The sequence below is a fragment of the Solanum dulcamara genome, chromosome 11 (assembly GCF_947179165.1).
Source record: "Solanum dulcamara chromosome 11, daSolDulc1.2, whole genome shotgun sequence".
NCBI lineage: Eukaryota > Viridiplantae > Streptophyta > Magnoliopsida > Solanales > Solanaceae > Solanum > Solanum dulcamara.
In genome coordinates, this window is record NC_077247.1 from 34,078,732 (window position 1) to 34,222,910 (window position 144,179).

At 36.4% G+C, this 144,179-nt stretch overlaps 1 protein-coding gene across 1 annotated transcript; it reads right to left on the reverse strand.

Annotated features, from left to right (window-relative positions):
• Positions 1-68,851: 68,851 nt before the first annotated feature.
• Positions 68,852-72,898, reverse strand: LOC129873432 (pathogen-related protein-like). Its single transcript, XM_055948529.1, has 4 exons — positions 72,669-72,898; positions 71,999-72,131; positions 71,121-71,419; positions 68,852-69,185 (listed from the first exon to the last, which is right to left on the reverse strand). The coding sequence occupies exons 1-4, from the start codon at positions 72,825-72,827 to the stop codon at positions 69,024-69,026; spliced, it is 753 nt and encodes a 250-aa protein (XP_055804504.1). The 5' UTR covers positions 72,828-72,898; the 3' UTR covers positions 68,852-69,023.
• Positions 72,899-144,179: the final 71,281 nt, after the last annotated feature.

A 144,179-nucleotide genomic window follows, 5' to 3' on the forward strand; every position in this document is an offset into this window, starting at 1 on the left:
TCACACCAAAGTAGTAGGAAAACACATTTACAAAGTAGCACTACTAACCTAGGACTCCTGCCAGTCCAAGTTCAAGGCCTCGGGCACAACGTGCATAAAGTACAACGATAAAATCAAATACAACCAGACCAAGGTAACCAAACAACTCAAACATTCTAAACACGCAAGAATTAGGTTTCATATCACCTAAAAGAGTTCTAAGGAGCTAAATTATCAAGCAACCAAAAAATTCAAACTAAAGTAAGTCTAAATGGCTAAATACTAGCTAAAATTCCTGGACATGGCCATTTGAATACTAAGAATCATGGAATCCTAAAATCATAACCTATAATCCTTCCTATTGATCCAACTTCTCTTATGAATATACATAAACTAGCTGAGCCAAGTCTAAAAGAGAAACCGTAAACTACGTCAAGGCCAAAATTGCATCTGAACCTCTATTCCAAATCTTTTCATTTCCATAGATCATCCAAACGGTGGCACGCTATCAAATTAGCAGAGAAAATACCAAAACAAGACAATTGATACCCATATTATAATTACAAATTCAGAATAGAAATGGGCTAAAATTGGACCTTGGGACCTATGCAAAAAATCCCAAAAATGACTCTTTCACAAGGTCTTAATGAGCTCAAGGAATTCATGCTCCTAAAATGAGCACAATCCGAGCAAAATTCAACCCAAAATAGCCCTACTACTATAAGAACTAAAAGTGATCAAACACTGAAATTATGGAGAAATTCGTGGGATTTTCCAAGAGAAATGGATGATTCAAATACCTCAAAATATGCCCACATGAATTGCCAACACCCTCCAACAAGATCACCTAATATGTCCAAGAATTGCTCTCAAAATCGAAGTTTTACTAAGTTGGAAATGGGAATTTCCATGCAGAAATTGAGCTTAAAAGCTCAGTGGTGCAACACCATTTGGCATTCGAGAGTATGGATACTAGCTCTGTGAATACGAAGGTCTGTTAACTGACCCTTTGCGAATGCAGAGACTAGTCCGCGAGTGTGGAGCACTAGACTAGTGGCCTCCGCGAATGCGAGCTCCGCCCGTGATTGCAGAGCTCAGGTCAATTGTCCTCTATGAACCCAAAGCACATCATGGCTAGGACTCCAAGAATGCAGCCAAGGGCCCATGATCGCTGAGAGAAAATGTCAGCTGCACCATCAACTGAACATCAGCAACTCCCAAGAATGAAAATATTCCCCGTTGGGGGCTCGAAGCTCATTCAAAACCTCATTGACCCAAACAAACCATGCTACTCTATTGAAAACAACATTTTGAAGTCCAAAAAATTGGCTAAGTAACTAACGGAGGTCGTCTTGTAAAAATATTAATGAAAGTGAACACTTACAAAGAATTCACAAACAACGCAACCAAATATACAAACTCACCCTGATAACCTCGAGAACCAAACCAAAGGTCGTTCAAGACCAAACATGGCATTCCATAGCTAACCACACTGTTGAAATTTCAATTCGACCACATTTACCAAGAATGTTGACCCAAACTTTAGCCGAATTTCAAAAACTAAAACTCTTAATCGCACAAATTCAAAATGATAGCCCTGAATCCCGAATCAATCATTACACTAGACTAAAATGATCCTTCCAGATCTAAATAAATTGATAGAATATTCATCCAACATCAGAATCTCCAATTGTAAAGTCAACTCTTTCAAGCCTTAGGCCTAAAAATGGCCAAACTCACCGAACTCCTCGAAAGAATGCCACCTATCCCCGAACCTCATAAATTCTACAAAGCAACTAAAGAGAGGGGGAAATAGTAAAATCAAGCAAAAATACAAAAATGATCACGATGTTTATTACAAAAGGTTGGCTACAGATTTTGCAAGGGAAAGTCCCAAGCTATGTTTTAGCTAGGGATTGTTCATAGCTAATTTCTAGTTATTATTTGATAAAATTTTCAACCAAAACTCTTGATAGGAAGCAGGATATTCGTTTGCTAGGAACCAAGAAATTTCTAGCTAAATCCCATGAAAATTATGTAAATTTGCTAGGGACCTAAGTTATCTACATAAAATTCATAGCTAATAGCCTGTTCTCTTGTAGTGGTAGGTTGACCCATAGATAACCCCCATAAATTTTAATATGGGTTGTGTCCTTATTTTCCCATCATTTCCAACTACAATCTTCAATATTTTGGGATGTAATTAAGTACCTTAACAATGTCATTCAACTCTTTACCCCTTATTATCATTCCCAAGACTTAGAGCGAGGTTTTAAGAGGAGAAACATTAAGGTTTTAAGAGTTTCATCAAGTTTTTCAAGTTTTTTCAATTTTCCAGGTATGTAAGGCTAATTCTACTGTTGAACTAAGTTCTTCCTCATGCCCTACATCGAAATTAAGTTAGTAAAGAGATAAGTTTAGAGTTCTACCCAAAATTCCATGAATTTCGAGTTTAGGTTGTGTGTCGTATGCTAAATTTTGAATTCTCTTATTTATCAAAATTATGATACTATATGCTATTTGATTTCTCTGAGTTGTTGTTCATGCTTTTGATTACATTAACCTGAGTTATTGATAATTTAATTAAAAGCCTTTTGGGTTGATTTTGGAAATTAAAGTGACTCCAATGATACTTTTAAAGTTTCATTGAAAAAGAGTTTAAAGAGCATAAACGGTTTCCAGAAGGCATTTCAGTAAAGTAAAGTAAGTATCAGTTTTCCCTATAGAGGACTTTCAATATTATCAAACCACAGATGTTACATTAGCATTATCGATATTGCATATTTTTGGAAGTAGTATTGAGTACCGATTTGGGTAAGAGATTATATAACTCCAAGTCCCATAAATTACATGTCACGACCTAACCTCTCGAGTCATGATGACACCTATTATAACCCATTAGTAGGTCAGCCAACCCGTATCTCAGAACTGTAAATAATGTGTTTAAGGGTAAAAACTAAATAGTAATAACTGGAATAAAATAAATAAGTGGAAGCACATCAAATAAATATATACATCAAATATAAGATCCCTCCCAGAACCTAGAAGTCACAAGTACAGAGCTACTACCAAAACCTGATACAAATCCCAAAAGTAGACCACATCAACATGATTTGTCTCAAAAAGTAGAAGACTAGTAAGATATGTTCAGATGGAGATAGGAATATCCAAAAAAGGCCAAGTGCTCACCCACGCCTCCGAAGTAGACCGCAATAAGCCAAATCGATGTTGGTAACTAGTGCTTGGACCTGCATCATGAAAATAAATGCAGAGGGTAGTATGAGTACAAAAATAACAGGTACTCAGTAGGCATCATTGGCTGACTGATCTTGAAAAGTAAAGGAAATAAGTAAAGATAGAATTTATGGAAAAACTAGAATCAACAGAAAGTATAGGAAATGCACACGAGCATAAGAACTAAAATAACTATGCTAGGTTGTATATCCGAGAGTTTGTTCAACTTCATGGTGTTCTATTTTCTATCATCTCGGATCGAGGTACTCAGTTTACATGTCAGTTTTGGAGATCCTTCAAAAAGGGTCTTGGTACTCAAGTGAAGCTCAGTACATCTTTTCACCCATAAATGGAAGGTCAGGCCAAGTGTACCATTCAGACATTAGAGAATATATTGAGAGCATGCGTTCTAGATTTTAAAGGAAATTGGTATGATCATTTTCCATCGATAGAGTTTGCTTATAATCCTCGTTATGTTGGCCCATATTAGATTTTTGAGTCGGATTGGTAAGGTGGCTTATGAGTTGGATTTGTCTTCTAATTTGGCATTGGTGCATTCGTTGTTCCATATGTCTTTATTAAGGAAGTTTATTGGTGATCCAAACTCCATTGTGCCATTGGAAAATATTAAAGTTAAAGAGAGTCTTTCATATGAAGAGGTTATGGTTGAGATATTGGAATGACAATTTAGAAAGTTGAGAAACAAAGAAATAGGTTCAGTTAAAGTATTATGAAGGAACCAAGAGGTTGAGAGTGCTACATAGGAAGCGGAAGTTGATATGATGTCCTGATATCCTCATCTCTTTCCTTCTGTACCTAATTGAGGTATTTAGTTCCTTTATGATCCAATCAAACCAAATCATATGTTTTAGTTGTTCTCATTGTCTCATATGCATTCATGTTCATGAAATGAGTTTTAAAATCATGTTTTAGCTTTAGATTAAAGATTCCATGTTTTATGCATTATCGAGATATTTTGCATTCATGATGGGTTATTATGTTCCTTTCCTATTCCATTTATACTAGCTTGAGTCCCATTCGAGGAAGAATTTTTCCAAGGGAAATATATTGTAAGACTCAAAAAGTTGGAAAGATGAAAAATGAGGAACAACATATGAAATTCCAGAAAATGCAATTTTTAGCACTAGGTGATGACCACAAAAGCCATCAAAGGCCATATTGAGCACCACGGTCCGCGGTATGCCACTGTGGTAGAGTTTCAAAAACTTAAAACCTGCAGGGAGAGGTCACAACAGGGACCATGAGCCATGGTAAGCACCACAATCCTTGGTTCCCTCTGTGGTGACCCTGCATAATTTATTCCAAGGCCTAGAGCACGATCGAACGAATATAGGATGTATTACCCTTCACGGACCATGGTGGGTTCAGTGGTGAGCACTCCTGCAGACCCTCATGTCAGGTTCCTCACCATGATCCTCATGATGGGTCGTGGTGACCTTCATAGACCATCATGGTCTCCATGAAGGTGGTCTTGAGGATTTCACTTTTTCCCAAAGATCAAGGCACTGACTACGGACACCACCACGGGCTGTGGTGAAGTTCACGAACTGTTCACAGCTCGTGGTGGGTCCTCTATGAAACCTAGTTTCCAGTTTTAATAAAGGGTATTTCGATCATTCCCTATACCTTTATTAATGAATATGGATAGTTTTTGAGTGTAAAATACTACCTATTAACTACCCTAAAGACTTCTAACCCTCTCATTCTCTCCATAATCCTTAAATCACAAAACCTGCTCTCCCGATTCTTCTTTCTCAAGGTCTTCTTCTCTCTCAAGAAATTCAAAAGGGTTCTTCAAGGTTAAGTTTTGATTCTTATCAATTTATGGGCCCATAAAAGTCAAGGTATGTGGGACTTCATCCATGGGTACCTTTCACCAATGAAATCCCAAAGATTTCTTCTCAATTCTCTTATGATTTCTTTAATTAAAAGCCCTAATTGCATGATTTTTGTTGGGTTTACTTAATTATGATATTATTCAATGTTATTAGTCTAATTATGCATAATTCATTTCATATTTCATGATTCTAAGTTGTATTTCAATGACTCATTCTATATACTAGTTTCAAGTATAATTTATGAGATATGATCATGATTTTCAAGTTATATTCTATGAAAGCTTTATGCTATTAATTAAATATGCTTTATGCAAAGAATTTCATGAATTATGACTCTATGATGTTTCAAGAAAAGTTAAAGATAGGGAAATCTAAGTCCTTAAAGATGTTTATGATCAAAGATATGTAATGATTGAAGGCCTACACCTATATTGCATGAGTTATATGATAGATGAGCTAATCATATGCTTTTACTATGCTGATTTAGATGAGCTATTCTTATGATGTTTTATAAAGATGGATTGATATTAGTTATTATCTTTCCCTATGATGTCTATGATCATATTTTATGAGTTCCATTGGGATATTGTTTAAGCACTAAGAGGACTTTTAGGTGGGGTTTGGTTCGGTAACACAGTTAGTTACCCAAGGAAATCCTAGTAGCAACCTTTACTGTCAAACTACATTGCCCGCATAGGTTTACAAATGCCAATATGGCAAAGCTAGTGGATCCACATAGCCTAGTTAAAAGAGTTATTTATGCAAAACGCCAATATGGCAAAGCTAGTGGATCCACATAGCCTAGTTAAAAGAGTTATTTATGGAGAATGCCCTGGCAAGGTAGCTTCCCCTGTCTCAATGCAGGAGTCATCAGATTCCATGTATTAGCTGTATGGTCGTACATGTCGGTTAAAGGTCCTATCCCACATATTTTTAGTTGAGTATGATCTATTATGATGATTATGAGATTCTTTTGATGCATTGACCAATGAGATAAATGTTTTAATATTTTCATGATTTCATTCATGTTTTAAAGATATTGGTCTTGCATCCCATGATTCATATTAATTATGTCCTATGTTTATTATTCATGCATATTCTCACATACTTAGTGCATTCTATGTACTAACACATACTTTTACCTACATTATATTATAATGTAGGGATTGACAATCACGTCATCCTCCTCCCACTCGTGGCTAGAGTTTTGCTATTATCTCCTTTCTGTTTGTGAGTTCTCACAGTTGCAGGACATGACATTTATTTCTTAAATTGACAGTTGTTACTTAATTCTCTTATGTTTCCTATTTGGTAATATACAAGCTTGTCTTATGGCCCAATCGAGTTGTTAGATGCATGTTAGATAGTAAAAGAGTCTATGTTGTTATTTCTTGTTTCGAGACTTATGTTCTATTTTAGAATACGCTTCTGTATCATTGGTTCTTGTTTATTTATTTCACATACCTTATGTATGCTCATAAATTTTATACTAAGAGGCTTAGTTAGAGTCCTTTGGGATTCTAATCATTGTGTTATGACTAGGCTCTAGGTCGGGTCGTGACAAACTTGGTATTAGAGCATAAGGTTCAGGTGTCCTAGAGAGTCTATCATTCCGCATTGAGTAGAGAATTGTTCATCAGTGTGAAGCGCTCCACATCTATGAGTAGAAGGCTATAAGGCATCTTAAGAAATACATCACTTCTTTCATGATCTCATCATTCTATATAGTTGAACTCTAAAATTTCCTCCTCTAACACTTTCTCTTTGCGATTACATAATAATTACTCACGAAGAGCTCCCATTTGAAGAAATGTTGAAGAGAAGACAAGTCCAAATGCCCCTTTAAATGATCGAGTGACTAATGCAGAATTTTTGAGCTGCTTTTCAAATTCTAGCCCAAGTTGTGACTACTCAAGTGAATCGAGGGGTGGATTCTCCTGAAGTTATGACTACTCTAGCTTCGAGGGTTAGATATTTCACAAGAATGAACCTTCCTGAGTTTTATGGATCCAAGGTTTATGTGGATCCCAATTACTTTGTTGATGAATTGTACAAGATTGTGGAGATTCTGGGAGTGTCTTCGGAAGAGAAGACGGAATTGGTAGCCTACCAACTCAAAGGTGTCACTCAAGTTTGGTACAACCAATGGAAAAATAAAAGGGTTGATGATGGTCCCATAGGTTGGGAAATGTTCAAAGTTGCATTTCTTGATCACTTCTTCCCACTTGAATTAATGGAGGCGAAGGTGTTAGAATTTATCAACCTCAATCAAGGGAACATGAGTGTGAGGGAGTATGCCCTTAAGTTCACAAAGTTGTCCAAATATGCTCTATCTTTGGTAGTTGACTCTCATGCCCAAATGAGCAAGTTCATTTCGGGATTATAAGACTTTGTTATAAAAGAATGTCGAACCACTATGCTTATCAATGAAATGGACATCTCTAGGTCATGACTTATATCGAACAAATTGAAGGAGAAAAGCTTAAGGAGATGAGTAAAAGGGAGTCCAAAAGGGCTCGGTATGAAGGTGGGTTTTCTCACAACAAATTCAGTGGTGGAAATGGTCATTCCCAACAAGGCCAAAGGTTTCAAGGACAAGGTTTTTCAAACACTCTGGCTCCAAAATTTGAGAAGGACAAGGTGCCAAATCCTAAGGCACAAGTGGAACTACAGGTGGCCAAGTTGTCCCTTCATGTAAAAAGTGTGGGAAAAACCATAGAAGAGAGTGCTTAGTGGGGTTAGATATTTATTTCAAGTATAGAAATCCCTATAATCATGCAAGGAATAGTAGGGGTGGGGCTAGGCCCAAAGTTTAGCCTCAAGCTATCGGTTGTCCGGATCAGCGTGCTTCTACTTCGGGTGGTGGTCAGCACCAAAACAGATTTTAAGTCCTTCAGACTCGTCAAGAGTTAGAGGAGTCCCCTGATGTTATGACTGGTATGTTGAAAGTTTTTGACTTTGATGTTTATGCATTATTAGATCCGGGTGCTACTCTATCATTTTTTACTTCTTATCTTGCTATGAGATCCATTTTTAGTCCCGAGATCTTGTTAGAGTCGTTTTTGGTCTATACTTTGGTTGGTGATTCAATTATGGCTAAAAGATTCTATAGAAATTATCGAGTCTCAGGTTTTTATAAAGTCACCTCCTTTGATCTAGTAGAACTTGATATGATCGATTTAGATATTATTCTTGGTATGGATTAGCTTCATGCATGTTATACCTCTATATGTTGCAGAACCCATCTGGTTAAGTTTTGGTTTCCTAATGATCCAGTACTAGAATGGAAAGGTAGTCATTCTGTGTTTAAGGGTTAATTCATCCTATGTCTTAAATCTCGGAAATTGATTTCCAAAGGTTACATCTACATCAAGTTCGGGTTAGACATACTAATTCTGAGACTCCTAATCTTGAGTTAGTTTATGTTGTTAATGAGTTTTTGAAATATTTCCCCGATGATCTCCCAAGTATTCCTCCCGAAAGGGATATACTTTTGTATCAATCTTCTCCCCAATACTCAGCCTATCTCTATTCCTCCTTATCAAATGGCCCCAAAAAAATTGAAAGAATTAAAGAACTGGTTGAAGGATTTGCTAGATAAGGGTTCTATTAGACCGAGTATCTCTCCATGGGGTACTCTAGTTCTATTTGTCAGAAAGAAGGATGGTTCACTCTGTATGTGTATTGATTATCGACAGTTTAAAAAGGTCACAATTAAGAATAAGCTTAACCTGCTCCACTATTTATTGTACTAAGTTTGGTTTAATCAATATGATTTACCAACCTTGAACCATCCAATAGGGGATCTTCATTTTGGCTCATACAAATCCTCATAAGGTGCCATACTGATGCTTGAATGATAACTATTATTATATGCAAACTCAATAAGAGGTAAGTGGTCATCCCAACTTCCCTTAAAGTCAAGAACACATGCCCATAAAATATCCTTTAGTGTCTGAATTGTGCACTCAGCCTGGCCGTCTGTCTAAGGATAAAAGGATGTACTAATATTAATTTGTTTCCCCAGTCCTTTCTGGAAAGACTTCTAGAAGTTAGCGGTAAATTATGCTTCTCTACCAGAGATAATTGATACTGGGACACCGTGTAGCCTAACAATCTCTCTAATATAAAGCCCTGTATAGTTTTTGGTTGTAAAAGTAGTTTTGCTTGGTAAAATGTGAGCCGATTTTGTTAGGCTATCAACAATTACCCAAATAGAATCAAACTTACGACGTGACTGAGGTAACCCTATAATAAAATCTATATTAATTGCTTCCCACTTCCACACAGGAATGACTATTTCCTGGATTAGCCCAGTGGTCCTTTGATGCTCAACCTTCACCTGTTGGTAAATAAAACACTGTTCCACAAACTCAACAATGTCCTTCTTCATCCCGTGACACCAATAGATCCCTTTAATATCATGGTACATCTTCGTCGAACCTGGGTGTATAGAATAATTGGAATGATATGTATCTACCATAATTTGATGTCGAAGTCCTGCAACATTCGGAACACATAATCGACCTCTATATCTAATGACTCCATATCCTTTTATATAAAAGTCTAAAGACTCTTTCTACTAAGCCTTAGTTATGAGCTGTTCCAAGCTAGGATCCTTATATTGTCGTGCCTTTATCTCAAAAACTAGAGATGTTATGGTTATGACCTGAATTATGACCCTACTACCATCTACCTCAAGTAATCTGACTCCAAATCTAGCTAACTGATGAAGCTCTCGAGCTAAATCATGCCTCACAACACCTAAATAGGATAAACTACCCATAGATCTGCGACTAAGGGAATCGTCTACAACATTCTCCTTTCTTGGATGATATAAAACATCTACGTCATAGTCTTTCACTAACTCAAGCCATTGAGGTTGTCACAGATTTAAGTCCTTCTATCTAAAGATATACTGAAGGCTCTTATGATCTCTGAAAATATCAACATGAACGCCATACAGATAGTGTCTCTATATTTTTCACATATGCACAACTACCGCCAACTCTAAATTGAGGGTCGGATAGTTCTTCTCATGTTTCTGCAATCTTCTTGAAGCATATAAGATCACCTTACCATGTTGCATTAGAGAACATCCAAATCCATACCAGAAGCATCACACTACACTGCATAGTCCTCTGCACCCTTGGGCAAGGATAGAACTGGTGTTGATGTCAACCTGTCATTTAGTTCTTGGAAATTATTCTCAAGCCTCCGTCCACTAAAAATTGGCTGATTTTTGAGTCAGCTTTGTTAGTGGTGCTGAAAGTGAAGAAAACCCCTCCATAAACCTTCTGTAATACCCAGCTAATTAGGAAACTACAAACCTCTGTTGGAGTCGTGGGCCTAGGCCAAGCCTTCACTGCCTCAATCTTTTGTGTATCAACCATAATCCCTTTATCTGATACAATATGGTCTAAGAAAGCCATATATTTCAACCAAAACTCGCACTAAGATAACTTTGCTTAAAGTTTTTGATCTTGAAGAACCTGAAGGACTGCTCACAAATGATCTGCATTTTCATCTTTTGAACTTGAATATACCAAAATATCATCAATAAATATGATCATGAAAAGGTCTAGATACATCCTGAATATGCTATTCAATAGGTCCATGAACACTTCTGGGGCATTAGTCAATCCAAAAGACATCACCAAGAACTCAAAGTGTCCATATCTGGTTCTAAAAGCTATTTTTGAAATGTCTTTCTCCCAAACTCATACCTGATGGTACCTTGATCTCAAATTAATCATTAAGAAACACTTAGCACCTTGCAACTAATCAAACAAATCATCGATCCTCTGAAGGGGATATTTATTTTTTTAGTCGCTTTATTCAACTGTTGGTAATCAATACATATTCTTAGTGAGCTATCTTTCTTTCTCACCAATAACACTGGCGCACCCCATAGTGAAGCACTAGGCCTGATAAATCCTTTATCCAACAAGTCATTCAGTTGATCCTTCAACTCATTTAGCTCAGCAAGAGACATTTTATAAGAAGGGATAGATATGAGTTGTGTACCGGTAGCATATCAATAGCAAAATCAATTTCCCGTTCTGGGTAATACCAGGAAGCTCATCTGGAAATACGTCTGGAAACTCATTAACCACAGGAATAGACTGGAGGGTTGGTGGTCCTGCATCTACATCCTGAACGCGCACAAGATGATAAATACAACCCTTTATAATCATCCTCCATGCATTAAGATATGAACTAAACCTATCTTTTGGCATTTTCGTACTTCCTTTCCATTCCCAAACCGACTCTTCTGGAAAGTGGAATCTAACAGTCTTTGTCCTACACTCAACATTAACATAACAAGACACTAACTAGTCTATACCAATGATGATGTTGAAATCAATCATCTCTAACTCTACCAGGTCTACAAACGTCTGACAGTCAATAATTTCTATAGTGCAACCTCGATAAACTCTCTTGCTAATAATAAACTCACCAACTGGTGTAAGCATAATAAATGGTCGATTTAATGACTCTGCTACTAGACCTAACTTTCTCATGATAAATGGAGTAATGTAGGATAGAGTAGATTTGAGATGTATCAAAGAATAAACATAATGGGAGAAGACAATCAATGTACCTGTCACAACATTTGGTAAAGACTCTGAGTTTTGTCGATCATCAAGTGCATATGTACGATTCTGGCCAATACAAAAACTACATGTTCCTTCTTTGCCTCTTTCTCTACCTGTCAAAGTCTGGGGTCCCTACCTCGTAGATTGTGCTGATGAGTTGGAACCTACTGCTAGCCGTTTTGGTTGACCCATTCCACTTTGACCTATGGTCGAGCATTTCCTCTACCTATGCCCCTCCTATACATAAGAGTAACATCCTGTGGAACCCTGCCTGTACCTCCCGAAATGCATCTTACTACAAGTAGCACAAAGAGGTGGGCCTGTCCTAGCCTAGCCTGAACTCCTCTACTGCTGAGAGCCTGATGTTGGTGAACCATCACCTGGGCCTAACTATCACCGATGATCAATTCTACTACTATGGAACTGCTATGGTGGAGTTCTAGGTGGCTTACTAGAATATCGGGGTATGGGACCAACCTGAAACTCTCTATGTGAACCAGTGGTCGTAGCCCTCTTATGTTTATCTCTCTTCACCCTCTCACTAATATAATGTTGATGTCAGTGGTCCTTTATTCCCTGTGCAAAAGCCTAAATTCATGAGATATCCATACTATTATTTAGTGCGGTGGTAGAACAAACATCGATATAGTATAAATCAAGCCCTCTAACAAATCTATGTACCCTGTCATGCATCATATAAACAAATGCTGGTGCATAGCTAGCCAATGAATCAAATCTAAGCCCGTACTTTGGATCATTCATGATTCCTTGTCGAAGGTTCAGAAATTGATCTACCCAGGCATCCCTAATCTCTCAAGGCAAATAGTGATCTATGAAAGATTCTATAAATATATCTCAAATAGGTAGTGCTTTGTTTTCCCCTGGATCTCTCCTAATCATACCACAATACTACAACATCACGTAATCAAAATGTTGCTAACTTAACAGACTAAGTCGTTGAGGCATGCATGACCCTGAAGATCCTATGAAGTAGATCAAAAAAATGTTAAGGGTCCTCTCTATGATCTGTCCCTATAAACTTTAGAGGATTCAAGGCAAGAAATTTATGAACTCTCGAACTTTCGAGCCCTTTAGAAGGTTTGGCAATATCGGCATAACTGGCTGGTACTGTTCAACTACTAACTATGCTAACATACACACTGCACTCTTGAAATACTAATCATAGGGAATAACAGGAGCTAGAAGTGGTACCGCTGGTGGGGTTGGGGTTTCTGTAGCCCTCAAAGGCTCCTGAAGTGGTGGAGAAGCTATAGCGGGCTGAGAAGATATCTCCCCTTGTGTCTTCGGATGGGTTACCTCTGCCTGTAGTACCTTGTTGTCACCCTCATGTATAACTGTATCTAGCCCCTGGCTAGCTGTGGTTTATCTGGTGTCAGCCATATCTCTTTATAAACAATTATCAATTATAAGCCTGAAAAACTCAACCATTTAGAAACTGCTCTACTACACGAGGTGAGTAAAACAAGAGTGATCATTCTAACATGCCTTGTAGCTTCTTGCTTATGGAATGTGGTGCACAACATATTTATAAATAAGATTCTACTAGACACGGCTTGCAGACTCCCTAGGATACGACTTTTCTCTGATATTAATTTTGTTACGCACCAAACTAAAGGACTACAACTGGCATCTAATCCCAAAACTCAAGCCCAAGATGACCTTGCAGAACTACTTGCTACTAGCACATGGAAACTACATGCAATTAAGAAAATAAACAAGTATATCTTGTTTTAAAATTAAGTCCTTGGCTGGCAAGGTCCTAATCAATAGATCTATAAAAGAAACAATTACTCCCAACTGTTCAAAGAAAGTAATAGCAACCTAACACACAAATTCTAATTGGACCGTCAAGGCCTCCATGATGTCTATACTAAAACTAAAAGCAAGTATATATAAGGACAATACATTAAACAACTAACAAGCTTCAGCAACCCAAAAAACTAGACCAACATGGCCATAACATAGCTATACAACCCACAAACTAGCTTGCAAGCCTCTAAGAGTAGTAAAGCTTGGTAGGATAGGGCCTCGGCCTACCCAAAAAGAATATATACAACAAAAGATAACAAACCTTCAAACTCTGGCGGTTCCAAAAAAGAGCTAGTCAACTACTACAGGTCAATCCTACTGCTGAGGAGGTCTACCCGGTCCTATAGGCATTAATGCATTTCCCTCAAGCAACAGGGTATTAGTACGAAATAATGTACAGAGTATAAAAATTTATAAACTATGAGCATGTATCATAATATACTGAGATTAATCAGATAAATGAATCAATATTAAGATAAGCGTACTAACCTACTTCAGAATGTAAACATAACAAAAACAATCAAACAACAACCTGACCAAGCCCCATAAGCTCTGCAGTACAAAAAACCAACCAAGACCACCTACCTAGGGCTCTATAAGCCCAGAAGGTGCCAATTCAGTCTTTATACCCCTATCGGTAGTCCCCTAGCTCCGTAGGCAGTTACATAGCTCTTATGGGCAATAATATAAACCTGTACACAACACATAGCCTTTTAGGCATCAATATAACCTCATAGTCAATTCATAGCCCTCTTGGCAAAAGCATAGCTCTGTAGGCAACACATAGCCTTTTCAGGCATTAATATAGCCCCGTAGGCAAGTCATAGCCCTCTTAGGCAACAAGATAGCTCTGTATGCAGCACATAGTCCTTTTAAACAATGATCACATTCCTTCAGCTAACCATAATAGCCCCAAAGACAACACTAATAATTCAATAGGCTAAAGAAGAGCAATTAAGCTATAAGCAACTTATACAAATAATCTCTAATTCGTGGCCAACATAAGGCTGCTACTAACAAAATAAGAATCTCGACAAGAGAGGATTAAAAATACGCAGGCAGCCAACAACCGACATTCTTTCTTACAAGCACAACAATGATAATGTCACGACCCAACCCCGTAGGTCGTGACTGGTGCCCAAACTAGACACCCGTACACATATCTATTATCTATAACCAATTCGTAACTAAACATGATATGAGACTTAAGAAAATGTAATATCATCTAAAACAGTCCTATATATATATATATATATATATATATATATATATATATATACCGAAATCACCTGTCTCCTGGGAGTCATAATAGTCAAAACATAACATAGTATGTGAGCCGACAAGGCTGTCATTACATATAGAACATCCCACTATATATATATATATATGCAAGTTGACAAGGCTGCCACTACAAAAGGGAACGTCCCTGACCACATAAATTGTTAATGTAGCTGGACAATGTCTATATACAACCCACATATATGTCCACAGACCTCTAAGAATAGCAACAGTAATATATGATGGGATAGAACCCCGCCGTACCCCTGGATAAACAAATATATACATCAAAAGATCTACACCAAAAGTCTAGGCTCCGGGACGATGGAGCACTTCCAAAACTGCTGAGTGGAAATCCTAAGCTGGCAGATCCCCAAAATGAATATATATACCTGCAGGCACGAAACACAGCCCCCCAAAGAGAGGGTGTCAGTACAAAATATGTACCAAGTATATAAAACATAACATACCATAAATGAGATCACATCTAAAGTAGAGATTTAGGAGAAAAACATGTAAATAAAGAAATCACTATACCTATACTTTATAACGAAGTTATACCTATCATTGTAATATGCTGTACCCGGCCCATCATGGGACTTGGTGAATAAAGTCGTGCCATCATATTATCATATTATCACATCATCATATCGTCATATGCATATATCGTACCCGGCCCTCTAGTAAGGGCCTCGGTGAATAAAGTTGTATACACATATACCATACCCGGCCCATCATGGAACTTAGTGTCATAATCATATCATTGCATCATCATATACTATACCCGGCCCTAGTGAGGGACTCGGTGAATAATGTAGTAAAATATTCATACCCGGCCCTAGCGAGGGACTCGGTGAATAATGTAGTAGAATCGTACATGATAACGTACCCGACCCTCTAATAGGGGACTCAGTGGATCATACCATAATAATATACATGAACAGGGTATCATTAGCAATCATGTGTAATTTGATCATCATCGAAGACTTAATGGAATAATTAAAATGAGCCATCATTTGAAAACCAAGACAATAGTCATTTCAGGTACTCTTCTATTGTCATTATGAATTATACAAAATATGGATTATATCAAAATATGAATTATACCAAAATATAAGTTATACCAACTAAGACGGCTGGAAGCATACACGTGAGTCAAGACATAACGATATACGTTATGGAAATCCAGAACATTAGCCATCCTAGTATATCTAAGAATAAGAGCTTCTTTGGAATTTATATATTCGTTGTCCGTTCATTGACAATAAGCCTAGAATGTTGCCACCCGAATTATGTTACCAAAATAGTAAGTTTGGAAAGTCGAGTACCTCAAGTTGTATCTAAATTGTAAAATTAAAAATGGCAAAATCGGACTTGATGAACTTCATGAAACTTTTATATCTCTATCTTAAGTTTTCAACCCAAAATAAATCAATTCAAAACTCATTTTGTACAAAAAGATATCATCAAAACACTAACAGCTATACATGAGGGAAATTTCAATCAAGAATCTGGACAAAACTTATCTTATGATTCATCCTCTTTTTTCGACATAATAACAGGAGATATAAGCTCCAACTAAACATAAGAGTTGTAGATACGTGTATTATCTTTCCAAAACATATTTATTTTCTAAAAGAAAAGGTCTACACAATGATATATTCAAGAATTACTACAAGCTACACAATTCCAAAAATGGATTTGAACAGTTACAATCTCCATACACCTTATTCCTCCAAATTTAAGAATAACAACTCATCAACAACATAAAAACAATATCAACCATTATTATCCATCATCACTAAGTTAATTCCATCCATTTAACCCACATAAAACTGCCTCTTAACCCATAAATCTCAACAAATTACCAAATGAGTTTATAACGCTATTTTATCCGTTCTAATCCGTTAGAAGTCTAAAAAAACTTGTTAATAATGAAAAAGGGAATTTAATATTACCTCAAGTATGTAGTATCCTTATTGGCTGATTTTTAGCTCAAATTGAAGGCAACTTGACGTATAACACTTTTCGTTTCATCAGCTTCAAATTTCGGGACCCAGATTTTGGTCGGATTTGGTGTTTCTCTCTAAGATCTTCCCCACTCTCTTTCGCTAGAAATTTCTGGATATTTATTTGTTTGATAATGAATAAGGAGGCCAAAAATATCCCTTAAAGGATGTGGGTATTGGGCCTGACCTGAGTTGGAATCGGGTTGGGTTGAATACACTATTCAGCTTGACCATTCTACCTTAAAATATCCATATATCCTTATCCCGATGTCGCCTCCAGACTCACAACCTATGGTTGGAAAGATATTTCAATTTTCTACAATTTTAATATTGAGAGTTTTTCCAAATTACCAAATGCTAAAGGGGTTATGGCCTCCCAAAATTAGCTTACTCAAAAATGTGACTTTAAGAAAATATATTTGATGTCTTCTACTTTGACTTGACTCAAGGGTCTTTCTTGAGATGTCTTTTACTTCACATATATTATCCATATAACTTGTCATTTACAAAAAAATATGTCATTTTAAAATTCAAAATTAAAAGTTCTTGAATTTATATCCGTTAGCTCACGAATAGTCCAAGATGCAAAAATATAGAATATAACATTCTTCCCCCCTTTAGAACATTTGTCCTCGAATGTTAAACCCACCTCATAAAATCTTATAAGAAACTTGGGGGAATATTTTTTTTAATGCAATAGCATATAGTTTCATCTATCAATCAATATAATTAATCTAGAGGTTTAGATTACCTGTAGGCATAGAGAACAAGTAAGGATACTTATCCTTCATCTCCTTCCCGGCTTCCCAGGTCATCTCTTCTCTATTTTTATTTCTCCACAATACTTTGATGGAAGCCACATCCTTAGTATGTAACCTTATGACTTTGCGATCAAGTATATCTATAGGGTTTTCCTCATAAAACAGCTGCTCCATCACCTAGATATTATCCACGGGGAATACTTTAGAAGGATCACCAATACATTTGCGAAGCATCGACATGTGAAAGACAGGGTGCACTGCTTCTAAATCAGATGGTAGGTCCAACTCATAGGCAACCTTGCTTATTCTACGAATAACCTAATAAGGGCCAATGTATCATGGGCTAAGCTCCCCTTTCTTACCGAATCTCATTACCCCCTTCATGGGTGACACCTTTAAAATACCCAATCACTAACTTGAAACTATAAGGGTCAATTTCAATTATCTGCATATGATTTTTATCGACTCTAGGCTGCTAATAACCTTTACCAAATAAGATTCACCTTATCAAAAGCTTATTTAATCATATCAGGTCCGATTAACTTAGCCTCAGCAACATCAAACAAGCCAATAGGTGACCTACACTTCCTGCCATATAAAGCCTCATATGGTGCCATCTGGATGCTAAAATGGTAGCTATTATTATAGGCAAACTTAATAAGTGGAAAATGATCATCCCAACTATTTCTAAAGTCAATAATATAGGCTCATAATATATCTTCTAGCGTCTAAATAGTACATTCAGCCTGCCCATCAGTCTGAGGGTGAAATGTTATACTAAGATTTATTTGTGTTCCCAATCCCTTCTGAAATGATCTCCAGAAGCTAGCTATAAATTGAGCCCCTATGTCTGAGATAATAGATGTGGGAATCCCATGAAGTCTTACTATCTCTTTGATATATACCCTCGTATAGTCCTCCGCTGAATATGTAGTTCTAATTAGAAAAAAGTGGGCTGATTTTGTCAGCTTATCTACAATTAGCCATATGGAATCATACTTTTGTGGACTGCGAGGTAAGCCTATAGTAAAATCTATATTAGTTGCTTCCCACTTCCAAGTCGATATTTCCACCTCTTGTAATAGTCGCCAAGCTTCTGATGCTCAATTTTAACCTGTTGGCAATTTAGGCACTAGGCTACAAATTCTGCTATATCCTTTTTCATGCCATTCCACTAGTATAAACATCTAAGGTCATGATATATCTTTGTTGACCCTAGATGAACAGAATATCGGGCATAGTGTGCCTCTCCCAAAACCTATTGTTGTAGCCCTACAATCTCAGGTACATATAATCTGCCCCTATATCTTAGCACTCCGTCAGGTGTGATCTCAAATGGGATCTTTTCCTTTTGAAGGGTTGCATCCAATACTGTGCCAGAAAAGGGTCTTCATACTTGCGTTGCTTCACCTTTTCCATGATAGTGGATTCAGGAACTCCTCGAATAGAAACTCCACCATTACTAGAATCAGCCTAGAAAATACCTTAGCGTCGCCATACTAGTCTTTATGCAAACCCTATGTTTTCTCTTACCTCCTTCAGTTGATATCAGGGCTCAACTATGGCTTTTGCCCTCAATACTAGTTATATCTCAATAGTTTTACCTCAACTATCTTATAATTTTTTTAATATATTCAAAATATTACAATCACATTGCTATTACTGACTTCTTATTATTTTTATTAAGTAATCACTTGATCTCACCCTTAACATACCAATATTCGTAGGTTGCATAACTATTCTTGTACAATTTGTACAAAGTGCATTCAATTTTAATCATAGTCTTTCATTCTCTTGGCTTTCTCTACATATTTCATTGTACAAACACGCACTTGCATTCTTTTTTGTCATACTTGTTCTGCTTCCTTCACTTACCGTTCAATTTTCTTATATTCTACCATAGGAGAGATTTCTTATCCTTTCTCTTTTGCTACTTATATGTCACAATATTAGTAGCCAATAACTCTGTTGCCAACATCTTAACCTTAATCCAGTATAGCCTTGTTATCCTTTACAATATCTTTAAGTTACTCAGTACTATTCTCTTATCGTATTCATCCCTTTTTATATGCACCCATCCTTTGATGTCATACTGTTCAAGGACTTTACCAATACTTCTCAGCACTATCTCAGATATCATCTTGGCTTTTATCTGTTTATTGTTGGCTTTTAGATCTTAGTAACTCGTTCCAGCATGGAATCTCACTTGAAGTTTAAGTGTCACATTAATGTGTTGTAGTGTCGGTTGATTTCATCTTATGCTTGTATTTCTCTTATCCACTTCTCCTCTTTAAGGTGTACCCATGTCATTATCTGTTTATATTCTACTCTATGCCCCCATTTTAAATTTTCAAATTCATATGATTCGTTTCCAATACATATGGTATACTACACCATATCCATATCTTCTTTTATACCATCTATAACTTAAATTACCCATGTAAGAAACCTTAACACAATCATGAGGTGCTGAGAACTCCCAATATATAGTACAAAATCTTGTCTAATGATTGGTACTCCAATAATATAATTAATGTCGCAATTTATCCAAAGCTACATTCCATTCATTCCAATCAATAATTAGCTAATGCTTATAATCATTTCAAATTCTCCATTCGGTAGCATTTATATTCTAGTGATAAGTGTTTCAAGCTTTCTTATAACACTATATTTATCCCAACGGATATCACTTGTTACTCTAATAGGTTCACAATGCATCAGTTGTTTTGAAAATCTACAATCTTTGTCCTTTAAGGATCTCACTATTGTTCTGAGGTGAAGTCATATATACACAATACTCCTTTATGCTTCATACAATTTCACCCTTTTCTTGTATCCAACGCTAACTTCTAATCTTACTCAAAATCATATCAAATTTGTTCTAATAGTGGTTTTGTCTTATCACCTTTCTGTCGTACTACACCTTTAGTTCGTAGCTATCTATTTCCCTTTTTGTCCCATACTCATACTTAATTAATTTCTATCTTGGGTGCTTCCTTTAGTACTCCTTTAATTTATATAACAATCCTTATGGTATTCACATTACATCATATTCGTATTCCATCCTATGATGTAGCACTTCTTAACCTTATTCCCCTTTCTAGTCAATCTTATCCTTAATATCTCACAAACTGTCTTATCAATTCATTCATATCTGTCACAATTCTTTTTCCTGTATACTCTTATCCTAATCACACTATTACTTCTTTTAACTATAACTCATCACAATTTATCCCATCTTATCAATTCAGTCGGTGCCTTAATATATCACTCTATCAAGATCTACCAATTTTTTCTAAATCATCTCTTAATATCACAAGCCCTTCTGAATCATCTTAGCATTTCATCAACAACATATGAAATACATAATCTTAAATAGCCCACAAGTTTATGTTTTCCTTTCGTAATTTCCATCTCCAACTAGTTGGTTAAGAACTAATGAAATGTTATCTAGAAACATTTCTCAACCACCACCAGAAGAAAACTAGAATCCGATAAGCACCACAGGACTTCTTAGTGCTTGATGCACCTCATTTGCTTCCAGGCTTATTCTTGGATTGTGAATGAATTATTTAATTCATAAAGTACTTGCTGCATGCTTTGTACTTTTCAACAAAAGTGAAATTTAATTACCGAACATGTTTGCCCTTCAACATAAGTTTCTTTTAAGGCAAAATTGTGGCTGGAAAGTATCTTGGTCTGTTCAAATAAATTTTAAACTTTGCTTCTCATATAGGCTTTTTTCAAAATAAGATTTCCCAAGTAAGAATGGTATCCCCTATGGATGACATGGAGGGTATCTCTTAACTATTTACTCCAACATAATAAATTTACCTTGCCGGTATCAACCTTCAAAACATATTATGAACTTATGTCCCATTTTCTCTTTATTTCCAGAAAAAATTTGGCAGAGTTTCCTCTGTATTTCTTACTCTCTCAAAACCTTCACGTAGGAAATATCAATGCCTCACAGGGTCAACATATATATATATTCTTATCACAACCACATAAGACGCCCAATATCAACAACAATATGAAAATGATGGACTTATCTAGTATGTCCAACTCGAACTACACCTGTTACACTTTCCTGTCTACTTTTCCTTTTAATTTTCAACTTTAGATTTCAATCATATTTCAATATTCTTATCTTATCCAGCATGCCTCTTTCGCCCCATTACTTACCTGTATATTGTGTAGCTTATAATATCATCAGTCGCTTTCTTCTATCGATGTCGTTCTTGAGCTGAAATCAAAGGTTAGAAAAAGGAATTTCATGTCCTATGGTTGGGCTCTATCGCACGATCTTAGATATGAAAGAAAAGATAATATCCTAAATATCTTGTAGCCTTCTGTTTATAGATATGGTTTACAATACCGATAAACAAAACTCTACTAGACACGGTCTGCAGATACTCCAAGGATGAACCGCTCTAATACCACTTTATCATGACCCAACCCCGTAGGTCATGACTGGTGCCCGAACTGGACACCGTACATATATCTATTATCTATAACCAATTCGCAACTAAACATGACATGGCACTTAAGGAAATATAATATTATCTCAAACTGTCCCATATATATATATATAACGAAACCACCTATCTCCTGGGAGTCATAATCGTCAAAAGATAACATAGTATATGAGCCGACAAGGCTGTCATTATATATAGAAACGTCCCACTATATACATGTACGCAAGCTGACAAGGCTGCTTCTACAAAAGGAAACGTCCCTGACTACATAAATCATTAACATAGCTGGAAAATGTCTATATACAACCCACATATATGTCCACAGACCTCTAAGAATAGCAACAGTAACATATGATGGGACAGGACCTCGCCATACCCCTGGATAAACAAATATATTCATCAAAAGATCTATACTAAAAGTCTAAGCTCTGGAATGATGGAGCACTTCTAAAACTGATGAGTGGAAATCCTAAGCTGACGGATCCCAAAATGAATATATGTACATGCAGGCATGAAATGCAGCCCCCCGAAGAGAGGGGGTCAGTACGAAACCTGCATCGAGTATATAAATCATAACATACCATAAATGAGATCATATCTAAAGTAGAGATTTAGAAGACAAGCATGTAAATCAAGAAATCACTATACCTGTATTTTATAACGAAGTTATACCTATCATTGTCACATGCTGTACCTATCCCATCATGGGACTTGGTGAATAAAGTCGTGTCATCATATTATCAATTCATCACATCATCATATCGTCATATACATATACCGTACCCAGCCCTCTAGTAAGGGACTCGGTGAATAAAGTTCTATACACATATACCATACCCGGCTCATCATGGGAATCGGTGTCATAATCATATAATTGCATCATCATATACCGTACCCGACCCTAGTGAGGGACTCGGCAAATAATATAGTAAAATATTCGCACCCGGCCCTAGCGAGGGACTCGATGGATAATGTAGTGGAACCGTATATGATAATGTACCCGGCCCTCTAATAAAGGACTTGGTGGATCATACCATAACAATATGCATGAATAGGGTATCATTAGAAATCATGTGTAATTTGATCATCATCGAAGACTTAATGGAATAATCAAAACGAACCATCATTTGAAAACCAAGACAATAGTCATTTCAGGTACTCTTCTATTGTTATTATGAATTATACCAAATATAGATTATATCGAAATATGAATTATACCAAAATATGAGTTATACCAACTAGGACGGCTGGAAGCATACACACGAGTCAAGACATAATGATATAAGTTATGGAAATCAAGAACATTAGCCATCCTAGTACATCTAAGAATAAGAGCTTCTTTAGAATTTATACATTTGTTGTCCGTTCATTTCATATGGATCATACCAAAAGAAGGAAAGGTTAGCTTTACATATATTTAGCATTTATACGTATATTCTTCCCACTATTGTCTCAACCTATATTAAAACGTTAAGCACTACGGTTAAGCTATGAACATGAATAAAATGTACTCTATTGTTAGGTTATTTCTAAAATATTGGACAACACCTTCCCTATACCGCTCACTTTTTCCACTTTCAAAAACAAGATTTATTATTGAAAATAAGCCTAGAATGTTGCCACCCGAATTATGTTACCAAAAAAGTAAGTTCGGAAAGCTGAGTACCTCAAGTTGTATCTAAATTCTAAAATTAAAAATGGCAAAACTGAACTTGATGACCTTCATGAAACTTTTATATCTCTGTCTTAAGTTTTCAACCCAAAAGAAATCAATTCAAAACTCATTTTGTACAAAAATATATCATCAAAACACTAACAACTATACATGAGGGATATTTCAATCAAGAATCTGGATAAAACTTATCTTATGATTCATCCTCTTTTTTCGACATAATAACAGCAGATATAAGCTCTAACATAAACATAAGAGTTGTAGATACGTGTATTATCTTTCCAAAACATATTTATTTTCTAAAAGAAAAGGTCTACACAATGATATATTCAAGAATTACTACAAGCTACACAATCCCAAAACGGATTTGAACACTTACAATCTCCATACACCTTATTCCTCCAAATTCAAGAACAATAACTCATCAACAACATCAAAACAATATCAACCATTATTATCCATCATCAGTAAGTTAATTCCATCCATTTAATCTACATAAAACTGCCCCTTAACCCATAAATCTCAATAAATTACCTAATGAGTTTATAACGCTATTTTATCCGTTCTAATTCGTTAGAACTCTAAACAAACTTGTTAATAATTAAAAAGGGACTTTAATATTACCTCAAGTATGCAATATCCTTCTTGGCTGATTTTTAGCTCAAATTGAAGGCAACTTGACGTACAACACTTTTCTCTTCATGAGCTTCGAATTTTGGGACTCGGATTTTGGTCGGATTTGGTGTTTCTTTCTAAGATCTTCCCCTCTCTCTCTATGGAAATTTCTGGATATTTCTTTGTTTGATAATAAAGAAGGAAGCTGAAAATATCCCTTAAATGATGTGGGTATTGGGCCTGACCTGAGTTGGAATCGGGTTGGGCTGAATACACTATTTAGCTTGACACTTCTACCTTAAAACATCCATATCTCCTTATTCCGATGTCACCTCTAGACCCACAACCTATGGTTGGAAAGTTATTTCAATTTTCTACAATTTTCAATTTGAGAATGTTCCCAAATTATCAAATACTAATGGAGTTATGGCCTCCCGAAGGAAGCTTACCCGAAAACGTGACTTTAAGAAAATATATTTGATGGCTTCTACTTTGATTTGGCTCAAGGGTCCTTCTTGAGATGTCTTTTACTTCACATATATTATCCATATAACTTGTAATTTACAACAAATCATGCCATTTCAAAATTCAAAATTTAAAGTCTTTGAATTTATATCCGTTAACTCACGAATAGTCCAAGATGCAAAAATACGGAATATAACAGATAACAACACCTTCTTATATTGCCTCTAAGATTTGTAGAAACATGCCAAAGGAAAACAATTACCTTGACATATCTTTTTTGATGGCTTCACGTGGCCTATTGACTTCTTTCCAAATCCCACTCAAATACTATAACATGACATATGTCACGACCTAACTCCATGGGCCGCGACTGGGGTCCGAACTGGACCCCCGTATATGTATCTAGAAGATGTAACAATCAATATAAGCACTATACATACGAATCCCAGTGGGTCATAGCATTTTCATACCTATAGCCTCTTTTATTTGTATCTTATCATGAAAGGGCATGCAAACCGACAAGGCTGCCATAGTATCTTAATATTTACAATACTTCATGTAGACATAATGGAACAGAGCTTACACGTATAACCCACACAAATGTCTATAGACCTCTAAGAACATTAATAGTAATATATGGCGGGAAAGGCCCCTACCATACCCCTGAATAAACAAATATATACAAAGGAGGGTTGGTACTACAACTCAGCTCCGAATTAAAGGAGCTTCTTCCAAACTGGCTAAGTGGAATCTTAAGCTAGCGGACTCCTTACACCTGCGTCTGTACCTGCAGGCATAAAACACAGCCCCTCGAAGAAAGGAGGGTCAGTACGACATATGTATTGAGTAAATAAGCATAACATAACTGAGATAACAACTAAAAAAGGGATGCACGAAATCAAGTATAGCATTTAGTAGGGTATTATACCTGCACCTCACAAAATAAAGTCCTGTATACCATTATCACGTACTGTATCTAGCTCGCTCGGGGACTCGGTGTTATAAATACATCATCTATCATGATAGGCATATGCATATTGTTAGTGCTGTGGAACGTACAGCCCAATCCATATATATCATGTTAGTGCCGAGGGGAGTTTGGCCCAATCCATATATATAATAGGTTAGTGTTGAGGAACGTATGGCCCAATCCTTAAATATATAATATGTTAGTGCCAAGGAACGTATGGCCCGATCCCTATATATAACAAGTTAGTGCCGAGGAATGTACGGCCTGATCCCTATACATATAACATGTTAGTGTCGAGGAACATTTGGCTCGATCCATATATATAACATAATAATGCATATACGTGCACGTAAACCTTGGTAGCATATCAAACATCTCCCGAATATCATCATAAAATGTGTAAAAGAGTCTCTAGGTATAGGAGCTTACGCCTCTAATCATTATTCAGCGTATGGAAGGATCGAGGTACAGGAGTTTAACCACTTTAAGAAGCCTAACCTCAAGAAGTGAGTACAAGTCCTGAGTTATACCCTAAACCTATAATGGAATCACCTCTAGCTCATATCATATATCGCTTCACTTACCTTAACTGTTTCAAGAGAAGGAAGGAATAGGCTTCACGTGTACTACTTTTCATTATGTAGAAGACTTACAAGTCTATAACTCAACTATCGCAGGAGTTCTAATATCGAGAAGGGAATAAGATTGACGAAACATACTCGGGGTTCTATGAATGGAATTACCCCCACATTTCATATCCACATCATACTTAAGACTAAGACATGCCAAGAGAAGGAATACTAAGACATGCCAAGAGAAGGAATAAGCTTTACACACACTACTTTTCAGCATATAGAAGACTTGAGAAATGGGAGCTTAACTACTTTAAGAGTCTTAACATTCAGAAATGAACACGAATTATGAATCACGAATCATGTTCAAATATCGTGAATAGAATTACCCCAGGCTTTATACACATATCATTTGTCACTTAATCTAAGACATGCCTAAAAGAAAAGAGAAACAGGCTTTACATACCTCTTACAAGTTACTCTTTGTCTCATTCACCTCACCATCCTTTGAACCTATTCAACACAGAAGAAATACAGATATTAACTATCCCTGACTTTTCACTTAAATCTAAGACATGCCCAAAAGAAAAGAGAGACAGGCTTTACATACCTCTTATGAGTTACTCTTTGTCACGTTCGCCTCGCCGTCCTTTGAAACTATTCAACACGGAAGAAATACAGATATCAACTATCCCTAACTTTTCATCATCTTATGTTGCATACGAGTATTCATAGAACTCATTTCCTCGCTCGTCTTCTCGACTAGTTCTCTAGCTAGTTAAGGAGTTAACGAAAATCGGGCAGCACCTCGTCTATAACATGCCCTATCCAAATTTCCAATTACATTCCTAATTACTAAAGCCAACCAAAAACAATAACCTGCAGATCATATACACATAAATCATGGCAACATTACACAATATAAGCTCTAAACAACTTGCAAAAAATTACGACACCAAAATAGGGTTTCTAGTCTTTATTTCGCAAAACCATTAATTATACAAAATGAGGGGTCATGTGGCTGCAAACAGAAGCTCCCACACCTATTTTAGAATACTTTTAGGCCCTATAACACACTACCACACACTTTCAGAAGCACACCACAAGCACAACACCTTGCTTCGACTACAATTTAACTATAGTGACTCCAATTTAGATTGTCTTCAACGTCAAGCATTTCTATACAAATTTTATACTTCCAGCCACCTATAGGACGTTTAATACACTTCATAACAACACATAAAGTCCAAATTGAAAGAAGAAACCTTACCTTACCCAAAATTTGCCAAAACTATCAAATTGCGACTCAGAACTTCTCTAAACGTGCTGAAATTATGCGGACTGTTTGTATCACTTCCTTGCTGCCCCGAAATTGAATTTTATGTCATAATACACCATTATATAACCATGGTACACTTTAAATAATTAATTCACAGAATGAAATTCGGAGGCTTACCTTGGCAGCCCCAAACCCATAGCCCTCCTTTCTTGCACCTAGCGTTTTTCTCTTCAACTTTCTCCTATCTTTTCCAAGTGTAGGGATGAAGATATGGTTCAGTAGGCATCATAAAATACATAGTTAAACATCCATCTCAAATATGTTTCCATATAAATTGCCTTCACCTTACCTTTGCAATTTTCTCCTCAACTTCCCCCTTTTAGTTCGTACTCATATTCAGTTCATGACATCTCTCTGGGGTGCTTCTGTGAGAATTTCTCTCTCCAATTAGTTGGTGGAGAACTAATAAACTGTTATCCTAGAGCACTTTCCAACCACTGTTAGAAAAACTAGAATCCCTTGAACCATCACAATACTTCCTAACACTTGACCCACATGGTCTCCCTCTGAGTTTATCCTGAGTCATGAACAACTTGTCTAATTTACAACTAAGAGTTGGGGCTTGGAACTTTTTAAGAAAAGCAAAACTCAATTGCTGGACGTCTTACCCTTCAACCTGAGCCCCTTTTTTTTATTTCCTACGGCACAAATACAGCTGGAGATACCGTGGTCTGAACTTTACTACACAGATAGGCTTTTGTTTCTCGAAAATAAAATTCCCCAAGTAAAAAGGATGCCCTTTATTGTACCCCGTATCAACTTCCAAGACATACTAGGAATCTATGTTTCATTTCTTTTCCTTGTTGTGGGAAAATTTCGACAGAGTTTCCTCTATACCCTTTACTATCTCACAACCTACATGCAGAAAATACCAACAATGTCTCACAAGGCCAACATATATGTATATTCATATCATCTCACAGCCACATAGGGCTTTCAGTATCCTCTCATATCACAGCCACACAGGGCTTTCTATATCAACTATAATAATGTATAAATAATGGACTTACCTCGTATGTCTAACTTCGAACCACATCTGTTGCACTTCCTTGTCGAATTTTCCCTTCAATTTTTAACTTTACATTTCAATGACATATCAACACCTTACCCAAAAGATCTCTTACATGCCTTTACTTACCTACGTACTTCATAACTTACCATGTCATCACTTACCTTCTCTTGTTGATGTAGTCCTCCTGCTAAAGTCCAAGGTTAGTATAAGGGATTTTTTCCTATGACTCGGATCTATAGTACGATTTCAGATGTGAAAGAAAAGTAACATCCTAAATGTCCCGTAGCTTCCTGTTTATAGATGTGGCGCGCAACACATCGATAATCAAGACTCTACTAGACACGGTCTGTAGATAATCCAAGGACAAATTGCTCTGATACTACTTCTGTCATGACCCAATCCCGTGGGCCGCGACAGGGGTCCAACCTGGACCCCCGTATACGTATCTAGCATATGTAACGATCAATATAAGCACTATACATAAGAACCCCAGTGGGTCATAGCATTTTTATACCTGGAGCCTCTTTCATTTGTATCTTATCATGAAAGGGTGTGTAAGCCAACAAAGCTTCCATAGTATCTTAATATTTATAATACAGCATGTAGACATAACAGAACAGAACTTACACGTATAACCCACACAAATGTCTAAAGAACTCTAAGAACATTAATAGTAATATATGGCGAGACAGGGCCCCTGCCGTACCCCTAAATAAACAAATATATACATAGGAGGGTTAGTACTACAACTCGGCTCCGAATCAATAGAGCTTATTCCAAACTGGCTGAGTGGAATCTTAAGCTGGCGACTCCCAACACCTGCCTCTGTACCTGCGAGCATGAAGCGCAGCCCCCCAAAGAAAGGGGGGTCAGTACGACATATGTACTGAGTATATAAGCATTACATAACTGAGATAACAACTGAAACAGGGATGCAGGAAATAAAGTATAGAATTTAGTAGGGAACTGTACCTGCACCCACAAAATAAAGTCATGTATACCATTATCACATACCGTATTCGGCCCGCTCGGGGACTCGGTGTTACAAATACATCATCTATCATGATAGACATATGTTTATTGTTAGCAATGTGGAACGAACAGCCCGATCCACATATATAATAGGTTAGTGCCGAGGAACGTACGACCCGATTACTATATATATAATATGTTAGTGCCGAGGAACGTATGGCCTGATCCATATATATAATATGTTAGTACCGAGGAACATACGACCTGATCTATATACAGTATAATAATGCATATACATACACGTAAACCTTAGTAGCATAACAAACATCTCGCGAATATCATCATAAGATGTGTCAAAGAGTCTCTAGGTATAGGAGCTTACACCTCCAATCATTATTCAGCATATGGAAGGATCGAGGAACAGGAGTTTTACCACTTTAAGAAGCCTAACCTCAAGAAGTTAGTACAAGTCCTGAGTTATACCCAAAACCTATAATGGAATCACCTCTAGCTCATATCATATATTGCTTCACTTACCTTAACTGTTTCAAGAGAAGGAAGGAATAGGCTTCACGTGTACTACTTTTCATTATGTAGAAGACTTACAAGTCTATAACTCAACTATCGCAGGAGTTCTAATATCGAGAAGGGAATAAGATTGACGAAACATACTCGGGGTTCTATGAATGGAATTACCCCCACATTTCATATCCACATCATACTTAAGACTAAGACATGCCAAGAGAAGGAATACTAAGACATGCCAAGAGAAGGAATAAGCTTTACACACACTACTTTTCAGCATATAGAAGACTTGAGAAATGGGAGCTTAACTACTTTAAGAGTCTTAACATTCAGAAATGAACACGAATTATGAATCACAAATCATGTTCAAATATCGTGAATAGAATTACCCCAGGCTTTATACACATATCATTTGTCACTTAATCTAAGACATGCCTAAAAGAAAAGAGAAACAGGCTTTACATACCTCTTACAAGTTACTCTTTGTCTCATTTGCCTCGCCATCCTTTGAACCTATTCAACACGGAAGAAATACAGATATTAACTATCCCTGACTTTTCACTTAAATCTAAGACATGCCCAAAAGAAAAGAGAGACAGGCTTTACATACCTCTTATGAGTTACTCTTTGTCACGTTCGCCTCGCCGTCCTTTGAAACTATTCAACATGGAAGAAATACAGATATCAACTATCCCTAACTTTTCATCATCTTATGTTGCATACGAGTATTCATAGAACTCATTTCCTCGCTCGTCTTCTCGACTAGTTCTCTAGCTAGTTAAGGAGTTAACGAAAATCGGGCAGCACCTCCTCTATAACATGCCCTATCCAAATTTCCAATTACATTCCTAATTACTAAAGCCAACCAAAAACAATAACCTGCAGATCATATACACATAAATCATGGCAACATTACACAATATAAGCTCTAAACAACTTGCAAAAAATTACGACACCAAAATAGGGTTTCTAGTCTTTATTTCGCAAAACCATTAATTATACGAAATGAGGGGTCATGTGGCTGCAACCAGGAGCTTCCACACATATTTTAGAATACTTTTAGGCCTTGCAACACACCACGACACACTTGAAGAAGCACACCACAATCACAACACCTTGCTTCGACTACAATTTAACTATAGCGACTCCAATTTAGATTGTCTTCAACGTCAAGCATTTCTACGCAAATTTTATACTTCCAGCCACCTATAGGAAATTTAATACACTTCATAACAACACTATAAAATAAAAATTGAAAGAAGAAACCTTACCTTATCCGAAATTGGCCAAAACTGTCAAATTTCGACTCAAAACTTCTCTAAACGTGCTGAAATTGCGCGGACTGTTTGTATCACTTCCTTGTTGCCCCGAAATGTAATTTTATGTCATAAGACATCATTATATAACCTTGAAACACTTTAAATAATTAATTCACATAATAAAATTTGGAGGCTTACCTTGGCAGCCCCAAACCTGTAGTCCTCATTTCTTGCCCCTAGCATTTTTCTCTTCAACTTTCTCCTATCTTTTCCAAGTGTAGGGCTAAAGAAATGGTTCCGTAGGCATCATAAAATACATATATACATATCCAAATTGTTGAGGAACACTGTAGATAATTAATTCATGGAGGAAAATTAGAACTTACCTTGAATTCTCCAAACCGTGGCTGCCTTCTTTTTTCCTCTCTACGTTTCTTTCTTTTCTTGCTCTTTGGCTGAAGTTTTGGATGAGAACTTAAGTTAATAGTCACATAACTTACATATATATATTGGATTAGGAGGTTACATGTGTCATCCCTATAGAGTGCCACGTGTCTAACCCCTATTGGGCCACGTATCCATGTCATGATTCCTAGGCTGCCACGTGTCCTTGGTAGGGACCACCCCTAAGTAGGTGGGTTACCTACTTGACCCCAAGCAGGTGGGTCACCTGCTTCCATGTGGCACTTTCCTAGGCTGCCACATGACGCCTCGTCTTACTGCCACGTGTTATCTTATCCTCTTCCCCGTGGGTTCGTAATCTCATCTTATTTTAAGAACCCGTGTAATCCTTATTACGTAAGCTTGGTATGTACTCAAGTGGCTTAAGTATGCCAAACTTCTAATTTAGTAGCTTATGTAGGTAAATCGAGTCCTACGACTCGTTAGTTGGCCTCCAACTCCTTCCGGACTCTCCTAGCCTTATTTCCAACCTTCCCTCTCATGGGGTATTGCATTCTTATTTACTTAGAGTTGTTTGATGGTGTAGTAGATTCTCTGACTCACATGATAACTTCCATGAAACTTAAGAAACATTCTGAGTTCAAAAGTGTGGGGTGTAACAATATGTTTACAATAAGTCCACGAATACAAGTGTCATGACAATCCGACAAAAGATATGAATTTTTATCGCAAATTACTATTTGTGGCTTATCGAGGCTAAAATTAGTGAAAGGAGGGTCTTACCTTCGTATTAACCGTGAAATAGAACTCAAACCCCCAAAACACTACAAAAAACTTGCTGCCACAACCTCTGCGGAGCTACACCTCACAAGTCACAAAGAAAACTATGCCAAAATGATAAGCTCACGATGTAGAGCAACTTTACTGAAGCTTGCAAGATGAGAGAATAAAGATATAATGAGTATTTTATGGATTAAGGTGGAATTTCTCTATATTTTTGTTGCTGGAAATGTCGAAATGAAAAAGAAAATGGAGGTGGCTGCTTTATATAAAGTTAAACCATCCTAGGGGCCCCGCTTCACATGCTTGCTTGTGCAGTCTTATGAAAACGCAAATATCTCCCTAGTTTGAAGTAGTATTGACAAATAGTTTTTACAAACGAGACTTGTAGACCTTTTATTTGATAGATTGTGGGCCCCACAAATCATTATAGATTGGGAGAAAATCTCCAAGACATTTGAATCAAATTTCAGAGAAATCTTTATAAAGGAACTTACAATAATTTTTGCAAACTTTTATTTTGCATCTCACTAAACTTCAAAACTTAAGATACGCACCTTGAACACTTAAAATATGACATACCACATAATTATTAGTTTGTTAATAACTCTCTTGTCTTGTCATAAAGGTATGAGTCAATTTAGACATTTCAAAAAATTAAGGTATTATAGAATGATGGTTGATCCAAAGAAGTCTGAGGCGGTTAAGAATTGGCCTTGACCATTGACTCCATCTAATATTCAGAGTTTCTTAGGCTTATCCAGTTATTATAAACAGTTTATGGAAGGTTTATCTTCTATTTCATCACCCTTAACTAATTTGAATCAAAAGAAGGTGAAATTCTAATGGTCCGAAGCATGTGAGAAAAAATTTCAAGAATTGAAGGATAGGCTTACCTCCACTTTGGTGTTGACCCTACTGGAAGGTTCTTTCGATGGGTTCATTATGTATTGTGATGCTTCACGAGTTAGTATTGGTTGTGCTCTAATGCAAAATGGTAAATTGATAGCTTATGCTTCAAGGCAACTCAATGGACATAAGAAGAATTACCTGACTCATCATTTGGAGTTGGCGGCAGTGGTATTTACTTTGAAGTTATGGAGACACTAGCTCTATGGTGTCCATGTGGATGTTTTTACTAATCACAAGAGTTTGCAATATGTTTTCACTGAGAAGGACTTAAACCTTCAACAAAGGAGATGGCTTCAGCTGTTGAAGTATTATGACATGGTGTGATATACCATTTGGGTAAGGCAAATGTGGTTGCCAACGCTCTTAGTAGATTGTCCATGGAAAGTGTTTCTCATATTGAGGATGAGAAGAAAGTGCTAGTTTAGGATATGCATAGATTAGCCTATTTGGGTGTTCGATTGGTTTACTCCTAGGATGGTGGTGTTATTATGCAAAAGGATTCTAAATCATCTCTTATGGCAGATGTAAAACCAAAACAAGATACTGATCCCGCTTTGGTTGAATTAAAGAAAGCGGTTGCCAAAAAAACAGTTGAGGCCTTCTCCTAAGGGGGGGATGGTGTTTTGAAATATCAAGGCCAATTGTGTGTTCTGAATATTGATGGATTGAAAGAAATGATATTATTCGAAGCTCAAAATTCATAGTATTCTATTCATCCTAGTTCCACAAAGATGCATCAAGATGTGAGGGAAGTGTATTGGTAGAAGGCATGAAAAAGGATATTGCAGAATTTGTGGCTAAATGTCCTAATTTTCAATAAGTGAAAGTTGAGCACCAAAAATTGAGACGTTTGGCTTAGGAAATCTAGATTTCTATTTAGAAGTGGTAAGCTTTAAATATGGACTTTGTTACACGTTTGTCTCATACTCATAGGCAACATGATTTTAAGACTTTATATTCAGCTGAGGACTATGCTAGGTTGTATATTCGAGAGTTGGTTAAGCTTCATGGTGTTCTATTGTCTATCATCTCGGATTGAGGTACTCAGTTTACATTTTTGTTTTAAAGATCCTTCCAAAAGGGTCTTTGTACTCAAGTAAAGCTTGGTATAACTTTTCACCCACAAATGGATGGTCAGGCCGAACGTACCATCTAGAAATTAGAGGATATGTTGAGAGAATGTGTTATAGATTTTTAAGAAAATTGGGATGATCATTGGCCATTGATAAAGTTTTCTTATAATAACAATTATCATTCTAGTATTCAGATGGCTCCATTTGAGGTTTTATATGGTAGGCGGTGTAGATCCCCTTTCGGTTGGTTCAAGGTTGGTGAAGTTGCTCTGATAGGACTCGAGTAGGTATTTGAGTATATGGAGAAGGTTAGACTCATTAAAGAAAGATTGAATCTAGCCCAAAGCCGATAAAAGTCCTATTTGGATGTGAGAAGAATAGAACTTGAATTTGAGGTTAATGATTAGGTTTACTTGAAGATTTCACTCATGAAGGGTGTGATACATTTTGGTAAGAAGAGGAAACTAAGTCCCTGCTATGTTGGCTCATATTAGATTTTGAGGCGGATTGGTAAGGTGGCTTATGAGTTGGATTTGCCTTCCAATGTGGCATCGGTGCATCCGGTGTTCCATGTGTCTTTATTGAGAAAGTTTATTGGTGATCCTAGCTCCATTGTGCCTTTGGAAAGTATTGAAGTTAAAGAGAGTCTTTCATATGAAGAGGTTCTAGTTGAGATCTTAGACTGGCAAGTTAGCAAGTTGAGAAACAAAGAAATAGCTTTAGTTAAAATGTTATGGAGAAACAAAGGGGTTGAGGGTGCTACATGGGAAGCCGAAACTAATATGATGTCCCAATATCCTCATCTTTTTCCTTCCGTGGCTAGTTGATGTATTTATTTCCTTGATGATCCAACCAGCCTAAATTATATGTTTTAGTTGTTCTCATGGTCTCATATTCATTCATTTTCATGAAATGAGTTTTAAAATCATGTTTTATCTTGAGATTAAAGATTTTATATTTTACGCATTATCAAGATATTTTACATTCACGGTGGGTTGTTGTATTCTTTTCCTATTCCATTCATGATAGCTTGAGTCCCATTTGAGGATAAATATTCCCAAGGGGGAGATATTGTAAGACTCCAAAGGTTAGAAAGATGGAAAACAAGGGGAAAAAGATAAAATTCTAGAAAATATAATTTTTTGGCATCAGGTGATGCCCACGAAAGTGTGGTCTTATTGACATTCGAAATGGAGTCTGTCCTACCATCACAGGCCATATTGCGCACCACGGTCTGCGGTGTGCCACCGTGGTAGAGACTTAGAAGCCTAAAACCTGCAGGGAATGGTCCACGATTGGGACCACGAGCCATGGTGATCCCTCCCCTGTGACCTTCAAAATTTATTCCAAGGCCTAGACCACGATCAAACTACCACGGGATGTATTACCCTTTATGGACCATGGTGAATTACGTGGTGAGAACTCCTACAGACCCTCATGTTAGGTTCCTCACCACAGGTCATGGTGACCTTCAAGAATCGTCATTGTCTCCATAAAGGTGGTCGTGAGGATTTACTTTTTCCCAAAGATCAAGGCACCAACCATGGACACCACCACATGTCGTGGTGAAGTTTAAGACCATAGTGGATCCTTCATGAACCCCAGTTTCCAGTTTTAATAAGCGGTGTTTCTGTCATTCCCTATACCTTCATTAATGAATGTGGACGGTTTTTGGGACTAAATTTCTACCTATTAACTATCCTAAAGCCTTCTAACTCTCTTATTCTCTCTGTAATTTCTAAATCACAAAACCTTCTCTCCCAAGTCTTCTCTCTCAAGGTCTTATTCTCCCTCAAGCAATTCAAAAAGGTTCTTCAAGGTTAACATTTCATTCTTATCAATTTAGGGCTCATCAAGGTCAAGGTATGTGAGATTACATCCATGGGTACCTTTGACCCATGGAATCCCAAAGATTTCCTCTCAATTCTCTTATGATTTCTTTAATAAAAGTCCTAATTGCATGATTTTTGTCGAATCTTTTCATTTATGATATTCTTTAATGTTATTAGTCTAATTATATATAATTCACATCATATTGCATGATTTTAAGTTGAATTTTAATAACTCATGCTATATATTAGTTTCAAGTATGATTTATGAGATATGATCATGATTTTCAAGTTCTATTTTATGAAAGCTTTATGATATGAATTAAAGATGCTTTTTGCAAAGAAGTTCATGAATGATGATTCTATGATGTTTCAAGAAAAGTTAAAAATAGGGCAAGCAAAGTCCCTAAAGATGTTTATGATCAAACATATGTAATGATGGAAGGAATACATCTATATTGCATGAGTGATATGATATATGAGCTAATCTTATGCTTTTACTATGATGATTTTAGATGTACTATTCTTATGATATTTTATAGATATGGATTGATGTTAGTTATTATATTTTTTATGTTGTCTATGATCATGTTTTATAAGTTCTGTTGAGATATTAACTAAGCACCGAGAGGACTTTTAGGTGGGGTTTGGTCCAGTAACGCAGTTTGTTACCCAAAAAAATCCTAGTAGCAACCTTTAGTCCCAAACTACGTTGCCCACGTAGATTTATGTATGCCAATATGGCAAATCTAGTGGATCCACATAGCCTCTTTATTAAAAGAGTTACTTATGGAGAATGCCCTGGCAAGGTAGCCTTTCCTGTCTCAATGCAGGAGTCATCGAATTCCATGTATTAGCTTGCATGGTCTTATATATCGGTTAAAGGTCTTATACCACACTGTTTCAGTTAAGTATGAGTTCTTATAATGATTATGATATTGTTTTGATGCATTGACCAATGAGATAAATATTTTAATGTTTTCATGATTTCATTTATGTTTTAAAGATATAGTCTTGCATCCCATGATTAATATTGACATGTCCTATGTTTATTGTTCATACATATTCTCATATACATAGTGCATTCCATGTACTAATGCATACTTTTGCCTATATTATATCATAATGTAGGGACCGCCGATTACGTTCATCCTCCTCTCGCTCGTGGCTAGAGTTTTGCTATTAGCTCCTTTCTATTGGTGAGTCCTCACAGCTCAGGAATATGACACTTATTTCTTATCTTGACAGTTATTACTTCATTCTCTTATGTTGCCTATATGGTTGAGCTAGGATCTTGTATTATGCCCCCATCAAGTTGTTAGAGGCATGTTAGATAGTAAAAGAGTCTATGTTATCATTTCTAGTTTCGATACTTGTGTTCTATATCATTGGTTCTTCTTTATTTATTTGATGTACCTTATGTTTGCTCATAAATGTTATGCTAAGAGAATTGGCTGGACTCTTTCAGGATTCTAATAGTCGTGGTGTGACTAGGTCCTAGGTTGGCTCGTGACAAAATCCCCCCCAAAACCCACTTGAAATCAAGGTTCTTAAAATATTTTCAAAGATAAAATTGATAGGAATTGATTTAGGAATGATGGAAGAACTTAACCAGATGTATTTCCCCTAAATATCTCCTCAAAGATCATCTTCCCAAAGCTCCAAGTGATTGAAAATGGTGGAAATGAGAAAAATGAGTGATTTCCCAAACTTACTATTTCAGGGAATTACTCTGTTCTCCGTGAATGCGGACATTTAACTCTGCGAACTCCAAGCATGATGAAATTGCTCTTTGCAAATACGATCTTCATGCCGTAAATACAAGCAACACTGGAACCTCCTTTGCGAATGCAGGCATTATCTTGTGATTGTTGAAAAGACAAAAAAGACCCTCCACGAATGCGAGCCTGATCACCGCGATCGTGGATAAGAAAAAAAGATTATATTACATAGTAGTCCAATTTTTAGAAAAAGTCTCCTTGATAAAGAATATTCACTGGTTGGCTAGATTAGGGGTAAATTTTAGTGGTTCCGAGGATGGTGGCGCGTTGGTGAAAAATGGGTCTGAATCATCCTTGATAGTAGATGTTAAGTTAAAATAAAACCTTGATCCTATATTAGAAGTTAAAGAAACTGGTGAAGGAAAAGAAAGTAGAAGTCTTTTCACAAAGGGGAGATGGGGTACTTCACTACCATGGTCGGTTATGTGTTTTGGATGTGGATGACCAAAGGGGTTTAATCTTGAAGGAGGCTCATAATTCTTCATATTCTATTCACCCTAGTTTGACTAAAATGTATTGAGACTTAACAGAGATTTATTGGTGGAGTGGCATGAAAAAGGAATAGCTAGGTTCGTGGTCAAATGCCTAAATTATCAACAAGTTAAGTCTGAACACCAAGGGTCGGGCGGCCTAGAACAAGACATTGAAATCCCCACGTAGAAGTGGAAAGATGTGAACATGGACTTTGTAGTGGGTTTTCCTTGTACTCGGAAACATTATGACTCGATTTGGGTGATTATTGATAGAATGATGAAGTCGGGTCACTTTCTACCAGTCAAGCCATCTTATAACACTGATGATTATGCTATATTATATATTCGGGAATTGGTAAGGTTTCATGGTATGCCATTGTTAATTATTTCTGATCGCGGTATCTAAGTTACTTCTCACTTTTAGAAATCACTTCAAAGGGGTTTTGGTACCAAAGTGAAGTTAAGAATTGTATTCCATCCCCAAATCAATGGGAAAGCCGAGCGGACAATTAAAACACTAGAGGATATGTTAAGGTCTTGCGTGTTGGAGTCTAAAGGGAGTTAGGATGATCACCTACAACTTATTGAGTTCGCCTACAACAATAGCTACCACTCAATTATCGAGATGGCAGCCTTTGAGGCTTTGTATGGAGGCGATGTAGGTCTCTGGTTGGTTGGTTAGAAGTGAGTGACATTACCTTTTGTGCCCCAATTTGGTGCTTGATGCTTCTAAAAAAGTGAGAGTCATTAGATAAAGGTTGAAGATAGCTCAAAATCATCAAAGTCCTACTTTGATACTAGGAGGAGGGATCTCTAGTTAAGTATGGATGATTGGACATACTTGAAGGTTTCATCCATGAAGGGTGTGGTTCGGTTTGGTAAGAAGGGGAACTTGAGCACTAGGTATGTAGGGCCATATAAAATCTTGAGGCATGTAGGCAAGGTTGCTTATGAGTTGGAATTTCCTTTGGAAATGGCTATGGTTCATCCAGCATTCCATGTGTCTATGTTGAGAAAATGTTTAGGTGATCCAAGTTCCATAGTACCTCTTGAAGTAGTGAATGTTGAAGAAAACTTTGGACCGGCAAGTCAAGAGATTGAGGAACAAGAAAGTTGCATCTGTCAAGGTCCTTTGTAGGAATCAACAAGTCAAAAGTGATACATGGGAAGCGAAAACAGCTATGCTTAAGTGATACCCTCATCTCTTTCACTCTATTCGAGCCTAAGGTACTAAGTTATTCATGCTAAATTTTTCAAAACTCCTACGTTTCATTTTTCTTAAGTCTTTCGTATGCATGCATGTTCATGAAGTTAATTCTAAAGTCATGATTTATGTAAAGTTTTAAAGTCTCATGGTTTATGCATTTTATATGTCATTGCATTCATGTTGGGTTGCTAGTCCTCATTCCATGTCCTTTCTATGCTAGTTGAATCTCATTCGAGAAAAAATATTCCCAAGGGGGAGATATTGTAAGACTCTGTAAGTCAAAAAGTCAAAATGATGGAACAAACTTTGGAAAATGGACTGCATGAGCTTCTACGACTCAACCTATGAGTCGTAGGTGCTTCTATGAGTAGTAAGACTGACTCGTAGAAGTGATGTTGAGGTTGGGAATTTGGATAAGGGAGGAAGTGAGTCCACAAGTCAAGGTTACAACTCATAGAAGATAGGACGAGTCATTATCAAGAAAATTCAGAGGCCCTAGTTTGCAGATTGTTCATACCCTGCAGAACGACTCGATTCTATGACTCGTAATCAAGTCGACAACTCATAAGAAAGAGTCATAGAGAAACTTTAGAGACTCAGTCCTTAGTGTTTTCTTAGACCCTACAGTATGAGTCCTTCTTATGATTCATAGAAGGTCCTACGATTCGTAAGGACGGTTTGTAAATCTTCTGGCCAAATTTTAAAGAGGGATATTTTAGTCTTTTTCTATGTTTTATCAGCCAAGTGAGGTTGTTTTGGGATTGAATCTACCCCATCTAATAACCTTAAATTTTCCCAAACCCCTCATTCTCACACTAAGTCTCAAACTCACAAAACCCTCCTCTCCCAAAGCTCCTCTCAAGTTCTTCTTTATCTCAACCAAAATTCTAGGGTTTCCTCAAGAAAGATCAAGTCTCCTCTTTCAAATTTCAAGGTCAAAATTTATCAAGGTATGTGGGTCTTTATTCATGGGTTATTCCACCCATGAAGCCCAAGTATTGTCTAAGTCGGTTTCTTAATTTCAATTGTGAATTTTATGGGTTTATTTATCTATCTTAGGTTATATTGGCTCTTAAATTGCATAGAATTGTTGATTTATCAAAGGTCCTTATATGAAGGCATGAAAGGGTTTTAAAGTAAATTGGTGGGTTGTTTCAAGTATGGTTTAATTGATGCATTACATTACTCTCATGCATGTTAGTATTAATTTTAATGATTTGAAAGTTGAATTGAATAGAACCAACCAAGTTTTACTATGTTTTCAATGAAGTTTTTCTTGAAAGCTTTTGACTCCAAATGAATATTTATGAAAGTAATTTCTATGATCAAAAGGGAGTCTGATGAAATAAAAGAATGATGAAATGATGTGAACGATAGATTCTTATTCAATAAGGACAATTCTTGCATATTTGAATCACCAAAGATTTTAAGGAGCTATTCTATCGCATGATGATTTAAAGTCTCAAACTATATGTATGCTTATGTTACTATGATATACTATTCCATGGGATTTGACTTAGCATAAAATAGGGCATTAAGGTGAGATTCAGTAAGGAAATCCTAGAAGCAACCCCTTATCTCATTAACTATGTGCCAACATAGGAGCCCTTGTAGGCTTTTAGGCTAGTGGATCTACGTATGACCATCTAAATTTAAAGTTAAGGAAATGAATGGATTTTATGGAGTTTTACCTAGCAAGTAGTCTTCCCGTTCTAACATAGGAGGTTATGTTGGATTTCATGTAATAGATCGCATGGTCTTAGATGTCGGTTATGGTCCCTTCCCACATATGTATACTTTAAATGTTATTTAGTGATTGCTCAAGCATGCATTGCATTATGTTCCATACTATATAATATTTTAATATTTCTTTAATGTTAATGCATGCCTACATACTTAGTACATTCAAAATACTAACGCATACTCTTTTGTCTATATGATATCACTATGTAGGGGCCGATGTTCCTCATCACTCTCCTCCACGTGGCTAGTCGGGATCGTTGAAGGCTAATTTTGGTGAGTTCCCATGTTTCAGGAACAATATTCATCTATATCTCTAGCTTATGATATGTTGAGACATTATACGCTTATTATGTCATTTCATTATATTTTGATTGGGGGTTAGCTAGTGACTTGTCTTATCCCCCACTAAATCTAAGAGTTAAAGGTATTGTTGGACATATGTAAGTTGAAGTTTGACCATTTGGTTTTGCTATGATGTTTCCCTTAGTCCTTCTTTCCCTTTATTTTCCGTTTGTAGATTTATTGTCATTACCTATGAAAAGGCTAAATGAATGCTAAAAGGCTTGGGTGAGGCACCTCTGGGTTCCTCGTTCATCGTATCACATCTAGGCCCTAGTCTTGGATCGTGATACCAATACGGATTATGGTCCCTATCGTGAAGTGGGACTTAGATTTTTAGAAAAAAGGGTGCCCACTACGAGACACCACGTACCGTGAAAGGCAATACCACTATGGTGGCCGTCCATGACACGAGACTTGAACTCTTTAGGAGTTACAGGAAAAGTTTTAGGACTTCCTCCATGGAGGCCTTCACGTCTCATAGAGGTCATTAATGTCCATTGACCTTTTTTGAAGAGGATCCTGATGAGGGCCTGCAGGAGGTGATCACCACGGTCCGTGAAGGCAACTACTGCCCGTGGTGATGAATCATGGTCCCTGCCTTGGGAAAGTTTCTGAGGGTCTCATGGGAGAGGTCACCACGTCTCGTGGTGCTAACCACGGCCCGTGGTCCCTGTCGTGGACCCTTCTGTACAGGTTTCATGTTCCTGAATCCCTACCGCAGTGGAACACCATGAACCGTGGTGAAGACTATGGTGTGTAATGTCCTTTGTGGTCATCACTTGATGCTGAAAAGCTACATTTTCTGGAATTTCATCTTTTTTTCCTCGTTTTTCATCTTTTCAACTTGCGATGTCTTACAATTAGCCTGTTCTCTTATATATATAACCTTTCTGTACTTAGTAGCTCCTGTATATGTAACACCAGGTCCAGAGATTTGGTCTTGTGTCAGTTTGTCTCTTGGTCACTTTCGGGGTCTCTTTTGTACATTTTGTATTGAGCTAAAGATTTATGATATGGTCCATTTCTTATATGATATTCTTCTCTTCCGCTTATTGTTGTTGTTACTATTATATTTTAATTATTGTCATCTACAAGTTTATCTTTTGGGTCTTAGGCTTGCCTACTTGGGGGGCATATTAGGTGTCATCATGGCCGGATTTTCGATCGTGTTATCAAAGCGAAGAGAAAAATAATACATGCATAAAAACCATTCAAGAATTACTTTTTATATTAACTTACTTTGATAATTTATCATGGTTCTCACAATCGTAGTTATGCCACTTAGCTACACATTTTCTTAAAAATATACAATCAAAATTTATATAAATAAATGTGCTTGTGTTAATCATGAAAAATTAAGAACAATAGCTAAATATCTTTCAATAATCAAAAATACAAATAAATAATAAAGGAGAAGAAAGAATAATCAAAGTTCTCCCGCCTCTACGATCGCTTTTCCAAAATTTTCTAGCTATATGTTCTAACTTGTATGTTCTATATCGAATGCTGGTTGTTGTAAGTTGTGTGTTGAAAGAATAATTTTTATGGACTATTTATAGAGGTAAAAAAACTCTAACTAAATTAACTGAATCCAAAATAAATTAGGAAGGCCAAAACCAAAAGGAATTGTTTTCTGCGTTTTGCGCCGCCGGAAAGAAACCGTTGGTGTCTTCAAAACTGGCCACGTGGCAGTGATTGATACAGTTTCAAATTCTCGTTCAATTCTTCTCTTTGCCCCATATATATAAAATATTATTATATTAAATTTAATCCATTAAGCTTCCTGGTTGATTTTCTTATATGATTTTTTTATTTTAACTAGTTCAGCGTACGTACTTTGCATGTGTGTGCCACGTTAATTAAAAAATTATATATAGAAAGAGCAAATAAATAGTACTTATCATTAATATTGCATTAATTACAATGATAATTAGTTGCTAAAGCATAAAACTAAAATGATAATTTGAAGTTTAAACGTAATCAAAAATTTTACTTAAAATACATATAAATAATTAATTGATCAAAAATTAATTAATAATATAAAAAGAACTCCTAAATTTAAAGGAGCTCAAAGTGCTAGAAAATTGTATGATGTGATGTAATTACTTTTGTTTACATATATGGTATATTACAAACTTTTAATAAGAAAAAAAATTAATTATCAAGTTTTAGTTGACTTCTATATAAGGAAAATTTTAAGAAGCAAATTTTAGTCAATTTTAAAGTACTAAATATTAAAAGTTCTTATGTGGGTTGACCTTTTGTCTTTCATTAAAAGACTCCACAATAAATAAAAATTGTCATTTATTATTTCTTCAAACTATTTATTTCTTCAAATTATTGTTTGATTAAATTTATAATATTTAAGTTTTCAGATGAAACTCCAAGTTATCCATATATAAAAAAGAGAATAAGATGATAATATTAACACAAATATTTATTTAATGAGTCTAATAATATTATTAACATAAAACAGCTTGTAAAGCAAAGTACTTTTGCAAGATTGAGTGCATATTCAAAACAAAACAACACTCTATAATAACTAAAAATAATATTCGTAACTCAAAAAAATATTAGAATTAGAACAACAATGACATCATGTGAAAACCAACAATTGTAAATCTTGATAAATCAAATAAAAAAGAAAATTATAATAAAAGAAGCATAACATTCAATATAGTTTGGTCAAGTGACCTACATATTGAAAAAGCTGATATTTCAAAATTTATTATTGAGAGAATAATCTCATCCTAAACAAAACTATTTAATTACTACGTTGTTGATGTTATTCTATTATTTGTGGGAAGAAGTATTCTCAATTTATAGAAGTTCAAAACTTTTACTCCGAGAAAGACACAACTAAATATGAAAGAAATATTTTCCAATAAGAAAACTTTTTTCACAAAGAAAAGTAATTCTACTCATGGTAGAAAATTAGGACAAACACTTAAAAAAATACCCCTAAATCCGGAAAAAGAATAAAAGCTGATTAAAATATGTTGAAGTGTCCTGCTCAATTTTTATTAGACATAATACATAAATATGCTCTTTAAATTGGCCTCATTTCACATTTATACCCTCCAATTTTGGGTGTGCACAAGTAGACACTTAAACTTATATAAAATCGAACAAGTAGATACACGTATCGTACGTGATACAATACACGTACGATGCCACGTAGGACACAAAATTGCAATGCAGGATGTCATGCAAGACAAATGTGTCTATTTGTTCAAGTTTTGATTAGTTAAATAATTTCACTATAGACAAAAGCGTCTTTTCACCAAAAAAATATTTTAAAAAGGCAAAAAGGTCCAAAAAAATGTCCAACAAAAATTATTTTCATGACATAAATTAGATTTAGGAGTCCTCATTAGTTATTTGGTACAAAGTTATTGATTGAACTTTTGTCCTTTATTAGAAGACTCTGCGATACAAATTTTTTATTATTATTTTTCTCAAATAATTGTTATTTAATTCATATCTTAATCTTTAGGAATTAAAAATTAATTAAAACTATAAATATTAATGTTTTATTATTTGTAAGAGGTTAGAATTGTTTTTTCATCATTTTTAAATATTTTCTTATTCAAATTATGCGATATATCATATTTACATATAATTTTAAAAAATACGCTTGAGGGGCAGCTCTTCCATTAAATGTTTATAATGGAAAATTGACATATTTATAAATTTACCTTACATAGGATTTTAAATGCATAAAATTAGCTCAAAAAACTCTACCATATGTAGGACTTTAAACGTATAATAATAACGGTGGTGATTTGAGCTAATTTTCTGTTAAAACTTGTTGTAAGTCTGTGCTTCCTTCTGTAGATGATCTAATTAATTGATTTTTAATAGTCTTTTTTATTTTTGTTTTAGTAGCATCTGGATCTCATATACAAGTATGGCTTTTCGGTATGTTTTTGTTAGGGTGTTTTCTAATTTGATTATTTTTTTATTCTATCTCAATTTATGTATTCTATCTCAATTTATGTAGCACAGTTGAAATTTTGAGAGTCAATCAACTTTGACACATAAATTGAGATAGATAAAATGTTGTTGTTGTTATTGTTCTTATTCTTATTAGTGTTATTATTGTTGTAATTATTATTATTGTTCTTGTTCTTGTTATTATTGTTGTTGTTATTATTGTTATTATTATTATTGTTATTATTATTATTGTTATTATTATTATTGTTATTGTTATTATTATTGTTATTGTTATTATTGTTGTTTTTATTATTATTGTTATTATTATTGTTGTTCTTATTATTGTTGTTCTTATTATTGTGTTGTTATTATTGTTGTTGTTGTTGTTGTTGTTATTATTGTTGTTATTGTTGTTCTTCTTATTGTTGTTGTAATTATTATTGTTGTTGTAATTATTAATGTTGTTATTATTATTATTGTTGTTATTATTATTATTGTTGTTATTATTATTGTTGTTGTTATTATTATTATTTTTATTATTATTTTTTTAATTATTATTGTTATTATTGTTGTTATTATTATTGTTATTATTGTTATTGTTATTATTGTTATTATTATTATTATTATTATTATTATTGTTGTTGTTATTATTTATTATTATTATTATTATTATTATTATTATTATTATTATTATTATTATTATTATTATTATTATTATTATTATTATTGTTATTATTGTTATTGATATTGTTATCATTGTTATTGTTATTATTGTTATTATTGTTATTGTTATTATTGTTATTGTTATTATTATTGTTATTGTTATTGTATTGTTGTTGTTATTATTATTATTATTTGTGGAAACCTAAACCTTCTATGTTCGAATTCATGATCAAAGTTTAGAAGTTTGAATTTAAAATTTTCAACTATATCACATAAAAATGAGACAGAGAATATTATCATCATCATCTAGTATGGCTCACTTTCTAGGTTTATGCCTCATTTCATGGGCCACTAAAAAACAAAAGTCAGTAGCTCTATCCACTGCTATACGATACTATATTTATAAACTTGATGATATGAGTTAGTAACATTTACTCGTAACGCCTAGTCCGTCGTTACTAAAAATATCTGCGGTGAAAATATATGAATCAAATTCGTCATAAGACTAGGATCAATTTCTTAGTATGAGAGTGCATTAACTATGAATTAAGGTCGTACTATGCTTCTATCTCAAAGTTAAGTTGAAAGTATCTTTCCGATTTAGTTTCAGACTTGAGTTTAAACTAGAGTCAACTTCAAAGACCATAACTCTAAGCCTATAAATAATTAGGTGTCTCATGACCTATCAAATTAAATTTCTATGATTCTTCTTTCCAACGCCATCAAATTTGTCTCATTTGGAGTTTGGAGTAAAATATTATGCCCATTTTATGGAGCACTGTCCGTGCTGGGCCGTCAGAGCGGGATTTGGGATGCAAGAGCGGGATCCGATGGGTCAGAATGTAAATAAGGCATCTTTTTATTATCTCATTATTCTCCTAAGTGTCAAAATAGGTGAGGGTTACCCTAGAACCCCCCCAAGAAGCTATTCTAGGCTTGGAGAAAAGGGAAGAAGAGATTTCTAACACAATGAAGGCTACAACCCACATATTTCAGGCTGTCTCCATTGATTCTCCTTTGGAAAGACAAGGATTGTGCTTTAATCCTTCTACAATTGCTTGAAGCCCAAGTAGGCTAGGTTTTCTCAATTAAATAGTATAAATTCATTCCCATTTCTTAATATAATGTAGATTGATGGGAGATTTCATGCCTCGGCTTTTGGACATGGAATCTGGATGGTTAAATGATTTTCAATTGTTGTTTAGAGTGGGAATGTATGTTGTGGGTTATGATTATTATGTGATTAGTGATAAAGACTCAATCTTTGAATGTTAATCTTGGTGAAACTATTAGAAGGCCAATGATTCTTATGAGATTAAGTATAGACAATAGATGGGTCATAATGGGATCCCGAGACTTGGGGATTATGGGTTATTTATGCATATAAGGATAGGCTTATACAAAAATTCTGTGTGTTTATGCTGATTATTCCCTGTGAGTTACTTGAGTAATGTGAGTCATGAAATAAAGGGTAAATGTAAATGACTAAGTGTTGATAGATCTCATGCCATGAACCTATTTAATGGTCTGTGGCTGTAAGTTATGGTTTAGACTATATTATAGAGAGACTCTTAATAATGATTGAGTAATACTATGATGTTTACCATGCATTTAATTGTTATGGTTGGGTGAATGATATTGTCACGCCCCGGGAGGGTACCCTAGATGTAACCGGCACTCAGAAACTATTTCTGGCTCCCAAGCGAACCACATAGCCTGATCACACATCCGTTCATTCATACAATTAGCGGAAGACAAAAAAATAAAGAGAATATTCGGCGGGCAACTCAAAACATCAATCTAACACAAAGAATAAAGGCCATGGGCCAACAAATCAACTCTAATATTTGTCATAAAAAATAGTTTGAAAAGAATAATTTAAGAAAAGAAATACTCAATCGACCCTTCACTATCTAGTCTATGAAGCCTCTATCACTACTATCTAATTGGTGCCAATGACATGTTCATGGCTACCTCAAATCAAATGAAAAGGGCTAACTCGACGCAAGAATAACATAAGCAGTGTCCTCCGAATGTAGGGGAGGACTCACCAATATGCTGAATGCGAATAGATCCCCAATGATGCTCCTATTGACAATCTCTTAAACCTATCTCTGCATCATGAAATGATGCATGTCCAAATGGACGTCAGTACATGAAATGTACGAGTATGTAATATGGCAGAATGTAACATACCTCAAGGAAGAATATCATCGGTCCAAATATCTCAAATCAGAAAAATAAGAGAGACTCAAATAAGGCGTCATAAGTCTAAAGTAAGAATACATTTTTAGACAAAGACCAATCAAACATCATACAATTCAATCGAATCATACACAATACAGTTCAATCAAATCGAATATCATCCGATTCAATCCAATCGTATACAATCGGTTCAATACGGTCATATACGATCCGATCCAATCCAATCATATACCTTTCCATCGTACACTATCCAATCACATATCATATAATCCAATCTATCACACATCACTTGATCTGATCATATAAAATCAACTCAATAATCAACTCAAAGGACTCAACTCAATAACTATGCAAATTAAATTATGCAATGTTTTACAATTCAACTCAATCATCTACAATCACATTCAAACCAATCATATCAAGCACAATCCATTCAATTGGGAGTTTCTCTAATCGACAACCATCACTATATGAGCGAGTAATAGTACAACAAGCCGACGTTGTTGCCGCATCCATTCATACCTTGCCAGGGTATGAACGAATCAACCAATCATGGATCCAATCTAACCAAGTCCTATAATGGTAGGACAAGAAAATGGGAAACATCCGACTTTAACAGTTTGATCCTATGGGAAACATCCGACTTTAACGGTTCCATCCCCTCCTATGTTTGGTGATGTAGTTTATTGGTTCGAGTATGGACTATACTCTTACCCAATTCGGTGCTCGATACTCCTCCCAATATTCAATATGCTCATATTTATCAAGTGAGTAAGATACTCAAATTACTCATTTAGTCTCATTGGACTCTTTTCAAAACTCAACTCAAATCTAGCCTCATTGGACCTTCTTTCAAATCGACTCATCTCAAATCATCAAACTCTTCTTAAATCATTGATGAAAGTAATTACTCTTTAAACTCAAAATAATGTATAAATAGTTTATGCAAAAATGTTTCAAAAATCATTTATTTTCAAAATATTCCTAAGACTCCAACCACATCAAATTTGGTAAATCACATATCACATAACCACATTAGACTCCAATCCATTTCGTCATACAACCTCCTCGTCAAGCTAATCTCTTCATCAATCATTCTACATATATTAAATAATCACCATTAACATCATCATTCACACCATCATCAAAACATCATCATTCGCATCATTATCAACATCATCATCCACATTATTATCAATTATTATCATCACCTCGTTATCAAATATCATCATCACATCAATCGTCAAACATCTACTCCAAAATCCTTATTTTAGTCTTATGTTCAATTTATGGAAGAAAAAGGACATTCTTAACTATCCAATTCATTCTTTTCATTCCAATCAACACATATATATACAAAACCATCCACCTCAACCTCAAGACAATTATGACAAAGAAATCTCATCTCGGGTTCATGTGAATGAAGCATGAATCCATACTCTCAACAAACTCAACTCAAGAATATCGTCAATACCTATAAATCTATATACCAAGATCCATTTGTAGTCAATAATTATGAAAGATAACTATTTAGTAACTCAAGTCATTAAAAACATCAATCAACCAATAGTATCTAAAAACATTCTATAGTTTAGGAAAACTTTCAGGAAAACCTTCTTAGAAGGTTCAACTCTTTCACAACTCCTATACAACACATCTATGGGCATATGGAAGAACTCAATTCATATTTTAGGTTAGCCTTACATACCTTGTTTGAAGATTTTGAAGAAACCTTGATGTTAGTTCTTCAATGGAAGGCTTGAATTCTTGAAGCATCTTGAAGGCAATCTTTGTTGGAGAAGGATTTGAAGAAGAAGAGAGGGAAATTTCTAAGGCTTTTTAGAGAAAGAGGGAGGACTGCAAAATGGTCCAAAAACGTCCCAAGGATGTGTATATATAATTTGGGAAAATTCCCAAATTGCCCCTTCTCCAAAATTATGGAAAATAGGCTAAAACTGCTCTTGGCGCGATAGTGGCGCATCGCGCCATTGCAGCGCCAAGTCGAATAGGCATAAAAACCCTACAACCCAATAGTGGCGCATCGCGCCAGGGACTAAATTTCTGAGGCTGTTTTGTGGCGCGATAGTGGCGCATCGCGCCCTTACAGTGCCAAGCCTATATTTTCTGGGTTCTGGAAAATAGGCTTGAAAACCCTGCACATCTCGTAGTGGCGCACTGCGCTAGGGACTAAGCTACTGAGGCTTGTTCCTGGCGCAATAGTGACACATCGCACCACTGCGGCGCCAAGCCCAGGCTTCTTGCAGTCACAACCTAGACCTGAAATTCTGGCAGTACCAGTCCGTCTTAGGATGGTCATAACCTTTGATTTCGAACTCCAAAATTTACAATCTTGGCGGCGTTGGAAAGAAGACTCAAAGACCTTTAATTTGATAGGTAATGGGCCATCCAATTTATTCTATTTTAGGATACATGCTCATTTGAAGTTGACCCTAATACTAACTCACCTGAAAACTTAATCGATTGGAGTTCTTTGGACTCGACTTGGTGTTAGAGATCCCTTATGACCCCTAAACACATCTAACACACTTCAATTACTTAGGAATTGATCCTAACTCATGCACACGCTTCACAATAATTGGGTTTGACCCTGCATGAATACAAGAAAGGTCTGAATCTTAGGGAAAATTTTTGGGGGGTGTTACAATATATCCCTCTTGGGATCATTCGTCCTCGAATGACGAGTAAAGTTGGACTCGAGGAATGAATAACAATCTAGACTCAATTAAATCAACTAATCAAGCAATCTGGACAATAAACTATTCCAACTCAAGAAGGGCCAAATCAATTCAAGTTAAGAGTAGGGACCTTCATCATTCTCATTATTAAGCACGAATAGAATATCAAAACCCTACCAATCGAATCATTCAAACATCTAGGTCATCAACCGTCGAACTTTAATTCATGAATGACATCCTCAATCCTCTTCACAATTTCATGAGGTCAATATATCGGTGCCCAAACTTCCCCTCCTTTCCAAGCCTCATAGCACTCTTCACGTACCTCCAATCTTTCCTCCAAATGCTATTATTAGCCTACTACCATCACTCTCACAGTGACAACCATACACTCAAGCTTATCACTCTAACTACCTCACATCTAAGAGTTGTTATGCTTACTCTAACACTTATACCCTCATCATTGTATGAGCTCTTTCCTGGAGACACACTAACATACTTTTACCTATCTATTGCTCATCACAAGTTCTCATCTCGCTCCTCCCCACACATTTATCCTCGACTAGACAAGTACAACACAACTATCATAATCGGGAAGTACTCACTCTCCCTCATCTACTCTTGCTCAACTCCGTCTACTATCATCTTGGTCAACTCATCACTATCGAAAGTTCGAGACTTACTTTGGCTCATTACCCTATCATCTCCCCCTTGGCTTAAAGGCATCAACTAAAGGATACTAACTAGTCACTCAAAGCAACTCATAATTTAGAACCTCATATAACTCTATAGTATTTCATATACATATCTTAAGCCTCTTCTCACCAAATGACTTAGCCTCAACTCACTACTTATATTTAAGGGTCACATACCCCTCTTTCCATGACACGTACTCCTCATGAGTTAATATCCTAATCTCTTGCATATGTCATGTCAAGCCTACTGAATCAAACCTTAAACTAGCACTATCATAATCGTTCACTACACCTCGTTACTCACCTTATAAATACTCCACCCTAGCTACAGGTCTCAATCAACCACCATTCTCACTATTTGAGTTCTACTCCTCTAACTCCCTTTTTCTAACTCTACAACCATCATCTCAACCATAGCTCTCCCTGCCTCAGATCACATTCCATCGGATGGTGATACTTATCACTCAGACACGCAACTTCCCCCTCGAAGGTAACATTCGAATCGAGATGTGGATATGAGATTTCTTGGATACATCTCGCTCAGATTCAATGCACAATCTATATGAATAAGAGTACATCTTTCCAGATCAATAGAGTTAAGCACAGTAATCGGCTCCTCTCAAGCCTTGTGCAGTCTCTTTGCTTCCTCAAGACTTTATCTTAACTCATCAATAAGAATCTCATATCTACCGTTTCAACTACTTTGAGTATGATGGATAGTCGAACGGATATGAGCAATGCACGAATCAGAAGGGAACAATCATAGAGTTAAACTCTATTGCATGAATCTAGAATATGAAAGAAGGGAAACAATTCTTAATGTCCAATAGCCTCCTGATTATAAGTGTGGTGCACAACACACCCATAAGCAAGACTCTACTAGACACAACTTCATAGACTCCCTAGAACTCTTAAACTTTGTGCTCTGATACCATGTTTGTCACTCTCCTGAAGGGTACCCTAGACATAACCGGCACTCAAAAACCATTTCTGGCTCCCAAGCAAACCACATAGCCTGATCACACATCCGTTCATTCATTCAATCAGCGAAAGACAAAAAAATAAAGAGAATATTCGGCGGGCAACTCAAAACATCAATCTAACTCAAAGAATAAAGGCCATGGGCCAACAAATCAACTCTAATATTTGTCATAAAAAATAGTTTAAAAAGAATAATTTAAGGAAAGAAATACTTAATCAACCTTTCACTATTTAGTCTATAAAGCCTCTATCACTACTATCTAATTGGTACCAATGACATGTTCATGGATACCTCAAATCAAATGAAAAAGGCTAACTCGACGCAAGAATAACATAAGCGGTGTCCTCCGAATGTAGGGGAGGACTCACCAATACGCTGAATGCGAATAGATCCCCAATGATGCTCCTATTGACGATCTATTAAACCTGTCTTTGCATAATGAAATGATGCAGGTCCAAATGGACGTCAGTACATGAAATGTACAAGTATGTAATATGGCAGAATGAAACATACCTCAAGGAAGAATATCATCGGTCCAAATATCTCAAATAAGAAAGATAAGAGAGACTCAAATAAGGCATCATAAGTCTAAAGTAAGAATACATTTTTAGACAAAGACCAATCACACATCATACAATCCAATCCAATCATACACAATACAGTTCAATCAAATCATATATCATCCAATTCAATCTAATTGTATACAATCGGTTCAATCCGGTCATATACAATCCAATCCAATCCAATCCAATCATATACCCTTCCATCGTACACTATCCAATCACATATCATATAATCCAATCCATCACACATCACCTGATCTGATCATATAAAATCAACTCGATAATCAACTCAAAGGACTCAACTCAATAACTATGCAAATTAAATTATGCAATGTTTTACAATTCAACTCAATCATCTACAATCACATTCAAACCAATCATATCAAGCATAATCCATTCAATTGGGAGTTTCTCTAATCGACAACCATCACTATATGAGCGAGTGATAGTACAACAAGCCGATGTTGTTGCCGCATATATTTATACCTTGCCAGGGTATGAACGAATCAACCAATCATGGATCCAATCCAACCAAGTCCTATAATGTCAGGACAAGAAAATGGGAAACATCCGACTTTAACAGTTTGATCCCATGGGAAGCATCCGACTTTAACGGTTCCATCCCCTCCTATGTTTGGCGATGTAGTTTATTGGTTCGAGTATGGACTATACTCTTACCCAATTCGGTTCTCGATACTCCTCCAAAGACTCAATATACTCATATTTATCAAGTGAGTAAGATACTCAAATTACTCATTTAGTCTTATTGGACTCTTTTCAAAACTCAACTCAAATCTAGCCTCATTGGACCTTCTTTCAAATCGACTCATCTCAAATCATCAAACTCTTCTTAAATCATTGATAAAAGTAATTACTTTTTAAACTCAAAATAATGTATAAATTGTTTATGCAAAAATGTTTCAAAAATCATTTATTTTCAAAATATTCCTAAGACTCCAACCACATCAAATTTGGTAAATCACATATCACATAACCACATTAGACTCCAATCCATTTCGTCATACAACCTCCTCGTCAACCTAATCTCTTCATCAATTATTCTACATATATTAAATAATCACCATTCACATCATCATTCACACCATCATCAAAACATCATCATTCGCATCATTATCAACATCATCATCCACATTATTATCAATTATTATCATCACCTCATTATCAAATATCATCATCACATCTATCGTCAAACATCTACTCCAAAATCCTTATTTTAGTCCTATGTTCAATTTATGGAAGCAAAAGGACATTCTTAACTATCTAATTTATTCTTTTCATTCCAATCAACACATATATATACAAAACTATCCACCTCAACCTCAAGACAATTATGACAAAGAAATCTCATCTCGAGTTCATGTGAATGAAACATGAATCCATACTCTCAACAAACTCAACTCAAGAATATCGTCAATACCTATAGATCTATATACCAAGATCCATTTGTAGTCAATAATTATGAAAGATAACTATTTAGTAACTCAAGTCATTAAAAACATCAATCAACCAATAGTATTAAAAAACATTCTATAGTTTAGGAAAACTTTCAGGAAAACCTTCTTAGAAGGTTCAACTCTTTCACAACTCCTATCCAACACATCTATGGGCATATTGAAGAACTCAATCCATATTTTAGGTTAGCCTTACATACCTTGTTTGAATACTTTGAAGAAACCTTGATGTTAGTTCTTCAATGGAAGGCTTGAATTCTTGAAGCATCTTGAAGGCAATCTTTGTTGGAGAAGGATTTGAAGAAGAAGAGAAGGAAATTTCTAAGGATTTTTAGAGAGAGAGGGAGGACTGAAAAATGGTCCAAAAACATCCCAAGGCTGTGTATATATAATTTGGGAAAATTCCCAAATTGCCCCTTCTCCAAAATTCTGGAAAATAGGCTAATACTGCTCTTGGCGTGATAGTGGCGCATCGCTCCCTTACAGCGCCAAGCCTATATTTTCTGGGTTCTGGAAAATAGGCTTGAAAACCCTGCACATCTCGTAGTGGCGCACCGCGCTAGGGACTAAGCTACTGAGGCTTGTTCATGGGGCAATAGTGGCATGTTGCACCACTGCGGCGCCAAGCCCAGGCTTCTTGCAGTCACAACCTAGGCCTAAAATTCTGGCAATACCAGTCCGTCTTAGGATGGTCATAACCTTTGACTCCGAACTCCAAAATTTACAATCTTGGCGGCGTTGGAAAGAAGACTCAAAGACCTTTAATTTGATAGGTAATGAGCCATCCAATTTATTCTATTTTAGGAGACATGCTCATTTGAAGTTGACCCTAATACTAACTCACCTAAAAACTTAATCGATTGGAGTTCTTTGGACTCGACTTGGTGTTAGAGATCCCTTATGACCCCTAAACACATCTAACACACTTCAATTACTTAGGAATTGATCCTAACTCATGCACATGCTTCACAATAATTGGGTTTGACCCTGCACAAATACAAGAAAGGTCCGAATCTTAGGGAAAATATTTGGGGGGTGTTACAGATTTGTTGTTGTGATTGGTCTATAATCCAAAGACCGTGAAATCCATAATCTTGAACTTGTTCTACCCAAAGTGATGCCTTGAATAAAGAAGGCTTGCTGAGATATTTTTAATGAAATGAAGATAGAATAAAACTAATGAAATGACTAATTATGAACGATTGCATGCAATAAACCTATTACTTGTTTGTGCAAGTATGTGAAATATTCATTGTGGAAATGTGATTGTGGTTGTAATTGTGATATTGGGTCAGGTGTCGCATATCAAAAAATATATTGGATCGGTTGTCTTTTACGACCCGAATCCGGGCCATGATGGGTCCTACTATAATCCCCGAGTAGGCAAGCCAAACCTAAGATAAGTGGAAAACAAATCTTGATCTAATCAAATAATTAATAGCATAAGAAGGCGGAAGCAAAAGAATATAACCAAATAAAAGTCGGGCCAAGATATAGATATGTAAATATGATACAAATATACAAAAGGCCCAATAGTGACCAAAAGAAATGACGAACTGACACTAGAACAAACCCCTGATCAGGTGTCACTTATACAGAAGCTACTAAGTACAGAAACTGACAATAAGTATAAATATATAATACAGATCTGACTATCCAAAATAAAAAATACAAGTCAGAGAAAAAGAGGGAATGTAGTAAGTCTCTGAACGTTGGGAGCTCACCACAATCTGCATCTGGCACTGCTACGGATGATCAGGTACACGCTGGGGGTGGCTCAAACTAGGAACTGCATCAAAAAGATGCAGAATTGCAGTATGAGTACCAAAACAAGGGGTACCCAGTAGTCATCATAGGCTGACCTAGCTCAAAAAGAATAAATACATAATAAGCAGCATGATGGTACTAATAACAATAAGAGATGAGCACAAACTACAAATATGAAGAAAGAGGACATGGGAGTAATCATACGGTAATCAAGTAAGCCCGACCAATCATGTAAGTACATCAATAATCCCAACTAATAATACATTGAAAGAATACATAAATATAAACTGGTAGCTAAGGCTCAATATCCTCCAAATGTATTATGAAGTGCCCGGAATTCACGCCTCAAGCTTTCAATAGTAGCAATAATTATAGTAACCCGAATATGTATCATGGGCTGTCCAAAATTCACACCTCGAGCTTCTCAATTATAATGATAATAATAATAACCCAAAATATGTATTAAGAGGTCGCCTGAAATTCATGCCTCGAGCTTCTCAATACAAAATGCCATAATTAAAAATATCACCGATATTTCCTTTAAAGCATTACACTTATTCATTTATCAAAAAATCTTGAAATTTTCATTTTATTCTTTCTTAAAAAAGGTTTTTAGCACTGGCGAGGCAAATCAATACAAGTAATCTGTCAGAATGATATATTACTCACCTGAGACTCTGGTGTACCAAAAGCACGGCCTCAGGCCCAACATTTCAATATCATAAGCAACCAAGGCATGAATGTAAGCCAAAAATCACAAAGAGTGACCAACCGACACCAAACAAGTCAAACAAGCGGCATCCTAAGTTCAAATCACCTAGGAGCAATTTTTAAGGATCCTAAACGATGTAAATAAGTCAAAAAATCACCTTGACTAAGTATCCAGGGATTAAAATCCCAAACTAGTCACTAACGATGACCATCGTTTCCAAAATTCTCAATAGAATATCAACACCTAAATCATCAACCTAATCATGCATTACTACTCAAAATATACCAATTCTAACCAAGCCAAGTCTAACAAGAGTAAGCCATAACCTACCTCAAATATTGAGTCTTTTCTTTCTGGGCCGCCTTCAGACGATGCTACTCTATCAAATTATCAAAGAACACATCAAAACAAGGCCAATGATACCTATATTGTTATAATTATGAACCAAACTAAAATCGGGTCAAAATTCAATATTAGAAACCAAACACGAAATTAAAAAATCAACTCCGTCATAAGGTTCGAAACAACTCCGTCACAAGGTCCAAAAATGGTAACATTCTGAGTACTGGAAGAGATCAAACAAATCCATCGAATTCAAGCCCTAAAATAGTTCAAAAATGCAAGAAACAATGAAATTTACACAAAAATTACAAGGTTTTTAGGACAGATAAAGGCCTCGGAATGTTCCCATAAGAATTCCCAACGCATTGGAATGAAAAAGATAGAAAATGGCCAAGAATTGCTCTCAAACTCCCAAAATTTCTAAGTCCCAAAATGGAACTTAGCTGCTGGAAATGGGCTCTTTAATTCACTAAAATCAGTGAATTTATTCATCGCGATTGCGAGGTCCAGCTCGTGATCGCGAGGTCTGCTCCAGCTAACCCATCGCGATTGTGATAGTCAATCACGTGATCGCTATTGTCAATCACACGATCGTGATGGTCAAACACGTGATAGCGATGCCCAGGTGCACAGACCTTTGCGATCGCGGACCCCTGGGTAATGAACGCGAAGAGCAAAAGCTCTTGCACAAGCAGTTCAGCTGGTGCTGAACTTTTGAGAATGGAGTCTTTCTCCGATGGGGGTCCGTAATTCATTTAAAAATTTGAGAACACAAATGGACTATGCTACCCAACCAAAAATAGCATTCCAAACTCAATGGAGTTAATGGATTTTCCAACAGAGGTCATTTTGTTGAAATATATACCAAAGTCAACACTATCCAAAGAAAGCTTCCAAAACGCACAAATGGCCAAAAACTCATTCCGAGCACCTTGGAAACCAAAGCAAAGGTTGTTTTAGAAGACACTCGGCATTTCAGAGCTAATCGCGCTGACAAAATTTTCATCTAAGCGCGTTTACTCAAAATATTGACCAAAGTCAAACCTTGGCCAAAACTTAAAGTTAAAACGACAAAACCACCTAAACTCAAAATGAAGACTCCAAAACCTAAATCAAGCTTTCTTCTAGACCAAAATGGACCTTCTTGAGCTGATGGAACTATCGGAATTCTCATACGACGCCCGAATCTTTGGATATTGACTAAACTCAACTCTTTCAAATCTTAAGCCTAAATAATGGCCAAACCACCTCAAAACTCAACCGAACACCTTGGAGAGTGTGCCACCCATTCCTAAACCATATAAGAGATATAAAGAAGATACGGGAAGGGATAAAATGGTAAAAACATACAAAAACACGAAAATAAACTTGGAGGTCATTACAACATCCACTACTAAAAGGACATTCATCCTCAAAAATCAAGGGAGAAAGGTAACTGGTGGTCAAAAAGATGAGGAAATTAGATCCGCATGTCCTACTCGGTCTCCCAGGTAGCCTCCTCGATCAAATAATGCATCCACTGGACTTTCACCGATGGAATCTCGTTAGACCTTAACTTCCTAAACTGCCTGTCCATAATAGACACAAGCTCCTCCTCAAAGGCCAAGGACTCATCAAACTGAACTGAATCCCACTGAAGCACGTGAGACTTATCTGGAATGTTCCATCGTAGCATAGAAATATAGAATATAGGGTGAACACCTGATAGTGCTGGGGGCAAGGTCAACTCATAAGCTACCTCCCCTACCCATGTCAAGATCTCAAAAGGGCCGATGAACCTTAGGCTAAGGTTACCTCTCCTCTCAAATCTAATCACGCCCTTCATCGGCGATATTCGCAGGAATACCCAGTCTCCAACCATGAACTCCAAAGGACACCCTCCGATCAGCATAACTCTTCTACCTACTCTGGACAGTGCGGAGCCTCTCTTGAATGATATAGAGTCTGTCCATTGACTTACGCAGCAAATCAATGCTTCAAGGCCTAAACTCAAAGGCATTAAACCAGCCTAGTGGGTAGCGTCATCTCTTACCATACAATGCCTCAAAATATGTCATATTGATGCTCAAATAGTAGTTATTATTATATGTAAACTCTGTCAAAGCGAAGGAATGATCCCAGTGACTTTCAAAATCAATAACAAAGGCCTGTAATATGTCTTCCAAGACCTGAATAGCCCTCGCTAATTGGCCATTGGTTTGGGGTGGAAAGCTATGTTGAGCTCGACTCGGGTGCCCAACTCTTTCTATATAGACCCCTAGAAATGTGAAGTGAAATAAGTACCACTGTCTGAAATGACAGATATTGGCACCCCATGCAATTGGACCACCTCTCGAATGTAAATATGAGATGCAATCGGACCACCTCTCAAATGTAATTCTGAGCCAACATATGTGAAGTGTAGGTAGTCTGAACTTGTAGGAAGTGAGCAGACTTGGTCAACTGATCTACGATGACCTAAATAGAATCTAAACCTCGGGAGGTACATGATAAACCCACTATAAAGTCCATAGCTATCTGCTTCCACTTCAACTCCGGAATAGGTAGTCATTGGGCCAAACCACCTGGTCTCTGATGCTCGAACTTGACCTGCTCACAGTTCAAGCACCTGGAAACAAAAGCTACAATGTCCTGCTTAATTCCACACCACCAGTAATGCTGTCGTAGGTCGCAAAACATCTTTTTCGTACCAGGATGAATGGAATATATGGAACAATTGGCCTCCTCAAGGATGAGCCTGACTAGATCTCCAACTCTAGGAATGCAGATACGACTCTCAATCCTTAAAATGACCTCTAGATCTAAGGTCACTTTCCTAGCTCAATCCTCAAAATGCCCTCCGGATATAAGGTCACCTTTCTAGACTCTCTACTGAGTACCTTATCATGAATCACCCTCAGTTGTGGGTCATCAAACTACTGTGCACGAATTTGCTTCATCAAGGAAGACCTACCCTCTACATAGGTAATTACCCTACCTAGCTTAGAAATATCAAGTCAAACCATTTGGTTAGCTAAGAATTGAATGTGCGAAGCTATAGGCTGCTCCTCAACTGATAAGAATTCCAAACTCCCATACTCACCGCCTTCCATCTCAAAGCATCTGCTACCATATTTGTCTTGCCCGGGTGATATAGAATAATGATGTCATGATCCTTCAACAACTCCAACCACCTGTGCTGTCTCAAATTAAGGTCTTTCTAGCTGAATATGTACTGAAAAATACGGTGGTTAGTGTAGATCTCACAATGGGCTCCATATAGTAATGCCTCCAAATCTTCAATGCAAAGACTACCGCCGCTAACTCTAAATCATATGTGGGGTAGTTTCGCTCATGCACCTTCAGTTGCCTGAAAGCATATGCAATAACTCTACTCTATTACACTAGAATGCATCATAAGCCAACACCTAAAGCATCACAATACACTGTAAATATCTGACCCTCGACATGAAGAGTAAGAATTGGAGCTGAAGTCAATAAGACTTTGAGCTTTAGGAAGCTCGCCTTACACTCGTCAAACCACTAGAAAGGAATATTCTTCTGAGTCAATCTAGTCAAAAGTGCTACAATAAAAGAGAATCCCTCCACAAACCGTCTGTACTATCCTACCGACCCAATGAAACTATGAACTTCAATAGGAGAAGTGGGCCTAGCCCAATCACGAACTATCTCTATCTTTACCGGATCTACCATAATCCCATCCTTTGACGTCATGTGCCCTAGGAATGCCTCAGACTCAAGCCAAAATTCACACTTAGTGAATTTGGCATACAATTGCTAATCCCGCAAGGTCTGAAGTACTATCCTTAGGTGCTGCTCACACTAATATTTGCTCTGGGAGTAGAGTAGAATGTCATAAATGAAACAATGACAAAAGAGTCCAAGTAGGTCCTGAACACACAGTTCATCAATTTCATGAATGTTGCGGGGTCATTAGTCAATTCGAAAGATATGACTAAGAAATCATAGTGCCCGTATCGTGTATTGAAAGCAGTCTTAGGGATATCTGACTCCCTAATCCTTAGCTAGTGATACCTTGACCTCAAGTCTATCTTAGAGAACACTCTGCACCCTGGAGCTGGTCAAATAAGTCATCAATTTGCGGCATCAGGTACTTATTCTTTATGGTCACCTTATTTACCTGTATTTAATCAATACACATGCACAAGGTACCATCCTTCTTCTTCATGAATATAATAGAAGCAGCCTTAGGAGACACATTGGGCCTGATAAACCCCTTACTCAAGAGGTCCTAGAGCTACACCTTAAGCTCCCTCAATTGAACCAGAGCCATCTGATATGGAGGAATAGAGACTGGTTGTGTACCCGACTCAACATCAATGCCGAAATCAATATCATGCTCAGGAAGAAGACTAGGAAAATCGGTGGGAAACATATCAGGGAACTCTCGAACCACCGAAATAGAATCAATAGAAGGGGTGTCAGCATTAGTGTCACGGACATAAGCAAGATAGGCTAGACACCTATTTCCAACTAACCGTTGGGCTCTGAGGAAATATATCATACTACACAGTACATGACTAGCTATACCTACCCACACGATCGGATGAATACCAGGCATACCCAGGGTTATGGTCTTGGAGAAGCAATCCAAAACCGCATGATGAGTAGACATCCATTGTATGCCTAGAATCAAGTCAAAGTCTATCATATCTAGCACAATCAGGTCAGCTCTAATATCATACCCCGCAATAGTCACCACACTGGATCGATACACTCGATCCACTACTAAAAAATCACCTAAGGGGGTAGTTACACACAAAAGCACATGTAGTGGCTCACATAAAATATCCTATCGAGTAGTATAATGATCAGACATATATGAGTAAGTGGACCCCAGATTAAATAAAGCATAGGCAGGCTAATGAGAGATGAAGATCATACCTGTGATGATAGCATCCGATGTCTCCACCTTTGGCCTACCCAAAAAATCATACACGTGATTGCGTCCACCTCTACCACATGTTCAGCCTACCTAGGGACCACACCAGTACTTTGAGACTCACCTCTACCAACCTGCACACTCTTTCTAGGCTGCAGAACTAGGACCCTAGGGGCCTAAACCTACTAACCCTGTTGTATTTGACGTCTGTAGTGGATAATAGTAGGACACTCCCTGGAAAAGTGACCTATCATACCATACTCATAGCATGAATCTCTAAATGAACCTTCATGTGATGTCTCTGCTGAACCTCAATGGCCAGCCAGCCTAAATATGCAAAATTCTGACCCTGAGAAGGTTGACCCAAAGTCTGGCTGCTTTGATCGCTAACACCTGATCCACTGTCATTAAGCTATAAGGTTGCATGTACTGGCCTATTGGGTGGATACCGTTATGGATGGCCTCTGCCAGAAAAACCCTACTGTGTGGCTACTGCCCATTAAAACTGCCCTGGCGGCAAGGCCTCTTGTTGTTGCCTCTGTATGCCTCACGATGTATAGCCTCAATAGTATAGGCATGGTCTACTATCTGGAAGAACGAATAGCCCGATGCAACCATCGTTTTTGTAGCCAACCTTAAAAAAACCGACAACGCTTTGACAAATCGACGTATTCATTTCTCCTCTTTCGGTATAATCATGGTGGCGGTCCTAGAGAGCTCATAGAATCGAGACTCATACTTTATGACCGTCATAAATCCCTGTACCAATGTTGTGAACTCATCTCTCAACCTCTCCCTCAAACTGTGAGGTACATATTTCTCCAAGAAAGCCTTAGAGAAATGAGTCCATGACATCGGTGGCAATCCCATAGTTCTGCAGCTGAGATAAAACCTCCAACACTGCTTCCTGGTCCATCCAGTTGAAAAGCAGTACAATAAACCCTGTGAAACTCTACCAACTCGAGGTCATGCAACCTCTCTTGGAAACTAATAAAAAACTCATAGGCATCATCGCTCGTGGCACCCGAGATCTTAAGATGGCCCAATCTGATAAACCTGCCCAACATCTTTTGCTCCTCCGCAGTCATAACCGGCCTAGCTATCATGTGCTGAAAAACTGTAAGAATAGGCTATATCACCGGATGGGGAGCTGTAGTAGTAGGCTATAGAACTGGGGCCGAATTATAATGTACCCTTGCCTTTCCTAAAGACTGAGCCTTCTCTCAAACCTGGTGTTCGGCCGATGTGCTAGGCAGGGTCCTGCTCGGGACATATCAACACCTAAATCGTCAACCTAATCACACATTACCACTCAAAATATACCAATTCTAACCAATCCAAATCTAACAAGAGTAAGCCATAGCCTACCTCCAAGTCAAAACCACACTCGAACTGCTAAACTTGAGTCTTTCCTTCCCAGGCTACCTCCAAACGATGCTACTCTATCAAATTATCGAAGAACATATCAAAAAAGGCCAATGATATCCATATTTCAATAATTACGAACGGAATTAAAATCGGGTCAAAATTTGACATTAGGACCCATGCACGAAATCGAAAAACCAACTCCATTACAAGGTCCCAAAAGACTCAAGGAACTTGTGCCCCAAAAATGGACACACTCCGAGCAACGAAAGAGCTCAAACAAACCCACCAAATTCAAGCCCTAGAATAGTTCAAAAATGCAAGAAACAATAAAATTTATGCGAAACTTACAAGGTTTTTAGGATGAAGAAAGGCCTCAGAACGTTCACACAAGAATCCCCAATGCACCGGAATGAAAAAGATCGAAAATGAACAAGAGTTGATTTTAAATTTCCAAAATTTCTAAGTCATAAAAAGGGACTTAGATGCTGGAAACAGGCTCTTTAATTCACTGAAATCAGTGAATTTATTCATCGCGATCACGAGCTGGGCCTCATGATCACAAGTTCTGCTCTAACTAACCCATCATGATAGCGATGATCAATCACATGATCGTGATGCCCAGTTCACAGACCTTCACTATTGAACCCCCTGGGTCGCGAACGCAAAGAGAAAAAGCTCATGCACTAGCAGTTCAGCTAGTGCTGAACTTTTGAGAATGGAGTTTTTCTTCGATGGGGGTCCAGAATTCATTCAGAACCCCATAAATGCAAATGACCTATACTACCCAACCAGAAATGGCATTCCAGACTCAATGGAATCGATGAATTTTCCAACGGAGGTCATTTCATTGAAATGTTGACTAAAGTCAACATTTCCAAAGAAAGCTTCCAAAATTCACAAACGGCCAAAAACTCATTTTGACCACCTCGAGAACTGAACCAAAGGTTGTCCTAGACCAAACTCGATGTTTCAGAGCTAACCGCACTAACGGAATTTACATCTGAGCACGTTAACTCAAATTATTGACCGAAGTCAGACCTTGGCCAAAACTTAAAGTTAAAAAGGCAAACCACCTAAAATCAAAAATGAAGACTCCAAAATCCAAACCAACCTTCCTTCTAGACCAAAATAGAACTTCAAAGCTGATGGAACCGTCAGAATTGTCATACGATGCCCGAATCTCTAGATATTGACTAAAGTCAACTCTGTCGAACCTTAAGACTCAAAAATAGCCAAACCACCTCAAAACTTAATCAAATATCTTGGGAAGCATTCCACTCATCCCTAGACCACATAAGAGCTATAAAGAAGCTACGTGAAGGGACAAAATGGTAAAAATATGCAAAAGCAGGAAAATGACCTTAGAGGTCATTACAATGTCACGTTCTAACACATATATAGGATCAGGTGTCACATTCTAATACATATAATTGATCGGGTTTCATGGTTTGACATATATATGGCTTGGATATAGGTTCCTGAAGGAACCATTGTTTGACTGTCATCTATGAATTGATCTTGACTATATGGTTGATGATAGAGAAATTGACCCAAACATAATTGAACAAGCCCATCTTGTGCAGTAGTTGATATGAAAGGACTAAAGGTCCAAGTGTAGCTATGTTGACTGTTGTAATTGAGATTTACCTTGTGAAACTGTATATTTCTCCTGAAAGGGTAAATTGATAATGTTTTCCTGTGTATACCTATTCGAATTATGTTATCGGTGCTAGATGCGTCTGCATAATAGTTATGAGTTTGTCGATAAGCAAGTGGAAAGCATTCAATGCGTGATGAAGTGAGATTAATGACTTAATAGTCAGGTATTGTTGATGTCTTGTGGGTATATGAGTTAAAATGGAGATTGGGAGGTTATTCGAAATTTCTGTCTCCGGGTAGGCTGCCCTGGTAGGAGGAATCCCACTGTGTAATGCCACCAGAGTGAGCCTTAGTTCCCCTAATTATTTGCCTTGTCTAAGTGAGATGTTAATTATTCTAGGTCCATGTGTTGGTGTGAAAACTAAAAATGGTAGATGGGCTAGATAGAGTTAGTAGTGGCACTTAATTTGGAAACTCCTTTATGTCATAGAAGGGCTAGGCCTTGATCTATATTAGAGTTGGCAGCGGACCAACTAGAAGGGGTGAAAGTTAGGCTTGAACTACTCTAATGAGGTTAATGGGAATGATAATAGTTTGTTCATAAAGGTTTGGCGAGTATATTTTCTTAAGAGCATGTCTTCTTCTTGTTAATTTCTCTATATTATGCAGTGGGTATGAGTTGACCAATGATGCCTACCAGTTCGTGTTATTTGTACTGATACTACTCTTGCTATGCCATTTGGTATAGTCTAGTTGCAAGGTCAGTGATGTTTCTTAGGTAAAGACAAAGATGATTCTCCAACAGCTTCTACTCTTCCTTCCTTATGGTGGAAGCTGTGTTATTACCTTATTTATACCATGTATCTTTAGAAGTTTTTATACCTATTTAGACTAGTATCCTTGGGGGTGTTAGATTGTTCCTTGTAATAAACCATCAGAGTTATTTTAAGTTGATATAAAGTGATTTCATAACTCTTTTAGCCTATTATTGGTAATTGTTAAACTTCCACATGATATTTTTTTAGGATTCTCCTATCTAGGTGTTAGAGTAGGTGCCCGCACGGCCCGCCGGGTTGGGTCATGACATTACTTTAGTTTTAAAAATTTTGTACTCAATGATATGATTACACACGTAATAATTTATTCATTTTGTATATATTTTTTAATTAATTGACGTAATATGCATGTGCATAGCATGTAAACTAAATTAGTAATATTACAAATGTAAATTAAGTTAATAAAAAGATAGTTTAAGTGTCGTGTTAATTTTTTGTCAACTATTGTTTCATGTTAAGGCCTTTCCCCTTTAGAACTTCCAAAAATAATTTAGAATAGCATAGAAAAGGTAATTATAGAGGAATTCTGAAACTTACATTAATATTTATTATTTTAATATTATTTAAGAAAATAGTGAAAAAATAATTTTGTTTAAAGAGAAGTCTTTTAATAAAGAGTAAAAAGTTCAAACAACATTATTAAGGACCTTCGTGCTTTTAATATAGTATAGATTCATTTGTTCTCCAAATTTCTTCATCTTCACACCACTTTAATCCTACAAATAAAATATATAATATAAGAATAATTCATAAAATTTATGCTAAAAACTATAATGAAAAGCTTAAATATGTGGAAAATAATTATATATATATATAGTCACATCACCAACACAGACACTGGCCAAACTTTCTAAGTCCTAGCGGACTCCCCTCGGGTGCTCAAAATTGATTTAGAAATCCATGCACACAAATGAAGTATGCTATCCCATAAAATTCAATATTTTGGACTCAATGAAGATGCCAAAAATATTTCATTGAAGGTTTTCTCGACAAAAAGTGTGTCCCACACCCAGGACTCTGTTTTAGCTAAAATTCATAGGGTATCTCAAAATGAGTCTGACCCAAACAAAGAGTCCTTCTAGAGCATGCTCGATGTTCTGAGCTAACGAAAATATCATAATTGCAATCTGTGGTCAATCACCTATGTTTTGATCGAAGTCAATTGCTTAATCTTCAGAAGTTCAAAAATATAGAAACTTGCATAAAAATCAAACGAATGACCCCAGGTGACCGAATTTTTAGTCCCATAAAATCATAAATCACTTGAGGTCTCTATGAAAAGCTCAAAACTCCAATAATACCGAAAATAGAGAAATGACCTTAAGAGTTATTACAATGAATTATTGTTATGTGTTGAATGTCTGGTCTACTTGTTGTTTGAATTATGTGTTGCATGCTTCTAATTTGAGTCGGACTATGATGTCTACCAGAACATAGTGATGTTTATTAATATTACTCTATACACTTCTTTTTTTGCGTTCAGAATGTGTTTTCGAGGTTCTTTTGAGACCTCATTTATAGCGTGTGAGTATAATTCCGATCAAGGGTGAGCACTCCATTTCTAGGCTATCATGCATCATCATAGTAGTCCTTGTCCATCTATCAGACAATAAGATACTCTATCTTTTGTTTAGTTTTTTCACAATTTTGTTAGACATGGTTCCCTTAGATGTTCTTATGCGATGACTTTAAGGTCTTGGAGATTTTATTTGGTAGTTGATTATTTTTTGCATTAAACTACTTTTTTGATTTTCAAAATACTATAAATTTTGTTGAATTTAATTTGTCTTTGTCTTCTAAGGCTTGGGTTAGTTAGTTCTTTGATCGAATGATTAGTGTGGATGCCACTCACGAATATTTGGACCACGAAAGATGGGGGTGGTGCGCAATACAATGTTATGCATCTACAAATGTCCATTTATTTGTTTTGTATTCTTTTTTTTCTCTTTGTTTGACGAAATATAATTATTTGTTTGATAGAAATATCAAAGATGCAAGAAAGGCTTTCTAGTTTACCTGATTTATCTGAATCAAACGGATATTCTCGTTAACCCAATTTAAGTTCACATTTTCTCATTGTCGGTATTCATTATGGCTTGAGAAGACTAGGTATATAAAAATATATACAAGAAGATTGAAAGACAATATCATATAAAAAATATAGATAGAGAATGTCTGATGACTGAAAAAACATAAAGAGTTGCATAAAATTTATTAAAACATGACTTTGAAAAGTAAAGTTGCATAAAATTTATTAAAACATGATTATTTGGAAAGTACCAAAAGTTTATTGAAGAACAGAAATTTGACATAATTAGTTGTGGCTGTATGGGCAATGTTGAGTGGTGGTATTATCATCATTGCCCTGATGCTCAATGTTAGATTCGGAAATTGTTGGTTTCTTGAGTAGTCCACCAAAAAGTTCTGCTGGATCATAGTACAATTCTAATTCCTCTATTCTTAGAGATTTATCTACCTGCCAATATACAAAAACAGTTAGTTAAACCTATAAGTTTTATATTAACTTTAACATATGTGAACATCTTTTCTTCTTTTTGATATTGGAAAAATTCCCAGTCACTTGATTAGATTCTAACTTGGGTGATTTACAAAAATGACCTAGTAAATAGGTGGTTTTGGACTTTTGATCCCTCTTTTTTCATGGACATCAAATTTCATAAAAACATTTGTCCCAAGGGCAATATATTTGAGTTTTGACCCTGAAGGTTTATTTAGAGGCAGGTATGGTCAAACCTTCAATATCATCCATTTCCAAGGTTATTTGGTCTGCAAATTTGAATCTAAGAAGTATGGGCACACCTCTCTACCTTTTACCTGAACTTAAATATTGTAGTCTTTGGCATAGATATAATTCAAATTTACAATGTTTTATGTCTTTATTACTGAACTAAAACATCGAGGGGCTAAACTTAAGTGAACACTTTAAATGACATGAAGTTACCTTAAAAATATAATTAATAAAGATAATTATAAAATAAAACCCTAATAAATACTTTTTTAAGGGGAGTATCAAGTCAACATGAGCAAGTAAAATGAAACTGAAAAGATACTAAATATTAAAAAAAAAATTCTTTAAAATTTTTTTAAAAAGAGAGTAAAATACGTAAAATGAAATCGAGAAAATACTTATCATGCTTGTATAAGAGAGATCATGTCCCTTAGGGGAGGAGGAGTCAAAAATATTGAAATTTAATTGAATACAAGATTGGGTACGTGATTTCGAGCGTGAATGGTGTTATAATTTAAATATGTTTGGTACCAGTCAGATATATATCGAGTTGAGTAGGTTAGTGTTGTACTTTTTATACAATAAACATCATGATCATTAAACCGTACATTAAACATCATGATCATGGCTGACCAAGTGGATGCCACTAAATATTATTTGGTATGGACACAAATATCTTTTTTAAATCATAAAAATAAGTAAGTCTTTTTTTTTATTCTTTGGTGTTTGACAATGCTTTCAATTTTTTTTGACCAATTAAATATTGAATACATGTATCAAACAAACCTTAGCTTTATTTTTATGACATACTTGTCTTTCCAATATGTTAAAAGTGCATTTTTATATTATTTTTTTAGTTTTAAACATTATTATTTTTATTTTTCAGACCTAGAAATTATGTCTAAGAGGATTAGAAAAAATACAAGGGTACCACAACAAGAATTGAAACCCGAATTTATATAATAAAATTAAAACAAACTTAAAAATAAACATAATGTTTTTATTTTAGTTACATAATATAATTTTTTTAATGAATTAGGCTCTATTGAAACCCCTCTCCAATAATTTAACTTGTTAAAAAAATTATTTTTCTTATTTTCACAATCAAATTCTAGCTACTACGATTTTCACAGTCAAATTCTAGCTACTACGATAATGACCTGACAATTAAATGATACTACAGAAAACATATTTACACTTTTCAGTCTATAAATCAAACTTTTGAAGTAACTTTAGGCATGTGCTAAGAATTGAAATCAGCTTCGAAAGTAGTCACCAATTCATCGTTAAATTGCTCGTAACTAACATATTTTTTATATTTTATAATTAGCCAGTAAATAGACACAATGACAAATTTAATCTCAAGCTACATAATTTATTCATCTATAATTCCTATATTTTTAGATAATAATGAATAAAATAAAAATGATATACTCCTTTTATCTCAATTTATGTGACATATTTTCTTTTTACAATTAGAAATAACGCAATGTTAAAATTCTCATTTTACCCACTGTAAAATAATTTACAGCCATATTAATACCTAAGCTTTGTTATGAATCACAATTTCTAAAGTCTTGTTTTAATTAGCTTTGTACCTAGTTAAAAGATGTCACATAAATTAAAATGAATAGTGTATATAAGAGGGAGAGAGAGAGAGACCTTCATAATGCCAATACCATAGAACTGCACCATCTCACCAGTAGGGGCATGTCCTTTGAATGGTCCTTCAAAGAAACCCCAATGCCTGAATTTGTATGTCACAACAGGAGGGCCAGAATACACGTTGATCACTTCCCACGCGAATCCTCTTGGAAAAGCTGATCGAAAATCATTGTGAGATGATTCGAAGGTCTCTTTATCTGCTTTATGGTATATGAACTCATCAGGCATTGAACTCTTCAATAGCGCATTGTAACCCCCTATTTTTAGTGTCTCTTCTGCTGACAGTCCCTCTCTTCCTATTCAGTCATTCAGTTCGATATAAAATAATAAAAAATATTTGATAGAAATAAAAAAAATGCTTTCTAACAGAAAATAATTTTCTGTAATATAAATTATTTGTATGTGTTTGATGTATAAGCAGAATATATTATTTCGAAATAGTTCGATATAATCTACACAATTAACACTATAAAAGATTATGATAATCGATGGGAGTGTGGGGTGGCAAAAAATGAAGCCTTTGATGGAAGGGGGCAGCTATGATGGGTGGGGGTATTGGTAAATATGTTGTGTTGGGGTGTGATGGAATGGAGGTAGGGATAATGGGGCAGGCGGGCAGGGGAGCAATTAAGTCTTCTCCTGCTTTGTTTTTGTCCTATTCCGCTCTAATTCATTTAGATTTAGCTCTATCCTATTTTATTTATCCCTGTATTGCCTCGCCTCAGTTTGCCCCTATATATATGTCTTTTGTTTTTATTACTAAACAAAAATATACTTGATGAATTGAGATTTAGATTACAATTTGTTTTTTAAAAGATCAGAATAAGTCAAATTAAGATATCAAAAGAAACGACGTTGGTTTTTGTAAGCCTTACCATTAACAATGAGCTTGAATTTTTCAGGGTTAATGGTGCTAAAGTCCTTTACGTGAGTCTTGTATTTAAGCTCCATTTCCCATGTCTTCATAGAATTTTGTACTGTTTCTTCAAAAGACCCTTCTGGCCATACCTGATTTAACCATGAAACAAAATAAAATAAATCGTATTGCAAGAAAGATGATAATATTACTACTACAATTATGTGACAGTGTTCGAATTTTAAAATTTAAATTTCTTAACTTTAACCGTGAATGAATATATATTTTTTAAATCATTTAAAATAAAAAATATATTTTATAAACTAGGTAAAAAGTAATACTCCCTCCGATCCATTTTAATTACCGTCCTTGTTAAAAGTAGAAGATCCAAAAATTTATCATTTTAGATAATAAAGATATTATTATTTCTTAATTTTCATTTTCCCCCCAAATCAATAAATGCAGAGAGAGATTATCATGTGATGAAAAAGAAAATAATAATAAATTGAGATCAATAAATAAGGATTATTTGACACAAGTAAATGGACCAGCTGGAGTACAAACAAAAATAACTGACAACTCAAAAAAATTATAAGATATTAAAAATTACAATTAAATAAATATTCATTTGATTCTCGAAATAGAAAAAGTATCACATAATTTATGAGGGAAGGAGTACAGATAGAAACCTTGGTCCTTCCTTGTTCAAAAAGTTTATTAACACTGTCATAAATTGGAGGAACACCATGTCTCCATTGGATAGTTCCTGCAGCTGCAACATGACCTTCTCGTAGGAATTGCCTATATTTATCACTTACCACTTTCATCGTTTCCTTCTCACCAGCCATGTTTCAACTACTTCAAGTTTTTAACACGTTCTCTCTTTCTTTCTCTCTCTCTCTCTAAGTTTATTGATTTGATGATTTCCACTTTGTGTGGCTCTATACCTTTTTATAGATGAAATTAGAGTTTGATAATTACATTAACTAATTAATGCACATGGTTAATCATGAAAGAAGTTTTTAGTAGGAACTTGAAAATATTTAGACCACTTACAATAAATAGGGGTGATATGTTGAAATTATTTATTTATTATTTTTTAAGAGATGTGTCAAGTCAAACATGGACAAGCAAAATAAACGGAGGTCGTAGTATAATAGTAGATAGTTGTCAATAATCTAATTTACACATAGTGTGACAAATAAGTGAATGAGAAGTTCCTAAGCTAGCTTTTGATAATAAACTTTGAATCAAATTTTTACAATTTAATATTCAAATATTTTCAACTTTTAAAAAACATTGTTAGAAATTTCATTTTCTCACAAAGTTTTAATTTTTTCCAAGTAAAATATATCACCAAACATAACTTTAATTCCCAAAAATCACAACTCCAGAAACTCAAAGTTTCAAGATTCAACTTCAAAATCTATGGCCACCTAGGAGCTAATTATTGTGCATATAATTTAAAGGAACTCTAAATCTCTCTCTATCCTAAAATAAGTGATGTTTTAGCATATTTAATGGCCATAAAGAAAAATTATAAATAAAGGGTATAGTTTACTAAGCTATTCTTATTTATTAGATGTTTCTTGAGAATTGAGTACTATTTCTGTAATGACCCAAAATGTCATTTTCGATATTTTTGATAAAATTATTATTTTATCCCTCCTGTCCATTGCCATGAGTCATTTTAGATTGAGTTTGAAAGTTGATTTTTGAAAATCTTGTGAAAAGTTGAGGTTTTACTAAATAAATGAGTTTTAAAGGCTTAAGTTGTCAAATTTTGAGTTTTGGAGTCATTTAGAGTTTTGACTCTCGGAATGGAATTCCGTTAATTCCATTAGTCTCGTAATGTGGAAATTGGTCTGAGAGAGTTTTCGGAATCACATTTGGAATTAAAACGTGGAATTTAGGTCCGAAGTTGGAAATTGAGTTAAAGTTTGATCAAAGTTTGATTTTGGTCAATATTTGGGGTTCGGGTGCTCGGATTGGATTTTTGATGGTTCCACTGGTTTCGGGAGGTGATTCTAACGCTAGAAATAACTTTTTTATAATTTTTATAGGTCCCGAGGGTATTTTAGATATTTCAAGTGCCGAAACTAGTTTAGTTGCGATTTATCGGATTTCGGATCAAGGAGACCTCCAATTCAAATTCTGATGATTCCATTAAGTCCGGAATATCAAATTTAATAGGATTTCATATATGGTTTGTATATATGGGATACCGAACAAATCCCAAGGGTTGTTTCGAGAGTTTTGAGACTTAGAGAATTAGGTTGCTGATCTCTGGTGCACTCACTTTAGCGAGGGAGGGACGGTTTAACGACGATCGGGTAAAAGAGATCCCATCACTTTAGCGACGTCCGCTTAAGTGACACCCTCGTTGCTTTAGCGAGGAAGTCCTTTTTAGTGGGGTTCCCTTAAGCGAGCTCTGGATCGCAAAATCGGTGGTCGCTTTAGCAATTTCAGAAAGGAGTTTAGACGAGGTTTAAGGTATTTTCACCATTTTTAACATTTCAAACTCAGTTTAGATGATTTCTTCGAGATTTTTTATGACAAAACTCTTGGGTAATGTATTTCTAACACTTTTCTTTAATTTTCATTGAATATTTTCGAATTGTAACTTCAAATTGTGGATTTCAAATTGGAGATTTTGGGGTTTCTTGAACATGGACTTTTGAAAGAGAAATGGCGATTCTGAACTCGCTTTAACCTCGTTTTTGAAATGGTTTTCACCATTAGATTCCTGATTACTTGAGGAACATTTTCATCTAAAAATAACCAGATTACGAGTTTGATTTTCAATATGAGATTTTTGACCATTTTATCATTTTTACCCAAATTGCTTGATTTTAGTGTCAATAGTTTTGAAATGTGATTGTGAGTCTATATTTGATTAGATTGTGGTGATTTGGAGTATTATCGGAGGAAAAAGCCTTTGAGAATGGATTATTCTTGACTTTTGGCTAAGGCAAGTGAAATTCTAACCTTTGTTAAATATGTTGAACCTTGTATTTTCCTATTAGAGGGGATTAGGGTGTGTTGGGTCATTAGATTGAATTAAATTATATGAGTTGAAGTGTGATAGTGGAATTCGAATAAGGATAATTGTCAAAGTGTTGTGAATTAAGAGGCATTGATCTATTATGTGATTATGGAGCATATGACATCTTATGTGAATATTTATCCTGTTTCACTCATTACTTGTGCATAAATTATATCTGTGATGGATAAGGAATGATATGAGTGAGGTATTGGATATTGAGACTGAGGTTTCTATCGGTGTAGGTTATTTGCCGAGGTTTCTTCTAGAGGCCAAGGACTCTTCTGACAGATTTAGGTCTTTTTCAGTGGATACATGGTCTAGGTGAGGCCTCCATGGGTTCCGTTCTGAGGTGATCAATGGATGTGTATTGTAGGACAGACATGCATCATGATATTTGACATTGCATTTGCATCTATTTCATCATGTGATTGATTGTGATTTGAGATCTCCTGTGTTTGCCTGAGTATAGCGTGAGAACGTATTTGTGCTTTCTATTTCTAGACTGTCTAGTATTTTGCTATAATTGTGATATTAACTGTATAGATTGGGCTATCTGTGCACAGGTATGTAGTGGTGGAGGATTGTTGTTGGGATGTCAGGAGTACCTGTGTTCCGCATTTCTTTACTTAGGGTCTAGTTTCCATTTTACTGAGTACCGTGTTATTGGTGCTTATCCCTTGCTTCTACATATATGTAGGATTTGAGACCGACACCTCCTGTTCTTAGTACTTCTGTTGATTAGGCCGAACTTCTGGACGCGTGTGAGGTAGCATCTTATCTTTTTCGACAGACTCTCGCTGCCCATTTACTTTATGCTTTGTTTAACTTGTGGACTGAGACATATATACCCGTACATTTTCCATTTCTATTGAAATAGTGGCTTGTACATGTGACATTCTTACGTTTATCCTTATCTATATCATATTAGACTTTACATTTCCGCTTTTGTTTTCGCTTATTTTGAATTGTTCAGACTGTTAGGCTGACTCGTCTTGGTTGGTTAGGTGAGTGCCATCACACCCGAATCCAAGTTGTGACAATTTCAGAAGTCAAACGTCATGGACTTTGACTAATATTTTAAGATATGTTTTTTCAGTATATTTATTTTTTGCAATTAAATAAGTTTATTTGATTATGTCACGACCTGATTTCTTGAGTCATGATGACACCTATCATAACCCACCAATATGTCAGCCGACCCATATTCTGAAACTTTAATTAATGGGATTAAGGGTAGAAACTAAACCAAAATTTAATAGATAAGAGAAATTACATCTGAAAGAGCAGAAGCAAACCAAATATATATATACAATAAATATCCCCCCCAGAACCTAGAAGTCATAAGTACAGAGCTACTAGAAAATGAATATAAGTCCCAAAAGTGGACTACAAAAATAAGACCTATCTCAAAAAGTAAAAGACTAGTCATAATATATACAAAAGGAGATGGGTAAATCCAGGACATCATGTCTCACCTCGTCTCTAGGTCTGACTGCTATAGGCTTGATATCAATGTTGATTATTGGTGCTCATAGCTGCATCATGAAAACATATGTAGAGTATAGTATGAATACAAAAATACCAGATACTCAGGAAGCATCATAAGCCGACTGAGCCGGAACAATAAAAGTAATATGAAATGCTAAAATCTAAATACAACAAGAGACAAAAGTGGACCTAACTGTGATGCATGCCACTTAACTAAAAACACAAAGAAAGGGAAAATAGCTAACTAATTCAAATTGGGTCGCCATAAGCCTTACGGGTACACTCATGCGCAAGTTAAAGTAAAGCCCGAACAGACCTCCATAAGTCCAACAGGTGCACGAAAGAGTTGATATCAATAGAGAGAACATGACGATGTTTTCAAGATTACTACAACCTTCCACAAACTTGAACCAAACAATCTGAGTGCCTAAAACTTTATTCATAGCTGAATAGGGACTAAGGACTTAAACCAAAATAAAGAATAAGTCAAGGAATTTAATCGAGATTGGAATTGCTGAGGACTCGAACCAAGGTTGAAGACTATAATGGACTCGAACCAAGTCTGTAAATGGCCTAGGAATCGAACTAAGGCTGAAGATAGAAATGGACTTGAACCAAAGTTACAGATAGCGGTGGACTCTAACCATGACTTCAAAATGACCAGGACTCAAACAGAGGCTAAAATACCACGGCATGGACTTGAACCGTACTTGGTGGAATGAATGAGGGACTTTGACCACGAATGAAGGTGAATCAATTAGATTTAGGTTAGCCGCCAAACGAGCATCATGGGGAGTACCCCAAATTGAGTGCCATCAATAAATCACTCCAACCTCGAATAAAATCTAACCATAATTAATAAGCGGATTTTGAACCAAAAACCAAGTACATCGGTACCGATGAAATGAGAAAATTATGTATACAAGGTTCCAAGAGCTGTGTTATTGCCTAACTAAGGCCCAGACTATCACAATCAAGTATTCTATACAAGTATACATGGATCTAAGCCATCCGAAGCAACGTTGTGAGTTTATAAGATCTAACTGCTCTAAAATTATGAAAGTATATGACAATCACTAATCTAAGCCTAGACCAAGGCCAAACATGCTTCCAATAATACACACAAGCCACAAATAAGTCACACAACAAGGTATAAATGATCAACTAACACAACCAACATGCTTTCATTGCTCAAAATACCTAACAATATCCTAACACATGGATTCTATGAACTAAACATGATCCACTACCAATTTACCCTGAAATTCACACAAATTAATATACATTTACATAATCATGTGTAATGAACCTCTAGTTTATTTTTTCCTTAATGCCATATTTTTGTTGTTTAGAGCATTCCTATAGAGACCCCAAGTCATTTATGACTTGTTGGCACTGATTATTCGGTGGCCTGGTCGTTCATTTGGGTTTTAGGCCTATTTCCTTGTTTTGGAGCTTTTATAACTTGAAAATTAACTTCAGTCATAACATTAGGTAAACAACTTCAGAACAAAATTTTAATGGTTCCATCAGCTACAGAATGACCAAAAATAGGCTAGTAGCATGGTCAAAATGAGTATCGAGGTAATCGATGTGAGTTTGAGGCCATTTGGTACTTTAGCCTTTGAAATTTTGCCTAAGGTTTACTTTGGCCAATATTCTCGAAAAACGCATGATTAGTTTTGAAATATCGAGTTTGGTCTAAAATGTCCCTTGATTTACTTTTTGAGGCTTTCAATCTAATGTCGAGGCTCATTATGGAAAAAGGCTAAATATGGAACTTGTATGTGGGACCTACTTTTCATTAACTAAACTCATATGAAAATTTTGAATGTGCCATTGATTCCGAAACGTCGAATTTGGTGGGCTACCATATCTCATTTGCGCGAATGACATTCTAAATGAATTTTGAGCACCCCGTCGGAGAATTGGACTTTGCCAAAATATCTGATGCACTACCTTGTTGGTGCAAGGGTATTTGAACCTCTGCATTCATGGGCATAGGGCCGCATTCGTAGAGGCCAGGTGAATTAGTCTCTGCATTTGCGGGATTCTTGTCGTGTTCGCAGAGGTCAGCTGGGTAAGCTTCTGCATTCGCGGAGCTTTGTCTCCTTTCCATCCAGTTCACAGGATGCCCTCCGCATTTGCGGAGTTCTAGAACATTTCCTTCCGTGATCGCGAGCCACTTGGTCTGCGTTCACCAAGGCCAAAATCCCTAGTCCTTAATTAAAAGACCAAGGACGAACTCAACATTTTCTTGACATTTTGGAACTCAATTTTGAGGGCTATACTAGTCCAAATTTGTTGATTCCAACTACTGGAGGTTTGTATTTGTCGAGGTTACGTGGCTTAATGATTGGAAATTTAGGAGACTCATCGTTTGAGGTAAATCGCTTTACTAGCTGCTGCTATTATTGAGTTCAAAGCTTTAAATTGTGAATTTTTGCATGATCATGTTTAGGCTATTCCGATCCCCGAATTGTATTCCATTTTGGTACACAAGTTTGGAGTAGTGTTTAGGACCTTTTTATGAAATTAGAATTTTTATTATGGGTCTCACATTTCTATTTTTGACTCTGAAATTGGCCCGTCTCCAAATATAGTAATTTTAATGTCAAGAAGACCATATTAATGTTGTGTACCTATATTTCACAGTGTGGTAGCGTTTGAAGGACATTTGGAATGGGAAAGATCTAGTCTAGTAATTTTAGAGCGCGCGTGATCGGCCTACAGGTAGGCTACAGCTTCCCCCTCTTTAGATTGAGCTTGAGAATGTAATTCTGTGTTGATTAGTTAGAATTTGGGATTGGGTAGTGTTGGATCATTGTTAAACACTTAGAAATCATGTATTAAGTCTTTTTTCAGGATTTTATCGGGTACTTGTGAGCATGCTACTTGTCTTACAGATAATCCATGCTTTGTGGTGAATTTACGTACTTGTTTTATCTTCTATTTGGAGAATGTTTGGACTTACCCTAGGTTTGAATAGAGCTTGCCTTAAAAATGCATGATTTGGACCCAATAGGCTTAGTTTTTCCCAGATGTTGATTTGTCTAGCATAGTTCCTTGTAAACTGGTGTAGTAGACTTGAGTCTGATAGTCTGAGCCTTAGCTAGGTGGTATACTTGCTTTAATGACATTCTATCTTTGCCTCCTGATTTTGTTGCTCTATGCATTTCGGTGGAGACACCGACTTTCATTCTTTGATTGAAGATGGTTTGGGGATCAACCTAAATGGTTTAGTTTATTGAGAAGGTGTGGAGGGCGATCCACGGAGATTGGCAATTATTGATCTATGGGATCACTTGCAGTAACTATATTGGCCACTTTTTTTGGGCATCCAAATTCAAGCTCTAGCCTCGAACATTCGGATCCTTATAAAGAGCATCCGGTTAAAGATTCGGCCTCAGTTACTTGATGCTTGATTGATTACTTGGATACTTATAATGAGCATCCGGTCAGAGGTCCGACCTCCGTACTGTCAGATTCTACTAGGTTGGGTTGAGGTTCTGGTTCTATAGTATATTCTCCAATCTTGGGTTCTCAGTTTTGGTTCTCAATAGTTTGTCATGACCCAAGCCCAGGGCCTAGACCTGACACGGTAAATGAGGAACCCGGAGGTGCCTCACCCAAGCCTCTTAGCATTCATTTAGTAATGAAGATAAATATCAAGAGGAAGAAAGGGGGAAAATGGGACTAAGGGATAACATAAAAAAATAAGAGTCATCATCAACCTTAGATCATCATACATTTATGTCCAAACATACCTCTACTAATAGACTTGGCGAGGGCTAAGACATGTCCCTAACTCACCCTCAAATAAATCATTCCATTCAGGATCTTTTAATCTGTCAAAACGTCGGATTTCTAAATTTTCGTGCCAACGGCGTCCCTTTATTTATGTTAGATTTTCTGTGAGCTAGCCACGTGGTAAGCCTAAAAATAAGGGTATATGGTTCTAGAAAAGACCTGTTGTATTGCCTAGTGTCTGAGCTAACATTAAGGGGCAGAGTTTCAGCCTGCCTTCCACCGAATATGTCTTTCTGTCCAGGTGCAGGTAGTCCGCATCTTCACAACCCCATGAGGAGTCAGTCAATGCACGATGAGGGTTTGTAACTATGTGACCACTGGAAGTGGAAGAGCTATTTGATGAGACTTCATCAGATGATTGTACAAGAAACGTCTATTTTGAAGTCTTATTTAACTCGTTCGATGTGAAGCCCTTCCACACCTGTATGAAGCATCTCCTCTCGGGATTCACCGGACTTCGTAGCTTGAAACAACTAATAATGAAGAACCAAAATAGGTGTCTTAATGACTCAACATAACATATGCTAGAAAGGGGGGGAGTATTGTCCCCAAAACAATGGGAGCACACCAAAAGTGGCCTTCAAACAATCCAAATTGACCACGTGAAGGAGGAGAAGCACCAGTCCCTACTTGGTGATATCATGTAGGCAAAAGAGTATGTGTTAATACTTTGAATGTACTAAGTATGTGAGATATACATGAACAAGTAAAAAAACATAACCAATATGCCATAAGATGCATGATCAATCATAATGAGCATGAGTATAGCTTAAAAGCAATCTTTAAAAACAAGAAGTTCTTTGTCAATGCATATCATAAAACTTCAAAGTAACACATACTTCATATCATATAACTTGTGATATAGGACATTTAACCTTATAAGAGATCATGGACATATGAAAGATATTAGTAGTCATAGTAAGAAATACCTTAAGCATCGAGAGAAGGACCTTGTAACTTAGTGAGAGCAACCGTTAACCGATACAAACTATGTGAGCCATAACATAGAGTCCCCATGTTTACCCATACATCCGAGGAAAGAGGGAGACTACTTGCCAAGATAGACTCCTATACGCCTAAGTGGATCCACTAAGCTAAATAACAGATCGAGCCTCAACGACAGGTGATCCTCTAAGGAATCAAGCCTCTACTACGGGTGATCCTTTATCCTATGGTGGCACGTATTTATAGGACAATGAGATCTTTCTATGGGTCTCTTGCCTTTACTAGGGGAGATAATGCCTATCCCAAGGTCCACTCGGTTCTAGGGAAACTCTCAATGGAATAGAAAAACCAGAAAAACATAAACTCGATCATCATGTGGGAGGGGCCATATCTACTACCCGTCCACTCTTCATAAGAAACAAATCATAGAATAGCTCCTTAACTTTGTCTCATTTGACGTGAGTGTAGAACTTTCATCATCACATATCTTTATTCATAAAACATCTTTAGGGCCTTAACTCATCCTATCATTAACTTGCTCGAACATTATAGAATCATCATTCACAAAATTATTTGCAAAAAGCTCCTTTAAACTCACTTGTAGTCATTGTCAAACATTCATTTATAGTCAACTTCATTTCAACTTTGCTTTATCATAAGAAACTAGGTGGGTTCATTTCATAAACACCTTCAAATACATTTAAAGAATATTTGTATGTGTGAGAGTGATATAAATGTATCAGATCAAACAACTTAGGAACAACCCACCATATGCACTTTAAAACTACCTTTCAAACCTTCATATAAGAACCTTGATAAACCATTCATTTTATGTAAATAAGAATCAATATAAGTCAATATAGGTAAATAAACTTCAAATATTCAAGTATCTATACATTTGAAATCGTAGTATGAAAACCCATAAAACTCATCACTTGAAATTGAGAGCTAATATATATATATATATATATATGAGTAAATAAATTTTAAATATACTATAATCTATGCCATTGGAACCATCATGTAAAAAGGCCATAGGATTTCATCATTTAAAATTGAAATAGTAAGTTGAAGAAATATTTGCACTCCATGGGTGGAAGAACCCATAGATTAAAATCCACATACCTTAGAGAGGAACTTGAAGAAGAATTGGAGAAGTCTTTATGTTAGGTGTCTAATGAGAAGCTTGAATTCTTAAGTTTGATAGCAAATTTGTTGAAAATTATTTGAGAGAGAAGAGGATGAATTTTAGGGTTTTGGGGAGGCAAAAGACTGCAAAAATGACCCCAAAACGCATCTAAGTTCGTTTATATATGTTCAGGGAATTGTCCAAGTTGCCCGTACTTGAAATTGGAAATTTTACCTAAATTTTGAACTAACGGGGAGAAAGTATGCGATATGGAGGTGTCACCCTTCAGTTCATTTTTTTCCCAAAATTAAAATTTGAGCCAAGATTGACCAGGTTCGCGACGTGGACTTGGCGCGCACTCTTCTGGTTAAGAGTACATAACCTTTTACTTAAAACTCCAAATAATGCAATACTTATGGCGTTGGAAAGAATACTCAAAGACCTTTAATTTGATAGGTAATGATTTACCTAATTCATTATATACTAAGAGATATGGTCATTTGAAGTTTACCCTTATACGGACTCATACAAAAATATAGCCGATAGAAATTCTTTGGACTTGACTTGATGTTAGAGATCCCTTATGAATCTAAACCACATCTAATACACTCTAAATACTTAGTAATTGATCTTAGCTCATGTATACAATTAGAAATCAATGTTTTCGAGCCTATACGCCTATGAAGAATGGTTCGGGTCTTGGCATAAAATTTTTTGAGATGTTACAATATCTCCCCCATGGGAACATTTGTCCTCAAATGAGAATCACTAGCATAAAACGGACATGGCACGAGGACTAGCAATCCAACATGAAAAGAATGACACTTGCAATGCATAAATCATGAGATCTTTAAACTTACCATAAAACATGACTTTAAAATTTAACTTCATGAATATGCATACATATGAAAACATGAGATTAACTAGAACTCAGGAATTCGTTAGGATAGACATGAGAAACTTAACGCTTCGACTAGCATGGAAACTCAAACACTTGGGTTATCAAATCAATTATGGCACAACGAATGAAAAACTAATCCATAACAACCATTATCATAATCAAAGGAAACTCGTAATATACCGGATGAAGCAGCCCGAGCGCCGAGCCATCTCTCTTCCTCTTCTAGTAGCCACCGAGCAATCCCTCATCTATATCCCGTATCCCCACACTTGTAGAAACCCTCCTTACAAGCCATGTATTCTAATTGGTGAGTCCTACCACACCTTTAAAAAATGGGAAAAAGACGTCTTTCCTTGTTAGGCCTAGACGTCGGGGCATTAACAAAACATTGACCACTATTGGTCCGTGCCCTCTTGGAGTCCCTAGATTTCTCCCTTAACTTCTCATCTTCTATTTGTTCAGCATATGTCATGATTAGGGATATATCTATCTCTCTTACTAACATCATCGTCTTACACTCTTTGGACACCAAGTCTGAAACTCTAGAAAAAACTTGCTCATCCGAGACCTAGGGTCGGCAACCATAAATAGGGCATACTTGGAAAATTGGGTGAACTTGAGGGCATACTCCCTCACACTCATATTGCTTTGTTTGAGGTTGATATACTCTTGTATCTTGGACTCCCTCAAATCCAATGGGAAAAAGCAATCAAGAAAAGCAACTTTAAAGACTTCCCAACCAATAGGACCCCCACCCTCCCTCTCGAACTTCCATTGAAGAAACCAAACTTGAGCAACACCCTTGAGTTGGTAAGCCGCCAACTCTAATTTCTCTTTTGAAGTGACCCCCATAATACTTACTATCTTATAGAGTACATCGATGAACTCTTGGGGATCCTCATCAATGTTTGAACCATTGAATTCAGGAGGATTCATTATTGAAAAATATCTTACTCTCGAAGCCAGAGTGGGTGTATTAGGAGGAGCAATAACCCTTTGGTTGGCCACAACATATGATAGCATGGTGAGGGCTATCCAAAACTCGGCATGGGTAACTTGATCAACAAAAGGATCCTTAGCTTGAGGGATTTGTCTTCTTGGAGGCATTTTTTGAAAATTACAAAGACCAATCATTAAGAAAAAAACCTTAGGGCACAACTCTATCATACAACATCAATCATAAAAGAAGTGAAACCTTTCCTAAGATGTTTCATAGCCTCCTATTCATGGATGTGGCGCACTTCACACCAATAAACAAGACTCTACTTAACGCAGTATGTTGGATTCTGAGGACCATTTCAAATACTCGGGCTCTGATACCAAGTTTTTTATAACACCATTTCAAATACTCAAGCTCTGATACCAAGTTTTTTATGACCCAAGCCTAGGGCCTAAATATGACATGGTAAATGTGGAACCCAGAGGTACCTCACCCAAGCCTCTTAGCATTCATTTAGCCTTTCATCAGTAATGACAATAAATATCAAGTGAAATAAAAAGGGAAAATAGGACTAAGAGAGAACATCAAAACATAAGAGTCATCATCAATCTTAGATCATCATACATTTATATCCAAACATACCTCTACTAATAGAATTAGCGGGGGCTAAGATATGTCTCTAGCTCACCCTTAAATAAACTAACAATAAAGTACCAAAATAGGTGTCTTAATGCCTCAACATAACATATGCTAGAAAGGAGAGGAGTATTGTCCCTGAAACAATAGGAACTCGCTAAAAGTGGCCTTCAAACGATCCAAACAAGCCATGTGGAGGAGAAGGAACACTGGTCCCTATATGGTGATATCATGTAGGCAAAAGTGTATGCGTTAGTACTTTGAATGTACTAAGTATGTGAGATATGCATGAATAAGTAAAAGAACATAATCAATATTCCATAAGATGCATGACCAATCATAATGAGCATGAGTATAGCTTAAAAGTAATCTTTAAACATAAGAAGTTCTTGGTCAATGCATATCATAAAATTTCAAAGTAACACATATTTCATATCATATAACTTGTGAGATAGGACCTTCAACCTTATAAGAGATCATGGACATATGAAATATATTAGTAGTCATAGAAAGAAATGCCTTAAACATCAAGAGAAAGACCTTGTAACTTAGTGAGAGCGACCGTTAACTGACATAAACCATGTGAGCCATAATATGGAGTCCCAATGTTTACCCATATATTTGAGGAAAGGGGGTAGACTACTTGCAAAAATAAACTTCTATATGATTAAGTGGATCCACTAAGCTACATGAAGGATTGAGCCTCAACTACGGGTGATCCTCTAAGGAATCAAGCCTCTACTATGGGTGATCCTTTATCCTATGGTGGCACGTAGTTATAGGACAATGGGATCTTTCTACTAGTCTTTTTCCTTTGCTACGGGAGAGAATGCCTATCCCAAAGTCCACTCGGTGCTAGATAAACTCTCAGCGGAATAGACAAACCAAAAAAAGTTAAACTCAATCATCATGTGGGAGGGGCGATATCTACTACCCGTCCACTCTTCATAAGAACAAAATCATAGAATAGCACCTTAACTTTGTCTCATTTGACGTGAGTGTAGAACTTTCATTAGTGTAGAACTTTCATCATCACATATCCTTATTCATAAAACATCTTTAAGGCCTTAAGTCATCCTATCATTAACTTTCTTGAACATTATAGAATCATCAATCATAAAACTTATTTGCAAAAAGCGTCTTTAAACTCATTTGTAGGCATTGTCAAATATTCATTTGGAGTCAACTTCATTTCAACTTTGCTTTATCATAAGAAACTAGGTGGGTCATTTCATAAAGACCTTCAAATACATTTAAAGAATACTTGTATGCATGAGAGTGATATAAATATATCAAATCAAACATCTTAGCAACAACCCACCATATGCACTTTAAAACTACCTTTCAAACCTTCATATAAGAACCTTGATAAACCATCAATTTCATGTAAATAAGAATCACCATAAGTCAATATAGGTAAATAAACTCCGAATATTCAAGAATCTATACATTTGAAATCGTAGTATGAAAACCTATAAAACTCATCACTTGAAATTGAGAGTCTATATATATATATAAAATTAAAATTTGAGCCAAGATTGACTAAGTCTGCGACTCGGAATTGGCTCTCACCCTTCTGGTTAAGAGAACATAACATTTTACTCCAAACTCCAAATAATGCAAACTTGGTGGAGTTGGAAATAAAACTCAAAGACCTTTAATTTGATAGGTCATTATCTACCTAATTCATTATATACTAAGAGATATGGCCATTTAAAGTTGACCCTTGTATGGACTCATACAAAAACATAGTCGATAAAAATTCGTTGGACTTGACTTGTTGTTAGAGATTCTTTATGACCCTAAACCACATCTAATACAGTCTAAATACTTATTAATTGATCCTAATTCATATATACAATTAGAAGTCGATGAGTTTGAGCCTATACGCCTATGAAGAATAGTTTGGGTCTTGGCATAGAAATTTTTGAGATGTTACATTGCTGTAGCTATTATGTGTACTCGTTGGGCTTATGGGGGTAGGATCGGGTTTTTTTTCAACCTGTGCACGAGTGTACCTTCTGGATTTATGGTGGTCCAGTTAGGTGTAGTTTAGCTATAGATTACTTTAGTTAGATATTTTTGCACTCGTGAGCATTACATTACTTTACTTTAGACTTCCACTCTTGAATTTGTTCTATCTTATTCCTCCTTTTCATATTGCTTTTGATTTTCAAGATCTATTGGCCTGTGATGCCTATAGGGTACCTGTTATTTTGATACTCATACTACGCTCTGCATTTATTTTTTTGATGTAGGTTCGAGCACCAATGACAAGTGTTAATTCAATCTCGGAGAAGTCTGATTTGGAGACAGGTGTGAGCACTTTGCATTTTGTACTATTCTGGTCTCCATCTGTATATGGACTAGTATTTTTCTTTTTGATATAGGTATTATTTCCATGGTCCACTTTTGGGACTTGTACTCTTTTGTTTAGTCATCTCTGTACTAGGAGTAAGATTTGTGTATACTTTACTCTCTCCAGACCCCATATTGTGGGATTTCACTGGGTGGTTGTTGTTGTTATTATTGTTATCTATGTTATTTATGTTACAATTGCTTATTCTTGTTTAGTTTCTACCCTTAAAACCCATTGTAGTTGTTTCAAGTTGGCTTACCTACTGGTGGGTTATTGTAGGTGCCCTCATGACCTGAGAAATCGGGTCGTGACATCATGCTCAGTCTAAGGAGAGGGAAGTTGTAGCCTACCTTCAGGTTGCCAAAAACTTTCCCTTTTGTATGGCCTTGGAATGCTACCACATAATAAAAAATAGTATCACAATGTTTATACGGATGTTTAGACACTAAAATCGCATAAAAACAAAGATGGACCACCAATTTCAGAGTGTAAAATGTGAATGTGGGAGCCACGCCAGAAATTGTGAAATTGACTCCATAAAAGGTCCTAATTGGCTCCTGAACTTATATTCCAAAATAGAACAAAATTCGGGCTCAAAACAGCCTAAAAACATGACATGAAATTTTCGCCATTAAGGTTAAGAAAATCAAACCATGAAAGTATCTAAATAGAAAAATATACCTCAAATGAAGGTTTCCCGACACTTTCCAAAGACTCCAATATTCTCCCATGACAATTCCCTGCAATCCGGCATTCAAATCACCCAATTTGGACCTCTTTAGCTTGAGTTATGACACTTTGAAATTCTTGGGAAATGGATAAAATGCGTCCTTGGTCTTAATTAAAAGACCAAGAATTTTCTCTTGGCGAACGCGACTGAAGGAGGGGATCCCAGATCTTCGTGAATGTAGAGAAGGGGTTAGCAGACCTTTGCAGATGTGGTCAGCTACCCACGAATGCAGAGAACAAAGGGGCTAAGATCCATTAATGCAACCTAGCGGCCTACAAACATGAAGATAAAAATGTCCCTACACCAGCATCTGCTGCAACATGGAATTTTGGCATTGTCCAAGTCTCGAACGGGGTGCTCAAAATTCATTTGGAATCTCGTTTGTGCAAATGAGATATGCTATCCCACCAAATTCGATATTACAAACTCAATGGTGCAGTTGAAATTTCCATATAAGCTCATGTTGACAAAAAGTGGGTCTACACCCATGTTCCATTTTTAGCCAATTTCATAAGGGGCCTTGGGATTAGAGTAGAAGCCTTGAAAAGTGCACGAAATGTCGTTCTATACTAAACTCTACATTCCAAAGCTAACTGAATTAATGTAATTTTCATCCGAGCATGTTTTTCAAGAATATTGACCAATGTCTAACTTAGGACAATCTTAAATGCTAAAACGTCTAATGGTCCAAACTCAGTTTAAAAATATCGGGGTCAAGCCTACTATGCTACTAGCCTAAAATGACCATCAAGAGCTGATAGAACCATCAACATTCTATTCTTAGATCATTTACTTGATGTTTTGACCATAATTAACTATTCAAGTTTCAAAAGCTCCAAAATAAGGAAATGACATAAATCTCAAACGAACAACCAGGCAATCACATAATCAATGCCAGCAAGTCATATATGAATTGGGTTCGCAATAGTAATGCTCTAAACGACAAAAAGAGTGCATTTAATCAAAAATGACTTAGAGGGTCATTACACCCATAGCTTGGAACCAGAGGCAACGAACTATCAAGCGGAAGATAACCAAAAAGAAGCAAGACACGAATAACAATAAGAATAAAGAGAAACCTACAAAAATATATACGAAGAACCATTCTCAAAACCTAGTATCAGTCAATATTTGAGCATCTAATCAAAATGAGAGTACAAGTCTTTTACAAATACAATTATGAGGACAAACAGTCTCGAAATAAAGGTGAAGACTAATACTAGCCCAAAATAGATGGAAATCAGCAACTCCGTATGGCATGATCTCACCATATCTCTGAATCCGAAGCTGATCTGCACAAAACCTAAATCAAGAGTGATAATCCATACTATGATCTATAAGGAGAAGAAGTTTAGTATGAGTACCAAACAAATGAAACTCAGTTGGCATATATCGACTGCGCTTCATAGATAAAGCAAGAATAAATATAATATAAACTAGGTAACAACAACATAAAAATAAGAGATAACATAAAATATAACCGAAATAAGAGTGAAGAAATAGGGTACTAGGAGAAAGGAAACAGAGTCAAGGAATGTACCTAATAGCACAAGTCCAACAACCTACTCGCATCAAAGAAATAATACATAAGTCATGGATGACCATGTAGATCTCTCATCTGGTACAGTGGTACTCATGACTATAAAGGTCCATAGGACAGGTGGGTAGTCCATATAAACTGCTTGGATCTAAACCATGTCTTTAACATATAACATCCCTATCGTGGAACTGAAGGAGTGATTAGCCAAGACAATATAGTAAAAGGCGACAACGCGCCAAATAGTCAAGTATAAGTTGAGTGCATCCCAGATGCCTCTAATGTTTCCAACAGGAAAGGTGTATCCCTCGATGCCTCATCAGTCTCAACAACCAGTTTATCAAAGTGATCCAGGTGGTACGACTCTAGGAAAAGAAATTTAAAACTAATAAAAGTGAAAATGTGCCTCCTAAAAAAGTAGTGAAAATCTAATGAGTGAACCAGGATCATACCACCAAACACATGAAAATGCTCAACCAATGCAAAGCATGCCATCTCTAATATCCAAACAGGGTACACACAATCAGAAATACAATATCAATCCTACCACGCTACCAAGGCAAAGGAAACTACATGGAATCCAATGACCTTAAAATGCGGCCTCGGGCCCAACACTATAAAAATAATCAATAAAGAATTACAAGCCTACCTATTAATAAGGCATCACAATCCAAATGCTAAACCTAAAGCAAAGGAATCGAGAAATGGCTCGAGATCAAATAGAGGGAGAAATATCTTTAGGACCGAAGTCTTACCCCAAGTGTACCACTCCATCTCACAATTGTTATAACAAATCTCCATGTCATTTCTGAATTAATGCATTCATTTCAATGTTTAGATGTTTCTACAGTGACCCCAAGTCATTTATGACTTGCTGGCACACATTCCCTTTTGATTTCAAAATTGATTCATCTCTGATTTTGATAATTATAGTGTTAAAACGTCTGCATTGATATTGTGATTCTATTTTTGACAGCGTAGCTATGTTCTGAGACCGCATGGAAGGGGAAAAATCCAGTTACTTGATTTGGAGCGCACACGGTCGGCCTACAGATAGGGTACGACTTCCCCTCCTTAGACTTAGCATGTTTTAGCATTAGTATGCTAATTTGTGTGAAACTGGGGGGTATTTGGGTGTTCATTATGCTAAATTATTAGATACCATGCCTTAGGCTTTATTTTTGGGAAATTCAGGTTATTGAAGCATGTCTTCTGTTATTATTAATTATCCGAACCTTCTGGTGTGTATTGTGTGTTTGGTTTATATCATTGAAAGCATGTTTTTCCTTAGTCTAAGTTTAGATTGGTGTTTGCGATAGACTTGCATATATTTGGAGCCGTTAGGCCTTGGAAGTTCTCTAACGTTGCTTTGGATGGCTTAGCTCCCTGTAAACTAATATAATAGACTTGAGTCTGATAGTCTGGGCCTTAGCTAGGTAGTGAAAGAAATTTTGAAACCATATATCCATAATTGCCTGATTGTATTGGTCCTGTATCACCTGATTCTTGGTTTTAAAACTCTCTTTTTTCAATTCAGGTTGGATGTGGCTCGGGTAGGTGTTATTTATTGATGGCACTCAGATTGAAGGTACTCCTCATGATGCTCGGTTGGACGCTGATCCTCATTCTGGATGATTCGCCACTATTCATGGTTCAAGTCCCTAAATCACTCCACCATGCGCAATTCAAGTCATTTCCTTGGTATTATATCCTTGGTTCAAGTCCCTAGCTTCACTTAGCTGTGGTTCAAGTTCACCGCTATTTACTTAGCTTTGATTCAAGTCCATAACTACCTTTGAGCCTTGGTTTAAGTCCATACCTACTATTACCTCGGTTCAAGTCCTTGGTCATATTTACACGTGGTTCAAGTCCACAATCATCCTTATCTTTGGTTCAAGTCCTTGGTCATTCCAAATCTCAGTCCAAGTCCCTGATAATTTCATATTCATTCAGTTCAAGTCATTAACTCTTTCATGTTTTGGGGTCAAAGCTTTTGGCTCTTGGAATGGTTCGATTCAAGTTTTCTAGAAATTGTGATAGTGTTGGTAATATGTTGGATTCCCTTATTTTATTTCAACTATCATTGCTCTTGTCGGGCTTATAGGAGTCCGTTCGAATTTTTGTTTTTAAACTTTTGCATGAGCGTACTTGTTGGGTTTATTTGACCCCAGCGTATTTAGTTATCTTCTATCTTTCTCTTTGTGTGTGAGTACGCTCATGTACATACCTATTTGATTTCCTTGTTCTTGTCTCTAGTTGTATCTTAGTTTCTCGCATTTCAGATTACTGTTACTTTTCTTGCTCAGGCAGCCTATGATACCTATTGGGTACCTGTTGTTTGGTACTCATACTACACTCTCTATCTGATTTCATTATACAGGTCAGAGAACCAACTATTAACATTGATCTCGAGCCAGCTGCAGTCATGATCAGAGGCGAGGGTGAGCACACAACTTTTTAGATTTACCCGTCTCCCTCTGTATATATTTATGACTTATCTTTTTCTTTTTCAGACAGTCTTGTTTCTGTAGTCAACTTTTGGTGCTTGTACACATTTTTTAGTAGCTCTATACATGTGACTTTCTGATTCTGGGAGGGATCCTTTATTTGTATATATTTTTGGTTTGGTTCTGCCTGTTCATTTGTGTTCCTGCCACTAAGGTCTAAGGCACTAGTACTATGAACATCACCGAAACAAGCCCTGCCGGAAGTCACGCCTAGATATAAGGGCAATAAGGTACATACCAAGGCATCTAAGGCTCAAACCTAGACTAAGGCCATCAATATCAATTCTAACAAGGATAAACACATTGTTATACCACAAACAAGGCCACAAGCATAAACTAAGGATTTCACGAGACTACTTTAGTCCAAGGCTCAACAGGAGTCAAGAAAATAAAATAGAGTGAAGCAATTCTAATAATCAGCCATTACCAAACTATATCATATTTAATTCATACTTAAACATTATCGAGTAACGCTCGATAAAAATAGGAGTCTGTATCCTTTCTCGAAGCCGATTATGCGCACTTCGAATCCACTAAATTGAAGTTTTTTGCCTCCGAAACACCTCCATTTGCCACCATGCTAACAAAATATCTAGCACAACATCATTACCGACGTTTAGACACAAATTTGTAATAATCAGACACATACTTGAAATTGGTTTTGAAATAAGATTATGGGACCCATACCAAGAATTCTAAAATTAATTCCGTGAAAATGTTCATATCAACTTACTGAGCTGTATCCCAAAATGGAACACAATTCGATGCTCAAAAAGGAAGAAATCAGCGCACGTACTAAATTATCCAAAAATTCACCATTAAAGAGGGTTGGGTTAGCCCTTTAGGCAAGAAATTACCTCAAAATGATGCTTTCTAAAGCTCTCTAATTACCCAATGCGATGCCACGCCAAAATTCCGATCGAACGCATCAAAAATCAGCAAAAAACTTAAGAAAATCTAGTTTGAAGTTGGGGAAAGTGAGCTGGTCACGTCTGGTCTTTAAATTAAAACACTAGTCCAACTGACTACTGCAGACGCGTTGATTAGTTACACAAAGCTACACAAACATTGTAGGGCCATCACGAACGCAGATGGTCAGCAAGCCTAACCTTCACGAACTCTGACCAAACCATGTGAATGTAAAGGCCTGCAAACCTCCTCTTCACAAACGTGGCCAACAGGGCTCGGAGAAAGCAAAGGAAAAATCTTGCTTGCACCGGCTGATACATATCAGCTGGTTGGCAAGTCCCAAATCTCCGATGAGGTATTCGGTATTTATTTGAAACTCCGTGCGTGCAAACAAACAATTCTACCTCACTAAATTCAATATTGTGGACTCAATAGCGAAGTCAAAATTTCAAATAGATGTCGTCTTGATGAAAAGTGGGTGCCACGCCAAATGTCGTTTTAATTTAAATTCCACAAGGGGGCTCTAAATGAGAATGGAAGCATCGAAACACACATGAAAGGTCGTTATAGACCTAAGTCGATGTTTCGGAGCTAACCGCGCTGACAAAATTTTCATCTGAGCAAGTTTAATAGAATGTTGAACAAATTCAAACTTAGGCCAAGTCTTAAAAGCTAAAACACCTAATGGCATAAAATAACGTCGAAAGACTCAAGATCTAAGCCGACCATTTCACTAACCTAAAATGACCCTTTCAAAACTGATAAAACCATCAGATTTCCATTATGAGGTCATTTTCCTGGAGTTTTGATCGAAGTCAATAATTAAAAGTCGAAGAGCTCCAAAACATATAAACAGGCATAAAACCCAAACGAACGACCAGGCGACTGAACTGTCAGATCCTATAAGTCATAAATGACTTTGGGTCGCTATATAAAAGGTTTAAATGCCGAAAAGGTTAGAAAATGGAGGAAATGAACTGGAGAATAATTACAACATCCACTACTAAAATGGATATTCGTCTATTAAAATAGAAGGACAATTACAATATGAAGGCACAAAAAGATGAGGATATCGGGCTCGCATGCTTCGCCAGACCCTAAGGAACCCTTACGAATCAAACATTGCCAAAACAGAACTCAGCTTACTGGAAAATCCTCAAGTTTATTTCAAAACTCCCTAAAAAACTCCTCGAATTCCTTTTTGGGCTCTAACTCTCGCCCAACTAAACCGAAATTGACTGAAAACACCTAAACTATCTGATAAAACTAATACCACACTTAAACCACTAAAAAGAGCTACCATATCATAGAGACAGATGCAACTCAACTCCTAAATTGAAATACCCGACTTATGCTTCAAATCCAACTTGTTTTATCCACCAAAAGCATTATGCTTGTCCCTAGCTATCCCTAACATCTCCAACACTATTTGAATCCATCCTATAAGACCCCACAATACCAACCTAAAAATAATTACATATCTATCTGAACATCAAGGAACGACAACTGCTATAACAAGGAAATTAGCCCGGGGCAAAGCTCAAAATTCAACTCCAACTCCCAAAACCATGAGTCCAAGATGAAACACCACCTTTTGAAACCAACCACTTTACTACTAAGGATGATCAACCTACGAATGAAAAGGTTTAACTAAGCTCCACCTAGTGACCTACTTCTATCAAAGGAACTTTCAAAAACTCACCATGTGCCTGTAATCGCTCATCCCCAACACGTCTAACACAACTACCCCTACTCCAAGGGAAACTAGGATGGTAGGAGGCTTATACACATAGTCAACAAACCATTAATAGTCCAAGGGAACTAAATCCACAGATGAATGCCACAAGCTACCAGATACAAAAAAGGCAAACCTCGCATCCTGAACAAAACAAAATTAAAGACTCCGTGAATTACTTTGACCCCATCCTGTAGATGAACCTCCTAAGTAACATTTAATTCTCCAATGGAAACTAAATTTTGAATCCACTAAGGGACACCACCATTTCGACTCCAAATAAAAAAAAAGCCTTGAGAGTTACCAACACAACCATAGAGAATCATCCACATATTGAGAAGGTAAAACAAGAGATCACACTTCCAAAATCCCAACAAGACATAGTCAAGCATCAAACCAATCAAATGAGATGATTTAAAAGGACTTAATGAATGAGTGACTAAGAAAAACTAGCCCGTCATGAAGAGATGAAATAGATAGACTAAATGAGCAAACCACCACTACGCATCCTTAGGAGCTGGGACCAGACTAAGGCAGAGGAAAGAGACGGCCAACCAGGACTACTAACACACCACTGAAGGCAAGACTACACTTTCCACAACTTTGGCAACTTGCAACTCCAAGCCACTAATCCAATGGGATGACACACAACTGAGGCAACCTCGTATGCCCACTAGATCAATCAACATAACAAATTGCTAACAAGTTAAAGTAAACTAGCCACCTATATACCAAGGATCAGCATCACAACAAAAAGAAATCGATAAGGGAGACACAAAGGGAAATCTATCTAGCATGGCCGTAAACTCATAACAAAACACCAAGGAAAAGGCACAATGAGTTGTTCAACCACCAATTTTCAAATAAAGAAACCCGACCTAGTCAATCTACTACTAAAAGAAACCAACTACGAAGCTAAAACACATACACACAAGTACCCACAAAGCTGGCGCAAAAGTCATAAGATAAATAACAAGTCAAATAGGAACGTATGGGTATGTAAAACCCAAAACCACACAATATACGCAATAAATAACAACAAAACAAATTCAAAAAAATTAAATTAATACTTAGATTCTCAGCCTCTGCGTCCTGTAGATGCATAAAAGGGATCCTAACCGACCTCAACCTAAATACCTGAAGTACCACCAGCAATACTCTAAGAACTACCGATGACTGGAGGCAACATAAATCTATAATACTGACCTAGCTAAATAAATTTCCATGTGGTCCTATACTGGGGAAACTCTCTAGACCGATGACCAAGCTCCCCAAAGATGTGACAAGGTCCAACAACTCTAGGTAGGGGAGTAGACAAAGTCTGCAATGTCTAAATGATCAACTCCTATCTCGGGTACTCCATGGACTAGTGCCTAGCTTCCCCATAATCATAACAACCTCTATAGTATGTATTATCCTAGCGTGAAGAACATGATGAACTTTCCTAGTTCCCTTTGAAAACCTATGGGCCACATCTAACGCTCTGCGAACCACCCTTAGCTAACTGTACCAGGTCCCTAATAGACTGAACTTGCCAGGCCTATTGCCAACAACATATGATGATAGGACAATATCTAACATAGTGTCCCTTCGTGCCACAACCGTAATATGGCCAACCAAATGTATCTTGCTAAGAACATCCATCTATAATAGAAGGGACCCCATGAGCTGAATGTCCAGAATGCAAACCCTGAGATCCCAACCATGAACTCTGTCCATTGCTGCACCATAACATGCCTAAGGACCTCTTGGAATCTGGGGTGTTACCGCTATAGGTCTGATAGGTTGAGAAGGCAGATGAACTTCACTAAACTGATACCCATTTCGAAGAGGAATGATAACTGTTGCCACCGCTGTACTGATGATGAGGCCTATTATTGCAATTTATGTAAATCTCGAGGGATGCCTGCTCCACGAACCTCACATGGATAACAACTTGGGGAAAGGTAAACCTAGCTGTTATCAAATGCTCCGACCCCTCTGATGAACTCCTGACTCATGGCCCCATCCATAGAGAATAGTGTGGAGGTAAGAAATATAACTTCAAATAAAATGTGACTTCGTTTGGTCCTTTTCATTCTCTTTAACATAAGAAATTCTCCACGAATATAATTAGGATAGGTACAAGTAAGGACTAGAGATCATAGTGACAAAGAACCATATTTGACATTCAATTTTGGAGGAAATAAAAAAAAATAACTACGAGTTAAAAACATTATTATGATTATTCATGCAACACCCATTTTTAAAATGTGTACTGCTTCTACAATGATTTTAGATAAATTTTTATTTGAAATAAATAAAAATTCAAAGTATAAAACAACAAATAAATAGATATTAAAAATTAATAAATTATTTCATTTTCCCATTTTATTAGGTACACTTTCTTTTTTTGTTTGTCCTAGAAGATAACATCATCATCATCATCATCATCATCATCATCATTATTATTATTATTATTATTATTATTATTATTATTATTATTATTATTATTATTATTATTATTATGATCATTATTATTATTATTATCATTATTATTATTATTATCATCATCATTATTGCTATTATTATTATTATTATTATAACAACAACAATAATGATAATAGCGATAACAATAACGACAATAACAATTATGACATAAACAAGAACAAGGCAACAACAATAACAACAACAATAACGACAACAACAACGATAAAAATAACAAGAACAAGAACAAGAACAACGACAACTACAATGACAACTACAACGACAACTATAGCGACAACAACAATTACAAAGATGATAACAACAACAACAACAATGACAACAATAAATGATGACAACAACCAGAACAACTACGACAACAAAAACAACATCAACAACAACAACGAAAATAACAAGAGCAACAACAACGACAATGACAATAATAATATCAATAACAACAATAACAATAACAACAATAACGACAACAAGAACGACAACAAGAACGACAACGACAATGACAATGAAAATAACAACAGTAATAACAACAACAATAGTAATGAATAATAATAACAATAACAATAAAAATAATAAAAATAACAACAACGACAACAACAACAAGAATGATACCGACAATGAGAACGACAATAAAAACAATAATAATAACAATAAAATTAACGACTATAATAACGACGACCATAATAAGAACAATAAGAACAAGAACAACAAAGACAACAACAAATACAACGACAATGACAACGACAAGGACAACGACGACGACAACTATAACGACAAAAACAACAACAACTACAACAACAACAACGACAATAACAAGGACAATGACAACAACGATGACACCAACAATAACAACGGCAACCACAAAACAACAACAACAATGATAATGATGACAACAACAATGATAATGAAGACGACAAAAACAACAACAAAAACTAAGACAACAACAACAACAACAATAATAATAATAACAATAATAATAATAATAATAATAATAATAACAATAACAATAACAATAACAATAACAATAACAATAACAATAATAATAATAATAACAATAATAATAATAATAATAATAATAATAATAATAATAATAACAATAATAATAATAATAACAATAATAACAATAATAACAATAATAACAATAATAATAATAATAATAATAATAATAACAATAATAACAATAATAACAATAATAATAACAACAATAATAATAACAATAATAATAATAATAATAATAATAATAATAATAATAATAATAATAACAATAATAGTAGTAGTAGTAGAAATTCGAGTATCAAGTTGCAAAAGAAAAAAACACAAATATTCTATTAAAAAATAACTATAGAATTTCCTGGAAACTTTCCTAGCCACCTATCATTTGGCCAGACACTCTTCCTAGTTAAAACATAGGTAGGGAATAGCTATGAGTTTTTTGCCTAGTTGAGGAAATCGTGCCAAATAAATTTTCTGTAAAAATATTGGCGCCAATTTTTGATTTTCCATCAAAAGTGTCACGACTCATAGCCAAACCATGATGGTGCCTACTACACCCCCACTCTAGGCAAGCCTAAAACCCCAACGGATAGAACTTTTGCAGAAGACAATAACTCAATAACATAAAAATAATTAAAGGCAAAAGACAGGAATAGTAAATACAAGAAGCGGGCCATATCATAAATCTACAATACGATACAAAATATATAAAAGAAGCTCGAAAGTGACTAAAATAACAAAATGACACAGACCTATCCCCGGACCTGGTGTTACCTCTACAGGAGCTGCTAAGTACTGAAAGATATAAATACAAAAGATCTGACTCATCAAAATACAAAAGATACAAGTTAATACAAAAGCTGGAAAACAACAAGTCTCTAAACGCAGGAGCTCACCACGATACAAGTCTATGAGAGTTGCATGAGATCCAATGCTCAAAGAGGCTCGTACTGGGGCCTGCATAAGAAAAAGATGAAGAAGTGTAGCATGAGTACCAAAACATAGGGTACCCAGTACACATCATAAGACGACCGAGCTTAGAAGGATCATATATATATATATATATATATATATATATATATATATATATACTAACTAACAGCTCAGTAAACAATAATATTAAGCCAGAGATAACACGCACAAATATCACTAATAGAGCACCCAAGAACACAGAAGAGTACAATCACATAAAAAAATAAGATCATGCAATGTAGTGGCCAGATGCTGAAAAGAAAAACTCAGAGAGGTCCCTGAGCCGCCTGGAATGCAACCTCGGACTCATCAACAGTAACTTTATAATCTAGATATGTGTCCACGGGCTGCCAAGAATGATACCTTGGACTTATCAACAATAAATGGTAAGATGTAGCCCGAACTAGATTCAACGGGCCGCCCAAAATGGTACCTTCAGTCTTATCAATAATAAGCAAATGTGCGTTATAAGACATCTAACTAAATATGCTCAATGCCACGCACAAAATACTGATTTCAAGAATTTTCCCAAATTAACATAATAAATCCCATTTAAGGAAAATTAACCAAATAAATCTCATTTAGGTATAAACTGTGAAAATAGCATATATATATATATATATTTCCCTTAAAAAGCAAGTTCCTTCAATAAAGTACAGTACCGGTCTTAACCCCTTCCCATTACCAAAAGTTAGGTTCATGCTGCTAACATAGGTAAATCACTTGAATGCGATCCATCAAAAAATCCACAATCCACACCACATAATAATCACACCAAAAGTAGGAAAACACCAGTCACAGAGTAGCCGTACTGACCTAGGACACCCTTAGGTCCACGTTCAAGGCCACGGGCCCAACAAGCATAAAGTACATCGATAAAATCAAAGATAACCACACCAAGAAAACCAAACAACTCAAACATTCTATATGCATAAGAACTAAGTTTCATATCACCTAAAATCGTACTAAGGAGCTAAGTTTTCAAGCAAAAAAAAAAGTCAAACTAAACTAAAGCTAAATGGCTAAATACTAGTTGAAATTCATGGACAAGGCCATTTGACTACTAAGAATCATGGAATCCTAAAATCATAACATATGATCCTTCCTATCGATCCAACTTATCTTATAAATATACATAAACTAACTAACCCAAGTCTAAAGGAGAAATCGTAAACTACGTCAAGGCACCGAAATTGCATCCGAACCTCTATTCCAAAGCTTTTCCTTATCGTAGATCACCAAACGGTGCCATGTTATCAAATTAACAGAGAAAATATCAAAACTAGACAATTGATACCCATATTATAATTTACAAATTTGGAATAGAAACAACCTAAAATTGGACCTTGGGACCTATGCACAAAATCCTCCAAACAACTCTATCACAAGGTCTTAATGAGCTTAAGGAATTCATACTCCAAAAATGAGCACAATCTGAGCAAAATTCAACCCAAAATAGTCCTACTACTATAAGAACCAAAGGTGATCAAAAACTGAAATTATGGAGAAATTAATAGGATTTACCAAGAGAAAATGAAGATTTAAAGACCTTGGAACGTGCCCACATGAATTTCCAACACCCTCCAACAAGAATCACCTAATATGGCCAAGAATTTCTCTCAAAATCAAAGTATTACTAAGTTGGAAATAGGAATATCCTTGTTTAAATCGAGCTCAAAAGCTCAGTGGTGCAAGACCATTTGGCCTTTGGGAGCATGGAGACTAGCTCCGTGAATACGGAGGTCATTCAACTGATCCTTTCCGAATACGAAGACTAGTCCGCGAATGCAGAGCACTAGACTAGTGGCCTCCGCGAATGTGGAGCTCCGCCCGTGATTGCGGATATCAGGTCAATTTTCCTCTGCAAATGCGAAGCACATCATGGCCAGACTCCGAGAATGTAGCAAAGGGCCTGTGATCGCTAACAACAAATGTCATCTTCACCAGCAACTGAACATCAGCAACTCCTAAGGATGAAAATATTCCTTATCAGGGGCTCGGAACTCATTCAGAAACCTATCAACCAAACAAACCATGCTACCCTATTGGAAATAACATTCCGGAGTAAAAACAATTGACTAAGTAACCAACGGAGTGTGAAAATGTTGATTAAAGTGAACACTTACAAAGAATTAACAAACAACGCAACCAAAGCCACAAACTCACCTGAAAGCCTCGAGAACCAAACAAAAGGTCGTTCTAAACCAAACATGGCATTCCAGAGCTAACCACGTTATCAAAATTTCAATTTGAGCATATTAACCAAGAATGTTGATCGAATTCAAACTTTAGCCAAATTTCTTGAACTAAAACTCCTAATCACACAAATTCACAATGATAGCCCCGAATCCCAAACCGATCATTACACTAGACCAAATTGAACCTTCTAGAACTGATGAAATTGATGGAATATTCATCCAACATCAGAATCTTCAATTGTAAAGTCGACTCTTTCAAGTCTTAGGCCTAAAAATGGCCAAATTTACTTAAAACTCACCGACTTCCTTAAAAAGAGTGCCATACATCCCAATACATCATAAATTCTACAAAGAATCTATGGGGAGGGTAAAATAGTAAAAGAAAGCCAAACACAAAAATGACTACGAGGGTTATTACAAAAGGCTAGCTACAAATTTTGCTAGGGAAAATCCCAAGCTATGTTTTAGCTAGGGATTGTTCATAGGTAATTCCTATCTATTATATGACAAAATGTTTAGCCAAAACTCTTGATAGGAAGCAGTATATTCGTTTACTAGGAAGCAAGAAATTTCTAGCTAAATCCGATGCTAATGATGTAAATTATCTAGGAACCTAAGTTCTCTAGATAAAATTCATACCTAATAGCCTGTTCTCTTATAGTGGTGGGTCGACCCATAGACAACCCCAATCAATTTTAATATGGGTTATGTCCTTATTTTCCCATCCTTTTCGAAGTACAAGATTCAATATTTGTGATATAATTAAGTCCCTTAACAATATCATTCAACTCTTTTACCCTCATAATCATTCTCAAGACTTAGATCGAGGTTTTGAGAGGAGAAACATTAGGGTTTCAAGAGTTTTATCAAGTTCTTAAAGCTTCTTCAAGAACATCGATTTTCTAGATATGTAAGGCTAATTCTAGTGTTGAACTAAGTTCTTCTGCATGCCCTACATTGAAATTCAGTCAGTAAAGAGGTAAGTCTAGAGTTCTACCCAAAATTCCATGAATTCCGAGTTTGGGTTGTGTGTCATATGCTAAATTTTGAGTTCTCTTATTTATCAAAATTATGATACTATATGTTGTTTGATTTTTTTGAATTGTTGTTCATGATTTTGATTACATAAACCCGAGTTATTGATAATTTAATTAAAAGCCTTTGTGTAATTACTTTTGTGCGTTGATTTTGGAAATTAAACTGACTACATGGATACTTTTAAAGTTTCATTGAAAAAGAGTTTAAAGAGCATAAATGGTTTCCGGAAGGCATTTCAGAAAAGTAAAGTAAGTATTAGTTTTCCCTATAGAGGACTTTTAGCATTTATCAAAACACAGATGTTATATTAGCATTATTGATATTGCATATTTTTGGGAGTAGTATTGATTACCGATTTGGGTAGGAGATTACATAACTCCAAGTCCCATAAACTACGTTTCACGACCTAACCTCTCGAGTCATGATGACACCTATTATAACCCTTAAGAAGGTAAGTCAATCCATATCTCGAAACATGATTTATCTCAAAAAGCAGAACACTAATAAAATATGTCCAGATGGAGACAAGAAGATCCAAAAAAAGGTAAAGTCTCACCCATGCCTCCGAAGTAGACCGTAACAAGCCGAATCAGTGCTTGTGTACCCAGTAGGCATCATAAGCTGATTAAACTTGAAAAGTAAAGGTAATAAGTAAATATAGAATTTATGGAAAAACTAGAATCAACAGAAAGTACAGGAAATGCACACGAGCGTAAAAATAAAAAGAACTAAGTATAACTAACTAAATCTGACTGGGCTTCCATTAGCCCAGAAGTTATACTTGTGCACAAGTTTAAGTAAAAACCCAAGCATACCCCATAAGCTCGATGGCTACACAAAATTGCTAAAACTACTAAGAATATGAAATGGTGAGTCCTGAGCTAGAAAAGTGTAGTTCATACCTTGAACCCGGATATCCAAGTAACAAATAGTAACAACCTAGCTAAGAAGTCCAGCACCCGGACCTCGAACTGTGGCTAAATCTCAAAGGTGTTACCCAATAGTAGTCTCTAAATAGTCAATTAGGGCAGCCTAACACTCGGACCTCGAACAACAGATATGTATCAAAGGGGCAAGAGTTCATAACCAGATAAATCATCTCCGTATTGGATAAGAGGGCAACACGACTGACCTTGAATCTGCGATGATGATGGATGCTAAATGATATCATGTCGTCTCATCATCGTGAAACCATTGAGGATCGACGTCCAGTTTTAGATAATCAACTCAGTACTCTAAGCTTGAACCAAACCCAATCCTAAAATACAAAGCAAAACCCAACAACTCAATTCATCCATACATAGGTCATAAGAAGAGGGATAAGGCTAAAAGGTCAATAAAGCTGAGGCAACGCCTAATCTAAGGCTCAAACTACGAGATCCACGTCTGCTATTTTAGTCTAGAGGGAGCTATTCCGTCTGAATCAACATTAGAGTAAAACAAAAGGCATAAAGCCTTCAACTATTGCAAGTCTATGGAAAACACTAGTCTCAGCCTAGACTAAGGATAACATGCCTAATATAAACAAAAAATAGTAATACGCAAGGCCTCAAGGTATAGATGATCATATAAAAACAACAACATGCCTATAAGTACATGGTACTACCCGAAAAAAGCCTAAAATAGAAATTCTATACTAATAGGTCTACTCAAGCACCTAACCAACCCAAATTCTAAATATTATTCATGATATTACATAAACAAGCTTAATTTAGGAAGAGGGAATCCATAGCCTACATGTACGCCGATCACGTGCGCTCCAAAATTAAAGTATTGGAGTTTTTCCTTTTTGAACCGCCTCTGTATGCAGCCATACATCAAAAATTAGTTCACAACATCAATACTGTCATTTTAATAATAAATTTACTAAAGATGGAGATGGAATAATTTTGGAGTAAAAAACAGAAATGTGGGACCTGCTCAGATAATTCTTGAATTGACTTAGTGAAAACACCCATTTTACCTCCCCAAACTTATGTTTCAAAATAGAACACTATTCGAGACTCAAAACATCCTAAAATCATTCATGTAAGAAAATCCCAAATTTAGCTTAAAACTTAACAATGGCAGTAGGTATTTTATGGAATTTACCTTAAATGAATGAATTTGGTGGGGTAGCATAATATTTTTATGTGTACAGGGTTTTGAACGAATCCCGAGCACCCCATTAGAGACTTTGGCACATCCAAAACTCAGTTGGTGCAGCTCTGTCTGGTGCCTTTGGTAAAGCAGCCCTCGCTTAAATGACCAGGACATCGCTTAAGCGAGGATGGGCCTTGGGGAAAGTGTTATTTTAGCGACAAGGCCCTCACTAAATTGATCCTCGCTTTAGCAGCCTGGTTCTCACTTTAGCGAGGCCCACCTCATTGAGGGTGGTCTCTTTAGAGACCTTTATAGTCACTTTTGGGACTCTTGGGGAACTATGTTTAGTAATTTTAGTGTCTAAACGATTGTAATAATATCGTGAGTCTATTTTTAATAGTGTTGCATCTTTCTTAGGTCATATAAAAAGGGAAAGCTCTGATAACTTGATTTAGAGCTTACACGGTCGGCTTACATGTAGACTATGCCTTTCCTCTCCTTAGACTGAGCATGACTATGTAATTATATGTTGATTTATATGAATTTTGGGGTAAATTTATAGTTGATCATGTTCAATTCATAGAATCCATGTGTTAGGCAATTTTCAGATATTTCAGGCTATGAAACATGTCGTTCGTATTAATTGATCATCCATACCATGTTGTGTGACCTTATTATAGCTTGTGTATATTGTTGAAAGTATGTCTAGCCTTAGTCTGGGCTTAGACTAGTGATTTCCATAGACTTGCTTACTTTTAGAGTCGTTAAGCCTTGGAACTTTATCGACATTGCTTCAAACTGCTTAACTCCATGTAAACTGATATAGCAGACTGGAGTCTCATACTCATGGGCCTTAGCTAGGCACTAACCCTGCTCTTGGAACCTTATATCTATAATTCCCATATTTTCATCAATTTCAGTGTACTTAGTTCTTGATTCGAAACCCGCTCATCGATTCTGTTTCGATTTGGTTTGGGCTTGGAGTGATTTATTAATGGTACTCAATTTGAGGGTACTCCCTATGATTCTCGGTTGGCTATTGATCCCATATCTAAGCGATTCGCATCTATTCATGCTTTAAGTCCCTATTCACTCCATCGGGCGTGGTTCAAGTCCGTGCCTTGGTTATAGCCTCGGTTTAAGTCTTCCGAGCCTTCTACAATGGTGGTTCAACTCCACCACCATTTGCAACCTTGGTTCAATTCCATAGCTATATTCAGTCGTGGTTCAAGTCCATAGGTATATTTAGCATTGGTTCAAGTCCATAGCTATATTCAATCTTGGTTCAAGTCCTTCGCCATATATATACTTGGTTCGAGTCTATGATTATCCTCAGCCTTGGTTCGAGTCTTTTGTTGCTCCAATCTTGGTTAAAATCCTAGATTTCTTCATCTTCACTTCGGTGCAAGACCTCAACTCATATTTAGTTATGAATGAAGTTTCAGGAATTTAGTCGGTTTGGTTCAAGTCCATGAAAGGTTGTAATAATCTTGTAAACTTTGTCAGAGTTTCTTTATTGATCTCACCTCTTTTGTGCATATGTCAGACTTATGGAGTTCGTTTGGGTTTTACTTAAACTTGCACACGAGTGTTACCGCTTGGTTTATGGGAGCCCAGTCGGATTTAGTTAGCTATTCTCTATTTCTTTGTGTGTGTTAGTACACTCGTGTGCATCCCAGTTAAGTTTCCATTCATTTTAGGCTATGACTTTTCCTGCTTAGTCGGCCTATGATGCTTACCCGGTACCTATTGTTTTGGTACTCATAATATACTCTGTAAATCTATTATCGTGATGCAGGTCCGAGAACCAACAACGAGCATTGATATTGAGCTTGCTACAGTTTGAAATAGATGCAAGGGTGAATACACGATGTCCTGGATTTACCCGTCTCCTTCTGTATCTATTATGACTAGTCTTTTTCTTTATGAGACAGTCTTATTTCTGTGGTCACTTTTGTGACTTGTATTTTTTTTTCTTTAGTAGCTCTGTAATTTTGACTTCCAGATTCTAGGAGAGATCCTTATTTGTATATACGTTTTGCTTGATTTCGCTATTTTCTTGTTATTTATGTTATTTGTTCAAGTTTTGGTTTAGTTTTCCAGCTTTAATCCCATTACTTGCAGTTTCAGGATACAGTTGGCTTACTTACTGGTGGGTTATGATAGGTGTCATTATGACTCAAGGAATCGGGTCGTGACAAAAATACAATATATAGTGTCTTGTTAATGACACTAGATAAAAGAGCCCATGCCAACACTGTCACAATATATGTTTCTTTGTATGTTATAATTTATATGGAACATATGAAATTTTGAGAGTTGATCATGTTTTTTGTACCATAATATTATATATATATATATATATATATATATATATATATATATATATATATATATATAAATTTTAAGCTGCTAATTATTGTGATTTATAACACTTTTTACGTAGTTCAAATATATAAATTTTATTTTAAGAAACTTATAGTTACTAGGTACGAATTAATGATCAAACTTACTGGATAATCCCTCCGACCACTTCAAATTGATTAAACCAAATTACTTCACAAAATATTGTTGTATGCATTTCAAAAAATGAAATATGTGACACAATCATATAGATTTTAGAGTTCAAATTACTAAGCTAACCTAAGTATTTTTTATAATTTGTTAACAGATGTTGGTTGATGTATGTTAAGGAATCTTACTAACCACAACAACAACTCAGTGGAATCCCATAAGTGAGGTATGAGAAGGATATAATGTATGCAGACCTTATCACTACCTCATGGAGATAGAGAGGCTATTTCTGAAAGACCCTTAGCTCGATAGTCACACTTCCAAGTACGAGAGAAAAAAAAAATATATATATATATATAGCATAAAGAAAAATAAAAATAAATAAATAATAAATAAATAAAAAGTAAAAATAGAAATAAAAATAAAAATAAAATAAAATACAAAATTTACAAGACAAGAACAATAACTATAGTAAAGTACTCCAATAACCAAAGACAATAACAACACAACTATAAAGGCGCGCCTAAACCTACTAGATTAGATGATATTTTGTCTAAATTTCCAATTTGCTTGTGCGGATTCAATTCCTCACTTGATAATTATAAATTGCAATGGAGAAGGGTAACAGTGGGGTGGGATGGGGCAGGGCAAAAGCTTAATGAGGCAAGATAAGGCAAAGGATAAATAGGGTAGGATAGGGTAGGGTAGGGCGGGCGAATTGGAATTCTAAATGGGGCGAGGGAGGGCGGGGTGAGCCAAATTTTGGTTGAAATTTTAAATATTAATATTTTCCTTGAATTTTCGGCTCACGATTAAGATGAGGTTTTTTATCATTACTAAAACCGTTTCATACAGTGTGTTCACTATTTAGTCAACAACTATTTTTGGTTATTCTCACGAGTATACAAACTTGTATAATACTGAAACTTTTACATTTGACAATGACAAGTTCTTCAAGCTAAAGAATATACATATGTGAAATTCTACTTAGGAACATGTTAGTTAATATATTCTGTTATAAAAAATATTAATAATTAAAGTTATTAAAATTGGCCTACTACCCATGAAAATCCAGCACTGTTTGTCTTCCCCTTTAATTCTTATTATGGTATTAACTTCAAAATTTCATCCATATATTGTTTTCTTTATAAAAAAAGGCAACCATGATATGAAGTTCAGTCCATAACATAAAACTAATATTTTAATTCAAACTAAAAATAAAAATAAAAATACTGCTCATCTAATAAGAAGTAAAAGTTGCATTGATTACATTTTGATTATATCAAAATTTTCTAAATTACAATTGTGAACTTGAAAAAATAGAGGAGCTAAATGGGGAGGGATGGGTTAGGGCTAAATAGGGCGGGGAACGGTCCAGGTTGGAAAACAAAATAAATATTAAATGGGATGGAGTAGGATGGATTGAATCTATGGTAGGGAAAACCTTTACTCACTTCGCCCACTCTATCACGCCCTATTGTCATGCCTAATTCAGCCTGCACTTCTCCTTCCTCTACCTTTGTACATGATAAAAAGTGGTAAAATTAATCCAGAATATTTTGTACACTAAATTTGAAGTAGTATACATCAATTATCATACAAAATAAATTTAGTATATGATATATAGAAATAATCCTACAAAATTGTTAAAAGAATTGAATCACCATAACGTAAAATTATAGTACAAGATATATAATAGTGGAACTGAAAATATAAATAATGGATGGTCAACTGAAATTAAAAGATGGGGGCACATATGGTAAAGAAACTCCAAACAAATGAACACGTGAAATAGAAAAGAAAGATATGAAATAGGAAAAGCAAATAGGACCAACATGCATACAAAAGCTAAAGTACAACCTTTCGACAGATATGGAGTGTAATAATCAATACATGAGCTGGAATTCATTTCCTATACCGAAAACTTAGATGCATAAAGCAACTTGATACATTATGTTAAACAATAAAAAATTTCAAATACCTAAAATATATTTTGATCGGCAAGCACGCATGTCCACGATTACCTGTTTGTTAGGTTCTTCGCTATAGTAGTAACTAATGTATTAAAAATTTACTGACCAACGTAGTTTTAAAGTCAAACAAATTTTACTGATCATTGGGATATCTTAACTCCTTAGCTTAGAAGGAAAAATATAATACTATTAGCATAGATTGTTGTTTTACAAAGTTTAGAGAAGAAAAGAAAAGTTCTTAAAAATTCGTTAAAGCATCAAAAAAAACATATAATGAAGAACATTTGAAAACCAACTAATTAACTCAATCAAATAAGTTTTTGCAAAACTGTGCTGTAAAATTTTCGAGGTCAAATGGATGGTAAAAAATGGATGATTCAGGGGTTCTTTGTTTTAGTTCAGAAGTACCAATAAAACTTTTTATTTATGTAGTGTGGGCCTTCATTTTCTCCATCATTATTATAGTTCATATTCCCTCCACCTCAAATTATTTATTGTAACTTATTAAAAATAGTTATCTCAACTTATTTTTCATTTTATAAATTCAATGTAAAACTAATTATTTGTTCTATTTTATCACTAATTTTAATTATTCTTGAAGATTACAAACACCTCTAGATGACACATAAATAGAGTAAATTTCAATAAAGCAAGATTATACCTCCAGACATAAAAAAGGGCAAAATATTAAAAAAAATCTTCTAATTAAGGTTATCTTAAAGAGCGTGTAAATGAAACATGATACAATAAGTGTAATAATGAAATTGCTACTATATTGGTACTCTTATAAAACTCAACAACATATAGTTTCATAACTATTGCGTATGGGAAAAGTCACAATGTCACAATGTGAAAACTTAAGTAATTATGACACCTAGCATAACCCACCAACAGGTAAGTTAATCCATACCTCAGAATGATAAGTAATAGGCATATCAGGTAAAATCAACAATGTAATGATCTTCCGGGTTATTTTTTAGTTCTTCTCATCATTTAGAGTGTTCCTATAGCGACCCTAAGTCATTTTTGACTTGCTGGCACTGACTAACCAGTTGTCTAGTCATTCGCTTGTGACTTATACCCTGTATTCTGTTTTGGAGACTTTCAAACTTGAATAGTTGATTTTGGTCAAAACATCAAATAAATAACCTCAGAAATGAATTCTAATGGTTCCATCGGCTCTGGAATGGTTATTTTAGGCTAGTGGAATGGTCAACACAAACCTCAAGGCTTTCGTGTGAGTTTGGACCATTAGGAGTTTTAGCTTTTGAAATTTTGCCTAAGTTTGACCTTGGTCAACATTTTTGAAAACTGCACTCGAATGAAAATTCAGTGAGCAGTGTTACTTCATTAATGTCGAGTTTTGTCTAGAACAACCTTTCGTGTACTTTCTGAGGATTTAGTCTAATCTAAATGCCCTATGTAGAATCAGCTAAAATGGCACTTGGGTTTTGACATAACTTTTTTCAAGATGACCTCATTTGGAAATTTCAACCTCGTTGTTGAGTTCAGAACATCACATTTGATAGGGTAGCAAATTTTGTTTGCGCACACGAGATTTTGAACAAATCCTGACCACCCCATCGGAGACATGGACAAGGCCAAAGTTTGAAGTTGCAGCAGTTGCTGGTGTAGGGGTATTTTTCCCCTTTGCATTCGCAAGCTGAGGGCTACATTCGCGGATGCTGGGTGAAATGGCCACTGCATTTTTGGATCCCTAGCTAAGTTCTCAGAGGGTTAGGCAATTAACTTGTCTACGTTCACAGGAAGTCGTCCTCGTTTGCAGAGGCTTCGGGCAATGCTTTCAGAGTTTGGGAGGCTCATCTGCATTCGCGGAGGTTTGACTCCCTCCTCTCCTATTCGCGAGCTACTGCATCCACATTCACAGAGAGAATTCTCTAGTCTTTAGTAAGACCGGATATGCGAATTCAGACATTTCCCAAACCTTCAAACATCGACATTTTAAGCTATAGAGGTCCAAATTAGGTGATTCAAAGGATGGATCATGAGGAATTGTTGGGGGAACGTATTGGAGTCTTTGGAAAGTACTAGGGAATCATCATTTGAGGTTTTTGTTGCTATTTAGCTATTGCAATTATTAATATCCTTAGCTATAATGGTGATTTTATTGCATGTTCTGATTTCCACTATTCCGGCCCCTGAATTGTAATCTATTTTGGAACACAAGTTTGAGGAGGTGAATTAGTCCCTTTCACAGAGTCAATTGTAGAATTCCTGGAGAGGATATCACATTCCCGTGTTTGAATCCGAAATTGGTCCATCTCCATGTTTAGTAATTTTTAGTGTCTAAACGACCATAATAACACTGTTATTCTACTTTTATAGTCTGGCAGTGTTCCGAGGCCATACGAAAGGGTAAAGCTCTAGCAACTTGATTTAGAGTGCACGTGGTAGAACTAAAGGTAGGCTACAACTTCTCTCTCCCTAGACTAAGCATAAATGTGTAAATATATGTTGAATTCTGTGAATTTGGGGGGTAAAATTCATAATCATCATTCGTAGAATCCATGTGTTAGGCTATTTTTGGGTATTTTGGGAAATGATAGCACGTGGTTATGTTAGTTTATCATTTATACCTTGTGGTGTTCCTCGATTGTGGTTTGTGTTTGTTACTGAAAGCATTGGCCTTAATCTAGGCTTAGACTAGTGATTGCCATAGATTTATATATTTTTAGATCTATTAGGCCTTAGAATCTCTCCGACGTTGCTTCGGACAACTTAGCTCCTTGTAGACTAATATAGCATACTTGAGTTTGATAGTTTGGGCCTTACTTAGACAGTAACACACTCTTGAGACTTCATATCGATAATTATCTTATTCCATCGATTCAGGTGTACTTGGTTCTTTGTTCGAAAGCCATTCGTTGATTTTGGTTGGATTGATTCAGACTTGGAGTAATTTATTGATGGAACTCAATTTGGGTGTACTCCCCATGATACTCAGTTGGATGCTGATCCTAAATCTTACCTATTCTCCTTTATCCGTGGCTTAAGTCCATGATTCACTCCATCAAGTACTGTCCAAGTCCATGCCTTGGTATTTTTAGCATCAGTTTGAGTCATGGTCCTTCTTCAGTCGTGGTTAGAGTCCACCACTATTTGCATCCGTGGTTAGAGTCCACTATTATCTACAACTATGGTTCAAGTCCATCATTATCTTCAGCCTTGTTTCAGTCATTGGCCATTCAAAGACTTGGTTTGAGTCCATGATTATCCTCAGCCTCGGTTTGAATCCTTGGCTATTCCAATCTCGGTTAAAGTCCTTGATTCCTTCTTTGCTTGGTTCAATTTCTTAGCTCCTATTCAACTATGAATAAAGTTTCAAGCACTCAGTTTGTCCGGTTCAAGTCTGTGGGAGGTTGTAGTAATCTTAGAAGCATCGTCAGGTTCTATTTATTGATTTTAATTCTTTTGTGTACCTGTTAGGCTTATGGGGGACCATTTGGGTTTGGTCTATGATTTCTACTGGGTAACTATTGTTTAGATATTCATACTATACTCTGTATTTATTTTCATGATACAGGTTTGAGCACCAGCTACCAGCGTTAACATAAAGCCAACTGTAGTAAGATTCAGAGGCAAGGGTGAGCAAACGGCATCCTAGATTTACCCATCTTCTTCTGTGTATATATTGACTAGAATTTTTCTTTTTGAGATAGTCTTTTTTATGTAGTCCACCTTTGGGACTTGTCTTCACTTTGTTAGTAGCTCTGTACTTGTGACTTCCATGTTCTAGGAGGGTTCATTTTATTTTATATAGTTTTGTCTTGCTTCCATTTCTTCATTTGTGATTCCTGTTATTTGTATTATTGTTTTAGTTTGATGTTAGTTTTCTTCCCTTACATCTCATTTCTTGTAGTTCTGGGATATGAGTTGGCTTGCCTATTGGTGGTTATAATAGGTGTCATCATGACTCGAGTAGTCGAATTGTGGCAAGGTAATATCATAGCCCTAGGTTCAGTGCCTCACTTGTACAGAGCTAATGTCTAGTAGAGTCTTGTGAATAAGTGTTGAGACATTCGTAACTTATCTTCAGGAGGTGAGGATGTCTCTCACACGTGGAAGAGCTTTTGAGGGTGATGTACGGGGTATGTAGCAGGTCTTAGTTCCAGCTGCTCTAGTATAGCAGGGTCAACCTGCACTTGCTGCACTACTAATTCGGCCACCAGCAATATGATTTAGAGGGTTTCAAGCCATTATGCGAGTAGAAGATGCTCAGGGTTTTTCGTAGATTATCACCACCGAGGTTTTTCTAGGGCTGTTGGGAGGATACCTATGAGTTCCTTCTTTCTTGCCATGAGGAGCTACAGACTTTGGGATTAGTGGAGTTGTGAGAAGCTGACTTCATCACTTATCAGCTAAATGGTCCTGCTAGATAGTAGTGGTGTTCATACCTAGAGACTAAGACAGCTAGGTCTCTACCGATATAGTGGCAAGAGTTTTCTAATTCCATTTTGGCCGGGTTCATCCCCAGGAGCATCAGAGATCGACTCTATTATTTGTTCACATGGTTGGAGAAGGGGCCCTATGACTGTGACGAAGTATGAAGCTATATTCAATGTGCTCTCCCATTATGCCACCATGATTTTATCTACTAAGCAGGAGAGAGTTTGGTGTTTTGTTAGAGGATTGAGACCATAGCTGCAAATTGAGACACAATCCATTATTGATTGGAGTCATGTTGAATAATATCAATACCTCTGGAAGTGAGGGGCAACCTCAAAATAAAATCCATGGTGACAGGCTCCCATTTTCACTCAAGAATGGATAATCTCTAAAGCTCACCACCAAGCCTCAAATGCTTGTCCTGAACATGTTAACAACTCAAATAATGCGATACATAGTCTGTAATATCTCTCCTCATGCCGCTACACTAGTAATGCTGCCTCAAGTCTTGATATTTCTTAGCGGAGCCCCGAATGGATAGAATATTTGGATCCATAGACCTCGCTAAGGATCAACTGGATCAAACCTCAAATATTGGAACATAGAGATAACCAACAAACCTCAATACCCTATATAAGTCTAAAGTAGCTTGGCTGGTGTCAACTCCCAAAACCCAATCTCGAAGAGAAACTAAACGCTCATCCTCAAACTGAGGATGTGAATCTGATCTAATATAGATGACTGAGCTCCCACATAAGCTAGCAAATGCCGAGAATCAAAAAAATGAAATCGAATCATTATGTTAGCTAAGGACTAGATGTCGAAAGCCAAAGGTCGCACCATAGTAGAAAGGAAGGCTAGACTATGTATACTCACTGCCTTCCATCTCAAGGAGTCTTCTACTACATTCACCTTGCCCGAGTGGTAGATAGTAGAGACATCGTATTCTTTTAAGAGCTCAATCCTATGGCTCTTCCTCAAATTAAGGTCCCTATGGCTCATAATGTACTGAAGCCTCTTGTGATTATTGTAGATCTCTCATCGAACTCCATATAGGTAGTGCCTCCAAATCTAAGTCATGAGTGGGATAGTTGCGCTCTACATAAGTAATAACTTGGCCTTGCTGCATCAGTACACAACCCAAACCAAAGATGAATGCATCACAATAAATCATGAAGCCCTCACCCTTAATTGGAAGATTCAATATAGCAGCGATGGTAAGTAACTCCTTGAGCTTTATAAAGCTCATCTTACACTCCTCCATCCACTTAAAAGGAACATCCTTGTGAATCAATCAAATCAGAGGTGCTACTATAGTAGAAAATCCCTCGACAAAGTGCCGGTAGTACCCTGCCAATCCTATGAAGCTACAAATCTCATTCACAAAGGTGGGCTTGGCCCAATCACAAATAGCCTCAATCTTTGTTGGATCTACCATAAAGCCATCCTTGGACACATGTGCCCCTATGATGTGTACTGGGTACCTACTGTTTTGGTACTCATACTATACTCTTCATCTATTTTTGTGATACAGGTTCGAGCACCAACGACCAATGCTAATTTGAGCTTTGAGTAGTCTGATCAGGAGACGGGGGTGAGCACTTGGGATTTTGTACTATTTTGGTCTCCATATTTATATGGACTAGTATTTTGCTTTTTGATGCATGTCTTATTGCCAGGGTTCACTTTTGGGACTTGTACTCTTTTGGGACTTGTACTCTTTTGTTTAGTTAGCTCTGTACTAGTGGCTTCATGGCTCTGGGAGGGATCAGTTGTATACATGTATTTTGGTTTGTCTTTAGCTTATTTATGCTATTTATATTAGAATTGCTTATTCTTGTTTAGTCTCTACCCTTAAAACTCATTACTAGTTGTTCCGGGTTGGCTTACCTGATGGTGGATTATAGTAAGTGCCATTATGACCTGAGAAATCGAGTCGTGACATCATGCTTAATCTAAGGAGAGGGAAGCCATAGCATACCTTTAGGCTGATCGTGCGTGCTCTAAGTCAAGTTGTTGAAACTTTTCCTTTTTGTATGGCCTTAGAGTGCTGCCACACAATAAAAAATAGTATCACAACATGTATATGGTCGTTTAGACACTAAAATCACATAAAATAAAGACGGATCACCAATTTCAAAGTCAACAATGGAAATGTGGAAGCCATGCTAGAAATATTGAAATTAACTCCGTAAAAAGGTTCTAATTGGTTCCCAAATTTATGTTCCAAAACAAAACAAAATTCGGGGATCGAAATAGCCCAAAAATATGGCATGTAGTTTTCACCATTAAATCTAAGAAAATCAACCCATGAAAGCATCTAAATAGAAAAATATACCTCAAACGAAGATTTCCAGACACTTTCCAAAGACTCCAATATTCTCCCCTGACAATTCCCCGCAAGTCGGCCTATGAATCACCCAATTTAGACCTCTCTAGCTCAAGTTATCTGTAATACCCCCTAAAAACGTTGTATATGATATTCCAATTTTCGATGAAAATGATGTCTCTTTTGTTTTTTGAGCATAACTTTTAATAGGATGGTCCAAATTAGGTGATTAAAAATTTTGAATAACCCGAACATCATTACCTACAATTTTTGTGAAGATCATATTTTAAGTTTTGGAGATTAAGTAGGTCAAATATATTAATTATTTCAAGACATGGTGTTGTGACGAAATGGAGTATTTGTAAAAGAAAAATTATGTCTCACTGTAGGATGCTCCAAATTAGTTGATTCTTAAATAACATGAAAGTAGACTTCTATAGAAACAATTCATATTAAGACACAAAATCCTAATGAGGAAGTTATCTTTTTCAATCCCAACTCCGAAAAGCGTATTCCGTGAAAAGAAGGTTCATCTCACCAACCATGGAAAGATCTAGATCCATTTGACATCAACCATGACGTCAATAGTCCTCCATTTCAAATCACCCATGACATCACAATCTTCCATTAAAGTTTTAGATTTTTCTTTATAATTATTTTAATTATTGTTAGGTCCCTCATTCACACTTATAAATACCCACCTTATTTCATCATTTTGTTCATCAATATTTCTCAAGTAACTCTTCTCTCTATACACTCCTTTACTCATTCTCAAAATATAGTTTTAGTTCTTAGTAGTGTAGAAATACTATTCCTATGATCCATATACTCCGGGTAGTACACAAAACTCTCCGGCGAGGAGAAAATGGTAGGATTCAAGAGTGTTTATTAAGTCCTTCGATTCTAAGTAACGCTTCGAATTCTAGGTATGTAAAGCTTCAATGAGAGTATTCCTTTCACTCTCATACCTAAAGTATTTTGATTATATGATAAATTATATTTATTTTCTTTCAGCTTTACTCTAAGTTATGTGGGTGTTTATCCATGGATTCTTTCATCCATGTATTTCAAAACTCTTTCAACTAAATCTCTTGATTTCAACTAAGATTTTTTTATGGGTAATTCTTATTTCTACTTAATAGCATGAATCATGGTTAAACTAATGACTATTGGTCTATTTTGATGCAAAATGATTTCATATGTATGAATTGATGGTTTGCAAGCATTTTATCTATTTAGTTTTTTAAAGGTATTGAAATTCATGGTGGGTTGTTTAAAACATGATTTTTAATTGATGGATGTCAAAGTATTTATGTATAATTTCATTTACATGCACGTTTGAAAGTTGAAGTGATTTGAACCCACCTAGTTTTACTATGTTTTCAATGAAGTTTGTCATGAAATCTTTGACTCCAAATGAATGTTTATAAAAGCAATATCTATAATCAAAAGGGAGTCTTATGAAATGAAAGAATGATAAAATGATATGAATGATGGATTTTTTATGCAATAAGGGCAATTCTTACATATTTGAATTACCAAAGATTTTAATGAGCTATTCTACCGAATGTGATGTTTTGAATTCTCAAGTTATATACTATGACTATTTTGAAGTGTTAAACTATTCCGTGGGATTGAATTAGTACTGAATGGGGAATTAAGGTGAGATTCGGTAAGGGAATCCTAGTAGCATCCCCTTGTCTCATTAACTATGTGCCAACATAGGAGCCCTTGTAGGCTTAGGCTAAAAGATCCATGAAATCCCTTAAAGTTAAAGTTAAAGAAATGAATGAAGTTGACGGAGTTCTACCCTGCAAGTAGTCTCCTCGGCCAACGTAGGGGGTTATGTTAGATTCCATTTAATAGCTTGCATGGTCTTAAATATCGGTTATGGTCATTTTCCTACAAAATGAATGTTTTAAAGGATATCTATATGATTGATTATGCATGCATTGCATTATGTTTCATATTACATAAATATTTTAATATTTCCTCAATGTTTATGCATGCTTACATACTTAGTACATTCAAAGTAATAACGCATACTCTTTTGCCTATATGATATCACCATGTAGGGACCAGTGCTCCTCCTCATTCTCCTCCACACGGCTAGTTGAGATTTTCCTTTGAAGACTACTTTTGGTGAGTTCCCATGTTCCGGAAACAATGCTTCTTTATCTTTCTAGCTTGTGATATGTTGAGATCGTTAGACACTTACTATGACATTTCTTTCTATTATGATTTAAGGGTGAGGTAGAGACTTGTCTTAGCCCCGTTAAATCTAAAACTTATGAGGTATTATTGGACATATGTAAGTTGAAGATTTACTATTATGATTTCTGGTTGTTTATTTATTTTCATTACCTATGAAAGGATAAAAGAATTCTAAGAGGCTTGTTTAAGGTACTTTTGTTTAAGGTACTTTCGGATTCCTCATTTTCCATGTCACGTCTAGGCCCTAGGCTTGGGTCGTGACATTATCGTACTTTGCAATTCTTGGGAAATGGCTGAAAATGCTCAACCAATGCAACGCATGCCATCACCAACATCCAAACAAGGTCATACAATCAGAAATACAATATCAATCTTACAACGCTACCAAGGCAGATGAAACTACATGGAACCCAACTACCATAAAATACGGCCTCGAGCTCAACACTATAAAAATAATCAATAAGGCATCACAAACCTACTACTAAACATACATCGAAGGAATTGAGAAATAGCTCAAGATCAAATAGAAGGAGAAATAACTTTAGGAATGAAGCCTTACTCTAAATGTACCACTCTAGGTCACAACTGTTATAGTGACCCTCTAAGTTATTTTTGAATTTTTGCATTCATTTCATCGTTTAGAGTATTTCTGTAGTGATCGCCTAATTGTTCGATTGCCTATTCGTTCATTTAGATTTTAGACCCGTTTCCCTATTTGGAAGCTTGATAACTTAAAAAATTGATTTCAGTCATTAATTCAGGTATAGGACCTCAGAACAGGATTTTAATGGTTCCATCAGCTCTGAAATAGCCAAATTAGGCTATTATCATGGTTGTCATGAGTATCGAGGTATTTGATGCTAGTTGAGGCCATTTTGGTGCTTTAGCCTTTAAAATTTGGTCTAAGGTTGACTTTGGTCAACATTCTTAGAAAATGCACTTGGATGAAAATTTAATCAGATCGGTTAGTTCTAAAATATTGAGTCTGGTCTAGAACGATCCTTCATTCTCTTCTCGAGGCTTTGGGTCTAATTTCGAGGCCCATTGTGGAAATGGGCTAAATATGACACTTGGGTATACGACCCACTTTTTATTAAAATGACCTCGTATTAAAATATTGAATAAGACATTGAGTTTGGAATATCAAATTTGATGAGGTAGCATATCTCGTTTGCGTGCATGGGATTCTGAAAAAATTTCGAGCACCCTATTTAAGCTTTAGACTTGGCCAAAAGTGTTGTTGCAGCACTTTGCTGGTGTAGGTCACCAAAGGCCTTCGCGTTCACGAGCCTTAAGAGTCTCGTTCACGCAGCTTTTTCCCAAAAGCCTTCGCATTCAGAAGGGGTCCTTTGCAATCGTGAGGGTCAGGTTGATTGATTCTTCGCGATCGCAAGACTCCCTCAGTGATTGCGAAGCGGAGGATTTAAGAGGCCCGCAATCACGAGCCTAAGGCTCCGTGATTTCAAAGAGAAAAAGCGTCTGGTCTCTTAAATAAAAACCAGACGTGAACCATCATAAATCAAAAAATTCAAAGGCTCATATCTTCCTCAATTCTTTTCCAAATTCAGTGATTCGAAGGGTGGTTTGTGGGGAATTGCGAGGAGAACGCCTGGGTGTCATCAAAAAGAGTTGGAGACTGATTTTTTGAGGTGCATTTGCATATTTAGCTGTTGTCCTTGATTGATTCTTTAGCTTAAATTGAGGTTTTGATGCCTTCTTTCATTTTTCATTGATTCGAACCTCGAATTGTGTTCCATTTTGGAACACAAATTTGGGTGGAATTAAGGACCTTTTCATGAAGTCAATTCCGCAATTACTGGAGTGGGTTCCATATTCCCATTTTGATTCCAAAATTGATTCGTCTTTAATTTTGATAATTTTAGTGTTAAAATTACTATATTGACATTGTGATTCTATTTTTGATAGCTGGTTGTATTTTGAGGTTGTACGAAAGGGAAAAACATTGTTTACTTGATTTGGAGCGCACACGGTCATCCTACAGGTAGGCTACGACTTTTCCTTCTTAAACTGAGCATGTTCTAGCATTTGTATGATGATTTGTGTGAAACTGGTGGATATTTGGGTGTTGATCATGCTAAATTCTTAGAAACCATTCCTTAGGCTCTATTTTTGGGAAATTCGAGTTATTGAAGCATGCTATCCAACTAACTACCATCGAACGCGGAGACTAGTCCCACAAAGCTATGCAAACGTGGCAGGGCCATCACGAACGCAGATGGTCAGCAAGCTTGACCTTCACGAACTCTGACCAAGCCATGCGAATGTGAAGGCCTGCAAACCTCCTCTTCATGAACGTTGCCAAGAGGGCCAAGAAAGCAAAGGAAAAATCTTTCTTGCACCGGCTGATGCATATCAGCTGGTTGGCAAGTCCCAAATTTCCAATGGTGTGTTCGACATTTGTTTGGAACCCCGTGCGTGCAAACGAATAATGCTACCCCACTAAATTCAATATTTTGGAATCAACAGCGAAGTAAAAATTTCAAATAAAGGTTGTCTTAATGAAAAGTTAGTGCCACGCCAAATGTCACTTTAAGCCAAATTCCACAAGGGGGCTCGAAATGAGAACAGAAGGTTTGAAACCCACATAAAAAGTCGTTCTAGACCAAAATTGATGTTACCAAGCAAGTTTTATAGAATGTTGAATGAATTCAAACTTAGGCCAAGGCTTAAAAGCTAAAATGCCTGATGGAACAAAGTTGCATCGAAAGACTTGGTATCTAAGCCGACCATGTCACTAGCCTAAAATGACCCTTTCAAAAATGATAGAACCATCGAATTTCAAATATAAGGTCATTTTCTTGAAGTTTTAATTGAAGTCAATCATTGAAATTTGAAGAGCTCCAAAACACAAAAATAGGCATAAAACCCAAATGAACGACTAGGCGACCGAATTGTTAGATTATGCAAGTCATAAATGACTCTGAGTCACTATAAAAAAGCTTTAAATACTGAAAAGGTCTAAAAATGGAATAAATGACTTGGAGGATTATTACAATATTCACTACTAAAATAGATATCCGTCCATGAAAATAGAAGGAAAATTACAATATGAAGGCACGAAAAGATGAAGATATCGAGCCCGCATGCTTCGCCAGACCCGAAGGAACCCTTACAAATAAAACATCGCCAGAATAGAACTCAGCTTACTGGAAAATCCTCAAGTTTATTTTAAAACTCCCAAAAAAACTCCTCCAATTCCGTTTTGGGCTCTAACTCTCACCCAACTAACCCGAACTTGACTAAAAGCACCTAAACCATTTGATAAAACTAATACCACACCGAAACCACTAAAAAGAGCTACCATATCATAGCAATAGATGCAAGTCAACTCCTTAATCGAAATACCCTACTTATACTTCAAATCCAACTTCTTTTAGCCACCAAAAACATTCTGCCATTTCCTAGATATCCCGAACATCTCCAACACCATTTGAATCCAACCTATAAGACCCCACAACACCAACCTCAAAAGGATTACATATCTATCTGAACATCAAGGAATGACAACTGCTAAAACAAGGAAATTAGCTCGGGGCAAATCCCAAAATCCAACTCCAACTCCCAAAACTAATAGTTCAAGATGAAACAACACTTTATGAAACTAACCACTTTACTACCAAGGATGATCAACCTGTGAATGATAAGGTTTAACTAAGATCCATCCCTGTGACCTACTTCTATCAAAGGAACTTCCGAAAACTCACCATGTGTGTGTAATCATTCTTCCCTAGCAAGTCTAAGATAACTAACCCTACTCCAAGGGAAACCAGGCCGGTATGCATATTATAAGCATTGTCAACAAACTAGTAATAGTCCAAGGGCACTAATTTCACTGATGAATGTCGCAAGCTACCAAATATGACAAAGACAAACCTCGTATCTTGAACCAAACAAAATTAAAGACTCTGCAAATTACTTTGACCCCATCCTGTAGATAAACCTCCTAAGTAACATTTAAGTTTCCAATGGAAACTAAATTCCGAATCCACCAAAGGACACCGCCATTCCAACTCGAAATAAAAAAAAAAGCCTCAAGAGTTACCAAAACAACCATAGAGAATCATCCATAATAGTAAAAAGGTACAACAAGAGATCACACTTCCAAAATCCCAATAAGCCATAGTAATGCATCAAAGTAATTGAATGAGACGATTCAAAAGGACTTAATAAATGAGTCACCGAGAGAAATCATCTCGTCATGAAGAGATTAAATAGATAGACTAAATAAGCAAACCACCACTACGCACCCTTAGGAGCTGGAACAAAGACTAAGGCAAAGGAAAGAGGCAGCCAACTAGGACCACTACAACACCACTGAAGGCAAGACTACACTTTCCACAACTTCGATAACTTGCAACTCCAAGACACTAATCCAAAGGGACGGCAAGCAACTAAGACAACCTTCTAAGACCACTAGATCAATCAACATAATAAATTGTTAACAGGGTAAGGCTAAACTAGCCATCTATTTACCAAGGATCAGCATGACAACAAAAAGAAATCGATAAGGGAGACACAAAGGGAAATCTAACTAGCATGGGCCAAACTCATAACAAAACACCAAGAAAAAGGCACGAGGAGTTGCTCAACCACTATTTTTTCAAATAGAGAAACCTGACGTAGTCAATCTACAACTAAAAGAAACCAACTACGAAGCTAAAACACATAAACACAAGTCCCCATAAGGGTGGCACAAAAATCATAAGATAAATAACAAGTAAAATAGGCATATATGGGTATGAAAACCCCAAAACCAGACAATATAAGCAATAAATGACAACACAATAAATTCATACAAATACAATCAATACTTGGAGTCTCGGCCTCTAGCTTCTTGTAAATGCATAGAAGAGATCCTGATCGACCTCTTCCTAAACCCTGAAGTACCAATAGCAACACTCCATGCACTACCTATGACTGAAAAAATTGTGTCGTGGTCCTATGCTCTCTAGACCAATGACCAAGATCCTCAAAGATGTAACAAGGTCCAACAGCTCTAGGTTGGGGAGTAGACGGAGTCCGCAATGTCTGAATGATCAACCCCTGCCTTGGGTACTCCCTAGACCAGTGCCTAGCTTCCCCATAATCATAACAACCTCTATAGTCTATATTAGCCTAGCATGAAGAACGTGATGAACTTCCCTGGTTCCCTCTGAAAACCTATGGGCCATCTCTAATGCTTTACGAACCACCCTTAGCTAACTGTACCAAGGCCCCAAGGGCCTAAACCTGCTGGGCCTCTTGCCAGTGATATATGATGATAGGACAATCTCTAAACAGTGTCCCTTCATGCCACAATCATAATATGCCCCACCAAATGTGTCTCGCTAATAAGATCCATCTATAATAGAAGGGACCCCATTAGCTGAATATCTAAAATGCAAACCTCGAGATCCCAACCATGAACTCAGTCCATTGCAGCACCATAACCTACCTAAGGACCTCCTGGAACCTAGGGTGCTACCTCCATAGGTCTGATAGGTTGAGAAGGCAGAAGAACTTCACTAAACTAGAACCCATTTCGAAGACGAATGACAACTGCTTCCATCGTTGTACTGATGATGAGGCCTCTTACTGCAATCTCTGTACATCTCACGGGACACCTTCTCCACGAACCTCACATGGATAACAATCTGGGGAAACGTAAACCTAGTTGCTATCGAATGCTCTGACCCCTCTGATGAACTCCTGACTCATGGCCCCATCCATAGGGAATAATGTGGAGGTAAGAAATATAACTTCAAATAAAATGTGATTTAATTTGGTCCTTTTCATTCTCTTTAACACAAGAAATTCTCCACGAACTTAATTAGGATAGGGACAAGTAAGGAACTAGAGATTACAGTGTCAAAGAACCATATTTGATATTTAATTTGGGGGAAAATAAAAGAAATAAAAAATTAATTACGGGTTAAAAACGTTATTATGATTATTAATGCAACAGCCTTTTTAAAAATGTACACTGCTTCTACAATGATTTTTGGTAAATATCTATCTGAAATAAATAAAAATTCAAAGTATAAAACAACAAATAAATAGATATAAAAAATTAATAAATTATTTCATTTTTGCCTTTTTATTAGGTACACTTTCTTTTTTTGTTGGTCCTAGAAGATAACATCATTTTATATTAAGAAATAATCTGACTTTGGTTAAATTTTTTTAAGGATAATTTACATGTCTTAAAAATAAATTTAACTAATTTTAAACCACAATTTTGAATTATTTTACTTCTTACGTAAATTACATATGTGAACGACTATAGCAAATAAAACGAGAAATTAAAATAAATGATGAAGTAGTATAGTAAATTCCAGAAACAAATCTAATAACTATTACTATTAAATTCTTGTTATAAATTTTTAGACATCTTTCCCAAATAATAATAATAATAATAATAATTAAAAAAAAACAAAACAACAACAACAACAACAAGAATAATAACAATAATAATAATATATAATAATAATAATAATAACAATAACAATAATAATAATAATAATAATAATAATAATAATAATAAAAATACTAATAACAATAACAAAAATAATAACAATAACAACAATAACAATAACAATAACAATAACAATAAAAATAACAATAACAATAAAAATAATAATAACAATAACAATAACAATAACAAAAATAACAATAATAATAACAATAATAAAAACAATAATATTAATAACAATAAAAATAATAACAATAACAATAATAACAACAACAATAATAACAAAAATAATAATAACAAAAATAATAATAATAACAATAACAATAATAATAATAACAATAACAATAATAACAACCATAACAATAATAACAACAATAACAACAACAACAAGAATAATAATACAACAACAACAACAACAACAACAACAACAACAATAATAATAATAATAATAATAAGAATAAGAATAAGAATAAGAATAAGAATAACAATAACAATAAAATAACAATAACAATAACAACAACAATAACAATAACAACAACAACAACAATAACAACAACAATAACAATAACAATAACAATAACAATAAAAATAACAACCAAAAATAACAACAATAATAACAACAATAATAACAACAATAACAATAACAAATAATAATAATAATAAAAATAATAATAATAATAATAATAATAATAATAATAATAATAATAATAATAATAATAATAATAATAATAATAATAATAATAATAATAATAATAAGAAGAAGAAGAAGAAGAAGAACCAGAAGAAGAATAATATTAATAATAATAAGAAGAATAAGAATAATAATAACAATAATAACAATAACAAAAAAAATAAAATAATATATAATAATAATAATAACAATAATAATAATAATAAAAATAACAATAACAATAACAACAACAACAACAACAATAACAATAACAATAACAATAACAATAACAATAACAATAACAATAACAATAACAATAACAATAACAATAACAATAACAATAACAATAACAATAACAATAACAATAACAATAACAATAACAATAACAATAACAATAACAATAACAATAACAATAACAATAACAATAACAATAACAATAACAATAACAATAACAATAACAATAATAACAATAACAATAACAACAATAATAACAAGAACACTAATAATAACAACAACAATAATAAAAACAACAACGATAACAATATTTGAGGAATAGCTATGAGTTATTTCCCTATTTGAGGAAATTGTGCCAAATAAATTTCCTACAAAAATATTGGCGCCAATTTTTGATTTCTCGCCAAAGGTGTCACGACTCTTAGCCGGGCCATGATGGTGCCTACTACACCCCCACTGTAGGCAAGCCTAAAATCCCAATGGATAGAACTTTTGCGGAAGACAACAACTTAATAACCTAAAAATAATAAGAGGCAGAAGATAGGAATAGTAAATACAAGAAGTGGGCCATATCATAAATCTACAATATGATACAAAATATACAAAAGAGGCTCGAAACTGACTAAAATAAAAAAATGACACAGATCTATCCCCGAACATGGTGTCACTTGTACAAGAGCTACTAAGTATTGAAAGCTATAAATACAAAAGATCTGACTCGTCAAAATACAAAAGATACAAGTCAATACAAAAGCTGGAAAACAACAAGTCTCTGAACGCTGCAGCTCCCCACGATCTAAGTCTATGAGAGCTGCAGGAGATCCAATGCTCACAGAGGCTCATACTGGGAGCTGCATCGGAAAGAAATGAAGAAGTGTAGCATGAGTAGCAAAACATAGGGTACTCAGTAGGTATAAACCATGAAAATAACATATATATGTATATTTTCCTTCAAAAACAAGTTCCTTCAATAAAGTACAATACCGGTCTTAACCCCTTCCCATTACCAAAAGTTAGGTTCATGGCGCTAACATATGTAAATTCACTTGAATGCAATCCATCGTAAAATCCACAATCCACGCCACATAAGCATCACACCAAAGTAGTAGGAAAACACCATTTACAGAGTAGCACTACTAACCTAGGACTCCTGCCAGTCCAAGTTCAAGGCCTCGGGCACAACGTGCATAAATTACAGCGATAAAATCAAATACAACCAGACCAAGGTAACCAAACAACTCAAATATTCTAAACACGCAAGAATTAGGTTTCATATCACCTAAAAGAGTTCTAAGGAGCTAAATTATCAAGGAAACAAAAAAGTCAAACTAAAGTAAGTCTAAATGGCTAAATACTAGCTAAAATTCCTGGACATGGCCATTTGAATACTAAGAATCATGGAATCCTAAAATCATAACTTATAATCCTTCCTATTGATCCAACTTCTCTTATGAATATACATAAACTAGCTGAGCCAAGTCTAAAAGAGAAACCGTAAACTACGTCAAGGCCGAAATTGCATCCGAACCTCTATTCCAAATCTTTTCATTTCCATAGATCATCCAAACGGTGCCACGCTATCAAATTAGCAGAGAAAATACCAAAACAAGACAATTGATACCCATATTATAATTTACAAATTCAGAATAGAAATGGGCTAAAATTGGACCTTGGGACCTATGCACAAAATCCCAAAAATGACTCTGTCATAAGGTCTTAATGAGCTCAAGGAATTCATGCTCCTAAAATGAGCACAATCCGAGCAAAATTCAACCTGAAATAGTCCTACTACTATAAGAACTAAAAGTGATCAAACACTGAAATTATGGAGAAATTCGGAGGATTTTCCAAGAGAAATGGATGATTCAAATACCTCGAAATATGCCCACATGAATTGCCAACACCCTCCAACAAGATCACCTAATATGTCCAAGAATTGCTCTCAAAATCGAAGTTTTACTAAGTTGGAAATGGGAATTTCCATGCAGAAATTGAGCTTAAAAGCTCAGTGGTGCAACACCATTTGGCCTTCGAAAGCATGGAGACTAGCTCCGTGAATACGAAGGTCTGTCAACTGACCCTTTGCAAATGCAGAGACTAGTCTGCGAGCGTGGAGCACTAGACTAGTGGCCTCCGCGAACGCGAGCTCTGCCCGTGATTGTAGAGATCAGGTCAATTGTCCTCTGTGAACCCAAAGCACATCATGGCTAGGACTCTGAGAATGCATCCAAGGGCCCATGATCGCTGACAGAAAATGTCAGCTGCACCATCAGCAACTCCCAAGAATGAAAATATTCCCCGTCGGGGGCTCGAAGCTCATTCAAAACCTTATTGACCCAAACAAACCATGCTACTCTATTGAAAACAACATTTTGGAGTCCAAAAAATTGACTAAGTAACTAATAGAGGTCGTCTTGTAAAAATATTGATGAAAGTGAACACTTACAAAGAATTCACAAACAACGCAACCAAAGATACAAACTCACCCTGGCTTAAAGATTCCATTCATCAGACTCATGAAAGCAGCAGGCGCATTTGTGAGCCCAAAAGACTTTACTAAGAATTCATAGTGACCATACCTGGTTCGGAAAGCCGTCTTTGGTACATCTGTCGCCCGTATTTTCAGCTGATGGTAACCAGACCTCAAATCAATTTTTGAGAAAACACAAGCACCCTCCAACTGATCGAATAAGTCATCAATGCGGGGAAGAGGGTACCTATTTTTAATAGTCACCTTGTTCAGCTGCCTGTAGTTTATGCACATACGAAGGCTACCATCCTTCTTCTTTACAAATTAGACTGGAGCACCCCAAGGAGAGGCACTCGGTCTAATAAACCCTTTACCCAACAACTCCTGAAGTTGGGCCTTCAACTCCCGCAACTCAACTGGGGCCATTCTATAAGGTGGAATGGAAATAGGGCGAGTGTCGGGCTCTAAGTCGATACAAAAATCTATATCTCTATCAGGTGGCATGCCAGGTAAGTCTGCGGGGAAAACATCCATAAACTCACGAACTATAGAGATAGGTTCAATCGTCGGCACTTCAGAATTATCGTCCCTAAGATGTGCTAGGAAGGCTAAACAACCCTTACTCACCAACCTCTTAGCACGAAGAAAAGATATAATCTGAACTGGGGTGGAAATATAGTCACCCTCCCACACCAACTGATCCATCCCAGGCTTGGCTAATGTCACAGTCTTAGCATTGCAGTCTAAGACAGCAAAATTTGGAGAGAGCCAAGTCATACCCAAGATTACATCAAAGTCAACCATCTCCAGAATAATTAAATCTATATAAGTTCTGCTCCCCACAAAAGTCACAAGACAAGACCTATACACTTTCTCAACTAGCACAGACTTACCAACAGGTGTAGAAACACGAATAGGCATGTCAAGTAAGTCACAATATAAATCAAGTCCATCAGCAAATGCGGGAGATACATAAGAAAATGTGGATCCAGGATCAAACAACACGAAAGCCAAGTTATCGCAGACCAGAAGAGTACCTGTGATAACAGCATCGGATGCCTCTGCCTCTGATCTCCCAGGGAAGGCATAACAATGGGCTCTGTCACCTGTCTGACTATGTCCCTTACCGGGCTGTACTCCAGTAGTTCCAACCTGCCCACCACCCCGGCCGGACTGGCGACCACCACGACCTTGGCCACCACGTCCTCCAGAATGATGACCCCTACCATAGCCGTCGCCTCCACCTCTAACTGCTGGGACTCTATAACCCTGATCATGCCAAGCCTGACTCTGCCTTGGACAATATTTTCTGATATGTCCCGGCTCACCACATCCGTAAAAAGTCTTAGGGTCAAGAGTGGGTCTTTGTGAAGACGAAGAAGACTGAAGATAACCCCCAAAGTTAGAAAAAGGCTGACTAATCTTTAACGGACCTCCATCTGAAACCTGCAATGAAGACTGAATAGGACGGATTGAATAATCTCCAGAACTTTGCCCTCTGGAGTAAGAACCACTAAACTCACCTCCTTTACGAAACTTCTTGAATGTTGTCTCTTTAGTGAAGTTATCTGTCTTCACCCCCTCTACCTCTATCACAAAATCAACCACCTCCTGAAAGGATTTTGCTGAAGCAGCAACCTGTAAAGCTGGAATTCGCAAATCTGACCTCAATCCCTTCACAAAGCGGCGAATTCGCTCCTCTAGACTGAAGCAAAGCTGAGTAGCATATCTGGCTAAGGCACGAAACTTGGCCTCATAAGCGGCAACAGACATCCTTCCCTGCTCTATATTCAGGAACTCGTCTCTCCTCCTGTCCCTTAAGGTTCGGGGAATATACTTCTCCATAAAACAATCAGAAAAGGTTGCCCAGGTCATAGGTGGTGCCTCTGCTGGTCGGCACTCCACGTGAGACCGCCACCACATTTTGGCGTCTTCTTGAAACTGGTATGTCACAAACTCAACACCAAATCGCTCTACTATATCCATTTTATGAAGCAGCTCATGACAATCAATAAGAAAATCATAGGCATCCTCAGATTCAGTACCCCTGAAGACTGGGGGTTTCAACTTCAAGAACTTAACAAAGAGATCATGCTGGTCACTTGTCATTATCGGCCCTGTAGTCAATTGAGGAAACATGCTTGTCCCCAAAGACGCAGTTATGCGGGGAGCCATAACAGCTGCATGTTGAACTCCTGGAATATGAGGTGCTGGGGGAGCTTGTCCCTGATCGGATAACCCACTAAGATAGGTGAGAACGTGGTGGATCATCTCTAGAGTAGGCTGGGGTGGTGCTTCCCTCTCATGAACCTGCTCTTCCTCCACCTCAACATCATCTCTAACTACCTCATTAGCCAGTGGAGGGGTCGCTGCTCTTTCTCTGGCTGGCCCAGCTGTTTGGATCCTGCCCCTGGTGGGCTTTCTTCCGTGACCTCTACCACGGCCTCTCGTTGCTACTCTTCCTCTGCCTACAGCCCCAGCGTCTGGCTCAGGTGCTCTTGATGCTCTAGTCCTAACCATCTGCCAAAGTAAAGTGAAGAAGGTCAGATACCAATTTGTATCACCTAGATACCAATTGGATTCCAGTAATAGCACGAAAGAAAGAAGGAATTGAGTTTTCCTAAAGTCCTGTAGCCTCTCGAAGAAAAGTAAAGGCGTCCCCGTACCGTTTCGCAAGACTCTACTAGACCTGTCCTTGTGTGATGAGATCAATGAACCTAAAGCTCTGATACCAAGTTTGTCACGACCCAAACTGGGCCGTGAGTGGCACCCACACTTAACCTCCTAGGTGGGAGAACCAACGATACAAACCCCAACTTACATTAACGATTCAACTTATAAATCACGATAATACTGCGGAAGCTCAATCCTATTAAAGTCAAAAATAACAAAATCCACTAAAATCTATTACTTGACGTTCCCCAACATCTGAAAGTCATCACATAAAGGACATCTAAATTCTAAAACTAAGTCTGGAACATTAAGCACCAAAATGAACAATTAATAAAATGTGTCTGAAAACTAAAGACACTATGCCATAACCGAGAATATCCATCGTGCAGCTAGAAGGATAGCTCACCCTGAAATCCGATGATCTTGAGACTGACTAGAGCTGAGGTCGAGTCGAAATCTGTGGAACACTCGCTGCACTCCACATAATAAAACAAGAAAGATGCAAGTAGGGGTCAGTACAGGACAACACGTACTGAGTAGGTATCATCGGTCGACTCAAAATAGAAATCAATATACATAAAATAATAGGGGGAAATCAACAACAACACTTAACAGGTGGCAACCAACGAACAATTACATAACCGGTCAACAATATCAAGATCACACATGAGGACTCAAGCCTCCACACCACACTCTTTGAAATATGAATTTTTGGAGATTGGGTAGCATTAAGTAATTTTAATTTATTTCCCTTTAATATTACCGTTCCGGAACGTGACACCCGATCCAAATATACCGTGTCGGAACGTGACACCCGATCCAAATATACCGTGTCGGAACGTGACACCCGATCCAAATGTACCGTGTCGGAACGTGACACCCGATCCAAATGTAATTAATTTATCATTCCTTATGATTATATTCCACTTCATTAACAATATTTCATCAAGCCTTCTTTATTCAAGGCACCATTTTTGATAGGACAAGTTCAAGATTATGGATTTCATTGCCTCGGGATTTTAGACCAATCATAACAACATATCAACCATCCAAACCACAACAATAAAATGCGTAGTAAACTTCACACATATTACTCCATGAATATCAATCACTATTAAGAGTCTATCTATGATATAGAATAAAAACCATAACCTACCTCAACCAAAGAACCGCAATCAAGCAAACTAATCCACCAATGTCTTTTCTTTCTTCAATGTCTCAAAACGTTTCCACCCTATCAATGTATGATATTAATAAGTACACGAGTCTGTAAACACCCATATTACTATATATCTAGCCTAGACTCAATAACTCCTTCAAATTCCAAATTGTTTTTATACCAACTAATATCTCAAGTCTCATATTCCTAAATCTTAGGTAAGGGTTAAGTCTCAATTCCTTTGAATAACATAAATCTAATAATATTCATATAATATAATACAAAGATTACAGGTAATATTACTTCAAAAATATAAATATATATGAACATTTTTGAAAAAAAACTACTCCACTAATTATACTGAATTCAACCTATTGTCCTTAATGACTTACTAAAACGCACCTTTATATATAAGACAAATTTAGACTTACTGAAAATAAGAGATTACCAAAAATACAAGTTTAGAAATATTATTGGTTGATGGAAAGTGTATCTCTATGTCAAGCTTGTAGAATCAGTAGACTAGTAGTCTATTGTATCATCATCTAGAAACTAAAGGAAAATCTCCTTTACATACTTTCTTAATAACAAGTTTGGTCACTGTCTTGTCGTTTAGAAAGGAAAAAAAAGAATAAAATAATATAGCATTTGACACATACACTAACGAGATCAAATTGCTGCAACTTTTATGAACCTAACAATCTAATATGCATTCAGATGATAAAAACAATTCGAAGCACTTACCTCACACACCGTGCTCTCGTCTCAACGCCGCAGGTAAGTTTCTATCTTTCTTTGTTTGTTTTCTTTTAAGTAATTAGGGCAACTAATCATGAATTAATAAATAAATAAAAGCTAAACCCACTAATATATTTTTATATGTATTGAACAAGTGGTATAGGACATTAACTAAATTAACACTTTAACCCACAAATTAAATTAAATATCTAAAGTTACCCCTCAATTAAATAACCTTAGTTATCAATTAGTCCAAAGTACCCACTAAAATTTTACGGGGTGAGTCTTTTATGAAATACAAAGCCATAGTATACAAAACGACCTAAAGGGTTGTTACAACAGATACCAATTTACCTACCGTTCGTCCTCGAATGGTCAAAAGAAGAGTGAGGATAGAAAATGGTACCTGACTCGACGAACAAATGTGGATATTTTCCATGCATGTCAGCCTCAATCTCCCAAGTGGACTCCTCAACTGGACGATTCTTCCATTGAACCTTCACAGAAGCAATCTCTCTTGACCTCAACTTGCGGACCTCCCTATCAAGAATAGCTACAGGCTCCTCCTCATAAGACAAATTCTCATCAAGCAAGACCAAATCCCAGCGAATAATATAGTTTCCATCACCATGATATTTCTTTAGCATAGACACATGAAACACTGGGTGCACTCCAGACAAACCTGGAGGTAAAGCCAATTCATAGGCCACCTCTCCAACACGCTTAAGAACTTCAAACGACCCAACATACCTCGGACTGAGCTTACCTCGCTTACCGAATCTCACCACACCCTTCATGGGTGAAACCTTCAACAACACTTGTTCTCCCTCCATAAACTCCATATCCCTGACCTTTCGGTCTGCATACTCCTTCTGCCTGCTCTGAGCTGCTAGAAGCTTCTCCTGAATAAATTTCACCTTCTCTAGTGATTCCCTCAAAAGATCAGTTCCCCAAGGTCTCACCTCAAACGCGTTAAACCAACCAATAGGAGACCTACATCTCCTCCCATACAATGCCTCAAACGGAGCCATATCAATACTCGAGTGATAGCTATTATTATACGAAAACTCTACCAGGGGTAGAAACTGATCCCAATGACCACTAAAATCTATCGCGCATGCACGAAGCATATCCTCTAGCACTTGAATTGTCCTCTCAGACTGTCCATCGGTCTGAGGGTGAAATGCAGTACTAAGATCCAATCTAGTACCTAACTCAGCATGCAAGGTTCTCCAAAAGTTAGAAGTGAATTGCGTACCTCTATCTGATATGATAGAAACTGGAACTCCATGTAATCGAACAATCTCGCGGATATATAGTTTGGCTAACTTCTCGGCATCATAAGTCACCTTGACTGGAATGAAGTGAGCAGACTTAGTTAACCTATCAACAATCACCCATATCGAATCAAACTTACCTAATGTCTTTGGAAGTCCGACCACAAAATCCATTGCAATTCTTTCCCACTTCCATTCAGGAATAGGCATTCTTTGAAGTGTCCCTCCAGGCCTTTGGTGTTCATATTTTACCTGCTGACAATTTGGACAATGGGCAACAAAATCAGCAATGTCACGCTTCATTCTGTTCCACCAATAATGCTGTCTCAGATCGCGATACATCTTGGTTGCACCAGGATGTATAGAGTACCTCGAACTATGAGCCTCTGCAAGAATAGTCTGAATTAAATTATCAATACGGGGCACACATACCCGCCCCTTAATCCTCAAGATGCCTTCCTCATCGATCACGGCTTCCTTGGCCTCTCCCCGCAAGACCATATCACGAATTCGACTCAGCTTCTCATCCTCAAATTGCTTTTCTTTAATCTTGTCAAGGAAAGAAGATCTTGCCTCCACACAGGCCAAAAATCCTCCCTTCTCAGTTACTTCCAGCCTCATAAAGTCATTAGCCAGAGTTTGAACCTCTGTTGCCAATGGACGTCTGGAAACCTGCAAATGAGCTAAACTCCCCATGCTCCCTGCTTTTCTGCTCAAGGCATCAGCCACTACATTAGCTTTTCCTGGATGATAAAGAATAGTGATATCATAGTCCTTTAGCAATTCCATCCACCTCCTCTGCCTCAAGTTCAAGTTTTTCTGAGTGAATACATGTTGTAAACTGCGATGATCTGTATACACTTCACATTTTATCCCATATAGATAATGTCTCCACTGCTTCAATACAAATACAACCGCAGCCAACTCTAAATCATGAGTGGGGTAATTACGCTCATGCACCTTCAATTGCCTTGAAGCATAGGCAATTACCTTCTTCTCCTGCATTAGCACTGCACCTAAACCAGAATATGATGCATCACAATAAATAATGAAATTCTTACCTTCTACTGGCAGGGCAAGAATTGGTGCAGTAGTCAATAAGGTCTTGAGTTTCAGAAAGCTCTTTTCACACTCATCCGACCATACAAATGGAACTTTCTGCTTGGTCAGATTAGTCAGCTGGGAAGCAATAGAAGCAACTCCCTTGACGAACCGGCGGTAGTAGCTAGCCAAACCAATAAAACTCCTTACCTCTGAGACATTAGTGGGCCTTGCCCAACTTTTCACTGCTTCAATCTTCTGGGGATCCACCATCACTCCATCTTTAGAAACCACGTGCCCTAAGAAAGACACTGAATCAAGCCAGAACTCACACTTGGAGAATTTGGCATATAACTTCTTCTCCCTTAATAATCCCAGAACAGTTCTCAGATGCTCTTCATGTTCTTTTCGTCTCTTTGAGTAGATCAATATATCATCAATAAAAACAATAACAAAGAGGTCCAAATATGGCTTAAAGATTCTATTCATCAGACTCATGAAAGCAGCAGGCGCATTTGTGAGCCCAAAAGACATTACTAAGAATTCATAGTGACCATACCTGGTTCGGAAAGCCGTCTTTGGTACATCTGTCGCCCGTATTTTCAGCTGATGGTAACCAGACCTCAAATCAATTTTTGAGAAAACACAAGCACCCTCCAACTGATCGAATAAGTCATCAATGCGGGGAAGAGGGTACCTATTTTTAATAGTCACCTTGTTCAGCTGCCTGTAGTCTATGCACATACGAAGGCTACCATCCGTCTTCTTTACAAATAAGACTGGAGCACCCCAAGGAGAGGCACTTGGTCTAATAAACCCTTTACCCAACAACTCCTGAAGTTGGGCCTTCAAATCCCTCAACTCAGCTGGGGCCATTCTATAAGGTGGAATGGAAATAGGGCGAGTGTCGGGCTCTAAGTCGATACAAAAATCTATATCTCTATCAGGTGGCATGCCAGGTAAGTCTGCGGGGAAAACATCCATAAAATCACGAACTATAGAGATAGGTTCAATCGTCGGCACTTCAGAATTATCGTCCCTAAGATGTGCTAGGAAGGCTAAACAACCCTTACTCACCAACCTCTTAGCACGAAGAAAAGAAATAATCTGAACTGGGGTGGAAATATAGTCACCGTCCCACACCAACTGATCCATCCCAGGCTTGGCTAATGTCACAGTCTTAGCATTGCAGTCTAAGACAGCAAAATTTGGAGAGAGCCAAGTCATACCCAAGATTACATCAAAGTCAACCATCTCCAGAATAATTAAATTTATATAAGTTCTGCTCCCCACAAAAGTCACAAGACTAGACCTATACACTTTCTCAACTAGCACAGACTTACCAACAGGTGTAGAAACACGAATAGGCATGTCAAGTAAGTCACAATATAAATCAAGTCCATCAGCAAATGCGGGAGATACATAAGAAAATGTGGATCCAGGATCAAACAACATGAAAGCCAAGTTATCGCAGACCAGAAGAGTACCTGTGATAACAGCATCAAATGCCTCTGCCTCTGATCTCCCAGGGAAGGCATAACAATGGGCTCTGTCACCTGTCTGACTATGTCCCTTACCGGGCTGTACTCCAGTAGTTCCAACCTGCCCACCACCCCGGCCGGACTGGCGACCACCACGACCTTGGCCACCACGTCCTCCAGAATGACGGCCCCTACCATAGCCGTCGCCTCCACCTCTAACTGCTGGGACTCTATAACCCTGATCATGCCAAGCCTGACTCTGCCTTGGACAATATTTTCTGATATGTCCCGGCTCACCACATCCGTAAAAAGTCTTAGGGTCAAGAGTGGGTCTTTGTGAAGACGAAGAAGACTGAAGATAACCCCCAAAGTTAGAAAAAGGCTGACTAATCTTTAACGGACCTCCATCTGAAACCTGCAATGAAGACTGAATAGGACGGATTGAATAATCTCCAGAACTTTGCCCTCTGGAGTAAGAACCACTAAACTCACCTCCTTTACGAAACTTCTTGAATGTTGTCTCTTTAGTGAAGTTATCTGTCTTCACCCCCTCTACCTCTATCACAAAATCAACCACCTCCTGAAAGGATTTTGCTGAAGCAGCAACCTGTAAAGCTGGAATTCGCAAATCTGACCTCAATCCCTTCACAAAGCGGCGAATTCGCTCCTCTAGACTGAAGCAAAGCTGAGTAGCATATCTGGCTAAGGCACGAAACTTGGCCTCATAAGCGGCAACAGACATCCTTCCCTGCTCTATATTCAGGAACTCGTCTCTCCTCCTGTCCCTTAAGGTTCGGGGAATATACTTCTCCATAAAACAATCAGAAAAGGTTGCCCAGGTCATAGGTGGTGCCTCTGCTGGTCGGCACTCCACGTGAGACCGCCACCACATTTTGGCGTCTCCTTGAAACTGGTATGTCACAAACTCAACACCAAATCGCTCTACTATATCCATTTTATGAAGCAGCTCATGACAATCAATAAGGAAATCATAGGCATCCTCAGATTCAGTACCCCTGAAGACTGGGGGTTTCAACTTCAAGAACTTAACAAAGAGATCATGCTGGTCACTTGTCATTATCGGCCCTGTAGTCAATTGAGGAAACATGCTTGTCCCCAAAGACGCAGTTATGCGGGGAGCCATAACAGCTGCATGTTGAACTCCTGGAATATGAGGTGCTGGGGGAGCTTGTCCCTGATCGGATAACCCACTAAGATAGGTGAGAACCTGGTGGATCATCTCTGGAGTAGGCTGGGGTGGTGCTTCCCTCTCATGAACCTGCTCTTCCTCCACCTCAACATCATCTCTAACTACCTCATTAGCCAGTGGAGGGGTCGCTGCTCTTTCTCTGGCTGGCCCAGCTGTTTGGATCCTGCCCCTGGTGGGCTTTCTTCCGTGACCTCTACCACGGCCTCTCGTTGCTACTCTTCCTCTGCCTACAGCCCCAGCGGCTGGCTCAGGTGCTCTTGATGCTCTAGTCCTAACCATCTGCCAAAGTAAAGTGAAGAAGGTCAGATACCAATTTGTATCACCTAGATACCAATTGGATTCCAGTAATAGCACAAAAGAAAGAAGGAATTGAGTTTTCCTAAAGTCCTGTAGCCTCTTGAAGAAAAGTAAAGGCGTCCCCGTACCGTTTCGCAAGAATCTACTAGACCTGTCCTTGTGTGATGAGATCAATGAACCTAAAGCTCTGATACCAAGTTTGTCACGACCCAAACTGGACCGTGAGTGGCACCCACACTTAACCTCCTAGGTGGGAGAACCAACGATACAAACCCCAACTTACATTAACGATTCAACTTATAAATCACGATAATACTGCGGAAGCTCAATCCTATTAAAGTCAAAAATAACAAAATCCACTAAAATCTATTACTTGACGTTCCCCAAAATCTGAAAGTCATCACATAAAGGACATCTAAATTCTAAAACTAAGTCTGGAACATTAAGCACCAAAATGAACAATTAATAAAATGTGTCTGAAAACTAAAGACACTATGCCATAACCGAGAAAATCCATCGCGCAGCTTGAAGGATAGCTCACCCTGAAATCCGATGATCTTGAGACTGACTAGAGCTGAGGTCGAGTCGAAATATGTGGAACACTCGCTGCACTCCACATAATAAAACAAGAAAGATGCAAGTAGGGGTCAGTACAGGACAACACGTACTGAGTAGGTATCATCGGTCGACTCAAAATAGAAATCAATATACATAAAATAATAGTGGGAAATCAACAACAACACTTAACAGGTGGCAACCAACGAACAATTACATAACCGGTCAACAATATCAAGATCACACATGAGGACTCAAGCCTCCACACCACACTCTTTGAAATATGAATTTTTGGAGATTGGGTAGCATTAAGTAATTTTAATTTATTTCCCTTTAATATTACCGTTCCGGAACGTGACACCCGATCCAAATATACCATGTCGGAACGTGACACCCGATCCAAATATACCGTGTCGGAACGTGACACCCGATCCAAATGTACCGTGTCGGAACGTGACACCCGATCCAAATGTAATTAATTTATCATTCCTTATGATTATATTCCACTTCATTAACAATATTTCATCAAGCCTTCTTTATTCAAGGCACCATTTTTGATAGGACAAGTTCAAGATTATGGATTTCATTGCCTCGGGATTTTAGACCAATCATAACAACATATCAACCATCCAAACCACAACAATAAAATGCGTAGTAAACTTCACACATATTACTCCATGAATATCAATCACTATTAAGAGTCTATCTATGATATAGAATAAAAACCATAACCTACCTCAACCAAAGAACCGCAATCAAGCAAACTAATCCACCAATGTCTTTTCTTTCTTCAATGTCTCAAAACGTTTCCACCCTATCAATGTATGATATTAATAAGTACACGAGTCTGTAAACACCCATATTACTATATATCTAGCCTAGACTCAATAACTCCTTCAAATTCCAAATTGTTTTTATACCAACTAATATCTCAAGTATCATATTCCTAAATCTTAGGTAAGGGTTAAGTCTCAATTTCTTTGAATAACATAAATCTAATAATATTCATATAATATAATACAAAGATTACAGGTAATATTACTTCAAAAATATAAATATATATGAACATTTTTGAAAAAAAACTACTCCACTAATTATACTGAATTCAACCTATTGTCCTTAATGACTTACTAAAAGGCACCTTTATATATAAGACAAATTTAGACTTACTGAAAATAAGAGATTACCAAAAATAAAAGTTTAGAAATATTATTGGTTGATGGAAAGTGTATCTCTATGTCAAGCTTGTAGAATCAGTAGACTAGTAGTCTATTGTATCATCATCTAGAAACTAAAGGAAAATCTCCTTTACATACTTTCTTAATAACAAGTTTGGTCACTGTCTTGTCATTTAGAAAGGAAAAAAAAGAATAAAATAATATAGCATTTGACACATACACTAACGAGATCAAATTGCTGCAACTTTTATGAACCTAACAATCTAATATGCATTCAGATGATAAAAACAATTCGAAGCACTTACCTCACACACCGTGCTCTCGTCTCAACGCCGCAGGTAAGTTTCTATCTTTCTTTGTTTGTTTTCTTTTAAGTAATTAGGGCAACTAATCATGAATTAATAAATAAATAAAAGCTAAACCCACTAATATATTTTTATATGTATTGAACAAGTGGTATAGGACATTAACTAAATTAACACTTTAACCCACAAATTAAATTAAATATCTAAAGTTACCCCTCAATTAAATAACCTTAGTTATCAATTAGTCCAAAGTACCCACTAAAATTTTACGGGGTGAGTCTTTTATGAAATACAAAGCCATAGTATACAAAACGACCTAAAGGGTTGTTACACAATATTATCAAACCACAGATGTTATATTAGCATTATTGATATTGCATATTTTTGGAAGTAGTATTGAGTACCGATTTGGGTAAGATATTATATAACTCCAAGTCCCATAAATTACATGTCATGACCTAACCTCTCAAGTCATGATGACACCTATTATAACCTATTAGTAGGTCAGCCAACCCGTATCTCGGAACTGTAAGTAATGTGCTTAAGGGTAAAAACTAAATAGTAATAAAGCAATAACTAGAATAAAATGGATAAGTGGAAGCACATCAAATAAATATATACATCAAATATAAGATCCCTCCCAGAACCTAGAAGTCACAAGTACAGAGCTACTACCAAAACCTGATACAAATCCCAAAAGTAGACCACGTCAACATGATTTGTCTCAAAAAGTAGAAGACTAGTAAGATATGTTCAGATGGAGATAGGAATATCCAAAAAATGCCAAGTACTCACCCACGCCTATGAAGTAGACCGCAACAAGCCAAATCGGTGTTGGTAACTGGTGCTTGGACCTGCATCATGAAAATAAATGCAGAGGGTAGTATGAGTACAAAAATAATAGGTACTCAGTAGGCATCATTGGCCGACTGATCTTGAAAAGTAAAGGAAATAAGTAAAGATAGAATTTATGGAAAAACTAGAATCAACAGAAAGTATAGGAAATGCACACGAGCGTAAGAACTAAAACAACTATGCTAGGTTGTATATCCGAGAGTTTGTTTAACTTCATGGTGTTCCATTTTCTATCATCTCGGATCGAGGTACTCAGTTTACATATCAGTTTTGGAGATCCTTAAAAAAGGGTCTTGGTACTCAAGTGAAGCTCAGTACATCTTTTCACCCACAAATGGATGGTCAGGCCAAGTGTACCATTCAGACATTACAAAATATATTGAGAGCATGCGTTCTAGATTTTAAAGAAAATTGGTATGATCATTTTCCATCGATAGAGTTTGCTTATAATCCTCGTTTTGTTGGCCTATATTAGATTTTTGAGTCAGATTGGTAAGGTGGCTTATGCATTGGATTTGTCTTCTAATTTGGCATTGGTGCATTCGTTGTTCCATATGTCTTTATTGAGGAAGTTTATTGGTGATCCAAACTCCATTGTGCCATTGGAAAATATTAAAGTTAAAGAGAGTCTTTCATATGAAGAGGTTATGGTTGAGATATTGGAATGCCAATTTAGAAAGTTGAGCAACAAAGAAATAGGTTCAGTTAAAGTATTATGAAGGAACCAAGAGGTTGAGAGTGCTACATGGGAAGCCGAAGTTGATATGATGTCCCGATATCCTCATCTCTTTCCTTCTATGCCTAATTGAGGTATTTAGTTCCTTTATGATCCAATCAAACCAAATCATATGTTTTAGTTGTTCTCATTGTCTCGTGTGCATTCATGTTCATGAAATGAGTTTTAAAATCATGTTTTAGCTTTAGATTAAAGATTCCATGTTTTATGCATTATCGAGATATTTTGCATTCATGATGGGTTATTATGTTCCTTTCCTATTCCATTTATACTAGCTTGAGTCCCATTTGAGGAAGAATTTTTCTAAGGGAGATATATTGTAAGACTCAAAAAGTTAGAAAGACGAAAAACGAGGAACAACATATGAAATTCCAGAAAATACAATTTTTAGCACTAGGTGATGACCATAAAAGCCATCAAAGGCCATATTGAGCACCACGGTCCGCGGTATGCCACTGTGGTAGAGTTTCAAAAACTTAAAACCTGCAGGGAAAGGTCACAACAGGGACCATAAGCCATGGTAAGCACCACAATCCTTGGTTCCCTTCGTGGTGACCCTGCATAATTTATTCCAAGGCCTAGACCACGATCGAACGAACATAGGATGTATTACCCTTCACGGACGATGGTGGGTTCAGTGGTGAGCACTCCTGCAGACCCTCATGTCAGGTTCCTCACTACGACCCTCATGATGGGTCGTGGTGACCTTCACAGACCATCATGGTCTCCATGAAGGTGGTCTTGAGGATTTCCCTTTTCCCCAAAGATCAAGGCACTGACTACGGACACCACCATGGGCTGTGGTGAAGTTCACAGACTGTTCATGGCTCGTGGTGGGTCCTCTATGAAACCTAGTTTCCATTTTTAATAAAGGGTATTTCGATCATTCCCTATACCTTAATTAATGAATATGGATGGTTTTTGAGTGTAAAATACTACCTATTAACTACCCTAAAGACTTCTAACCCTCTCATTCTCTCCATAATCCTTAAATCACAAAACCTGCTCTCCCGATTCTTCTTTCTCAAGGTCTTCTTCTCTCTCAAGAAATTCAAAAGGGTTCTTCAAGGTTAAGTTTTGATTCTTATCAATTTTTGGGCCCATAAAGGTCAAGGTATGTGGGAATTCATCCATGGGTACCTTTTACCAATGGAATCCCAAAGATTTATTCTCAATTCTCTTATGATTTCTTTAATTAAAAGCCCTAATTGCATGATTTTTGTTGGGTCTACTTAATTATGATATTCTTCAATGTTATTAGTCTAATTATGCATAATTCATTTCATATTTCATGATTCTAAGTTGTATTTCAATAACTCATTCTATATACTAGTTTCAAGTATAATTTATGAGATATGAACATGATTTTTAAGTTATATTCTATGAAAGCTTTATGCTATTAATTAAATATGCTTTATGCAAAGAATTTCATGAATTATGACTCTATGATGTTTCAAGAAAGGTTAAAGATAGGGAAATCTAAGTTCTTAAAGATGTTTATGATCAAAGATATGTAATGATGAAAGGCCTACACCTATATTGCATGAGTTATATGATAGATGAGCTAATCATATGCTTTTACTATGCTGATTTAGATGAGCTATTCTTATGATGTTTTATAAAGATGGATTGATATTAGTTATTATCTTTCCCTATGATGTCTATGATCATATTTTATGAGTTCCATTGGGATATTGTCTAAGCACTGAGAGGACTTTTAGGTAGGGTCTGTTTCGGTAACACAGTTAGTTACCCAAGGGAATCCGAGTAGCAACCTTTACTGTCAAACTACATTGCCCGCATAGGTTTACAAATGCCAATATGGAAAAGCTAGTGGATCCACATAGCCTAGTTAAAAGAGTTATTTATGCAGAACGCCAATATGGCAAAGGTAGTGGATCCACATAACCTAGTTAAAAGAGTTATTTATGGAGAATGCCCTGGCAAGGTAGTTTCCCCTATCTCAACGCAGGAGTCATCAGATTCCATGTATTAGTTGTATGGTCGTACATGTCGGTTAAAGGTCCTATCCCACATATTTTTAGTTGAGTATGATCTATTATGATGATTATGAGATTCTTTTGATGCATTGACCAATGAGATAAATGTTTTAATATTTTCATGATTTCATTTATGTTTTAAAGATATTGGTCTTGCATCCCATGATTCATATTAATTATGTCCTATGTTTATTATTCATTCATATTCTCACATACTTAGTGCATTCTATGTACTAACACATATTTTTGCCTACATTGTATTATAATATAGGGATTGACAATCACGTCATCCTCCTCCCACTCGTGGCTAGAGTTTTGCTATTAGCTTCTTTCTATTTGTGAGTTCTTACAGTTGCAGGACATGACATTTATTTCTTAAATTGACAGTTGTTACTTAATTCTCTTATGTTTCCTATTAGGTGATCTACGAGCTTGTCTTATGGCCCAATCGAGTTGTTAGAGACATGTTAGATAGTAAAAGAGTCTATGTTGTCATTTCTTGTTTCGAGACTTATATTCTATTTTAGAATATGCTTCTGTATCATTGGTTCTTGTTTATTTATTTCATATACCTTAAGTATGCTCATAAATTTTATACTAAGAGGCTTAGTTAGAGTCCTTTGGGATTCTAATCATTGTGTTATGACTAGGCTCTAGGTCAGGTCATGACAAACTTGGTATTAGAGCATAAGGTTTAGGTGTCCTAGAGAGTCTATCATTCTGCATTGAGTAGAGAATTGTTCATCAGTGTGAAGTGCTCCACATCTATGAGTAGAAGGCTATAAGGCATCTTAAGAAATACATCACTTCTTTTATGATCTCATCATTTTATAGAGTTGAACTCTAAGATTTCCTCCCCTAACACTTTCTCTTTGCGATAACATAATAATTACTCACGAAGAGCTCCCATTCGAAGAAATGTTGAAGAGAAGACAAGCTCCAAGTGCCCCTTTGAATGATCGAGTGACTAATGCAGAAT

What these genes read in the sequence shown, in the direction of transcription:
- LOC129873432 (XM_055948529.1), bottom strand. Translation starts at nt 72,827, where the DNA reads ATGGCTGGTGAGAAGGAAACGATGAAAGTGGTAAGTGATAAATATAGG. An exon ending in ATTCAAGCTCATTGTTAATG is followed by an intron (nt 71,420 to 71,998) that starts GTAAGGCTTACA and finishes ATGACTGAATAG; the next exon opens with GAAGAGAGGGACTGTCAGCA. An exon ending in ATGGTATTGGCATTATGAAG is followed by an intron (nt 69,186 to 71,120) that starts GTCTCTCTCTCT and finishes GTATATTGGCAG; the next exon opens with GTAGATAAATCTCTAAGAAT.